At 43.2% G+C, this 140670-nt stretch overlaps 9 protein-coding genes, 2 long non-coding RNA genes and 2 other non-coding genes across 25 annotated transcripts; 5 read left to right on the top strand and 8 right to left on the bottom strand.

Moving 5' to 3' along the window:
* Window positions 1-24064: 24064 nt before the first annotated feature.
* LOC121708892 (C2 calcium-dependent domain-containing protein 4C) lies at window positions 24065-30783 on the bottom strand. Its single transcript, XM_042091837.1, has 3 exons — window positions 30491-30783; window positions 28058-29375; window positions 24065-27645 (listed from the first exon to the last, which is right to left on the bottom strand). The coding sequence occupies exon 2, from the start codon at window positions 29352-29354 to the stop codon at window positions 28068-28070; it is 1287 nt and encodes a 428-aa protein (XP_041947771.1). The 5' UTR covers window positions 29355-29375; window positions 30491-30783; the 3' UTR covers window positions 24065-27645; window positions 28058-28067.
* A 4929-nt stretch (window positions 30784-35712) lies between these two features.
* LOC121708975 (ubiquitin-conjugating enzyme E2 R2-like) lies at window positions 35713-45282 on the bottom strand. Its single transcript, XM_042091979.1, has 5 exons — window positions 44487-45282; window positions 42935-43021; window positions 41705-41802; window positions 38454-38588; window positions 35713-38008 (listed from the first exon to the last, which is right to left on the bottom strand). The coding sequence occupies exons 1-5, from the start codon at window positions 44670-44672 to the stop codon at window positions 37795-37797; spliced, it is 720 nt and encodes a 239-aa protein (XP_041947913.1). The 5' UTR covers window positions 44673-45282; the 3' UTR covers window positions 35713-37794.
* Window positions 45283-46008: 726 nt separating this feature from the next.
* si:dkeyp-68b7.5 (zinc finger protein 629) lies at window positions 46009-53121 on the bottom strand. Of its 2 annotated transcripts, none has more exons than XM_042091850.1 (5): window positions 52413-53121; window positions 50320-50411; window positions 48931-49030; window positions 48751-48819; window positions 46009-47487 (listed from the first exon to the last, which is right to left on the bottom strand). In XM_042091850.1, exons 1-5 carry the CDS (start codon window positions 52696-52698, stop codon window positions 46856-46858), a joined length of 1179 nt encoding a protein of 392 aa, XP_041947784.1. In that variant the 5' UTR covers window positions 52699-53121; the 3' UTR covers window positions 46009-46855. The 2 variants fall into 2 exon arrangements, with proteins under 2 accessions (XP_041947784.1, XP_041947793.1); XM_042091859.1 differs by lacking the exon at window positions 52413-53121 and adding an exon at window positions 51162-51697.
* A 2360-nt stretch (window positions 53122-55481) lies between these two features.
* Window positions 55482-68203, bottom strand: si:dkeyp-68b7.12 (myb-like protein X). Of its 3 annotated transcripts, none has more exons than XM_042091675.1 (14): window positions 68167-68203; window positions 66526-66838; window positions 66041-66143; window positions 65645-65789; window positions 65377-65459; window positions 64407-64514; window positions 64122-64240; window positions 63467-63641; window positions 62049-62146; window positions 61770-61835; window positions 60805-61623; window positions 60141-60322; window positions 59014-59903; window positions 55482-58452 (listed from the first exon to the last, which is right to left on the bottom strand). In XM_042091675.1, the coding sequence occupies exons 2-14, from the start codon at window positions 66611-66613 to the stop codon at window positions 56544-56546; spliced, it is 4785 nt and encodes a 1594-aa protein (XP_041947609.1). In that variant the 5' UTR covers window positions 66614-66838; window positions 68167-68203; the 3' UTR covers window positions 55482-56543. The 3 variants fall into 3 exon arrangements, with proteins under 3 accessions (XP_041947609.1, XP_041947601.1, XP_041947618.1); XM_042091667.1 differs by lacking the exon at window positions 68167-68203 and adding an exon at window positions 66997-68108; XM_042091684.1 differs by lacking the exon at window positions 68167-68203 and adding an exon at window positions 67418-68108.
* A 662-nt stretch (window positions 68204-68865) lies between these two features.
* si:ch211-155e24.3 (uncharacterized protein LOC100150696 homolog) lies at window positions 68866-74287 on the top strand. Its single transcript, XM_042091779.1, has 4 exons — window positions 68866-69325; window positions 70667-70830; window positions 72024-72078; window positions 72679-74287. The coding sequence occupies exons 1-4, from the start codon at window positions 69112-69114 to the stop codon at window positions 73761-73763; spliced, it is 1518 nt and encodes a 505-aa protein (XP_041947713.1). The 5' UTR covers window positions 68866-69111; the 3' UTR covers window positions 73764-74287.
* On the bottom strand, window positions 73372-81047 carry LOC121708870 (NACHT, LRR and PYD domains-containing protein 1 homolog). 5 transcript variants are annotated; one of them, XM_042091800.1, is made up of 7 exons: window positions 80903-81047; window positions 80222-80324; window positions 78805-79757; window positions 78126-78420; window positions 75010-75099; window positions 74571-74780; window positions 73372-73478 (listed from the first exon to the last, which is right to left on the bottom strand). In XM_042091800.1, the coding sequence occupies exons 2-6, from the start codon at window positions 80254-80256 to the stop codon at window positions 74654-74656; spliced, it is 1500 nt and encodes a 499-aa protein (XP_041947734.1). In that variant the 5' UTR covers window positions 80257-80324; window positions 80903-81047; the 3' UTR covers window positions 73372-73478; window positions 74571-74653. The 5 variants fall into 5 exon arrangements, with proteins under 5 accessions (XP_041947734.1, XP_041947725.1, XP_041947743.1 ...); XM_042091791.1 differs by having other exon boundaries at window positions 80222-80317; window positions 80903-81014; XM_042091809.1 differs by having other exon boundaries at window positions 74940-75099; window positions 80222-80317; window positions 80903-81003.
* Window positions 81048-82692: 1645 nt separating this feature from the next.
* LOC121709083 lies at window positions 82693-83407 on the top strand. Its single transcript, XR_006031834.1, has 2 exons — window positions 82693-82969; window positions 83296-83407. It is a non-coding gene; the product is annotated as an uncharacterized LOC121709083 (long non-coding RNA).
* A 13971-nt stretch (window positions 83408-97378) lies between these two features.
* On the bottom strand, window positions 97379-110674 carry LOC121708792. Of its 2 annotated transcripts, XM_042091707.1 has the most exons (3): window positions 110582-110674; window positions 98539-99495; window positions 97379-98332 (listed from the first exon to the last, which is right to left on the bottom strand). In XM_042091707.1, exons 2-3 carry the CDS (start codon window positions 99436-99438, stop codon window positions 97958-97960), a joined length of 1275 nt encoding a protein of 424 aa, XP_041947641.1. In that variant the 5' UTR covers window positions 99439-99495; window positions 110582-110674; the 3' UTR covers window positions 97379-97957. The 2 variants fall into 2 exon arrangements, with proteins under 2 accessions (XP_041947641.1, XP_041947633.1); XM_042091699.1 differs by lacking the exon at window positions 110582-110674 and having other exon boundaries at window positions 98539-100687.
* On the top strand, window positions 102055-107962 carry LOC121709079. Its single transcript, XR_006031832.1, has 3 exons — window positions 102055-102153; window positions 106847-107024; window positions 107758-107962. It is a non-coding gene; the product is annotated as an uncharacterized LOC121709079 (long non-coding RNA).
* trnar-ucu lies at window positions 102909-103000 on the bottom strand. The gene is given in 2 exon segments: window positions 102909-102944; window positions 102964-103000. It is a non-coding gene; the product is annotated as a tRNA-Arg (tRNA).
* Window positions 103719-103791, top strand: trnak-uuu. Its single transcript has one exon. It is a non-coding gene; the product is annotated as a tRNA-Lys (tRNA).
* patl1 (PAT1 homolog 1, processing body mRNA decay factor) lies at window positions 105559-118124 on the bottom strand. 5 transcript variants are annotated; one of them, XM_042091719.1, is made up of 18 exons: window positions 117983-118124; window positions 116969-117074; window positions 116433-116830; window positions 112738-112818; window positions 112431-112631; window positions 111995-112096; window positions 110243-110350; window positions 109830-110029; window positions 109407-109551; window positions 109004-109121; window positions 108693-108790; window positions 108422-108481; window positions 108134-108279; window positions 107731-107890; window positions 107340-107468; window positions 107096-107187; window positions 106827-106976; window positions 105559-105878 (listed from the first exon to the last, which is right to left on the bottom strand). In XM_042091719.1, exons 1-18 carry the CDS (start codon window positions 117995-117997, stop codon window positions 105857-105859), a joined length of 2331 nt encoding a protein of 776 aa, XP_041947653.1. In that variant the 5' UTR covers window positions 117998-118124; the 3' UTR covers window positions 105559-105856. The 5 variants fall into 5 exon arrangements, with proteins under 5 accessions (XP_041947653.1, XP_041947658.1, XP_041947661.1 ...); XM_042091724.1 differs by having other exon boundaries at window positions 107340-107465; window positions 117983-118123; XM_042091727.1 differs by having other exon boundaries at window positions 110243-110329; window positions 117983-118123.
* An 18920-nt stretch (window positions 118125-137044) lies between these two features.
* On the top strand, window positions 137045-139763 carry LOC121709043 (C-type lectin domain family 4 member E-like). The gene is made up of 4 exons (XM_042092080.1): window positions 137045-137223; window positions 137341-137486; window positions 137561-137673; window positions 139550-139763. Exons 1-4 carry the CDS (start codon window positions 137106-137108, stop codon window positions 139740-139742), a joined length of 570 nt encoding a protein of 189 aa, XP_041948014.1. The 5' UTR covers window positions 137045-137105; the 3' UTR covers window positions 139743-139763.
* Window positions 139764-140670: the final 907 nt, after the last annotated feature.

Here is a 140670-nt window from a genome sequence, read left to right as displayed (position 1 = left end):
CACTGACCTCTTTGCGACGGCCCTGTTTGCTGAAATGAATGAAAACGGCAAAAATACGAGGATGTCAGTGAAAACAAGCATTTCTATGGGCTCGACGTTCTGGAGATAACATGAATGCAAAACATAGTTTTCAACCGTTTTCTCACTTTAATGGCGATAGATTTGTTACTTTGTCAGGTGACAGAAGCAAACCAGCCGCCTTCAGACAATTTAAAGTGTTAGCTATAAGTAGACCTAGTGACTAGCCTACTACTGGTCTTCTTCGAGGGGGGGAGGTGTTGCTTGTTAAGCGACACATTTCCTGCAGTGCTGTAGTCTAAACTCAGCGCAGCATGTGGATTTGAAAACATTTGAGAAATAGGGTAGGCTATAATGAAAGAGGTTAATAGCCTACTCTTGGTACAGCGCGTTGATCTCGTGATGGAACCAAACTGTCAAGAAGGCCTCGGCTTAGATTGGCTGATTCTCAAATCTCAGTTGATTGAGAATGGGTCTGGTGTGTCACATTATGAGGATACTTTTTGGTTAGGTTATTACGTGCACGCTTAGGCTAGCCTACTATGTGCACGCTTTATTGACAGAAGAAAGACAAACCACTAAAATGTCAGGCGCTGTCTTAGGCAAATCTTTAGGCATATGTTTGAATTATTTCCTAAAGATTTTCTTATTGATTATATCTCCCAGCTGCTTGCATCATATATAATTCATCCAGCTACACTGGCTACGGCCGCCTGCATCAAATTCAAGGCTCTAAATCAGGGGTCTCAAACACCCGGCCCGCGGGCCAAATCCGGCCCGCGACGTATGTCAAAATAATAATGTAATCCGGCCCTTGAGGCTATTTTTAATTGCGACAAACAACGATACTGATTAAAGTAGACGATAGATCCAAGTACGGTGACAAATCTCATTTGTAGCCTACTCTGCTCCACTATGTGCTAGACATCCAGAGCTTGATTCAAACCCAAAATCGCTGCGCAAAGTTTTCAGGAAAAACTTGTATTACACGCGAGAAACACAAAGACGTGCATTTGTAATGCAGGCCATAGTTTTGCACAAATTGAAGCAGAAATAGGCCTACACCTAATGGTGAAAAACGTTCACGTTTGATGAAGTCTTAGGTAGGCTATTCTGATTCTGAAGGAGAATATCCTTTTGGAGATTATGATCGATCGTCTATTGACAGTGATAGTCACAGTGCGTCTGTGAATGGAGGTGCGTCTTTGCTTGTATACGACGGTGTCTACTAAGCATACCATGCTTATTTCGACCCTCTGCCCAACATAGCTTGGAGGTTGCAGTGGTAATCGTGATGAAAGTGTCCGTAATGGACGTGGTACAGACAGCAGGGCTAGTAGAAACAGGGCTCTAAAGAACTACAAAGTCACCCGCAATATGATGCGAACTTCTGGGTACTCAGATTACCCGCGATAGAAACTGATTTGACCAGAATACTTTATTGTAGGCCTTGTGGTTTAGTAATACATCACTAAACCATATACATCTTAGGTGTTGGTATACATCTTAGGTGTTTTCCTGTTAATTTGTTATGTGGGTAATATGAAAAAAGGAAAGTAAACCTGCTCAAATATGTTCATCCAGTAGGCCTATTTACTGAAATGTGCATAATTTGAGGTGCTTGCCATTCAGTGATGGGTACATTTACCCCCTTCATAAACTTTTGTTTATACTCAAAGATTTCTACATTTACAGTAGGACTTTATCTCTGACCACTTTCAAGCCATGGCCTTTTGAAATTTTGATATCAAATTCCAATGGTGTTGCTTTCTTAACCCTGATGCCTAGTTTGCCAGGTTTAAAAAAGTTATGAGAGGAAAATATTTTTATTTGGTGTGAAGCACACCCATACCCGTTTTTATGCTTTTGTTTTTTATGCGTTTATGCATTTGTTTTATAATTTGTATTAATATTTATTTTATCATTATTTTATTTATAAGCTAAGGTTGCTAGCACAGGTGTCTAAAACTAGATAAAAATACTTGCACTTTCTGTTTGCAGTTTTGTGTGGTATTTGAAAAAAAGAACATTGCATTTTCAGAAATAGCCAGCCCTCCAATCAGATGACGTTGGCAGAAGTGGTCCCCAGCTCATTTGAGTTTGAGACCCCTGCTCTAAATCTTGCCTATTGCACTCAGCACTCACTGATGCACTTATTCTTACTGTACTCAACCGTTTTTAAATTGTACTAAAATTGTTGCGAGAATTGCTTTAAAACTTAACTGTTACCATGTTGTTAGTCGCTTTGGTTAAAAATGTGTCAGCCAAATGTAATGTAATGTAATAATTGCGTAATCCCCATAACAAGTCAGGCACTTATATTGTTCGACATTTGTGGAGAAGAAGAACCACTTAACACGCACCATAATCACATCCCAATGGAGCAGAATTCTTCTGACTAGAATTGAGTATGACGACGACAGGGTAGGTAAATTCCAGACCAAAAAACAAAAAAGTTCTTTGTGTTGAACACTAGAGGACTTGCTGAGTACTTAAGACAGATTTACAGACATGATTGACAGCCAAATGGACACTAGTCATCATGCAATTGACCGTGAGATTGACAAATCTCACATGATCTCACAAACACATGTTTTGTGGCCTTTTGTTACACTAACTTCTTTGCTTCCTCTGATATAATGTTATAATTTCATCAGTAGAACTGACCATAGAATCTGTTGAAACTGACCATGAAATCCATGTTGTACTTAGTTGCTGTTTTCTGCTAGTTTGTTAAATTTATTGGATTATCAATTGTACAACAGACAGAATGTAAACATCTCGCTTCTCTATAGAGACATCCTATTTGTTGTAAATCCTCCGAACTATTTGTTTGGCCTGAGCCGCCCAAACACACACCTCCAGTTGGGCCATTGACCCATTGAGACTTCTCAATGGAGCGACTCCAGACCGAATTTCCTGAACTCAAATGTCAGTAATGGAGTAAATTCGGGCCGGCTTCCAGGCTAATATTGATCATTATATGAATAAATACAATAATGGATGGATAACCTTTTTCGTGAACATGCCCTAATAGACCTATGAAACAACATAGGGTGACTATGAGATGACAGAAAGAAAGGCCTTCCCAAAAGGTGAAGAAAAGAAGAGAATTTGGGGCCTTTAAAAGTAAGCGACAGTGAAGGTGTGAGCCAGATAATAGGTAAGGGATAATGTATAGAACGCCGGTCATTATTGGGAAAATAACCGAACCGGGCGAACCGGACCCCGACGCGGCAGCTTTTGAATGGCTAAATAATGACAGGGGTCATTATTTAGAGGTCCTTAGGTGAAAAGGTCCTTAGGTGAAAATTATTTTCTTAGGTGAAAATAATGACCGGTAGAACTTTGGGAAATTCCATTCAAGTCAATGGAGTGTTCTACCTGCACTCTGAAGAGCCGTATAATAAGCCCTTATAAATGCTCTGCAGGTGACCCTGCACATGTATAGATAATTTATCTACTATGAGTAACATTGTGTTGACTGTGTGGCTCAGCACTGCACTCGCCCAGACTCGAACCCGCAAATAGCAGCACCCTGGATTAGAGGTTGAGTGTGCTAGCAATCGAGCTAAAAGCCCAGGCTGCTAGCTCTCTCACTAGCACCTCTTAAGGCGTCAGGAGGGAGATTTAAACAACGCACATACTGCACAGCTATGAAACAGCTGGTTGCCGTCACGCCCCTAAACCTCAGTCCCGATTCGGGTCATGGCACCAAAGTAAACTTGCGTTGTGTAGACCATAGATATTAGAAAGCTAGATACCGCATTGGGTACGTAAATAGCTCCGCCATCATAACTGGAGGCCAATAGAGAAGCATGTGAGTCTGACTGGAAATCAAACAGGTATCTCTGATTGCTGCAAGTGTTGCCCATAGACAGTAAACGTGTTGCCCCCAGCAATATGGCAGCTTTACGTATGCCACCTAATAGAACTCGAGCCCAATGCAGTATCTAGCTTTCTAATATCTATGGTGTTGACCATGTGGCTCAGCCCTGCACACGCCCAGACTTGAATCTGCAAACAACAGCACCTCAAATTGGGAGTTGAATGTGCTAGCAATCAAGCTAAAACCCTAGGCTGCTCTCTCACTAGCACCAATCTTAAGATGTCGGAAGGGAGGTTCTCACACACACACACACACACACACACACACACACACACACACACACACACACACACACACACACACACACACACACACACACACACACACACACACACACACACACACACACACACACGCGCGGGGGGCGGGGTTCAGCCATGGCATAGCGCTTCGGACTTGTAACAGGAGGGTTGCCGGTTCTAACCCCGACCAGTAGGCATGGCTGAAGTGCCCTTGAGCAAGGCACCTAACCCCTCACTGCTCCCCGAGCGCCGCTGTTGTAGCAGGCAGCTCACTGCGCCTGGATTAGTGTGTGCTTCACCTGAGTGTGTTTCACTAATTCACGGATTGGGATAAATGCAGAGACCAAATTTCCCTCACAGGATCAAAAGAGTATATATATACTTATACTTACTTACATACTGCACAAACGTACCAGCTGGATACCATTACACATAGCCCCTTAATTAATGTCTTTGTTGGTCTACATCTCTTCTCACTTTCGTTCTCTCTGTCTTTCTTATGCCATTTCTCCCTTTTTTCCTCTATCCTTCTTATGCCATTTCTCTTTTCCTTTTCTCTGCAAGTACAAGTAAACTTCAATCTTGAAATATTTAACCTGGGTTTTGTTTATACTTTGATTTCCATTACCCAGGTAATACTTGTGTGTGCTTTTTTTTATTATTTATTTAACTTGATCTTTCATAACTTTTTTTACATTAAAAGGAAGCATTATTCCTCCCAATATATCTATAATGTGTGGCAGGAAAGACTTCCTCGTCATGATTTAGCGCGCTAATGAAAGGTTGGAGTAGTGGCGTTGTGTCCTGCACGCTCTCTTTGGTGGTGCGGCTAATTAGTGCGCTTCCTGTCGCAAGCTCTTCTTAATGCGCATTCACAGGTGTTTGGCTCAGCGGGTTGCCATGGTCACGCAAAGGAATCCCATCTCACTTCTGCACTCTCTGGGAGGAATTCAATAAAGACAAACCTGTGATGGAGAGAGGCGTTGGTGCCTGATTTGATTTTTTCTGTGCCCTTTTTGCCTCCCTTTCTGTCCCTTTTTTCTTGCATCATGTTTTCAACAAGGTTGAATGAAACAGATGCCTTGTCAGGTGCTTGACCTTTACAGATCAGCTGTTTAGCCAGTCTGTTGAACCATATGTCAAAGATAACTTATATTAGAACAATAGGTTGCCTGATGCCACAGTGAAGTTGTAAAATATTTTCTCGACTGTGAAGACATAACATAACATCATACACATGTACACACAGACACACACACACACGCTCAAATCTCATCGGTTCAAATTTTAGCCTGCAGGTGGTTAGCTACAGTAAGTGCATTTTTAGCTTTTGTGCCAGGCACCTGTGGAGTCCCTCGACTCTGCCAAAATCCATTTCTTGAGAGCGCTCCATCTGGGGAGGGTTGTGAACGGCTCTCCAAACAGATTTCCCAGATGGGGTGATGTTCAGCACCTCTCACTTAATCCCCACAATACCATATTATTTCAGACAGGGTGGCTGTCATCACTGAGTCGACCATCGTCCTCTGCCAAGGAACTGGATTACTCACCACTCTGGGTTAAATCAGAAAATGGGTCTCCATTTTAAACACTTTTCTGTGAGGATTTGAGGAGAAGGGGAGGGGGAAAAATGGTGGCCAGAAATGGTCGGGGCTCTTTTTAATCCGTCAGGTAATTACAGTAGCCCTGATTTCATTAAACCTTGGCGGCAGCAATACCATGGTCATTAATTTCACTTCCTCTTACCTTTTAAATGTGCACAGTTGCTCAGACACTAGTGAAAAGGACATTTGGAAATTGGTTTTTACGGTTGGGGATTAACCCAAATCATGAAATCATGAAGGGAAAATGTCATTGTATATTGATTTAAGTCTAAAATCAGTCTAAATCCATGGCGACTGACTCACGTTATGTATTACATTTATTGTACACATAGGCTGCATACCGGAATTTCTTAAAGTCTACAAGAGCATCGGAATGAGGCTGTAGCTGTGTGAATAGTGGCATTATTTGTCAATTTGTGGTGGCACTATCCTCTCCGATAGGATTAATGATTTGATGACTGGATACTCATTATCTAAAGGAAATAGAATCACTGGAAGGAAAAAAGGCTTGAAACTTTGTGGGTGTGAAACATGATAGCAGCATTTGCCACTGGTCATCTAAGGCATGGTCCTGGGTATTTGATGCTGGTCATCTAAGGCATGGTCCTGGGTATTTGCCGCTGGTCATCTACAGGCCCGTCGCTAGAAGGCAAGCAAACCAAGCAATTGGTTGGGGCCCCGAGCTGGCCAGGGGCCCCAAGACAACGAGTGGTTAAGAATAAAATGCAACGACAACCTGTGAGCGCCCCTTTGATAGTCAATGCAGTAAAGTGCAACGACACTGTTACCGGCAATACCGGAATCAGTAGTCGCTGACGGCAGCCAGCCAGTTTGTGATCTCTGCTGCCGGGAAAATATAAAACCTTGCAGTCATAATGAAGCGGAGTTATGCGTCCGGAAGCCAGAAAAGAAAGAAGAGAAAGGAAGAGCAGAAAAAACAAGATAGCGGTAAGTGATAAATTACACTGGATAAAATAGCTCTACTTGTCTTGTACAAATGATGTAATGTCGCAGCAGGAAGGCTAGCCTAGCAAAAACATTTTTATGTTAACTACCTGCCTGACGGCCCATGCTGCTTGTAACAAACTAGAACAGTTAGCGCAACTTTTTTTTTTTCGAACGGACGGAATATGGTTACATACTGTAATATGTTTAATGGGACAAGGAAGACGCAGATCTGTTCCAGAATCACTGTTTATCATATTTAATGACATAACATTGCTATAGCTTTGTAATAGGTTTTGATGAAGGTGGCATAGCTTCTCTGCTATAGGCTACTAATCGACCGTGATAATCTATTTACCAAATGGGGGTTAGGAAAACCACACGATAAATTCCGTGCATCAAAGCAGACTGGAACATTCATGTCTAGCAGTATTCATGCACGCCAGCTGTTTACTGTCTTTAAAGCACGGGGTGCGTCTGTCTAAGGGCCCGTCCACACGGAGACGCTTTTTAGGTTAAACGCAGAGGTTTTGCTTCGTCTTGGCCGAGCGTCCAAACGAATCCTGTAAACGCACTGCCCAAAACCGCACTTTTCTGAAACCTGGTCCCAGAGTGGAGAAATCTGAAACCGTAGCCCGTTTGAATTCGTTTAGACAGCGAAACCGCACATCCTGCTTGCGTATCGATGATGTCATCGCCACACCTCAGCTGCCCTGGACTTGCACTTATAGTATTGCCTAACAATACTAGTTTTCATACATGACATTACCTACGATTACACTCCGTAAGATAAATATCACAACTGGTGCTGCGCATCGCCGATAGCTTATGACTTGGTGGACTGAACACTGTTTTTTCCCGGTGTTTTTTTAATGCATTCTAGCTACTGTCAGTGACGCGAGAGAACTTAAGTTATTAGGAAAGTGCGGTGTAAGTTTAGGCTACATTAATTTGTGCGTAGTGCCAGTGTCATTCATTTATTTTGCATGTCTTACAACATATATACATGCATTCACAGTCGAGTGAAATCAGATATAAGCATACAAAGACGCTTAGAACTCACGTTAAGCCGATGGTAGCACACTGAATGCAAATGCGCGATTTGATACTAACAAAGGTTTTATAGCAATATTATAAATGTGGCGACAGAATAGCCTAGAACTTGGGTAAGCCTTGCGTTTAGTAGCCTAATTGCGGTGATAGCCAAAACTAATGTGAATCACGGACTATCCTACAACCAAAGAAAGTAAAGGTGATTAGTAGGCCTACCTGCGTTAGCCAAATAAAGGACGGGACTGCACCCTTCACAAACCGTAAAATAAAGTTTATTAGTTTTACAGTTGACTACAGTTGACAGTTCACCATCAGTCCACACAAACAATTCTGGTTTCCTTGCACTAGCCATTTTGTCATAGCCTATTCTGTCTGTTTGTAAAGCACACAAACTTTGGTCAATTTCTGTAAAGAAACAGTGCCACCTATAGGCCTGGGGTATGAAGTAACGTGTTGAGTCGTGTTGAGATGGATCCGTTTGGACGCAAATATTCTTGATGCGGTTTCAGGGAAGACGGAGGAAAAAAACATCGGTTTCGTACGTGTGGACTAGCCTTAATTCTCAAACAGCAGAATGCTTAAATGCTATGTTAAGATACAAGTACGCCTGGGTCAATGTATAACATTAGCTTGGGATGTTTTTACAGTAAGCATTGGTAGTTGTGAAAGCAGCTGCATCCCTTCTAAATATCAAAATATGGAAATGCTAACATATCTTTTCTTTCTCCCTCAAGGTGCTTTGCTTAAATGTCTCAGCCCTTAGGCTCTTCCTAAGGATACCTCCACTGATGAAGGTAGAGTGAATTTCTCTCGCTGAGCTGTTAATGACCATTTCCAATATGCTAACAGTGAAATGGTCAAATGTACTTCACAGGTAATCTCAGATTTTTTTTTTCAATTATTTTCCCAGGTACACCATCAACTTCATCCTCCATTCATGAGGAAGAAGCTGACATTGGATTTTATGGTACGGTGGTGTTTTTGCAAATGTTCAAAATGTTCAAAAATAATGCACAGCATATATATGCAACAGCAGTATTTGCACTGTCAACATTTTTTATTTATATAAAGTGTGGGTGAATTTAAACTGTATGGCTATGCTGTGGTTCCTGTAGGCTTTGCGTGCGGTGGGTGGGTGGGGGCCTCCATGTCCATTTTGCTTGGGGCCCCCAAATTCCTTGAAACGGCCCTGGTCATCTAAGGCATGGTCCTGGGTATTTGCCGCTGGTCATCTAAGGCATGGTCCTGGGTATTTGACAGTGTACAAAGCATAATGCGTTCATGCAGCACAGGTTTAAATGAAGGGTGTTTTTTTGTATTTATTTTAATAGGCTTAATGAGATTAGTTTTAATCTTGTATACAAAGTGTGCAACAAGCACACATTCTGAAGAAAATTATTAAAATTTTGTTTTTATCATAGAATATTATGGGGCTAAAATTGGAACCAACTTCAGGTGAAGGAAAATGTTATGTTAAGGACACTAGGCGTAAAGCCTCCTTAAATACTATAAAGTAGTCATCACTCAATACAAACAAGTTAGTGTGCTTGTGTAATGAATTTTCCTAACTACAATTGCTAAACAACTAAACAGACCTTTCATATAGCAGGTGATTAGTGAGTCATTTCTTATCAAATAATAGCCTCAATATCATGTTCCTGAACAGTCTGATATAAAATGTTATTAGGTAAGGTAATTATTTGTTTTAATTTTACTTGATGAACTAAGATCACAAGCCTGATTGCAGACTTACACTGCTTTCCATTCAGCTGACCCAGCCAGAATGACCATTGCTTCATGCTGTTGATTAGAGGAATGAGGAGATAGACTTTTGCAAAAATAGCTGCATCCGTAACTGCATCTATAATGCATGGCCAGCTAGCCCAACTATTCCCCAAAAGAATTCACAGGGTGTCAAAGAGCATACAAACACTGAATTAATTTACTAGAATGTGAAATGCAGTATGTTGGGGAATTGAATGTGAGAAGTCAGGTGTAGGTGTAGGTCCTCGATATTTATTATTTAAACACACGGCACCGTTGTCAAGGTTTCTGATAATGCCAACCGATCTCTTTCTCAATTCAGATATACAGTTACAGTCTGAGACTGCAGGGTTAAAACAGCTGTATATATTTAGAAAGCCCAGCACTTTTCTCTGTGTGTGTGTGTGTGTGTGTGTGTGTGCGTGCGCGCGTGCGTGCGTGCGTGTGTGTGTGTGTGTGTGTGTAGGCATCGGATACAATTTCCTATAGGCTGATCACAGCTTGAAAGCTATTCCATGGGGAGATTGATAGTAGCATGCATCTTGAACACTCTTTGTATCCACACTGCTCCTCCCTGTCTCAACATTAGCCCTGTTGGGGGAGATGGGGGCCAAAGGCGAGGAGTCCAGCTGTCAGTTGTGACATTTTAAAGGGTCAAGCTCTCCACAGCGGAAACATCACGAGTCCAGCAAATCAGACATCTCATTGAGCAGAGAGGCAATCTGCCCCCATCAATATACACACACGACAGGGAAGGAATTGTCAATTGTTTGGAAAGAGCAATTAGATTGTTTCTGCATCAGTATGAAATGCTGGTCAGAAACACCACGTCAGGAATGTCTTGGACTGAAGATCATTTGTATAAAATAAGATATTTTGTGATATGGTGCTCTCCACAGTGAGTTCTTTGACTTGATCTTAATGTAGAACAATGAACATGTCATATTATGAAAGCTTTAAGGGTTTCATAAGCCCATAAAAAACCTAGAACCACAGCACTGACTCAGATAACTTCTCTAAGAAGCTACACAGATCCTTCAATGAAGCCTTTCTATTTAGTTTTGCTATTTACCTTGATAGATATCTTTGCATTTCTAAAAGGTCTTAATGGCTGCCTCTAAGGGCCTTTGGCAGAATAAGGATAATAAATGAGTGCACTATACAGATATGTTTCCAAAGCATTCCAGTTTTGTGGTACAACACACCCAAACTGAAATGTAATAGTCTGAGCGTGTGGCTGGTTTTGCATGTTACCATGGTAGCAGTAACACATGAGAAACAACTGCCGATATTAGATATTGTTGACTGAATTGTGTGAGGAGACCAGGGTACAACAACATATATACATATATTTCTTTCTGTGGCTCCTAATAACACCTTTGACATGTATGACTTGTTCCCTGTCGACGGTACGTCATGCACATGACTGGAGACCGGGCTGATTAGATATCCTGATGCAAGGTGGCCCTCAATGGAGTGGACAAAAACAGAATCAATGAAATCAGAGCTCCCTTCCTACCCACTACCCTTCACTCTCACCCCCTCCCCCCATCATAAAAAAGAAAACCATATGCAAATGTTATGGGGCTCTACAAAACCCCCGACCCTTTCATGTCTCCGTCCTACAGCCGGCTTATTATCATTCTCTGCAAAACAGCAGTTCCCTTCCCTCCTCATTGAGCTGGTAAAAATACTGTTGATGTTGATTACTCGATTTGTGTACCCAAGCGCTCTGGCCTTTTATTGGACGCGACGCACGCAATCACACAAACTCCCAGTCCAGCTCTTTCATCTGCGTTCTCAAAGGTCGGGCTGGGAGAAGAGAGAGAGACGAGCAGAGCCGTGCATCACAGAAGGGAAGCGAAGTAGTAGCACCCCAATCATGGCAAGCCTCCATAATACAGTAGTCTCTTCCTGCACAGCTGATGTAATTTGGAATAAATAAAGAAAAAGAGAGATGGGGTTGGGGGGGGGGCATGGCCTTGTTGGTTTGGAGAGACAGGAGAATGATCATTTGTCTGCCTCTGTTCTGGGCACAGGTGGTGGAGTTTATATTTAGCAAACACACAAGGGAAGCATCTCTGTGTGACGGGGTCAGGGCACATGTGCTTGTGTCTCACGCTGAGGAACAACCAGGAAATGCTTTGTTCTCTGGCTCCTAGAAACATTTGACAACACGCTTTGCCTGGGCAACCATAAGCCCAAAAGCTGCTGGCTGCCTTTCACCTTTAAATAGCAGCTCTGAGTCAGAGCCAGAACAGGGCGGGATTGGGCTGTTGAACCCTTTGAGGAGTATTATTACAAATAGAATATTACCAACTGAAAGTTCCATTTGATGATGTAACTCGGTCTGACCAACAGCAGTCAGTCTGACCCAGAGCAGTATAGACAAGTTTGGCAAACATAACAATAGGTGCCATTTTGTAACCTAAAGTCAGATGGCCGTACAATGTAATTCTATGGGACAAAGATGCAATGTCAGACTAAAGCTTCTTATTTCCACTGCTCACAGCCTCATACACGTCTTTGGGCTCTATTGTGCACCCGGCGCAAGGTGGCGCAAAACGTGGCGCAAAGCTTATTCTTATCTTATGCCCAGTCATTGGCGGATTTTGCGCCATGCACTCCACTTTTATTAAACCTTGTGCCCAGGGGTGTGGCAGAAGGTGTGGTCTGGCGCATGATCCAAAAATCACTATCTAACACCTTCTAAAAAATCATTACGCCACTGACCAAGAGAAAGCTGGTCAAAAATCCATGGTGAGTTGTTTATGATGTTCTTTTAAGAGCGCATTATCAACAGTGATATGGGCAAGTGCACAACGCGTATACACCCTGCTTCTCTCATATACAGGAACGTGCACCAGTGCACATCCATGCAAAACATTACAAATGATTACAATGGGAAACATAATTATAAAAAAGATATTAAAAAATACATCTCACAATGAGTAGTTATTCACCATCATTTGCAAATTGGTAATGACATAAAATTGAGTAGGCACTTCACCAATATTAGCAAGACGTGTAGGTATTTAAATCGACATGGCTGATTACACCTTACCTCATGCCAACAACAGTGCGTGAATTGTTGTTTAATCGAAAACACGCAAAAGCATGTGCCATCATTGAAAGAACATTTTGGTTGCTGAAAATGCGCTTCAGATGTTTGGATGAGTCAGGTGGCACATTACAGTACAAACCTCAGAAAATGCGCTTCAGATGTTTGGATAAGTCAGGTGGCACATTACAGTACAGTCCTCAGAAAGTTGCAGCATTCTTTTTGGCATGTTGTGTATTGCATAACATTGCCATGTGCCATGGATGTCTCGTAGACATAGATGAGGAAACATTACAGGACTTTAGAAGACATGATGCTGAATTGCATGTGCCGATGCCAATAAACTCAAATGCACCAGCAGCAGCACAAGAGAGGAGGGATCAGTTGGCAGAAGAGCTGACACGTCTGTAGCCTGGTGAGCAAACATTTCATTGATTATTAAGACATTTTTAAAAAAATAGTACCATGCATATATGATCCTAGATTCACAATATGATTGTTAATAATTTGAAAATATAGTGCAACGACCATAGAAAAACTATGGCGGGAAAAAAAACAAATGAGTTCATGTCCTCCCTCTTAGACCTCCACGGGTTCGCAGGCGGGGAGCATTTTGTTGGAGCGGGGGGGTATGGAAGGGTCCAGGAGGAGCAAGGAGTAGCGTGCTCCTGGTGAATGGAGGAGATCAGGTGGAGGGAGCAGGAGCAACGCGCTCAACTGCCTCCTCAAGCCTCCCCAGAGAGGCTGCAGCAGCATCTCCATCTGGCGGGTGTTGAGGTTCCGAACACTGTAGGATTCCGACCAGCTTCCTCTCCAGCATATCTGCTGATGACCTGCCAGCTGGAGATCCAAAAAAGATTGATCTTCCTGGTCGATACTGCCACGGCATGATCTGGGTTGGCGCATTGCTCCCCTGGACCTCGATGTTGTCAGTTGCACTTCTCCCTCCACAACTGCACCCTGCTCCACTCCACTGGTTCCGGGCTCAGGAGAATCTTCAGCCAGCATAGCTGCAGGAGATTTTGGTTTATTTATTGTATGGCTTTGTTTCAGGTATTAACGTATAGAGATACAATAAGATGATTAAACAAAACCATTTTCACAAGAAGTCTGTATGTATAGTAAGCCTGTATGTATTATAAGCATTGACTGACATTGATGTTGGACACAGACTTCTAACCCTCCAAATCCCTCAGTGCTTTCAGATCCTCACTATTGCCCAGTCCCCCTCCCGTCTCCAAAAGCTGTTTTCGGTTCAGGGCAAGCTTTTGCTTTCCCTGTCTCCATTGTACCATTTACGGCATTATGCAGCTGTTCTGGTGATGCCATAAAATGAAGACATGCTCCCGCGACCTCCTCCCACGCCACGCTTCACGTCATGGGTTTTGGTTTGTTCTCGCTTCCCTGTACGTGCTCGCGGGCCTTCACCTCACGCACAAGCATGTCGGTTTCTTCTACTGCTCTTGTCGTCCAGGTAACTGCGCCATTTTAATAGCAATTCGCCATTGTTTAAGCGCACCTGGCTTTTAAAGGGTATGGGAGATGAGAACCTCTTTTCCTCAGTGGGTTTGATTGGTTTATTGCATGTCACGCCCAAAACACACCTCTGGTTAATTAAGAGAATTAGTACAACCCCATTTTTAACAATGTGCCCAACAAAATCTAAATGAATGTGGGCTGGCCCAAAAATGGCCAAAAACATCTTTAAGCTTCCCGCCAGTGACCAAGTGTTTCTGATCGCCAAAATAGGGCCCTTTATGTTGTCTGAGAACCTCTTTTCCTCAGTGGTTCCTCATTAATGGAATGAGTTGCCCAATGCTCTCCGTTCCTGTGATAGTTTTGGGTATTTCAAGAGGGGTCTTAAAGACATATCTGTTCAGCATACACTTAATTAATAAAGTGGTTCTTAGGAGTTATTGTCAGGATCTGTCCCGGACTGTTAAGTTTGTGCCACCCTGGTGGCCATTTTGTGTATTGTCCTGTGTTTGTTTTTGCCTGTTCCCCATATGCTTTGTGTTTCCTGCCTGTCATCTGTCTTTGTCTCCGCCCCATCTCCTTATTTGGTCTGTGCTTCCTGTCTTGTTTGTTTTCCCTCCATTTCTGCCTCCTCACCTGTTCCCTGTTATTGTCTCGTTGGTTTTGTCCAGTCCTCTGTCTCTCTGTTAATTGCTCTGTGTATTTCTACCCTCCTGTTTCTCTGTTCCTTGTCGGATCGTCTCTCTGTTTCTCCTTGTCTAGCCCAAGTCCTGTTTGTTGTAAGTCTAATTGTTAAGTTTGTGTTAAAATAAATCGTGTTTTGTCTGTAATTCTGCCTCTTGGAGTCTTGCACTTGGGTCCTCCTGCACAACCCTGACAGTACCGTCTCCTCCTGGAGGGAAGTCAGAGTTTGCTGGGTCCATTTCTGGTCGGATCGTACTGTCCGGGTTCAGTCAGAGAACAGCTCCATTCCTGACACAAAGCAGCTTTGGATGTAAGCCCAGCTGGCAGTAAGCTTTTCTGTCAGATGTTTGGTCAGATCTTTGGATTTGCTCTCAAAGTGGAGTTAACATTTCTTCACTTTTTATACTGTAAATCTGTGCACAAAATGTTTTTTTTTTTTTTTTTTTTTTTAAATAACTCTAACCAACTGCCATGCTGCCCAAGTTTCTTGGAACGTTTGCTAATTTCTTCGGACATAATCCTCTGAAAAGTTCTCCAAAGACTATTGAAAAACTTGACTGTCCACAGCAAGCCATGATGGGTCTCCCGGGCAACAGAATAGAATGCCCCCTCCATGCCTGAGTGACCACTTGCTCAGCCCTCCGTCACCAAGTCTCCAGGGTTGCCATAGTGATGTTAGTCACTTGGTGGTTGAGTCAGATAAATTTTTTTTTCCTTCTGTTATTTTCTCTTTGTGGTTCCTACAGTAGTCCCCCTCCAGGTCTCCACAGCCCCAGAAGAAGAGATGGTATAATTATGTTCTGTGATGACCAACGGCCACCTTAGAGGTTAACAAGAGAATGGACGAGACCTACCGGGACCAGGTGCATTGGCAGTGACAAACTGCTTTCAGACATAAGGTGTCAGGCACATCCCATACTGAGTGCCTGGAGTCCGAGGAACCATCTCTGTCCACATCCGAGACAGTGTCTACCTCCGCGAGTTCTCCTATGCTGGACAGCGATGCTGAAGGCAGTATGCGGCAATGAGTCAGTCGGTCTTGGGTACTGGTAATCTATTGTTTGTGTTGGCATTCTGAACTTCGCACAAAATATAACTATCAGCTGGCTTTTAATTCTGTTGAATCTAATGACATTCGTGTTCTTTCTCAAGTGTCAACCTGTCACTCACCGCGAGAAAGGCACGCACCGGGGCAGTGGTGGAGATGAAGGACCTGCTGACGGACCTTGATCGCGAGATGGATGACCGGGATCGGCGGAGGGCCTTGGAGAACCAGGAGCGTGAAGACCATGCTCGGCTCAACGCCCAAGAGGACTGGGCAAGGGAGAGCGCTCGGCTCAACGCCCAAGAGGACTGGGCAAGGGAGAGCGCTCGGCTCAACGAACGGCTCCTCGACCTCAACTTGCTCATGCAGGTGATCCAGAGGTTGCCAGTTCCGCAGGCCCATGGCCAGTACCCTTCTCATGATACAGCGTGGAGACAAGAGACCCGTTACCACCACGACAACGGACAGGGTCGATCGTGTGCAAAACTGAGCCTTCATGGGTTTATTCATGGCCTGTGCCATGTTGGGACCCTTTTGGACACATAGGACACTTTCTCCAGTAACGAATTCGATCACGACTACATTCATTTATGTAATCTCTTCAAATTGCTTCTATGTCACACTCCAATCTTTTATCTATGCTGCGGATGTTGTGGATGCAACGGAATACATGCTGTATTGTTACAACAACATTCAAGATGAGCACGCTGAGTTCACCGTGGGTATCCAATCTCTGCTGCCTGCCTGATCCGTCCTGCGCATTCAAGGAAGTGCTCTGAAAGAAAGCATCGATCTCTATGCCTATCATCTGTACCACACGTGTTAAATCACTTAACGGAACCATAGGTATGAATCGTGGAGCAACAACAATGTTGTTAGGAAGAAGTTGAACGGGAATGTCTTTGCGTCGAGTTATGCTGTTCACATCGACTTCGTCAATGTGCTGACTAACGATCCAATCCACAACATTTGTTTGTTGTTATTTGTAGGCTACAAGAGTAAACTGAACAAGAGCCAATAAGTAGCTTATTCTCACAGCTGTTTTTCTCGCCAAAACTGCACTGCAATAAAAGGCTGAAAGGCCTATGATCTATGATCACTCATACCATTCAATCACTTCCTTTTTCTGTTAAAATAACCATACACGACAACATCATTGTCTTAAATATCTTGTTTATTTGGAAGGAAGACAACCAGAGATGACTCGGTGAATGAATGAAATTCCCGCCTAACAGATCGGGCAGTGTCATAAATCGTTGTAAAGGATTATCATCTGTGCATGCGTGGAACGGATCGGGCAGGCGGCACAGATTGGGTACATATCCCGCCTCTTGCAAACTTGGGCCCTATGTCATATCCCACTCTCTGCAAGCCCCCATCCCTCACTCAACCACACAGAGATTCTGTTTATGTTCAAACGACACCTACGCACATGATGTCCGCATGTAAGCATCATGTCTAAGGATCGAACATCCGTTTGACAAAGCTCTGCACTATATGCAAATGACAACTGTCCCCAGTTTGGTGGACAGAACCCTTTAGGCCCAGTGTTCCCTCAAAGAAAATTACACGTTTTTCCAGGAAACAACATCCTCCTCCCATCAGCATCAACAAAGTGCCTGGGCATGGCAGAGGTCAGCCTTATCTTTGATACAAGCAGAGATCGTTTGGGCTTCTTACCGTCAGGGTCTGAGCAAACGTCTATGTTCAGGTAGTTTATGGGGACAGAGTTTGGAGACACATTCCCGATAATCCACAACGAAGAGCCATATTTAGAAATTTGTCTGAAAATGACTCTAGAGGTCTAGACAATCTTGCAATGGGACTGAATTTAAAAATGAATCACAGAGAATCCAAAAAATGAAAGAAAAATTGCCTTCCTGGAATGATAGTGGAGGGGTTGATATTTTGCTCGGATAGCAAGGTGAGCAGAACGCAGAGGCAGCAGTGCTGAGCAGCGAGCTGAAGAGTAATTGCCACACTGTGGGTTCACTTTCTCATCTTCTCCCCTCATTTTAAAAAGGGATGATCACAGAGGGGCGGTGGAGGAGGAAGGGAGGTCTGTGTGTTTGTGAGTGTGTAAAAGAGTGTGTGAGTGTGTGAGAGAGTGAGAGTGTGTGTGTGTATGTGTATGTTTGTGAGTCTGTAAAAGACTGTGTGTGTGTGTATGTGTTGTGTGTGTGTGTGTGTGTGTGTTTGTGTGGTTTGGAAGTGAGGAGACCTCTCCTGGCATAGTACATATCGCATCAACCAAAAATATCATCCATGTCTACAATAATCTTTGCCTCTACAATCTGGGCAATGAAATGACTTGAGCGAGATTGCCTCCATTGTTATGCAACATTGAAACTTTGCCGAGACAATCATCTGAGCCCATGGGGGTCTGAGTTCTAAAATCTGTCTTTTACGCCACACAATGTGAGCCAGCGGATGTGGGGAGCACAATTGATTTCACAGAACCCTTCAGGCACACTGCAGAAAATACCTGCAGATTTTATAGGGGACATGATTACCAATGGTGTGTCTTCCTAGTGATTGCCATGGCAATGGCTCCCCAACCAATCCCATGCTTTTCAGCCTGTGTCAGAGCGGGGGAGATGTGTAGGCACGTGCACATGGAAACACACACACACACACAGGTACAGTATCCATACTCTTTGAAGTGTGGTCTGGAAATGGATTTTTAACTGTTGTCATACAGTACCTAACCTGAAGCACTATGAGTGGGTGTATTGGTTTTTGGGACCGTAACCATAATCAAATCTAATTAAGATAATACAAAAAAGTATAATGAATAGCCTAATTTTAGAAAATAAGGACATTTTATACAGCAAAACAGGCTCTATGTAACGTTAGCTCAGTACATAGCTTCATTTGAATTACATTAGATAATATTAAAGCCAATTTACAAACTTTTTTCTGAAAAAGAAAGGAAAATTAAATTAGAGCTCTGTACAACATATAATGCAAAATCAAGTTCTATATTATATAGTGTACTAGAATGTGACCCCAACATGTCAACCAACAAACCAGATGTTGCTTTTGTAGCTGTTCATACGAGTATATCCAAAGTATGAATTTCATGGAAGTACCATGGAGACCACTTAAACATGTGCAGCGCATAGATACCTGGTGTGAAAAAAGAATGGAAACAAAGACATGAAGCAGTAGTATAGCAAGGTACATAAGATGATGGGAGTCAATTAAAGCAACACAATGTAGTTTGTTTACTTTTAAATAACAGCTTCAAACTCATTCTTGTGCCACACTCACTTATGATGAGAATGAAGTCTCTGACTGCCAAAGCATGAACGCTTGATATTGCACTTTGTAACGTTGATGATTGGGTAGGATCATGACCCCTTTTGTCGGTTTTTGACAAACTGGGTACCGTCTTAGTCAGTGCTTAATTTGTTAATTTGTAAAGTGGGAGGTGCCGGAGCGCAAAGGGGGGGTGGATCCGGCAAAACTCAACAACAAACATACCTGCGTACATAGCTCTGACTAAAAAAAACTAAACAACGCGGTGTGTACACCAGGGCAATGTTTATTAACTTCAGAACTTGCAACACACTGCACTGCATGGGTGTAACATGTAAAAAAAAAAAAACATATAGGCTATAGTATGCTATATATTGCAATGATGACCACCCAGTAATCAATAATCAACTAGACACATAATATGACACAGAGAGGTAGCGTGAGACACAAACACTCACGCGCGCACACAGACCGGGAAAACAGGAGATACAGGGGAACCAACAAAACAGTCCAACGGGGCTAATAGCCTCGGCACTAAAGTATGCTATATATTGCAATGATGACCACCCACACCCAGTGATCAATGATCAACTAGATACAGCGTGGAAGCGCGATTTCTTCCTACCGTAGCCTAGGCCTACTTGTCCAAAATGGCCCATAGCAGCATCCAGACCCCCGGCCTCCATTACCCTGCTTCTTTTTCTACACCTATGTCCTTTAGAAATCCATGACCTCACGTAAGGAAAGGGGTTGAACCGGGCAAGCGGCGGGCCGACAAGGCAAATGGGGAGGAGATGGTGAGCCCTGATGACATTCCGCGGGCTATCGATGCAAAACTGCTGGCAGAGCGTCTCAACTTCTCTCTCCCCAAACAGCGCGTCACCCTCCTGTGACCAATATTGTGGATAAAGCACTTTCAAATCCTCGATTAGCTTGTTGTATCCTGTTTGGTCTTTCCCCTATTTCTAAAGACTAATAAGAAAGATATCAACATTGAACACTACAAAAAGTAAATTATTTATTTTTCGTTTAGGCGATTTATTTTTTATATTGACTTAATTGACGGATCCAATAAAAAAGGTTCCGGATCCAATGTCGGAGGTGCCGGAACATGTTCCGGCGTGTTCCGGCTCAAATTAAGCCCTGGTCTTAGTGCTAAATGGTGTTGAATATTGGCACCAAAGGGCATAGATATCAATTCTCTCATTGTGTTTCTCTAGGCTAATTGTTCCAGCTCAGTTCATGATGAATCTTGTGAACAGCTGACTGCTGAACGTTATGCTGTATTGAGTCTCGTGCATCAGAGTTATAAATGCTAATATTACAGCTGTGGAACTCAAAGCACATACGTTTCTAGACCAAGACCATAATGTATTCTGTATTTGTCACTTCAAGACACATCTGTACAAGTTCTATGAAGCTACTTTAGTTCTAGGATTTAGCCTAGCATACATCATTTTTCACGTTGCCTAGAGATTTACAAGTTTAGATCAGTTAGTAGTGAGCTATTATAGGGTCGAACCAATGTATGAACCAATTTACAACGAGTACTCCATACATACATCTATACATCGATCACATAAACACACACACACCCACACACAGGGATGGATTAATGCACGGGCCTACCGGGCCCAGGCCCAGGGGCCCATGGGGTCAGGGGGCCCTGAAGCCCAAGCTTTTGCATGGAATCATTGCCTCAATATTAACAAATCAGGATGTAGGCTATGAATCTGATTGAATTTAGTATTGGCCATCCCCAAAATGCACCAGAATACAGGAAATCACATCAAACAAATTAAAACATTTCTGGGGGAGGGCCCCCAAACCCCCCCTCCCACATATGTGACAATTACATTACATTTAGCAGACACTTCTTGACCAAAGTGACTTACATATGTCAGCTATATTACAAGGGATCACATTGTCCCCGGAGCAACTTGGGGTTAAGTGCCTTGCTCAAGGACACAACGGTGGAAGCCGGGAATTGAACCGACAACTTGCACACACACACACACAACGGAAGTTGAGCGCTGGTGCCTAAATTGAGTGTTAGTCTGTCATCTGTCCAGGCAGAGAATGGCTCTTCATTAGACATTAAGTCTAATGCCCCAAAAGTACTCCTTTGGAAATTGGCAGTTTTGTGTATGTGTGTGTGAGTGTGACAGAGAGATGGGGGGGAGAGAGCGAGAGAGAGAGAGTATGTATCGGCAGCATTCCTCTGGGCTGGTGGAGTTTTTTCTGTGTGTGTGTGTGTGTGTGTGTGTGTAGGCTAATTCTTCAATTATTCCTCTAGTCTAGACTGATGGAGTTAGATGTTTGTTTATGTCCTTTAGGCAGGTGAGCGTGCTTGTGCATGTGTGTGTGTGTGAGAGAGAGAGAGAGAGCGAGAGAGAGAGAGTTCAATCAGGTTATGGCACATCGCTGTAAATCATATCAGAGCTGAAGCGCAGGCTGCCTTCTGTTGCTCAGCAGCACAGCACCGAGCAGTAGATGGGAGGAGAGTCTCTGTCTGGATGAGAGAGGGGGAAACAGAGGGTTTGGGTTGGTTTCGCTGTATAGTATGTGCGTAATAGGTACTATACAGGTGTGTGTGAGTGTGAGTCTGTTTGTCAGTGTCTATGTGTGTGTCTGTGCTTTAGTGTGTGTCCTTGGTAAGTGTGTGAGAGAGAATGTGTGGGTGAAAGTTAAGTGTGTGAATATAAGTGTGTACAGTACCGAAGCCAGTCAAATCTTCTGTGTGTGTATACAATGAGTGTGTGTGTGTATGTGTGTGTGTGTGTGAGAGAAAGAGAGAGAGTGTGTGTGTGAGTGTGTGTGTGAGCTCGTGTTGGGTGTGTGTGCGTGTGTATGAAAGTCATTTAGCTCTCTGATAAGCATCCGGAATCTTTGAGACCGGCTCCCTGGACAGTCTGAATAAAACACCAATCTCGTGACAGCCCATTGACTGACCGGGGGATTTCACCGCAGGAATGTGTTGATGGCTTCCCATTGGCCAGTGGAGGTATTGATATGTTGGGGATGGCCTAAAGGGTCGGGGGGGGGGGGGGGGCTTTCAGTCAGTGATGGGTAGAGGTATGAGCTCTAAGCCCCTGACACTTCATCCTGTGTGTGTGTTGGGAGGCATGTAGGGCCAAGGGGGCACAATACCTCTTTATTATTTTTTATTACATTTTACTGAAACGGAAGGGCAGGTTTTTCTGGGGAAACATTTTTTTCCATCAGTGTTCGTGTGTGTGTGTGTGTGTGAGAGAGAGAGAGAGACAGAGAGAGAGAGCACAACAGTGTACCTGAGTAAACAGAGGGATGAGGAGGGCTCTGTCCTCGTCACCAGAGGCTAGCGTTTCAGCAGAGCTGGGCTAAATGCAAACCTTGGTAAATGCCAGTGGTCCCTCCCAGCTAAACAGTGACAAAGCAACACACCACACTGCACTGGCATGAAAACATACACATATGCACAGCACTAAAACACACACACACACACACACACACAGAGTAACAGGATCAGGAATGTTATTTTCTCACATGTTTCCATATTAAGAACCTTGATTTTTTTAAATTGCAGTGTATCTTGACACTAGAGATGTTATACAAAGCATGTTGGCAAAGTGTCTAGATAGATAGATAGATAGATAGATAGATACTTTATTGATCCCCAGGGGAAATTCAAGGTCTCAGCAGCATACAGACAACACACATGTCTATTGTAATAATGCACTTATAAGGATTTGTTTTTGCAAAACAATGCACCTTTAAACCTTTCAGACCAATGTGATGATGTCTCTTGTCATGTGTGAAGGGGTGTTGTCATTGTCAGAGCAAACTGAAGAATGCAGCGGTTCACAGTCAATAAATGAGAGAGACGAGAAGAGCAGGAGATGAGACGAGAGGAGAGGAGGAGAGGAGAAGAGAAGAGAGGAGAGGGCACATCAGCCAAGGAGAGAGGAGGTGCAGAGAATGAGAGAAGGTAGAGTGGGGTTGTCCTATGTTCCCAAGATCTCATATTCTCAAAATGTATATCCACACACACACACACACACAAACACACAGGGAACGTAACACCACTCCTATAAAAACGACATAATGGGAACAGGGTGCTCTCCCAGGGTTCTATGTTACTCAGAGTTCTATGTTGCTCAGAGTCCTGTTCCCAATGTTCTTTAGTGCAGAATGGGAACCTGAAAAGAAGAGGTAGAGATATACATGCTGTGAACAATATAAAGCATTTTGGCTAGCCATTAGTTGCTTTTAAATTGGGCAATTAGTACAAATACTTGACTTGAAAATTACTTGTCTAAATAACAGGACATCTGACATAATAAGCTTCAATAACTGAGAGCAAAGGCAGAAAATGTCATAATAGAAGAAGTCAAGTGTGTGAGAAATATGCTTAAGGATCATTTTGGTTTCTAATGTCATAATGAGAGTCATTTACCAACTTAAATTGGCAGACTATCTTATGAAGTAGAGAAAAGCAAAGGAGAAAACCTATGCACAGTGATTAAAGAAAAGGAGAAAAGAACAGACTGGGGGATGAGAGAATGAAAGAAAGAGAGCAGCAAAATAGCAAAAGGTGAAAGAAAGAAGAAAGCAAGCTTTTGGGATAATGTCTGTCTCTAATTTCCAGATAACTACTGTACAAGCTTAAGTGGGTAGCTTGACAAGGGGAAAGAGAGAATGTGTGTTTGAAGAGTAGTGAAGGAAAAGAGGGAAGAGAGACGAGAGGATCGAGGGATAGCAATAGAACAAGCAGAAGAAAGAGAGATGCGGTAGGGAGAGGATAAGAAGGAGATGGGGATGGCAAGACACCAGAGGAGAGAGAGATGAAGGGTTAGCAAGCACACAGCACACCGTGTTATCTGTAATAAGTGCACTTAGCACTGGTTGAAAAGGTGAGGCCCACAAAGGGCAGAGCGAGCGAGGCAGTGGGAAGGTAAAATAACATAATCACCGTCGATGGCAAGGACGTGACCCTCAGTCAATCGAGGCGCCTCAACCACCACAAGAATGAGAAAGACCATCTGTCATTAACACCATACTTTATTGATTGAGGATGCAAAAAACAGACAAGTCAATAGCGTGTTTCAGTGGGATATGGGTTATAAAGTTAATGAATACCCTCCCAAAAAAGAAAAGCAGAAAACAACACTTCTTCGACGGCTGATTAAAAAAAACAATACCATCACCAGCTAAAATCAATTTCTTCTGTTTGGAGTGAAAATGACTATCAGAAGGAGTACTCAGCCTTCACAAGACTTCAGGCACATTGACACAACACATCGTTGCTAATCCAAAAACAGGCACTGTTGAGACCAAAAAAGAAAATCCACTGATAAATGGAAAGGAGGGGAAAAATGAATAAAACAAAATAACCCTATTTACATTTGAAGAGAGATCTGGACCACGTGGTATCTCTATTGGTGGGTGATCTGGGGAAGAGAACTGCATCAAGTACATTGGATAGGCACTTCATTTCTGATGACCTGCCTAGATTTGGCACTCTCTCTCTCTCTCTCTCACACACACACACACACACACACACACCATTCTCATTGGCGGTATGGATATTGAAATTAATCTGATTAATCTATAGCCTCGTCTCCCTCTCCTCAACTAAACGTCACCCCCCCACCAGACCCCAACCACTTTGCACTCCCACGCACTCCAATCAGCCAACCATGGAGACATTCGCCCACTCTCCACCTACACAGACCCCTTTCTCCCTTCCCAAACACAGGCTATTTAACCTTTTTATCTCCCCCAGTCAACCCCCTCTCTCCCTATCCAAATCACAGACAGGGAGTTGCCCCTTCCACATACTCAACCACACCACACCACACCACACCCCCACCTCCAAACAATAGACATGGTCTTTTCCCTCACATTCAGTGAAGAAGCCGTTTCCATTTGTCTTTCAAACACAGAGCTCCTCTTGGCCCTCAGTCTGTACCAGACAACATACTCAACCCTAACCCACCCACAACCTACACCGCAGCCGAGACCATAGACAGGACTTTTTCCGTAACATCCAACGAGGAAGCCAATTCAATCTTTCATTTTTGAATGCAACTCTCTCTCTCTCTTGCCAGGCAACCCCCCTCTCCCCAGGCTGGTGCTAATTGCGGGCTTTTAGGGTGGAGGGGATGGGGCAGAGGGGCTCTCGGCTCTCTCTCCTCGCTGGCCACCTCAGGGGCATTTAATACCTGCACTTTGTCTCTTTTAAATAAGCGCTATAAATAGGAGCGGGATGAGCCTTAATCAATGCACCAGGAAACCATGAACAACAGCCCTGGTTGACCACACACTACTCCTGTGTGTGTGTGTGTGAGTGAGTGTGTGTGAGAGAGAGAGAGAGAGAGAGAGAGAGAGCATTTCTAATTGTGTTTCTAATCTTGTCTGCAGTGAAAGCTGCTGACCAGTCTGAAGTGTGTGTGCACACAGGGTCAGTGGGGGAGCAAGGATTGATTGCACACTGAAACACCCACAAGCCCTGACTGAGCAGCGAATGGCACAGGGCCAAAATAATTCACCATTATCACCATCTCCTAACACTACCACCTCCACAAACCCCACTGCCCTCCACCCAAACACATACACACACACACACACGTATCTCATCATACTTGTCTCTAGGAGAAAAGATCTCTTCTGCTTGCTGGCACTGTTGAATGTTTATCACTGAAAGTCAGAGGGTTGCCTGCACTAATACAAAAGCTACCTTCCCAATCCCTTTAGGCATTTAACAGTGATGTGGGAGGGGAGCAACTATGTGACTCCATTTTAAGAAGCCTCTTTTATATCCATTGAGTGACTTCTTCAGGTATTAAATGTGCACTTAAAGCAATTTCCTTTTTCCAGAATGAAAATGCTTAAGTCATCAGGGCACAGTGAATCATTAAGCTTAACTGTAATTCTTCACTGTAACAATATCTTGAATTCCATAATTAAAGCAATCATTCATCTGAATAACAGCAGGAACACTGTACAAAGGTCACATTTGGCGGCATTTTATCGCAATGGTATGAGCTTAGAATCATAGCCTACAGGAAGACCTGTCATTTTTAGTGGTAACAAATGCCAGGAATTTGTGCTTCGTCAAAGAACCAATCACAACATAGTTGGCTACTTGACAAAAAAAGGGGGGAAACCTGGTTCTACATGGAAACATCTTTGTTTTCCCTTTGACTTTTGCTAGCAACTCACAATGTCAAAATTAACTACCACGTTTGTGCCCATAACTTACACCAGCTAAGATAATGTAGATGTACATAATCACCTGCCCTACTGCCAGAGGTAGGCCTAATTAATGAGGAAAATATAACAAAATCATTGGGCTTTTAATTAATGTGCTTCAGAACTCTCATTTGTTTGACATTGACATTCCTTCCAAACTTTGTGAGAGGTGAGGCCAGGAAATGTGCAGCTGAACCAATATCGCTGGAGATCTAATAGAGAAGGTATTAGAACCCAGTGATGTAGCACAAAGATGTTTAGAAAACGAGAAGACCACGTGACGGCAACGTACAGCAGAATCACCATGAGCCTTGTGAACCAACACATACTATTAAACACACACAAACAACACACACACACGCACACACACACACACACACATACGTGTAAAAACACACATGCATTCTAATGCCCACACACACGTGCATATAATTAAGTACAACAATTTAGTCCATCAGTCAATGTGCCTAGACTTACGTCGATACATTACGTGTTTCATACAGCTTACAGAAACACAGGAATACAAAATTTAACAAACTTTTGCTACAGACTAATATAATATAATATAATACAATATAATATAATATGATATAGTATAATAGAATCAATTATAACATTTCTTTGTCTATAAATACACAAAAAGATTGACAAAATACTCATTTTTAACTGAATGTGACAATGTGAAGGCTACAAAGAGAGGAGGAGAGTTGGGGAGAGGGGCTGGAGCCGGCAGAATCTGGCTACACAGTGATACTAAAGTGCCGCTTATTTTTTTCGTTTCTCGAGTTAGCTGCTGAAACCAGTGAAGCACGCATCTGCATGAGGGACTGTGGGGCTTCAAAGTCCTCTTTTTCTATCCCCACAAAAAACTGCATCAAAAACACGGTTTTCAGTCCGTTCAGGGAAACAGCTGCCTTTTTCTGCATTCAGCGATTCCCTGAATGAGATGTAGGGAACACAGAAGCAATAATCATGCGCAGAGGGGAGGGGAAGAGCTACAGAGTGGAAAGAAGAAAGAGATGTGGGAGAGAGGGGATCAGAGATAAGGAGAGAGAGAGAGAGAGAGAGAGAAAGGAAGAGAGAGGGGGAGAGAGAGACTGTGTGAAAGAGAAAGGAGAGTGGAGGAGTTAAAAGTATGGTCATTCTTTCTCCAAGTTCTTGTCCTCTGATGATGCAGGCCCTCCCTCTTTCTCCGTTTCCAAAGTTATCAGAAAAGCCAGATAGGCTCCATGTCCATCAACAGTTCTATAGTTGCCCACAAACATGGCTCACGTTTTGTGCAGCCTGCAGCTCTCCCCCTGGACATCAGACAAAAGCTGCTGCTGTGATCTCTGATCTGGCCGTTCAGCTGCGGCGCTCAGATGAAAAGGCTGCAGGCGATTATCAGAAAAGTGCCGTAGCATCATTAAAAGATCAAATAAAATCAAAGCAGCCCTCAATATGCTGTGTCTCTCTCTTTCTTACACACACACACACACACACACACACACACACACAAACACACACACACACACACACACAACACACACACACACATACACACACACACAACACACACACACACACACAGACAGACACACACACACACACACACTCACACACACACTCACACAAAGAGGAACAAACACACACAGGTTCATGACACCACACCTTACACACATCATGGCACAAGTTAGTCGTCCTCTTTTCTCTATCTCCTCTCTCTCTCTCTCTCTCTCTCTCTCTCTCTCTCTCTGACCCTCTCTCTTTGTTGGGCTTTCCTGGTGGTGGTGGCATTCTCACATTAAAACCCTTAGAGCCCGGCCAGCAGCTCCCTGAGTGGAACGGTGCGCTCGCCCAGCAGGACGTCCCTCTTGAGGCTGGTGCCCTTGTTGACCACCTTCATCTTGATGGCCAGGCTCTTGACCTGGCTGACAGGCAGTGCATCGAAGAAGAAGTCTTCGTTGAAGACTGGGTTGCGGCTGTTCTTGATGATGGTGCTGCGCTGCTTCTGCAGCTTGCCCGGTTGCAGGTAGAGTGTCACACAGCAGTTGATGCTCTTGGCGTCCACGTGCTGGTCGTACAGGTCCTCGGCCGCCAGTAAACGCACCCGCAGACGAGCCGCCTCCACGTCGTAGTCCGTGCAGAGCCGCAGCGCGCCGCCCTTGTGAAGGTTGACCGTGTGCTGGGTCAGCCGCTCGGAGGTCCCGCCACCGGCCCTGCGGGCGCCGAAGGCAGGCGAGGGCGGGCAGCGGAAGCGTCTCGGAACGTTTGGGCTGGTCTCCACGGAGCTGCACTCGTCGGTGGAGAGCGAGCTGTGGCGGGCGACAGCGCGCTTGGCACGCACCACCTTGGCTGTGGCGTCCTGCGTGAACATCTTTAGGAGCGAGGCAGAGCGCGAGAGCAGCGGCGAGTTGAACGGCGAGGAGTCGGCCGACGAGCAAGTGTCGCTCTCGCCGCCGCTGAAGTAGCGGTACGGGTTGTGGCCGTGGCCGCCCGGCCCGCCGCAGTCGCTGGGGTTGAGGTGCGTGGCGCCCTGGCCCGTGGAGCGCCGCTGCGTGTTGGGCGACGTGAGCGGGCTGGTGGGGTCGCTGTGGAAGAGTGACTCCTTGCGCCGCGTGTGCGGGCTCTCCATCAGCGTGGTGAAGCCATAGGAGGTCTGGGCCTTGGGCACGTAGGGCAGAGACATGGCCGTCTGGGAATGGGGGTCCGCGTTAGTGGTCAGGTCACCATTGTCGGTCGACGCCAGCTCGTCAGCGCTCTCCACCTGAATGATGTGGCGGTTGGCTGCCTTCAGGAGGTTCTTGGTGTCTCCAGCGAGCCGGTTGAGGAGGCGCGGGCTCCGCGGGCTCCCCTTGGGCGTCTTGCTGCAGATGACCTGCTCCGAGATGGAGGGCCGCAGCCCGGGATTGCGCGGCTGCGGCTCAGGGGTCTCGGCCTCGGGTGGGCAGCACACCAGCTTGGGTGGGATGAAGAAGTCCGGGATCTTGTCCGGCGTCAGCACATTGCTGTACGGTGTTGCCGGCTTCTCCTGCCGCTCAGCAGCTGACTGCAACTGCCGGCTCTCCACCGAGCCACGTATCTTCTCCAGCAGCCACATGGGATTCAGTGCCTTGGAGACCTGAGGGGGCCCAGACACATCGATCAGCTCATTGATTAATTACATCAATTAATTAGGGCCTCTGTGTTCTCTTAGGGTCAGCCTGACAGTTGCCCAGGAAACATAATCAGCTGCTATAGCAACACAAAGAAGGGTGGAGTTTCTTAAAATCTTTTAAAAGCTAATTGATTTATCCTTAGATTGGATTCAACCTGCACCATGTTGGACGGTTTTAATCATATTTTCAATATTGGTTTGATACTCTCTTCTGTGCTAAGGAGGAGCAACTGAAATTAATCAATATAGGATCGAATAGGTAGTTTTAAAATGGATTTTACTATGCACCTTGCAGACTACAGACTATTTTTATCTGCAGGAAGACTAGAGCAGTTAACATTTTCAATTTCACCATGATAAATTTAATAGGACAAGGAAGTTCAGCTTCACCAACATATTTGCATATACCTCGGGCGTTTTCATTTTACTACTAGTGGGAATGATGACACGTTTATTATACATCAAACCAATGTCTCCTCATAAGATTTCAGAGGCAAAATCAACCAAACACACGAGAAAAATATTAAGAATTAGGCGGTTGTTGATCTTCAAATCTGTAAAGTTTTCATTTACTTATTTCGCGAAAAAAGGGTTGATTTCGGTAGCACACTCGCCAACCTCCTGTTTTCCACTGTTTTCAGAACACATTCGGCGCAGTATTTGCCATGGGAGTGGACGGAGACCGGAGGTTACATAAACAGTTTAACCACTAGTTCATTACATTCACAGTCATTCACAGGAAATAATCCCTGTACCTCTCAGAGAAGCTAAAACCTCTTTATAAAAGCCCGAACTTCTAGCCACAATAGGAATGTAAAAATACATTCTTAGGGTCGTTATAAAATAGCCTATGCAGAAAGCAGAAAACAAAACAAAAGAAAACCAAAGTTCACAATTAACCTTTCATCAATTACAAATTGTACGAAACAGTATAAAAAATGATGCAGTACTAAAATTGAAGACTATAGATCATTCTGCATTGGTTTCATGTAAACTAGTTAACCATACATTGCAAAAGTTCTCGTAAAGCACTGTTTTTCCAATGAGTGCACCTGTTGAGTTGTCAACGCTAAACTTACTGTAGAGCAGAAATCGCTTTAGGTCCACACAGAAAACCACCAGATTTCGCATGAATTTCTGTGCGTAGTCTCTTCACCGTGTCACCACCTCTCCTCTATTGCTTTAGTCCTAGACAGGAACGCGACGGTGGTCGGAGGAGAAAACCTACTTGGCGTTTATATCCCTAGCCCCCCGCGCGCCGTGTTTACTTAAGGCAGCCAATGAGAGACTGCTGAGGCTCGTGCGCATCCCCACAATTAATTAGGTTGTTTTTTTTGCGTCCACTATGAAAAAGGAAACATTAAAGTTTGTATGTTGAACTATTTAACTACTATTTTTAAATCTAACTGCAAAGAAAAAACAGTGACATTACCAACTGTAAAGACAATAGCCATTCGCTGGCACACTCCAGTGTGCTGACAGGACCCTTCTATCAAGTCCCATGTCTTTAAATGCATGATTAATATTTTGACTACTATCAACTTGCCTTGTCTTTTTTCCTGCTTAACAGATATCACGAATGCGCTCTGCTCTGTGCATGACTGTAGACTAACTCAGATTTAACAGTTGGTATCCGTGGAAACGTGAAATAGGCTGCAACGCAGTGACTTTGCTCAGAAGCCGAAAAGTCTGGTCAAGTCTGAATAATAATAATAATAATATAAAACACGCGACTCTGTATGCAGACAATAAGCTTAAGTTTATGAGGGGAGCGGCAATGACATAATTGTATATGTAAATATATATCTCATTTTCAGTAGCCTATTGCTCACACACGAAGAAAGCAATCACCTCCCTCTTGGCAAATTTGCCCCATCATCACAAATATTTGCCTTAGCATAGCCTGATCAAATACACTAGCCTACCTATTGTCTCTGTGAAATTGAGCCTACTGGATCTGTTATGAACTGAGCATCATGTTCACCTCATTTGGGAAACCATTTTTCCTGGATCTAGTTTATGGTTACGACTGCTCGCTAGCTCCCCCCCCCCCCTCTCTCTCTCTCTCTCACTGTGCATAACATTAAAATGCAATTAAGTAATTGCCTAGAGAGAAGCGCACATTACTGCAGTTAGAATGGCCTGATGAACACATATTTTCTAATTTCCCAGGTTGCCAACGTGAACACCTTCAGGGAACGCATCAAATTTCACTGTGGTAAGTTTCTTCTGACATAGGTATTGTTTGTATGTATTAGCTATACATGTGTCTGAATGCACCTTTTAAGTTGATGTTTATGTTTCTATCTTAGAGTTTTTGTTTAAACAAAAAAAATAAACATTACAGTAGCAAAAAAAAAGAAAGAAAGAAGAAAGAATAGGAAATTCAAATACATTGTTGATGTGTCTCAACACGCCACAACAACAATAAAAACAAGTCTTCATAATAACAATAACCATAGTATAACTGTAAAGAGAATTAAGTAATGCTAATTATGCTAGAATAGAGAACATAGGTAAAACATTCCACCAATGAGGAATCACAGAAGAAAAGAGTCTTGACTGTGACCTTTTAGTATTAATGGAAGGCCAACACAGCAGACACTCATGAGAGGACCGCAGTAATCGAGATGGGGATAAAAGCTCACTACACATGCAGGTAGGCCTGCTAACATTGTGTTGCAATAGTCCAGTTGGGGGAATTGTGGCACATACTGCATGAGATAGGGTCTGATCTTGTGACAAGATGGATGATGATATGTTAGGAAATATCTGGATTGGCTGGGAATAAAAGATACTCAGTTTGACACTGAGCTGAGGGTGTCAATCTTTCATGCAAACCGAATTATCCCTGAGAATATATTTTAATAAATAAATTCACTAAAAAATATAAATTGGTATTTGAGTCAAACGTCATTCATTTCCGTAAGGTTCTGGGCCCACGGTTTCTTTTGACTGACAGCTTCTGACATAAACACAATAAAGTTTCAGAGTAAAAGTGCTCTGATAACTTTTAATAAATCGACAGCACCAGTGGTACTTTATTTAACTGACTTTAATTAAAGACGAGGTCAGCAATCGTATGCGATTTCAAGCCCATGACATTTGTCCATGACAAGCCCATGCTACAGTAGCTGCTCAAACCTGTCTCATAGGCAGCCCAGCCTCTCAAAACCAGAAACAATCAAATTGGGGGCAGCCTGTCCCCCAAACAAAAGCTGAACACTGTGTGGAGTTTCTCTGGGAATACTGTAGAGAGTGTTGAGCTACCATCTGGTGTGTTTTGGTTGGCCCTTGTTTAAAATATAATGTATGTTGTTTTGGACAAGAGCATCTGCTAAGACATTTCAATATAAATATAAACAAATGCCACATTATACACAATCGCTGACTGCACCTTTAAGCAAGTAACTCAAGTAGTTTATATCCTTATTCGGAGGGTCCAGTGGTTGCAGGGGAGTCATCAGTTACTGACTGAAGTATTCAGGGCAAGTTTGGCTGGTGAGACTTTGGCAAGCATGAGGCCTCCCACTAATGGGTAAACCAAAGTCAACTTACACTCGTTGCAAAATGAAAGCTCCTGAGGTGGTCCATTTGTTATTGTATGTTATGCAGGGAGGTGTAACTATAAATAACCTAGATTGCACACTGACAGCTCCCATTGGCTCTGTCAATACCTGTTGCGTCATGTTAGGACAACTAGGCCCTCTTGATCGGAAAGATTGCCATGAAGGCTGTGACACAGCAACAATGAATCCAAAATAACTTATAAAACAAAGTCAGCCCAAATCCAACGGTACGCTTACAAACTGCACCTTTCATGGAATCGCACAACGCGGTGAGGAAGAGGAGATGTAAAGAGAGCCGAGAGCTGAGAACCGAGAGCCTACCGCCGTCTCCACGGCAACGTAGCATCAGTTTTTTTTTCCTCTGACATTTGGCAACAAGTTATTTTCTCCCTCATGTCTGCTGTTCATCCTCCTTACAGATAAGCTACAAAGAGAGGCCTGCACGTGTGTCACTGACATACCAAATCTAGGATAATTCCTCTTGGCCGACAGACATCACGGCTCACCAGTTCTAGAATGGCCTACACTGGGCCTACCGGTAGGCCGACACCTAGACAGCGAGGCCATCTCTGAGGGATGAGAGGCCAAGAGGTTGATGTGTAAAGGCGTACACAACTGGGAGAGTTAAACACAAACTGAACTCTACAAAAGACTCCATTATCCTTGAAAACACAGGTCAGGTAGAGAGAGGAAGAGCAGGTAAGGTCAGGTCTCCAGAGCATTCTGAGAGGGTGGAACTAACACTGTTCACCAGAAAAACTGATAGAAACCCAGTTTTCCACCACAATCACAGGTCTATCCTCCTAAACAAAGACATCTCTTAAGCTGCTGGCCATGTCTCGTTTGTCAGAGCACTTATGCACTTAAATTGTTGTTCTTTTACATGACATTTGCTCGTGGCTAATAGGGTAGTCCTAGGGGTTTATATATGTTTTACTATCTAAATTGAGACATGCACCAACACAAACTCCTTGAAGGCTACTGTCAGGTTTAGTCTACTTCGTATCTGAAGTATCTTCGTATCTATCTACTTAAGTATACTCTTTTGATCCTGTGAGGGAAATTTGGTCTCTGCATTTATCCCAATCCGTGAATTAGTGAAACACACTCAGCACACAGTGAACACACAGTAAGGTGAAGCACACACTAATCCCGGCGCAGTGAGCTGCCTGCAACAACAGGGGCGCTCGGGGAGCAGTGAGGGGTTAGGTCAAGGGCACTTCAGCCGTGCCTACTGGTCGAGGTTCGAACCGGCAACCCTCCGTTTACAAGTCCGAAGCGCTAACCAGTAGGCCAATTATGCCCCCTAATTATTTGTCTGTTGTAGCCTATAAGAACAGTGTCATGTAGCCTAACGCTTCAGTCGTACAGGCTTTTTTTGCCTATTCTTCATCGGACTGTCGCTTAGACTTCAGGAAATCGATTGTAAAACTCAGATTTAGTCTACCCTATTTTATGGTCATGGAATGTGTTCTGGATAGGAAAAATACCTGGCAGTGATGTTACAATGGCTAGACTACTAGGCCATGCCATTCTTAATGGTCTCCGGCCATAATTGCCTGCACTAAATTAAATGACCTGTCCGCGGTGTCCATAGGTTTGTTTGCACGTCTGCGAGTGTAGAAGGCCACAAAGGTAGACTGCTGTGCTGTTGATCTAACTCTAACATTTGGAAACAATGTTACTATGAACTGCAAACTAAAGGTGCTTTTATGAGCAAAGTTTTCACTCAGATATGATAGGATGAAAGGCTTTGGCTTAAAATAAGTGATTGCATTGCCCATTGTAGCCTATGTGTGAGACAAGAGAATGAAGACGTGTACACGGAGACAGTTAGTCTCCCTACCGAAACGTCCTTTTCAAGTGTCCTTTATGTGTTGTAGGCCTATAGGCCTACGGACTTTTCAACAGGTGGCGTTGAGCCATCTGTCAACATCATGTCTGTAGAACTGTGCTCTTGAAGAGACCGTAAACAACTTTGGCTCTAGTCTGCAGGAGACCTCATCACTGAGACACTACTGCTCTCTGCTGGTGGTGATAATATAGAAGTAGGTCGATTTGTATTGAGGTGAACCTACCTACAGTACCACTGACCAATCCAAGTCTACATGGCATCTACGGTCAGCTGCTGTTGCCAGGGTTGAAAAAAAGACACACCAGTAATAAAGACATGGATAAAATAATATTTAACTTCAGTTACACATCAATAGATGAATTGTGATATTTCAGTTACACATGAAAAACTTAAAATGCTGTGAATGCCTAAAAACCTACAAAAATACCCTACTTTTAAAACAAGAATCAACAATTCATTACCAAATCCAAGGAAAATTTCAAAGCTTTGTATCAAACTTGAATCCATCCACAAGGCCAATCAACCAAGTAGTCAGAATCAGAAATGAACGTGAATGGGAGTAGAGCCCAAGGTGAGTTACACACAGGAATCTGCGAGTACATGCGCGCACACACACAGGCAGTGAGCACACTAGGAGCACAGCATGCAGGGGTGCAGATGAGAGTCCACACACACACCCTTTGAGCAGTGGGCAGACACCAGGGACCCATTGCCCAGGGAGCAGGGCGGGGTTAGCTGGCTTGGGTGTGTCCCCCCCACCCATGTTTTCTCTATTCTAGAAATATGAAAATGGCAAACCTCTTAGTCACAAGGGCCCATCAAGGCTTCATGATACACTACACTGCCTGAGGGTAAGAAGTCAAAACGGCAAGAAAAGTATTTTCTAATAAAGTTCTTTATTTCCATTTGCATTTAAATAGACCAACAAACCATTAAAAAACAAGAAAAAATAAAATAAAACTTATAGATTGGTAAGTAAAAGGAGCGCCCATAACTTCCACGTGCACTTGAACAAGAGTGTGAGAAGCTGTAAACCTTAAAAGTGATGACTAAAGAGCCCAGGGGCCATGACAGTATTTTTTAAAGCATACACGTTTTGTTGTTGCTGCTGTCTTTGTGTTTTGTTGGGAGTGTCCTGAGTTGAAAAACACAAGTTCGATCCAAACAGGGAACAGGTCACACCAGTCTCTCTGTTGCTAAGAAGAGGGAGAGGAGGTAGGGTAGAGACACAGCTTGCTCTCACAGAGTAAGGTCAACCCACTCTCCAGTATCGTTGAATTCAACGCGAAAAGGAAAAGGACATTAGGAGTGTCAGCATTTCAGCTCTTAACACTCTCAAACATCTTTAAAAAACTAAAAAAAAAAAAAAAAACCAAGTACATTGTCCATGGTTCTTGGGTGGGCTACAAGCACCCCTCACCCAGCATCTGATCTGAAAGAGTAGCAGGGAGAGGAAAAGTTGATGCCATCAGTGACTCAATACCATACACAATCGCTTGAGAATAAAGATTCAGGAAACGCACCCAATCCATCGCTAGCACCAGCTCCTAGCATGAAACCTACACACACGCACACATTAAATAAATTCTCATTATGATAAAAACACAATATGGGTACATAATTTGTGTATAAATCCATTTTAAACTGGAATTCAATCAAATCGATAAAATCATTTCCTCCAAGTTTGTTTCCCCCTATTTGTCCATCTATCATTTAGAGATGCCCGTCCGACACCCACGAATCAGGCAAACAAAACAAGCACACTAATATACGAAGAGTAACAATGGCGACAGCAAAACATGAACCATGATCTCCACCACACAAAAAAAATTGGAAAAATGAAATGGAAACCATCAAACCCAACCTTGCCAGTGGCTTAAGCTATGGTTCCTTTTTGAAGTCTGAAGCTGAATGATGTGGTAGTGTCATGTCAAGACCCCTTCCGACTCAGGACAACACTCCTGCATGAAACGGATCTATTCTTTCATGTGTGGTGGGTGGTAGGAAACACACACACACACACACACACACACACACACATTGATAGCACTCTGCTCTGAAAAAATGTCCTTTTGTATTGTTTCACCCCACTACAGTTGAGGCCATTTCAGCAAATTGATGGGGTTTGTCCTTTCTGACTGGAGGGGCATTAGGGGAGCATGGGGATGTAGTGTTCCCAGCAGACTCCAGATGATTCACACTTTTCCACTCTCACACTCGCTCTTTCTGAGAGAGGCTCTCCAAAGGCCAGAGGTACACTTTCCTTTCCTTCACCTTACGCTGGCCTTCTGCTTGCTTATGCAGTTTGTTGTCATCCTGTGGTTTACCTAGATAGGATGCTCCCAGATAATTCTGGTAATATGGGTTTGTTCTGGTGAACGCAAAAGAAGCACTCTGACCTGCAGCGCCTCAGCAGTGAAAGGTAAACACACACACACACACAAACGTGGGAAGAGTGGGGGGTGCAAAAGGGCATATCAACACAGGCCAGAGAACACGCAGCATGGAAAACCCTGGAAGGAGGGAAAAAAACCAAGAGGAAGGGATGAATAATGGGATGCCACTTCATCGTCTAAAAAAGATGAGAAAAAAAATAACAGGAAGAGGAAAAGATCATAAACAAAAAAGGAATAATATTAGAAATAAACTCTAGAAATTTCTGTAGTCCATTTCAACATCTGTCTGTCCACAGCAGGAGGGGGACAGAGGGGGGGTTGCATGCTTGTCTGTGTGCAACAGGTTGTGTATGTGTGTGTGTGTGTGTGTGTATGCATGTTGGCATTAGTATCTGTGGTAGAAGTCCATGAGTGTGTATACGGGTGGGACGGGAGGCAGGGGGCGTTTGTGTGTGTGTGTGTGTGCGCGCTTATGAGATGTTGCAGTTAAGTGTGTGTGTGTTTTTTTTTTTTTAGGAGGGGTTAGGGGGGTGGGGGTGGATGAAAGACGAGCCGGTGAGTTGTCATGACTCCTCGTTGCCGGAGTCATCCTCGGCATAGCAGCAGTCATCCTCGTCCTCTTCCTCGAGGTCGTCATCGTCATAATAATCATCGTAAAGGAGGTCGGAACCCTCGTCGGGGGCGGGGGCTCGCGTGCGTATGCAGTACTCTGCCAACGTGGTGGGTACCTTCACACCGTCGCGGTCAGCGTCAGCCTTGGTGGCCAACACCTGTTTCCTGTGGACACAGACAGAGGGAAGAGCATGGTTAGCTTCATCTAACCCCTGTCTATACGTATGGTAATTAAACGCAAAGCAAAAGTTCATATAGAACATAATGGCCACCAATACAGGTTACTGAGTCTGTGGTGGCTTTTCAACATGAGGTCTAGAATTTTCACCAAATTTTTGAAACTTGGATCTTCACTTCAGAAACTTGTTAGAAGAAGTCTCTTATGTGTACCTCAAGTCTTTACACAGCATGTTGACTAGTTCACTATTTTGGAAAAAGAGCAGCCACCCTCATTGTATGCCAATGATTACAGTATTTATTAGCGTAATCACAATGTGGTATAGGAAGAGAACAATAAAGCTCCACATTCAGCAGTTTTACAAGTATTTTAACATTTTGTGTTTTAGTCCATAGTACTTTGTTGCCTGTGTGTGTGTGTGTTCGTTCTCACCTGATGATTTCGCCGTACTCGCGCTCTTTGCCCTTGCTGTCCCTCCATTTGCGGTACATTACGGAGGCGTCCACGTTGGCCGGGGAGAACGTGTTGGGTTCGTTCAGCAGAGATATCACACTCAGCAGGATGGTCCTGGGGGGTTAGAACTTCATCAGCACTTAGTTTGGATGCACAACTCCATACACTATTAGACAGGAGAATGTTTAATAGCATTTCCCAAATACAAAGGGGGGGGAAAAGTCCAGTGAGCACCTCACAAGGTGTGCGTTTACCATCATCAAACAAATATGTATCTCACCACAGCAAGCTCATAGCTCTATATGCATTTCATGTGTGTGTAGGGCAGACTGTCCTGAATCTGGTAATATCATTGCCATGGTGGAGGGATTCTCTGGGGCTGAGCAATTTAGACATATGTGGTGTGCGCCTTACATAAATAAATGGCATTTTTTATTTAGTGATTAAAAATGACCTTTCTGCGCTCCATATCTGACACAAACTGATCTGAGCTGACTTGACCCGAGTTTACGTGTTAGCCTGGCCTGTGTGTGCCTATGGTGTCTGCACTCATGATTCTCTACAACTTTTTACTGCATTGCCATGAACAAAAAAAAAAAGGCAAAAAAGGTGTTTCTTTGTCGAACAAACTGGGATGCAATGTGAGCCTTGAATTGGATGCCATGCAGGAATTTGCTAGGATCTCAAAACCGGATTATGAACATGCTTTGCCACAAAAACAGACAAAAACGTGAGGCAAGTCAAGCTATATGAAGTTATTATTTTGCTGTCACTTCGTCTGTTTTATAACCCAGAAGGACTCGGTATCAAATGATAGCTCTGTGTCTCCTCTTTCATCTGACATGTGTGGCATATCTATCCGATCACAGGTCTGCGAGTAATTCAAACGAGAGTAATGGGTGTGTAGCGTTGGTTTTTGTACATGACGTTATTATTTTGCAGTCACTTCGTCTGTTTTTATAAGCCAGAAGGATCGACATACTTGGTACCAATGGATAGCCCTGTATCTCCTCTTTCATCTGATATGCTTGCCATATCTATGCGTTCACGGGTTCGTGAGTAATTCAAACGAGAGTAATGGGTGCGCAGGTGAACGCAGAGAAGTATAGACTGTAAATATGATGCAATTTGATTTAGTTTCATGATTTTTCTTAATTTTCATACTTTAACGTACAGACAAGTGCGTGGTCTCGTTGGAAAGGCCCACTTCTGCTCTGTTTCATCTCGCTGCGATGAACAGTTGCGGAGCAATGTAACAGAGAAGAAAGGGTGTGTTTTTTGACTCACTTTGCGTCAATCGGGTTCTAAGAAATTCTACCATCTAGTGGTTGGGAGTTATATAGCAACCAACCGCTCAAGCGCTGCCTCGTTTACAACTACGGGAGCCGTCACACATCAAAAGTGGCAATAGTTCTGGACTCCTGGAAGCATAAGCTTCTCTCTGAAAGGTTAGGGTGTTTTTGTGAATGTACACAAGTCAAACTTTCATTTAAAAGCATAATTATGTCTGAAGCGCCACTTTTAAGCTTGTTGGTGTTGTCGTTTTTGGGTCAAATGGAGTTTTGAATGGGAATCCTAGCAGCACTATTTTTTGATACATGGTCGCGTCAAAATGTGACAACCAATGAGAAAAATCAGCGAAGAAATGACTTCAGTTGAAAATAAAGAGCGGCCCTTTAATGTCTCTGTGCTTAATTACTGTTTTGGCGAGATCAACTATAAGATTCGATGACAATTACTGGCTTGATATGTGAATGTGAAGGACTAAAAGCTTTCATACAGGGGAGCCTTCAACAGGTCTTATTCGCACACAACCAAACATCTACTTTGGATCAAACACAATACTTAAAAATTACATTCAAACAGTGAATAAGAACAGGCTTGATGCTGAAAGCAAAGTTCTCACAGAAACATTTTAGTGGTCTTTCAAAAGTTGTCATTAGAACTAAAGCTGAAGCTGTTGAGGGGAGTTCAGGCTACCCTGGACAATCGGGTCAGAGATGCCATGCAGGGAGCGGGGGATGGGAAGGCCACATGTAAAAAGAGCAGAGGGTGAGGGGACTGATGCCAACTTCCTTTTACACTCAGCAGTATGTCGTCAACAGGAAACCATAGTGGTTTGTGTGCGTGTGTGTGTGTGTATGTGTACGTGTACACAGCCAAACACACATAAAATACAGACAGGCACATATGTATTAAAGAGTTCCTATCTCCGCTTTCATCACAGTGTCTTTGTGGCAACGGCTTGTTGTTGCTTTGGTATACTGTAGAATACATTGGGATAAGCCTGTCTCTATGGTCAGGGTATCAGAAGAAATTAATAGATGACAGTTACCAGTGTAATATAGGGAGGGACGATTGAAATAGTCATAAACACGATTTATTTATGCTGTGATTAAATCTGACTAAAACCACAATCCGAGATGGGATGGATGGTTTTAGGATAGATTTGCAGGTGGTGTGATGGCAGCAACTTTCAATGCTACTCATACTGATGCACATTGCACAGAAAGCGGTCCTCATTATTTATTTTAAACATAGGTCTCAGAATAACATCACTTCTGTATTTCTGTCTCCTGCCTATCGTCATAAATTAGGCCGCAATGGCGTGAGTGTGACCAGATGCTCTGCGAACTGGCGTGCGGTATTAAACACAGCCATATGCAAATGTACTGTATCTTTATGGGGACAACAGCAGCACTATGTGGGCAAAATATAAATTGAAAGCAATAGTTTCAATTAGCCTATAGCTAAAGGGAGTGATGGGATAATTGGTGTAACCCACTTCAAGTGAATTATGCCTAGACAGACAAACTGTGTCAGGCTGGGTTATTTCACGCACAGAGAAGGGTATGTATCCTCTTATCTAACTCTGGGGTAGACGGCAAATAGTTGGGTTTCCTTTAATCCAGTGCCCTAATGCAAAAGCAACGACATACGTAAAATTAATCTAAAATAGCAGAATATCTAATTATCTAAATAGCAGAATATCTAATTCCATTTTTCTTGTGCAACGCTATTTCATATTTCAGCTTGATGTGAGAATACAGTCACATGAGTTTTCCTTTCTGTTTGGATGCCTTCAGTTTGCAGTTTTCCTGAATCACAAGACTTTAAACCTGACCCGTGGTGCTGACAATTGGCATCAAGATGACTGGCCCTATTGTGATGTTTATTTTATAAAAATGTGTGCTGTTTGTTAACTGTAGTTATTTGTGCGCTGTGTTTACCTGACGTTTTGTGTGGGGTTCCATCTCTCAGAGGGCAGCTCTCCGCTCTGGGGGTCGTCCACAGGAGGGTGCAGGATGGAAATGCACACATCACCGTTCTGAAGTGGACACACGCATGTCATTATCACAACAACATTAGAACCCAAACATGGAACAATCACAGGCAACAGCAAAATGTCAAATCACAGTGACTTATCATTTGGCAGAACTGTACACAAAAGAACACCATTCTATGGAGATATAGGTACTAGTCTTTAGTCACAATTTGAAGTACTCAAACATGGACTAATTACAGTCAGAGACAACAAATCAATCAACTATCATGAACTAATCACAGATAATGATCACAGTGGTTCAAAACAGACCCCGTTATCAGATTGGAAAAAAGGCTGCGTGTTCCATCTGCGTGAAAAATAAAGTCCTCACCTAAATCTCAAAACTCAGCTGTTTAACATGTATATCTATTTGAACTTCACACATACTGCTCTTACAACCATGAATGGACACTAACAAACTTGATTTGGTACTGAAGACTGTGCTCGGTTTCTGTGTATCTATGATTAAAGTAACCATGTTGTAGTCAATGAATGCCATGACAACTTCAAAATTCATCTCTCATTTCCGTTGCCCATTTACTAACTTCAGCTACTGCGAAACAGGACTCTGCAAGTCCATCTTTGTTCAAAAGAACACTCGAGACGTGATAATAATGAGCGATAATGACAGCCCCAAACCACCACACGGCAGACCTGACTAACATGTGGCCCCGGTGACAAAAAATCCCCTGAGGCCCTGTTTGAGTTCTCTGCTTCCTGGCCTGAGCCTTGAGAGGAAGGACTCTCACGTGCGGTGTCTGAAACATGCCAGAACATCACCATCCACCTCCAGTTATCCATGTAGGCCCTTAGGCTCAGTTACGACACCCCCTACCCCTCCCTTATGCCTATAGTCAGCCCTACTCCCCGCCCTAAAGTAGAGCAGAGTGGTTGCAACACAACTAGAATGGTATCCATTCCTAGAACAAAAACAAACTCCACTGGCTCTAATCCCCAGGCTGTGGCTTAAGGACAAAGACATTTTTTGGTTTGTGGTACTTTTGAGGTCGTCTTCCCTAAATGGAGATTTACTTAACAGGTGGTCTGATTTGGCGAGGACACCGTACAGGGCCATGTCCTTCAAGACACAACAGAAATCATGCGGTCACTAGTGTATGTGCAATGTTGATCTTACCTCATAAATGTTGGGGTGCCACATTTTGGTGAGGAAGCGGAAGGCTGGGGGAGAGTAAGGGTAGTCGATGGGAAACTTGATTCGGGCCTAAAAAGGCAGTGGGGAAAACACAAATATAGCAGTTTGTAACATAAGGCAAACACAGACAGACGAACTTCAGTTTCATTGTCAGGCAAACAAGACAGCTCTACCCTTTCCAGTTAAACCAGCTCCGAGACAAAAACAATTTCATCACAAAACCTTTCAACAACTCCCTGTAGGTAAGTAGTTCCTAAATCTTGACACCCCACCTCAAATATTTCATAAAGGCCATAAAACCACTGATTGCATCAGTGATCAATGAAATTATTATTATGAATTATTATGATTATTATTATTATGATTATGATGATGATGATGATTATTATTATTATTATTATTATTATTATGATTATTATTATGATTATTATTATTAAGTACATACATAGACACAACTGCTCTTTTAAAATACAGTCTCTGCTCTTCAGGGGTCGGGTTCTGGTGCAAAAATGTCTCGCACATGACCTGTCAGGCGGCCCCTGGGGATGGATCGCAGCCCCTGGGAGCTATTCAGGTCTGGGCAAGGAGTCCCAATCTGCCAGGGCCGAGTGTTGACATTACAGAACCTGCCAAGTCCAATGTACGACTAAAAGTAAACAAAGGCGAGATCTGAACTTTCCTCGTTATGACCTACTTTATTCCCTAATCCGGAGGTTACGGCATTCCTGCCTCTGTTCTATTATTGTCCTAGAATTAGTTCATATGTTAGTGACAAAAAAGTTAAGTATTTAACTTGACAAGAGTTTTACCTTATGCATCTAAATTTATTTAGTTTTTTTTAGAAAACACAAGTAGATGCCAAGAGAACGGGTCACTGTGTCCATTGTGTGGATATTCGCTGAGAGCTATCCGTTTCAGAGGTGTTCCTTTCTTTGAAGTTGCATTTCAAGTACAACAGTATAGGCTACCATGTAGTGATTTTACACGTAGTGTACAAAAAAATGTACATAATTCAGATAGCTGCTAATGTAATTGAATTGATGGCACAGCATAAGTAACACATTGTGTCTGTTGGTAAACACTAATAAACAAAGGATCTGACGATATGCTTCCTGGAAGTAGTGTGCTTATTAGCCAATTATTCTTTTGTTGAACACTGCTCTGAGAACTAGGAACAAAGACTGCAGCTAGATAGCTGAAAGCCTATCCAGCTAGCGAAGCATTACCTACATAGTGTTACCTAAGGCTTAGGCGGAAGAAACGTATTTTTTCCAGTTCGAACAAAAGTGGTTAGGTTAAGGCAGGCTATATCAACACAGGGCTGATATTGTGTCAACCAAGCAACTGGCCACAAAGCCAGCTAACGTTAATTAGAAGCCAGATAGCAAGCTACCTTAGCCTACTATTTATAGCAGGTGAGAACAGCTAGCCACTGGTATCTAAATATAGCGTCTTGGCCCGCTAGCAAGCGGAGGAAAACGAAATGGCCGTTAACATTATATAGATATAAAACAATAAGTTAAATTAATGTTACCTTAAAATATCCCCCTTCATAATGTGTGTTGGGGGGTCCAAAAATGGCTACTTCCCAGTTGTACAAGTCTGCTTCGTCCACCAGTGTTATTTTGAAACCTTCGACTGGTTCCTCTTGAAGACTTTTCATTTCAAGCATTAGTGCCTTTTGCGAGCTCGCAACCTGAGTATGACTGTGTTGAGCCATGTTAAAGATATTTGGCTGGTTATCTAACTTGGAACCAATTAGATTTAATTGTCAGTACTGTTTAGCTAACGTAGCTAGCAAGCCAGCCAGCCAGCCAGCTATATTTGCTAGCTAACCTAGCTTCTATACAAAACCTTCTTTGTTTGTTTGGAGTTCTCGTTTCGGTATAATACGAGCTAAGAAGGTATAGCTCGGAAAAAAATACACTATGCCGTGTCTCACAAATTGTCGCTGGTAGTCAAAAAGTCAGTCAAGAGTTGTTGAACAAAGGGCAATTACTTGGCCTGATGTCCATGAAAATAACAAGCTAAAACAACCAATGATCACCCGTAGGATAATTAGCTAGGCTAACAAATATCGACACGATTACTTTTCTGAGTCGAACAGAGCTAGCCAAGCTAGCTACAAAGCAAATAAATGTCTACGTTTTAACACTAAACCACTAGTAATGGACGTGCCGAGATTAACCGATATCTTTATAACACAACTAGCCAATCCTCTACGTTACGCGTAAAATAACAGAGAATAAAAACCACCAACTACTCGCGTTGAGTGATTAGAGACATCTGAACCGACGCAACTGTGTTGGCTTGGTGTATTATGAGTGTTTTCTCTCTTCGCTACTGGTCAATAAAGAGCGCCTTGAACACTGGGAAATGAAGTTCATTCAAACATACGTTTCCTCCTTTTGTTTAGGAACTGTTGTGTTGGAAATATAACACGCTTAAATATCACCAAAGCAAACATTTTATTTATTGTTATCATGATTTTTTATTTGTTTGCTTTGGTACTGTATATTTTCCCATTTGTTTCTTATATTGAGTTAAGTTTGTCCTTTTATTTATTTATTTATTTATTATTATTACTATTGTTTGGTTTCTTGTTTGTCTGTAAATCACTTTGTGTTCTGTGCTTGAAAAGTGCTATGTAAATAAATTGCTATTATTATTATTATTATTATTATTATTATATTACTTAGGAGACACTGGTGTTTACAATATTTAAAGAATAGTACACTTTCAATAGTTAGTCTAACATTTTGTGTGTCTTTTTGTCAGTTAGTCTGTTCACACACTGATTTTTTTGTTTTTATATGCGAATGACACTAACCAAGCTCTAAATTAATTTAATGTAGGCTATTGATTGCCCAACATCTATGCTAAAAACTGGCCTGGGGAATTTTCTCCTGAAAACGTATGTTGTACAACAGTAGCTTAGAAGGACCTTGGTTTGCTTCATTCCAAAGCTCTGATGATCCACTATTGAGATCTACACAAAGCCATTTCTGTTCCTGTCCCCCACTTGGAAGAAAGTAAGTTGTAGGCCTACACAGACAAACACAAAACCCTTTTATTTGATTCAACATTTTGTGCAATTAAATGAATGTGACAGCAAGCACAGCTTTTTCTTTATATTTATGCACAAAGCATCTGGTAACACCTCAGGCATTCAGGGGATGTCAACACTTGTGACACTTTAGCTTGCAACACCCACAGAAATTCAATTTTGTGTTCAAGGCTTGTTGGTCCAGGGTCGTCCCACAGTGACAGTCATCTCTATCTTATCTGAGCCGTTAGGGTCTGTACATCAGATATGTTGGAGGCTTCAAAGTGTCTTTCTTGTCTTGTTTTAGCAGTGGACTGCTGTGGTTGTGCTCTCTTGGTCTGACAGACATTAACAGCATGCACACACATATACAAACATGCAGTTTACACATAGTCTCTCTCTCTCTCTCTCTCTCTCTCTCTCACACACACACACACAAAATGAAAGTGTTCTGAGCCCCAGCTGTTTACCCCCATTTTGACTCGACGCATTCAGTCTTGTGCATCAGTTTGAGGTCATCTTACTGTGGCGTGGGGGTTGGGGATTTTGGGGGCAGCTGGTGTCGGACGACCAGTAACCAGTATAGGGGCTGCTGGTTACACATAAAAACAGCCCACAACCCTACCCTAAGCCCATGTCCTTCGTGACTCTCCCCCACTACCCACACCATTCACCCAAGAAAAAGGGCACAGCATAGGGCATGGCCTCAGAATGAACCAGTGGTATATCACATACCAAGATACCCCCCACATGCCTCTTACCAAACAGGCCCCCACCCTCTCTCTCTACAGGCCACCCTCACCAGGGGAGTTGGAGCCGTGCCATGCCATGCCAGATGCCAGGCCAGGTATTTGCCCTCAGGCGTAGCCCAGGCCACCCTCCTCGGCGTGGCTGCGCTGGTGCAACTTGAGGGAGTTCAGGTGGGAGTAGGCCTTGCCGCATTCCAGGCAGCAGTAGGGCTTCTCACCAGTGTGGCAGCGCTGGTGGGAGATGAGGTGCGACGTGCAGTAGAAGCGCTTGCCGCAGGCCGTACAGGTGAAGGGCCGCTCCCCTGTGTGGATCCGTTGGTGAATCTTCAGGTAGAAGTGCGTGGTGAACGTCTTGCCACACTGGCCGCAGCGTGACCTCTTGCCCCCGTCACGACCCTCCACGGGTTCCCCACCGGCACCGACGCCAATGGACGCAGATGGGTGCTCGGCTGGGCCGTAACCGCTGGTGACATCACAGTGGCGATGCGGGAGGGGTGGGATGGGAGGGGGAGGGTCCTGATGGTGGGAGGAGAGGAGGCAGCGCTGGTCTCGCTGGAGCACGTGTGCCAGCGGGGGGTGGGACAGGGGGTGTGGCTGCTGAAGGAGGTGGGGCATGGGCAGCGAGGAAGGAGGGGCCTCCTGCGGGTGGTCTGCGGTCAGGCCCGTGTCCCTGTCAGCACTGCAGTCCTCCCAAGTGCCGTAGAGCTTCGGGTCAGCAGGGGCACGCTGACCCAAGACCTCTGCGGCACGAGAACACACACATGCAGAAATCGATACATACAGTCACAGGCAGATACAGATACGCATGCATGCACCCACACACACATGACCATACGTGAAATGGATACATATACACATTCACACATACAGGGGGACAGAAAGAGAGAGAAAGAATGGATGCATGGATATTGGCACATTTATATGCAAAGGTATGTAAAATGCAAATCTCATGTTATTCCACACATCAGTGCAAATATCTTGCCAAATTTAGAAATGAAATGCCTACATCTGGAATTTAATTTTACTCATAAGCACAATTTCTGACAAAACAGAAATTACATTTCATTTACATTAAATTTAATTTTCAGTCAGTTTAAAGGAACCGTATGTAAGAAATGTAATTCAATTAATCATAAAATGGCCCTGATTTGTCATTAGACATTAGGAAATCATGCTAATTTCAAATACTTATATCACTGACAACAGTAGTCCGGCCAGGATATCGTCATTTAAAAAAGTGAAGTTGCAGCCCTCAACTGATGTTGATGTTTACATATTTGTGTTTTAGCCTGATCTGCCACCCTCCACCTATCTAGTAATCACTAAGTCAGTAGTGTTTCGGCATCTGGGTTGCCAGCTCTGCTCTAGTTACCACATCTGCGGTGTACACCTCTCTACAGTATTTTGAAAGTGATTGTAGTACCAGTTTTGGCCAAAATCCTACATACGGTTCCTTTAAAGCCATTTATATTTTATGAGAATATTATAATATTTACAGAAATGGCTTTAAAGAGGTCTACATTTTTTTAAATAATTTATTTTCCACCCAGAAATATCTCCTATGTATGCGTGTGCATACACGCAAACAAACAGACTAATCTGTGAGGAAATGTGTGTCCTGATTATGCTGTGGCTAAAAAACAGTACATATCACTCAGTAGTACACTGCATGCTGTACACAGCAGTGATGTTAAATATAAATTGTAGACTAGAAAAAACTAGAAAGATTAGAACTGTTTTGTGCACCAAGACAAAGCATTCTGATTGGTTTGGCAACAAAATTCAGCAGGTGCAGCTGGAGTAACCTTTCACATGACATCAGAACAGCTTCTGCGACCTTGCATTACATTGTCCAAAGATGACACTTCTAGGTTTGTGTCACGTCTGTTTAATCTACTGTTGCCTAGCAGCTGTAAGTGTCAGTGAGTTCAACAAAGAGGCAAACACCTCTGCTACCTGTCTTCTCACACACCACCTAACACGGCACCTGTGAGACCCCATACCTTCTCCAGGTGTGTTTGTCGTGTCTACCTCCTCCTCCCAGCAGTCTTCTCCATCTACTGCAGCACCACCTGTGAGAACAGAAGCTCTGGTTAACATACGAGTACCTTACCAAACGTAAGTGTGTGATCGTGGGTGTGCATGTGTGTGTGTGTGTGTGTGAGAGTGTATTTGTGCATTACCATCAGCCTTGTTCCATGGCTCCTCTTCAGACTTCTCCTCTTTGATCTGAAAAGGCCCTTGCTCTTCATCTTCCTCATCATCCTCCTCCTCCACATCCACCTGGCATGTCACAACAGAGGCAAAACAAAGACAATCAGACCACACTGTCTTAAAAACACCCAGAACAGTTAGCATTTTTATGAGCTGACAGCTGACTGATAACACAAAGGGGAACACTGGGGGCAGGACTGTGTTCAGGGGGTAAATACTAAAGATAAATAGCAAAAACTAAATTTAACAGATCTGCTATCTCCACCCAAGTTGCCACATCACTCCAGGTTTTGTAAAGTCTTTTCTCTTGCCTTTGTATTTCACCTTTTTCCCCCCTGACATCAATGTGAATGGGTGACATCCTTGACATTTCAGCTCTAAAAATGCAGGTCATGAATTCACCACGTCAACATTATTGTTGCATGGCCTGTAAGAGGCGCTGAGGGACAGAAAACACCTTTAAATCCATTTTTCTGTCTTAAATTTGGCCCAGCGAATCATACCTCACTCAAAGACTGTAAATAGGCGGAGCTCCGCCTAGCTACAATCTTTGCCTCAGCGCTTCACTTGTCACTTGTCATAGAAACAATAACATTTGTTCATCTGATCATTTCCTTTTTTCAAGTCCTCCTTAAACCAACATGGACTTAAAAGGCAAAGAGGAAAGCTCATCGTTGTGTGATGTGTGATGTGTGGCTACTGACCAATGAAACAAATACTGTAATTAATTTGAGATTAATTTATTTCTTCTACTTTTCAGTGATACAATGTAAAAACGCTATTGGCACAATCAACAATCAAGCAAATTTATACTATACAAAGTGTCACAGGATACAACAGCAATGCACAACTGGCTCAAAACAACACACCCAGGATTTAACCATAAACAACTGGCAGGTGGGAGGCACAACACCCGTCGGATCCGTAAAGGCCTTCCTTCAACGGCGCAAAATGCACTGCCAGTAGCCAACAACTGTGAAACACAGCAACCTGATTGCCAAACCAAAGAACTTAAGCATCTAGAAACATCACCAACAAAGCAGGGGGGGGGGGGGGGGGGGGGGTGGCAAGCAAACACACTGAAAGAATAATGTGGGCCTACAGGAACATAGGGTTATGCAGAAGGAAAGGTACCTTCTCTCAAACAACACTAGATAGTATAGGCCCTACTGTCTCATAACACTGGTCATACAGCAACATTGCAAAACTCTTACAGGAGGTGGTGATGTACACAAATCTGTTGGTGAAATAAAAAACAAATGCAAAGCAGTAGGCTGTGTCAGATTTACTCTTATATCACATCATGACATGTGGTAACTCTGGTAAAACAGAATGAACTTTAGGAAATAATCGCATACCTCAAGAGAGAATGAATGCACAATCGCATCTTTCCACTCTGCTGCAGGGCCTCTCTCGGTCATAGCTGGACCAGCCCAGCTGGAGACGCCAACTGTATAGTGTTAAAAAAGAAGGATTGAAATAGGCCAAGATCAGGTAAAATTGTTTCCTGTCAAAATAGTATAAAGAGAGAATGAACAAATGCAATTTCCTCATTCAACATATAAAAACGTTTAATTCCTATTTTGATGTTGTCATAATGGTTATGCACTATCCTAAATCAGTAGGCTAGCAGACATGTAGTCCAACCATATAGCCTTGTTTTCACATTCACCATAAAATATTAGGCTACCAGAGATAAGGAGTGCCTACATTGTGCAGACTTTTGCGTTACTGAATATCCATTTATTCTGTTTCTCTTACTATTGGATACATCTATGCTGATGCTCTCTAACTCAGTCACTGGCTGTAGTGCATGACTGTAGCTTTCAGCCAAGAGAACGCTACAGCTACAGCCATGTCGTCAGGTGGCGTCCAACTTTCACGGGGTGTTTTGACCCTGAACCACAACACCCTCCAGTTGGCGGGTCGGCAGTGGTGGCACTGCCCATGTCCTCCTGGCCCCCAGCTCAACTCCTCCCTTCTACTCCAGAGCCAGCAAGACGCTCTTTCTGCTGCCTCACCCAACCTACGGACAGCTGCCTTCCTCTCCCTTCCTGCTATACCCAGAGCTGTGAGTGTCTTCCACACAGACTGCGCCGGGAAACCCCTACACCCGACCTCAACCGGGAATAGCCAGGTCTGCCACCCTTTGGCCCTGCACTGCTCAACGAGGTCCTGATACTTGGTGGCCTCCTCGCACCTGTCTTCCCATGGGACCGTCAGTTCAATCAAGATGATCTTCCTCCTCCTCCTCTTCCTTGCCTCCTCAGACCATAAGAGCACGTCCGGCCTCAGCGGTGTTTGCACAACCTGGGGGAAGACTAGTTTCCTTCCCAGGTCTCCCCTCATCTCCCAGTATTGTGCTGCTTGCAAGAGGCTCTTTATGGTCTTCTTGGGGGCTGGGGGTTACTCCCCTTCTCTGATGAAATGAATGGATGTTGCCAGCCTTGTACTGGTCTGGCGCTTTTTCTGCCTCTCCTGCTCCAAGATGTCAGCCAGCACACTGAGAACCTTGTCATGGCGCCACCTGTATCTTCCTTGGCTAAGAGCTGTTTTGCATCCTGCCAGTATGTGCACCATTGCTCCCCTCCCTCCACATAGCCTACACAATGGGCCCTCCCTCATTCCCCATCTGTGGAGGTTTGTTGGTGATGGAAGGGTGCCGTACACTGAACGACACCCTTACACCCCCACCCGTACACTTATAATAGAACTTGAATTTCCCCTTGGGGATCAATAAAGTATCTATCTATCTATCTATCTAATATATTCTGTAAATACACTGGATATATCTAAATTATTCTTACTACTGCTACTACATATCCATATTTATTCTGCTCTTATAAGGTTACTGCTTATACACGGCACATATTTATATTTAATGTACTGTAAACCACCTTCGTTAGCCAACTGTATACTAGTCTACTGCACTTTATATCTTGTGTTGTCTATGCACCACCTGTTTATAGTTTGAAGGCTATATCACATTGGACTTCTCTGCTTTTTTGCACTTCTGATTAGACAAAACTGCATTTCGTTTTCGTTGTACTTGTACTCTGCATAATAACAATATTGAATCTAATCTAGGCCTAATCTAATCTTTTATCACGGTGGCTTGAGTATGTTGGTATTGTCTGTTTTCATTCGTGTACATACAGCAAAGTTGCATTGTTAACATTTAGTTTATGATTATGACTGCCTGTAATTGAAATATCGGTCTGCCAAAGCAGAAGTAGAAGAATGTTGTCCGCACATCGTGTAGGCCTATGTGCCCGTCAGTGTGATTGGTCGATTCCCTCCTGCGCTTCTTCAACTACTTTCCCTTACCTTTCCCTCCGACGTGTCTGTTGTTTATGGTCAGCTTAGGCTACTACTTCGTTCGGGTTGAATATGGCGAATTGTCAGCATTTAGTCTCTTCATAACTTATACTCTTCATATATGAATTATTACCTTGCTCACGCGACGCCCCATTATTCACTTGGATTCCAACTGAACGCAAGTTGACTGAAGACTTTTTATCTTGTGCTTGAGCTTGTCGAGCCGATTTCAACTCATTTTCTGTCAGTTGCAGTCGCCTCCAGAGTGCCTCAATCTCTCTTTCTCGTCTGGATATCTCTTGCCGTAAAAGAGAAGAGTCGTTGTCGATTACTTTGCTCATCTCAGCTAGTGCTGATTTGGCGAAGACTTCCATAATAGAGGCTAACTGAGTCTGTATATCGATTGAATTTGACATCATGCATGTGATGTGTAGATTTGGAATGAATTATGTAGGCTTAATACAAAGGTTTGCACGCTGTTGTCGACTAGCTTAAGCACTGTTAAATGGTTGCCGAATTCGCAACAAAATGAACCGGATCGACCGAAGACACATATAAAACCGTTCACATCGTAGCCTGTTTAACAATAGTTGTAGTAGGCTACTACTACGAGCTGTGGTTAGCTAGAATCACATTACACTGTTCTAACACTGTTAGCCTACTCAGAACGACATCGATGTATCTCAAATGTCCACTGTCATAGGCTACGTTGCAATATCAAAGTAATTGTTGGCTGTGGACAAACTTAAAAGGATGAAATCATGAAGCATCTACTGTTACAATGTTTGTCTGTTATTTCCTATTTGTGACGATGGGAACAGTGCCACATGCGTTTGCATAGGACCAATAGAATTTGCATCTCAAACTAGATACCCGTAAAGATCGAAAAAGATGCGCAATTTTATTCTAAAAAGTCAGGGGCCTCTGCCTCATAATGGGATTACAACCCCTGGCAAAATATGGAATCACCACTCTTGGAGGATGTTAATTCAGCTGTTTATTATTATTTTTTTTATTATTTTTTTTAAATACAAATCACAGATGTTCCTCAAAAATATATTTCTGTAACAGATAAACATTCTGGCTTTGAACATTCTGGTTTGCTCCAAAACATTTGCAAAAAAGTAGTGATTTAAGGCAATGTATTTATTAATCATGTAGGGATTATTCAAGAGGAAATAATCACAAACCTAAAACATCATAATTAGTTCTCTGAGGCATAGACTTAACTAATGTAGAACAGTATCCACCATTCAGGTTTCAACTTTGTCAAACTGCAGTTTGCAATACGTCATTGACATAGATAGATAGATAGATAGATAGATAAATAGATAAATAGATAGATACTTTATTGATCCCCAAGGGGAAATTCAAGGTCTCAGTAGCATACAGACATCACACACAACATGCACTTACAGCTGAAAAAGTAATATACTCATAAAAAAAACTCCACTGTACAATAGAGACAGTAGAAGATAAACATGATACAAAAATACTAAATACTAAATATGCTATATAAACTAAATCAAATATCAACATAGTGTGCTTAAGGATTATCAAGCTTGACAGGGCCGGGACTGAGGCTGTAATTCAGTGTACAGCTGAGGATGATTGCTTCCTTGTTGTCCCTGTCAAGGGTGCCATGGTCGTGGACCCCTCAACAGACACAGGCAAGATGCAATATACAGTTGAAAGGGTGGGGATCGTAATATGGACATATAAGAGAATAATGTATAATGTAGACAAGATAATATAACAAAACTATGTGAGTGCAAGAATAGGTTGAGGTAAAAGGGTTACAGCCCGTCAAGTATTGAGTAAGGTATTAAGCATCAAGTATGGCCACAGTCCAGGAGGGAGGGAGGGGTTGTGCAAATGTGCTATATAAATGTGCAAATGTGCTAATATAGCATGTAAACAGACTATGCAGAGAAGTCTATCTCTCCTCTACCCTTAAGTGAAGCGTTGAACAGTTCAATGGCCCTGGGGACAAATTACTTCCTCAGTTGTGCATGACAGTGAGCGAAGTCTCCAGCTGATCAGGCTCTTCTGCTTTACAATAGTGCTGTGGAGTGGATGACATTCATTGTCCAAGATGCTGATCAGTTTGTTCAGGGTCCTTTTGTCTGATATTGAAGTGATGCACTCAAGTTCGGCTCCTACGATAGAGCCAGCTTTCCTTACCAGCCTATCTAGTCGCCCAGCATCCTTCTTCTTTGTGCTTCCTCCCCAGCATACCACAGCATAGCAAAACAAAACATGACTTGATTATGTTTTTCCTGAAGAAAGAAACATTCTTTGCTCTATGGCAAGACACATTATCATCCTGGAAAATGAATTCCTCATCACCAAAATAGATAAATAGATAGATACTTTATTGATATCCCAAGGGGAAATTGCTTTCGATTGATGGAATGACAAAAGAGTCCAAAATATATAATAACAAAAAATAAAATAAAATATATTTTTCATTTACATTCGGTTACAGTGGGCTAAAGAGAAAATGGATTGTGGATGATTGGATGATATTCAGAGATGAATCACAAATCTACATAGGGCAAGGAGATGATGTTGGTGTCTGTCTGAAGAAAACAAGAAAGTTTCCACAGTCACTGATGATAAGGGGGGTTGCATGTCAGGTAAAGGACCAGAGGAGATGGCAGTCATTACCTTTACTCTACATGCACAAGTTGAAATTTGAACACTTTTGTCATTCCATTAATCAAAAGAAGTTTTGGTGATAAGGAAGTAATTTTCCAGCAAAAAATGGTAAAACCATTCTTCAAGAAAGACATATCAAGTCAATGGCAAGGCCAGAAAACAGTCTGGATCTCAATCCCATTAAAAATTGATGGTGGAAACTGAAGAAAATGGTGAAAGGCTAGGCAATCAAGGACATGGGTAGATAGATGGAGGAGAAATCAAAAATAATAAATAAAAAGTTCCATGGAGATGTGCAAAAGTTGGAGAAAGTGAGATATATGTGTGTGTGTGTGTGTGTGTGTGTGTGTTTTGACGTGTGACAGAAATGAATAAAACCAATCAGAGTCATATATATATTTATAATTTCTATATTCAGAAATCACTTGTTAAAGTTTGTATGTGAAACAATACAGCCATTGAAAAGGTTGTACTATGTCTGACACAAATGGAGCTAAGAGACATGATGTGATAATTGCAATAGAACCATGAAAAACAGATGTCAAATGAAAGCTGCATAGGTTTATTAAAGAAATACAATCTCAGTGATTCTTACTAAATTACGATTCCAAAGAACAAAACAAAACTCCTGCCAAGTACCAAATTGGAAAAACAACAACACCCTTATACAAATGAGGTCTATTTATTTAATTCGGTGGATAAGTAAAAAAAAAAAAAAAAAAAACACTGGCAAAACATCCTTTATTGTTGTGGAATACTGTGTGTAGACCGATGACAAAAATGAATAGAACCAATCAGAGTCATATATATATATTTATATATTTATACCAAATTTGAAAAACAACAACACCCTTATACAAATGAGGTCTATTTATTTAATTTGGTAGATCATTTGATTGAATAAAACAACTGAATTTCAGTCAGTTGAATGACCCTCTACTGTGCAACATGCAAGCATATCTATACAAATCAGGATGTTGAATGCCATGAATATCACCAAAATTAAACGAAGGCTGCATGGTTTTATTGGGGAAAAAACCTCAGCTAGAAATAACCAGACCCCCATGTCCAAGAACAAATCAGTTGAATGACCCTCTACTGTGCAACCTGCAAGTATATCTATACAAATATTGATCTACACCTTCTTGTTGAATACCATGAATATCACCATTTATTATTTAGTAGTAAAATGCTAATAAAATAGAACTAAAAAAAAAGAAAATGTAAGAAAAAGAAACTGTACAGGAAACTAGCCTATGCTTACTAGTTAAAAATGCTGATATGCGTGGAAACTCATAAAGGCACCTATTTGCGGTGGCCTTTACTTTGAACAGAGACTTACATTTACATATTTAGCAACATCTGTGCTTGCCCTATTATTTAATGTCAAAATGAAAAAGATCTATAGATAGTTGCATTTATGAGTTAGTATTTATGGGAAACCCCCCCATAAAATTTCAACTAATTTTATAGCATCATATATCTACATTCACTGGACCAATATCAGCCCATTTATATGTGAGGGACATTTTAAAACCATCATCTTTATCACTGTCAGTCATTCTGCTCAGCTCACTCTCAACCCCTGGGTTCTCCCCAAGCGTTATTTCAGAGCCTTTTCGTCCTGTACACTCACCCCTCTCTCCCTCTCTTTCTCTCTCTCGCTGTGCTCCCTTTCCCTCTCTCGTTCTCTGGTTGCCCGTGCAACCGCCTCATCGAAGCACATGCTGATTCCGCTGTTCCTCTTCACCTCCCTATCTCTGGTCCTCCGTTCTCGCTCTCCTTCCTGAAGACTCAGCCTGTTCTTTTTAACATCAGGACTTGCGTCTCTACCTGCCTCCGCGTCTTTCTGCTCCCCCTGTCTGTCTTTGCCCTCTGCCCCCTGCTCTCTCGTTCCACCTTCATCCCCGCCAGTCCCTACCTCTGTCTCACTCTGTCTCTGTGCAGCGTGTTGCTCTGCTCTGGTGTCCAGTGACTGCTCTGGTGTCTCCATCTGTGGGTGTTGCTGGTTTATGTGTGGCAGGTATGGGTCTGCATCTCTGTGCTCTGCGGGTGGGTCATTTTCTGGCCCACAGGGTTGTGTGGTGTCTCCTGTGTGGAGCGCAGCGTCTGTGTGCTCTTGTGCTACAGGTGACTCTATGTGCCTCACCTGAGCCTGATGTTGCCTGTCATCGTGCAGTGTGTTCAGTGTTTTTGTGTCTGGGGTCTGTGTGTCTGGTGTGTGTTGTTGTATGTCTTGTTGTGGTCTTTTGGTGTCTTGCTTGTGAGTGTGTTGTGTGTGTGGCGCGTCCCTGTCTTTCTGCTGTGGGCTGTGTGTGTCTCTGCTCTGCATCTGCTGTCTGAGGCCTAGCGCTGTGAGACGGGACTGCTGCGGTTTGGGCGGCACCACAGGCACAGCTTTGGCCTGGTGCGTCCTCACGGGCACCTGTTTGGACACCACCAAAGTTCTGCCCAGGCCCTGCCCCAGAGATGCCAGCTTGTCATCCGTCTTACTCTCTCTATCCTTCCTCTCTTCTCCAACATTCCTCTCCCCTCCTTGTTCTGCCTCGCTGATGGGATTTTGTACCTGCTCTTCCTCCTCCTCCCTCTCCCTCTCCTCTCTGAGCAGCTCAGACTTCTCTGCATCCTCACTGGCTCTGTGGTCTGTCTGAGACTCCAGCAGCTGCTCGGCCATCTGGTGTCCGGCTGGCGCCAGATGTCCCTCCTCTGTGTGTCCTTCCTCTACCTCCTCCCTCTCTTTCCCCACCTGTCCGCTCACAGCGCCGGCCTCTCCCGTGCTCATGAAAAACTCGTTTTCTCCTCTTTCTGTCTCATTCTCTTCTTTTTCTTCGCCTATGCTTCTCTGGTCTGCTATTTCCTCTGCAGGGCCCTTTTGATCTGTGACTGCCCTCTCACTTCCATCTGGCTGCTCCTCCTCCTCCTTCGCCACAGGTAGTCTCTTTTCTTCATCTTCCTCTTCCCTCTCTGTCCACTCTCCCTCGTTTCTGCCAACCCTCTGTTCACCCTCTTTCTCTCTCTCTCCATCCTCTTCTTCATCTGTTACTCTCTCATCTTGTCCACCCTCCTCTTTGTCACTCTCTTCCTCATCAGCATCACCTGTCTCTATCTTTCCTTCATTCTCCCCATCCTTTTCCTCCTCCATCTCTTCACCCTCTTTCTCTTCCTTCTGGTATGTTCCGTCCTGCCATCTTCCCCCTGTGGGCTCATGGGAAACCACATTAAAGGAGGTGTCTGACTCTGATGCTGACCCCTCCCCAGCGCTAGTCCGAGTCTCACCCTGTGAGGGGACAGCAGTGGCTGAGGCTGGGTGAAGGTCTGACCAGTCCACCTCTTCTACCTCACTATCTGAGGGTGTTTCACCATGGCAGTGGTTAGAGTCTGTCTGTGTGTTGTTGCGATGGTCTCTGGGTGGCAGCGGAGGGCCGAGGTGAGTGCCAGTGGAGTCTTGGTCAAGCTGAGTGCGAGTGTCTGGTCCAGCGGTGGCAGTGTGGGTCACCCAGGTCTCATCCGCTCTGAGGAGGAGGAAATCAGTTAAGAACACTTAGACACACACACACACACACACACACACACACACACACACACACACACACACACACACACACACACAGACACACACAGACACACACACACACACACACACACACACACACACACACATAGCACAGCATAAATACAAATATAAACACACACACAGACATACACAGACACACACACACACACACCAACACACATACACTCACATACACACACATACACACACACACACACACACACACACACACACACACATGCACACACATGCACAGCATAAATACAGATATAAACACACACACACACATACATACATACAAGCACAGTTTAACAGATGGGAGTTGGCCTGATTTGTGGATTTCTGATGTAGGAAGTGAAAGTGGAAGTCATAGTCAATTTGATGTCTCTTCATTTCAGTGCTCTGCTTTACTGTGATGTATAAGAGTGTCAATCACACATCATGGTATAGCCTACACCTGTGTGTGTGTGTGTGTGTGTGTGTGTGTGTGTGAGAAAGAAGTTATAATTTCTCTACTCACCTCTGTCCCTCCTCTCCTCTCTCTTCTCTCTCTTCTTCTTCTTTGCTCTCTTCTCTGTGTGTTTCCTTGTCCATCTCTTTGTTTGTTGCTCCGTTGCTCTCTACATCTGTTACCCTCATCTCTTCATAATCATGACTTGAGTCTGTCTGTACCTCTGAGCACTCTGATTGGCTAAGAGGGAGAATGTCCATGAGCTGATTGGCTAGTGAGCTTGTGTCTGTTGCAGGTGAGCTTTGTGATTGGTCAACGTCATTGATGTTCTGAGAGCTGATTGGCAGCTGGACTTCGTCATGTATGACTTTTCCTTCTGATTGGCTACCAGAAACACTACTGCTTGTGTCTGTCTGATTTGAATTATGTGATTGGCCTACCCTGGACATGTTCACATAGCCACTACTTGGTGGAATAAAAGCTGTCTGCACTCTGTCCTCTGATTGGCCACTGAGGCAAGTATCTTCGTTGTTACTGGCAGGCAGAGGCTCACCCCTGGATGCAGGCCAGGCCAAGCCATGAAACTCCAGTTCATTAGGGAGGCTGCGCATAAACATATCCTCATACTCTCCCCTCTCGTCATCATCCTCATCCTCATCCTCTTCATCGCTCGGGTCTGAGAGCACAACCTCGTCTTCATCCTCGTCTGAGGAAGAGGAGGCATTGGGGTAGCAGGGGCTGCATTTGTAGGGAAGACTGTGGGATTTGATTGACAGACGTGTGTGCAGTGGGAGGGACGTCGGGCGGGAGGTCAGCGTGTGTAAGGGCACCGGAGACGGTGGGCTCGTCTGGGCTTTCTGCGGAGTGGAAATGCTGGTCTGGACGTCATGATCATACCATGAGCTGTCCTCATACTCGTCATCTTCATAGCACGGAGGCTCCACAGAAAACTCATTATTCTAAAGGAGAGAGACGGAAGGGTCCGCCAAGGAAGGTGTGACAGTTAAGTACAAAAAGCCTGTTGTATGAATTATGAAAGACAGTAGTATGACCATGAACCATTCATCTGTCTGTCTGTCTGTCTGTCTGTCTGTCTATCTATCTATCTATGTATCTATCTATCTATCTATCTATCTATCTATCTGACATTTTGTCTCATACACAAAGCAAAATAGACATTCAAAGGACACACACACCGGTTGGTATGTGCTGCTGTCCATCATATCGAGGAATCCAAACGTGTCCTGGAAGTCCAACGGGAGGTCTGCATCAGGGGACTCCTCCTCGACAGACATGGGAACATCAGCGTCTACAGAGGAACCCACCTCTGGGGTTTCCTCTGCTGATGCTGATGGAACAAGCACTGTGGACCGCATTTCTGTGGAGAGACAAAAGAATAAGGGCAGATTCATTACCACCTTATTGTCTTATACTGAATGTAATGACCAAACTTTCTAAATACTGACGGCAACAGTACAAAGATACTGTATTTTCTCAGCAAGACATTGTCTATAGAATAAATGTAATGTATTTGTTGTTTATTGATTACGTTCTCACTTTGTTGGTTTTTGATGTCTGTTTTGTCAAGTGTAAGTATATCACTAGCTTTAGGCTTGAAGTCATCCCCTCAGAAATCAGTTACAAAATTATGACACTAACTGATACAGATACATAATTTTGTGATTACTGCTTATGTTTAGAACCAAAGATGGTCATAGATAGGCATGAGGTTCACATTTTATAACCAAAATTGTTTAGGGATAGTTTAGGGATAATGTTGAGATTTCGGCCAGGTAATTTTGCTCCTGAAGTCAAGTTTAAGGTGAAGAGTATTAAGTTACTGTTCCAACTGGTACTCACCCATATAATCTCCGTCTCCAGTCTCATACTCTTCCTCTGCTTCTCCCTCTTCCTCTTCAATTATATCCTCCTCCTCCTCCTCCTCCTCCTCCTCCTCTTCCTCACTGCTCAGTCGCCCATTCAAACTTCTCTCTTCACACTCTCCATCCATTACTGGCGGTGTGACCTCTACCTTTTCCTCATGTATCTCCCTCTCTCCCTCTGCCTCCTCTTCTTTCTCTCCACCCGTACCACTCTCACTCTCGCTTGTTCTTTCCTCTATCTGTTTTTCCTCTTTCTCTTCCTCCTCTCTCTTCCTGTCTTCCTTCCGGCCCCGCTCCTTCTCCTCTTCTTCCTCCCTTTCCTCCTCCTCGCCTTTGCCTCTCCTCCGTCTCTCCCCCTCCTCTTGTGCAGGTGCGGGGGTCTCCTCATCGCCCTGTGCCCCCTGGATGACCCCCACCAGGCCAGAGGTGATGTGGAGGGGCACGGTGACGGAGAACGGCCCCGAGATGTGGATCCCAGCCCGCTTCTCCGCCCTGCTGGCCTGCCCTGGTGACCGGGTGACCGGAGCTAGTGCCCCGCCCGCAACCAACCCCGTCACTGCCGCCGCCGCCGGCCCAGTCCCCTCGCTTCCTCCAGAGGCCCCACCAACGGAGTCCAGGCGGCTGTAGGTGCCCTGGGTCCCGCCGCTGACCACACTCACGCTGGCCCCGCCCCCTCGGCGGTATGTCACCGCATAGCTGCTGGTGGTGAGCCCGCCTCCGCCTCCGGAGGATCCGCCTTCCTGTCCCAAGGGGACCACGGGGGACAGCTGAGTGGGCGAGGCTCCCTGACGGTTACCTAGGAAACAGAATGTTGAGTCAGTCAAGATGTTGTGGCACCTATTTGAAAGGAAAAGGACAGAGTCACAGGGCAGAAGGAAAACAGAGATGGAGTATAAAGTAATACAAGGAGAGCTGAAAAGATGAAAGGAAAAGAAACCATACCTTCAAAAGGGCCAGGACTGAGGGAGTCCATGCTTTTAGCTGGCCTTAAAGACTGTTTTTCTTTCTCTGCACAGAAATGAGTGGTATATAAGGCATTATGAGAGTAGTTACACTGTGGGTATACTGAAATGGTTTAACTATTTACATAGTGTACATCTACTGTTAATGGAACGTTGTAATCTGTGTTTGTATGTGTCCTGCATCAATAATTGTGGAGTGTTTTCTGTCTCTCGGTGTGTGTGTGTGTGTGTGTGTGTGTGTGTGTGTGTGTGTGTGTACCTTTGGTGGAACCCTTGTTGCGCTTGCGTGGATCAGGCAGCCGGCCCCCCAGGTTGAATATGGATCTCCACTTCCGTCCCTTCAGTGAGCCCTTTCTCCTGTACAGGGCAGCAGAGAGCATTGAAGCAGAGTTGCCCATTGTCTTCTCCAAACAAATAAAAACTAATCAAAATCCTGCAATTGATGGTCCATCAGTGATGGATTTTCTTTAGTTTGCTAACTATTCAAATGCAGCGCGCAGATTTCTGTAAGTGTGATATACGGAGATCATGCAGATCTTGTTCAAAGCACTGACTGACATAAGAAATGCAGCATGTATGCTCTCAGCATTGAGGCTTATTTCATTCATGGTCTCAAAGCAAAATGAGTCAACAGGGAAGTGAGCCCAGGAAGCAACTTACATAGCCTGTCACATTACGTTTATTTCTCTTTTTTTAGGAGTTGACTTGGTTGCTGATTTCTCTCCTGAAACCTGGCAACACAGTCCAAAGCCACCACAGATAGCCACCAACCCAAGAAGAGGTGAGGCACTGACTTGGGCTGCTATTTGATGAACTGATAACATTAACATGGAACATTTACTCAGTTGATTAAGCTTACATTCCAACACTAGAGACCCTTAGCCCTCAAAGAGGTTTTCTTCATGCTAATGACTCTGGACCTCATGCTACATCCATGCACTTTGGTTTAACAGGAGAGGGCATAGGATTAAGTTTGAATATGTTTGAATATGTATATGTGTGTCTGTATGCAGCTATGCTCAAGATTACAATTCAATGATTCAAAATGACACACTGTTAATCAGTATATCAGTGGTATGTGGAAAACATTCTGTTAAAGCGCCAAACTAACTTTTAAAACTACAGCTATACTAGATCAACATTGCTACTGATCGAGCAACTGATCACAGTGCTAATACAGTTCTTTACTAGCCTGGAAAATCCAGACCCTGGTAATTTAGAAAGATTAATGGTCTGGCCACGAACAATGTAATGGCCCAACTCGAGGGGCAGCAACAAGCATGCATTTAAAAATCTCACTGCACGCAATTGGATAACACTAGACCATGTTTACTCTGAATGATTTCGGACTTCGACGCAATCGGATAACACTACGACCAATGTTTACTGTCCTCCAACGTTGCAGCGCTGTCTTCATCAGTTTAGCTGGTTCCCCGGGATGCAAGGGGTAAAAGTAACGTGCATCATTGCTCATTGCCAGAGTGTCTCGCAGAGACAATTCCATGATTGTGCTCTCGCGAGAACTCTGGGTGGAGTTAACTCAGGGTAACTCCAGGGTAGTTCTTTACTGCTTCAGACATTGTTTTCACAGCACTTTGTGACTTGATGACAGAGATGCAGCATTGTCCCTATCACTCAGGTGTCAAACCAATGCCACGCTGGAGGTCGTGCCCTTACTTGTCAGACGGCTCGATGATGGCGTGGTAAGGCCTCATGACAGGAGGGCCGTTGCCTGGGCTCATGTTTCCAGGATACTGGGATGGCATGGACCTGAAGAAGATGTCTTCATTGCCCTGTAAGGTGGGTGAGGGGAGGGACTTCCTGCGCTCGGTTGGCATCCCTGAAGCTGATCCTTAAAAGACACGGGTTAATTCACTGGTGGGCAATATCATAGCAGCAGCAGCGGTAAACATCATAGCAGCTTTGTTGGTAGTAATAATAGTTGTATAGTGTAGTGCGGTAATATAGTAATAGTAGAAATAGTGTTGTTGTTTATGTATCATTAGACATCGATATAGCCATCATGCTACAGCCATTATGATAACTCATGTATAGTTTTTGCAGTTATGCAATGCAACAGATGGATAACATTAGTTATAACTGTGGTGATATAGTGGCATCAGCAGTAACACTGCATGTGACATTAGACCACTGACTGCAATAGGCAGACTTATAGTTATAGACTTATAGTAGCAGGTGTCAATGGCAAAGTCATAGAGGTGTGGTCATTCTGACATTCAACACTAGTGGAGTGTGAAACTAGTGTTTTAGAATGACTACAACCTCTGGAGGTGTAGGAAAGAGTAGCCGGTAGGTGTTGCAGTCCAGGTACCTGTGTCTGGGAAGAGCTTAGACACGTGAGTGAGGATGAACTCAACTACGATGGACTGGACGCGCACCTCCATGAAGGCCGCCGTGCCGTTGAAGCCAGATGCCTCGATGTCTTTAGACCTGTGAAGAGACCACAGCATGATGAAGATACAGAGATGGTTACGAGATGGTTAGAGAGTCATTGAAGAACTACTGAAGAGACAAACAAGGTCTGCCAGAGAGATAATGGACCCATGTGGACTTAGTATGTCCCAAGTGTGGGCTACATAGTGTAGAAGACACGCACCTAAGCAGGTTTGGAGCCCATACAATGGCCAGGTTCCTGGCATGCATGTTGGTCTCAGCAGAGAAAGAGGACATCTTAATCAGGTGACGCATCAGAAACTCCAGAGTCCTGTGACAGACAAAGAGAAAGAGTCAGAGGGAGGGAGAGAGCGGAAGAGAGAAAGACAGCATTGCTAACGGATGACACTATCTGGTTCTTATATTGTACCATCTTTACATCTGTGTCTTCTTTTAGCTTGTTTTGGCTTTTATGGTAAGCACCACGTCAGTATGGCACTTTTTGAAATTGACAACATAATGAGAATGGACATAAATAAAACACACCAACATTCTGCTATTTTGTGACTGATTAACTAAACCTTTTTCACTCACATAATATACAGTATTTAAGCACCAGTGTCTCATCTCTCTTTTTACCCTCACCAGTAGGGGGCAGAGGGTATTGTAATCGGGTCCACTACTCTTTCTCTTTAAGTCTACTCACGTGACTTAAAACTACTGGTCCAATTTACTTCCCATTTTCAAATGAAGATCCAAATTCAGTAATCAGCTTAACTGTGCATTGTCTAATAAATCCTCAGTGGACATTCAGACGCACATTATGCTTAGTACTGAGCACCTGCATTTCCTGTGAGGCCATAACAATCTGTACCCATCCCATGCATTCACTTCCCTAAAGACCTGTTGAGCTCCTAAATGTACTGCAGTGAATACTGTATCACTTCCTACACACGATGGTGTTGCAAGTTGCCATAGTGAACATATGAAGCATAGGGTTAGCCAAATTCACACAGAGTAATGAATAGAATGTCACAATGAGAGAGAATTGAAATGAATGAGATCAGGGATGAGATAGGTTGTTTTAATGAATGCTGTAACTTTTTAGATCATTATGGAGTCTGACAGACAGAGAGAGAGAATCAGAGAAATAGTAACTTGAGAGTGAAAGAGAAAGAGAGCGTGTGTTTTACCTGAAGTGTGGAGCGGGTAGTGAACTCAGCACGTCTTGAATCTTCACTAGGCGCTCATCCTCCAGCTGTACTGCCACTGCCTCCTACAGGTAACCGAGAGGAGAAAGAAAAATGGGCATTACCGTTTCTGAAATATACAGGAGTGGGTGTGTGCGTGTGTGTGTGTGCGTGTGCGTGTGTGTGTGTGTGCGTGTGTGTGTGTGTGTGTGTGTTTGTGTGTGTGTGTTCATTTACAGTATGTGCAGTGAACATGAATTTTGAGACTCACAGCGAAGCGGTCGTAGAGCTGGTAGGTGAGCAGCGGGTTGGGCAGCTCTCTGAAGTAGGCCTTACAGAGGGAGCTGACACAGTGGATGTCCTGCTGGTACACATCCTTCGTCAGGTCCGGATTCCCCTCACTGTCAAACTCAGACCTACACACGCACGCACGCACGCACACACACACACACACACAGACAGCATTGCACACAGAAGAAGACACACATGCACACTTTTAAAAAACATCTTTTTAACATGCCAATAAATCTTTGTCAATCTGTATAGGACACAACACTGACATACACAAACACATACACAAAACACACTAGCACACACACAAACGGACACACACACACACACACACACACACACACACACACACACACACACACACACACACACACACCGTAGTTTTTGTATGTTGGACGACACGCCTGACAGTCTGTAGATTCCATCAACAATTCCATGTTCCTCAATAAACTCACTGCAGGAGCGCAGCACCTGAGGAACTGACAGGCAGAGATATACCAAATAAATTCTCCAACTCTGAAACTTTGCTGTAGTGAAGTGAGAAGTGAAGACTCTTTCAAAATGGCATGAACAGTCGTGACAAACAAATGGAGATGCAAAGTGCATCAACAGATACCTCAGATACCTCAATCAATTTTGATATTTCCAAAAAGAAAGTTTAAAAATATAAATGTGATATTTTCTATTGACACACATTAACACAGATAAAATAATTAAAACTGTTATACAGTACTTTGCATTCATATACTTTGCTTATGGTACCATTGAAACTGTGAGGTGGACTGAGAGGTGTGTGTTTGAGTGTAGTCAGTGTCTCAGCCAGTCAATGTCCAGCTCAGGTGTGTGTTGCTGCATTCTTACTTTCCTGGCCAGTGGTGGTCAGGTGTTCCATAAGGTCACAGCCAAACACCTTCTCCTTGTTCCCCCCTTTCCTTCTCGCTCTCCTCATTGCTCTCGCTCCTTGTCTTCCTCACATGAACATATCAGGCATGTATAGTGTGTGTGTGTGTGTGTGTGTGTGTGTGTGTGTGTGTGTGTGTGTGTGTGTGTGTGTGTGTCTAAACAGTATTACGTGAGTGGAGAGTATGCTGTAATGTGTGGTAGATTATTGTGGTGTGGTGGGTTAAATTGTGGAACATGGCCTGTGACTTAGCAGATGGGAATGACAGACTTCCTGTAAAAATAACATGATTGAGAACACGTAGAATCTTTGAAAATGTGCTTCCCGTACCTTATATAACACAATATATGACCATACTGTATATGAACACACGGTGATATGACATGCTTATTGCTCCAATTAAATGTAGCTTATAAAGGGCTCATGAATACTTAGCAATGGCTACTGGAAAATCAGAAGTTTCTTTCAATTTCTGTTTTGGGGTGCACAGGTCTTCTTGGAGCTTTAAAACACATTTGATCTGTTTGTATACAAATGGTCAGAAACTCACTGACACCTGAATCTCCGTGCACAAACGTCACTTAACAGACAACTCACACAGCACACGCAGAAGAAACAACAGGAAAATATCTCAAGCTATGAAATCTCAACGGCCGTGGCCTTACACAAGACCACAGATTTTAGGGTTGACACTACACCAAAAATATCCCACATTTACAATCACACCTACAAGCATGCATTGCCATTTTACTCTAAGCCATATATGCCAGGGAGTTTATCAGATGTGAGTCGAGTAAAATACAGATACACACACACACACACACACAGAGAGAGAGAGACACACACACACACAAACACACTGAATTGGCGTCTCTTTCTTCACTTCCTCCTGATGGCTCTGTGAAAGTTTTTGAGCAAAAACATGGCCACACCCTCAAGCCTTTTCTCTCTCCTTCTCATTCTCCTTCATCTCTGTCGCCCCCCATTCACTCATCCCCTGTTTTTCCCCCTCTCTCCATAGCATGACTGCTGTCTCACTGTCCACTGAAGGCCTTAAAGGCTGACCCACACGGTTGATTCTGGGAGCGTCAGCACCACATCTCTCACTCGCTACTCCTCGCTACTACATGCTGTGACTCAGTCACTACTCATTCTTGCTGTCTCTCCCTCTATTTCTCTGGATCTCCTACCTCACACTGCAGTGCCATTTCAACCTGTTCACTCTTTCCATCATTTTTCTTTGTTTCCCCATCTACATTGCATCTTTCTGTTTCTCCCTGTGTCTGCTTGACGCTCCTCTCGCTACCCTGCCTCTCTGTGCGGAAGTGAGCGAGATCTGCGCTCGGCTGAAGACAAGGCCTGCTAGTCACTACCTATCTAGGCCCCGTTTGCCTGAGAAGCATACGTACACTCTCGCCAAACACTCTCTGAACCTCCAAACACACACACACACACACACTCCTGGGCCCTTGTTGTGGCCCCTTTGGATACCTAGACAACTACCATCGCCTCTGAATGGCAGACGAGGAGTACCGTTCCCCCAGAAATGGGCATTAGAGATTAAAAAAGAGCAAAGAGAAGAGGCAGAAAGCGCACCCTACCTTCAGCACCGCACCGGCTCAGCCTGCAAGCAGCACAGATGGTGACGCAAGAAACCACCAAACTTCCCTTCGTGACTTCCTGACTTGATGACTGTGTCTGTGTGTGAGCGTGTGTGTGAGCGTGTGTGTGTGTGTGTGTGTGAGAGACAGCTTTGTCACAATCCTTATTTCTCCTTACTCTGTGTTTCATTTGATGTGCATCAGTCATTTGCTCATCTATCTATCTCTGTCCACATACCTTTTGTATTGGAAGCAATTATGTTATTAATGTCACAAGATTTAGATTTAGTCATTTGTAGACATAAATGTCAATTAGCCTACGTCATACACTGCAAATAAAGGCTATGACTATTTCGGTGGCCCCTGTGATCATTTCAAGACAGTTTCAATATTTAACATAGGCCTAAGGGACAGTCCTGCTGCTCGTTTGACGGATCTTCCTCTGTAACAGAGGAACAGGTGATGAGCCTCTGACACGTTGATGTGGGCTTTGGCGACCTCTCGTGGTTGATGTAGGACCAACTGATTTCCTCCTCTTTTTTTGCAAATGTATAGGCTATTAATCAAGGGATCAGCTGCTTCTTACGTCTGAAAATAGAACGGTTGAAATGCGGACAGACAGAAATCGGGTCATTCTACAGATTCGGTGCCGTTCATAACATGGATTTTCTGACCTGCAAAGATAATGTAATAGGCTATTTACGGTAATTATTTTTATTTTACGTCACAACTAGACAGGAAGTTGCTTTGCAACGATGCTTTGGTTGTTGTGTGTGTGGAAGCTCTGTGTGTGTATGTTGACAGCAGCAGACTAGTCGTTAATGTTCATTTTAGGTAGGTAAACATACTGTTGCTAAAAGGCAAAAAGAAAACTGGCCAGTAGGAAACGTTTCCAGCAGTTTATAGCAGGTAAATTAAAGCTGTTGATACACCACTGGCAGGAAGATGTCGAATTGTACTTTCCAGGCACAGCTGGTGTCCATCATGGAAATACTGGCCAAGGCGGCCGTAGCAGAGATCAACCGACGAGTGAACGACAGCTGCGCGGTGATCCGCCTGGAAATGAGACGGAGTCAGAGGGACATCGATGCTCTGAAGAGAAAATACCATGTCATGGAGAACGAACTGCGGAGGACAAAGGGACGACCAAGGAAAAAAGGTAAAGCTAGGTTATAACGTTACAACAAAAGTGAGTAGGCTATACACTGATGCTAAATTGTACCACTTTTCACTGGCCTACTGCGAAGTTGGACAGTGGGGCATTTAAGTTACTCCTGTGCATAAAAACCAAGCAGTTTTTATTTACTGTAAATATGGACCCCATAATAGCAACGAAAATTAGGCTACTACACCTGTCGTTTATGATATTTTTTTTATTTATTTAAATTGTTTTAATATCCAAAGAATGGATTTTGAAATGTAGGCTAGGCCTACTTGTTTTATTCTTTGAAATTCTTCGTGTGCGTTCATTACCATGCGGAGATCCTCTTCTGCCAAGTGTGACCTGGAGTCAGTGAACTCTGCACTTTTGCGCTGAAGAGCTGTTGATCTTAGATGAGGTTCACTATTTTCTTCACTATTGTTTACCACAGTGAATATGTAGCACCAATACTGAAATAGGCCTATGGTGGAGTGTGACCTTGTAGCCTATGGTTTTAATTGCTGTGATTGAATAGCCAAGTTCTGTTTGTTTTAAAACGTGCCCATTATTGAGTGCCTCAAACTATTATGGGACAAATGTTGTTGGGGCGATGGCATTTTTAGATGGGACCATTCATCTCTATGGACATAAAATACAAGATCATTTCCCCTAGTCTCTAGAGGTTTGTTACAGCATGATCATTTTCTTTATTAATTTATTCTTTATTTACATTAATTAGACATAAGTGAGAGTAACACAGGCTACTGTTCAACGTGGAAGTGGATTTCGAATCCTTTGACAGCAATAAGTGCTACTGAACAGGAGTGTACTCATCTCTGCTATACAAAGTCAAGCCAAGTCAGTTTATTTCTATAGGGCAGTTTAAAACAACCTGCGGATGACCAGAGTTCTGTCTGTCTGTGGGGCCTGTGTCTTAGGGCAGTGGTTGTCAAACTGGGGTCTGGGGACCCCTGGGGGTTTGTGACTCATAGCCAAGGGGTCCGCAAAATAATTTGCTTTAAAATGTTTGAGTCAGTCCATGTTGTCAAGTGATGCAAAATCCAAAGTTGACAAAAGACCAAGTTATACACCTGCCAAAAAACACAGGATGGTGATCCTGGCCATAACAGAGAATACAATAGTATGCTGTACTTAATTTTTACGATTATGAGGAGGTCCTCGGGATATTTCCTACCCCACAGGGGGTCCTTGCAACCAAAACAAATTGAGAACTCCTGGACCCTGGGGACTGTTTAATCTTTCTCCCTCACTAATTTCATTTTTCTTCAGTTCTACCATTCCTGTGCTAACTGCTCAGCAACATAACAGTGTCTGTGTGTCTGTGGTTGTCTGTCTCAGTGCCGTTGTGTGTGGTATCGGATCGATACACTCCGACTCCTAGAAGTGTGTCTATCCAAAACCGGGCGTGTGTGTGGAGTGAAGAACACACCACCGTTATTCCAGAGCAGAGGCAACCACCACTCGTGCAAGACACACTTGTCCCTCATCCTTCTTCTGATGTGGTTAGTCTTAATTCTTTTCATGGTGCCTCACGTGTAATGTGGCGGCTGTGGAGTTTGGATTGGTCTAGTTTATTTAATTTTTCGGTAGCACTTTACCTACAATACCTACACACAATTCATCATTTATTAAGCATTTGTAAACAATTAGTAAATGGTTTGTTCATCAGTTGTAAATTATTGTTCCTACATTAATTCTCATCAGTAAAGCATTTGTACACAGTTATAAATGGTTTGTTCATAGTGAATAAGCCTATATCTAAGCTATGTTTATAAATTGTTTTTAATACTAATAATTATGCAATATTTCCATTATTTAACAGTTGTTAAGGAATTGTCTATGGTTTATAAGATCAGTTGGGTGTGTGTGTGATTAAGAAACTATTTACACCTACATGTAGGCATGCCTTTATGAAAATAAGGATTAAACACATGCATTAATGATAGGGTGTTAGGGTGTGGATAAATGTTGTATAAAACACTTCCTAATACTATAATTCATGACTAACTCAGGAGTTGCAAGTGGTTAGTTAAGGATATTTTGTGAACTCATCTAAATTGAGGACTTTCTATGCCGTTACAACGCATTTTGAAATGAGTTGTGAAGTTTACATTTACATTCATTAGTTATGATCGTCGCTAGCGTAGCGGTCATATAGGTTTAGTCAAAGTTTTTTTTCTTCCAGAATTTTTTTCCCTTTTATTTCTTCAGTAATTTTGTGTCAACGATTCCTGGGACACTGAAAGACTGAGCTGCACAAAATTTGGTGGGCATGTAACCGCACAAGGATGACACATGGTTATGGGCAGCCGTGGCCTACTGGTTAGCGCTTGGAGTTTGCCGGTTCGAACCCCAGTAGGCAAGGCTGAAGTGCCCTTGAGCAAGGCACCTAACCCCTCACTGCTCCCCGAGTGCCGCAGTTGTTGCAGGCAGCTCACTGCGCCTGGATTAGTGTGTGCTGAGTGTGTTTCACTAATTCACAGATTGGGATAAATGCAGAGACCAAATTTCCCTCACAGGATCAAATTATATACTTATACTATACAGAACCATTGATTTTAGTTTTGACGCCCCCCCCCCCCCTGCCATGTTTGCACGCAGACAGATGTGCGCGCATACACACATACACGCACAAACACACACAGAGTTACTTACACACAGTTACTGATGGCAATGACATTCTGTGTTTAATCAGGCTCCTTTGATCAAAGAGGAGACGGAAGAGGACAATATGTGGGGTAGGGAGGGAGGTAAGCGAACATACTCACACATACACATATACATATATACATACATACATACATACATACATACATACACACACATACATACATGTAAATATACACACACCTACACACGTCATAACTCACTACTAGTATGCAACCACAGATATAAGCATGTCATACACATGATTTTAAGTGTCATACTCAGTGTTATCTCTGTCAACCACACATTTATTTAAAGATCAATTATCATTCACACACAGACAGTTTGTTTATAGCCGCCTGACCAAGGCCAGTGGAATTTTATATCAGTACAGTGTTGAACTCTGAAGCACAATACATACATGGACAAGTAGACATTACACATATTATCTATTACAAAAATAGAACCATGATCCATATAAATAAACTTCAACAAATGGGAGAGAGATACAGAGGAAAGGGAGGCATCTCCTTTTATCTCCACTGTTGGAGAAGTGGACAATGAGGTCACCTTTACCAATAACGTTACCATACGGCCTTTGCAAGATCAGCTGGGGATGCAGCAGATTGTAGCTAAACACATGAGCCTGTATGTGAGTGAGTGTTCATTGTCATCTGTGTGTGCGTGTGTGTGTCTGTCCAAAGACCAGGTGACCTTTTCCCACCAAGGACCAGACGGAGCAGCCACCGCGGAGGAAGTGTCTCACACACCACTGGATGGGCAACATGGCCCACACACACACACCACACACACAGGAGAGCAGGAGGCCCAGGTCACTGTGGAGGTCCAGGTGAAGTTCGAAGAGGAGGAAGAGGGTGGTGGGAGGAAGGAAGAAGAGGAGGAGGACAAAAAAGAGGAGCGGAACGATGGGGAAGCCACAGAAGAACAACAGCAGCAGCAGGGCTTGGGGCAAGGAGAGTTCAGCATGGAGCAGCATGGGGGGGCCTCCCTGTGGACAACATCCACCAGTGACTTCAGCACAGAAACGTACACACACACCCAGCCTCTGTCTGTGCCCCCACTGCCAACTCCACCCCCTCCCCCCCCCCTCATAGGACCCACCACCATGGAACAAAACTCTGCCATGTTGATGGCCAGGAACACGGGCCGTGCCAGGTGGGGCGTTCAGGGTGACGGACAGGAGCCATGTGGCAGCCGGCCCCAGGCGGGCTTCAGAACTGGAGGTGGGCCTGCGCTGGGACTGAGTGGTTTTCGCGGCAACAATGGTGTTGGCATCGGTGGTTTCAGCAACAACGCCACTGCCACTGTTGGGTATCAGACTGGCGCCTTGCGCCGTCTCCGGCCCCACCAGTGGCGCTCCGTCGGACCCACGGCAGGGTCTTCATCAACCTCATCCTCTTCCTCGCTGTGTGCGGAGCGGCGCGTGTACGTCTGCTCGTTCTGCCCCAAGAGCTTTGCCCGTCTCAGCCAGCTGAAGGAGCACCTGCGGAGTCACACGGGTGAGAAGCCCTTCAGCTGTGCCACCTGCGGCCGACGCTTCACCAAGCACTGCAACCTGGTGCGCCACGCCGTGGTGCACAGTGGTGAGAAGCCCTACCGCTGCCCCACCTGTGCCAAATGCTTCACCCAGAGCTCCAGCCTCAAGTCGCACCAGCGCACCCACCTGATGCCCCACCACAGAGAGGGGGCGCTAGTGAGCCGCGCCCAGTTCAGAGGGGCGCTGCTCTCGGGGGCTGGAACATCCCAAAGCTACAGGGGCTTCACATAGGACGCAGAACAGGGGGCGGATTAGAGGATCAGTCCATGATTCTACTCTAGTATACTCTTTGTCTAATTCAGCTGATTGCTCCTCACTGTCCTCTAGCTGTTGGTTCTGTGTGTGTGTGTATTTATGTTTGCAAAGCAGAAATGGTGTTTGTACACAGTCCTGGGTCTGTAAATGGGGAAACAAATGTAGTAGCTCCGAGTGAGCCATGAACTATTCCAACCAAGTAACATGATGTAGATTTATTTGATTGGCTGTTGAGCTAAATATCATCAATCTTTGGTCAGAATCGCAGACTACTTTAAATATGGAGAAAGGATAGACAGGGTTGTTCTATATCATTTAATTTGTGAATCTTAATAATGGTGTGTCCTAATGCGACTGCAGATGGTCCTTTGCTCTTCAGGTGAAAGCATATTTCTGTACATTACTCATTCTGTGTTCATCTGTATTTCTGTGGCTGATGATGTATGCCACAGATGTCTCAATTTTGTTTAATTAAAAAGGGCATGACCTTTTAAAGGAAATGCCATCGCCTCAATTTCTCCACCATCTGAAGATTTCAGTGAGGTGGTACGATTTTCAATTCCAGCCTGGGTGACAATTTTGCGCAACATGAAACATGTACCTGGGATTTATCATAGTGATGTGATAAACCTGATTTTGTAAGAGCACACAACACACATTATCATAGCAAATATTTCAGGCATGCAAACTCCTCAACTCTCAAAGCCTACTCTGCCCTATTTTATATAATAATGTTTGAAATAGTCTGAAATAGTGTGTGTCTCAAGAAAGTTTATTTATTACCTGGTTTGGTCCAACAAATATTCAGACTTATCATCCTAATTCTAATAGTCTCCATTGAAGTGTCCTTTAGGCCTAAGAAATCTTCAGAAATGTCTGATAACTTCAGGCACAGATAAAGAAAGGAAGCTCATGTAGATTGCGTTGGAGGAGAGGGCCAGGCTGAAGCATGCTGCCAAACCGCACAAGCGGACCTTCACACTTTGGCCCAAGCTGAAAAGAAGAAATAAAGGCATTTTTATTGAGATGATTTTTTAGTTATTACTCTTGAAAATGCCTTATCTTGGAAGCCTTAGTTTGGGGATTAATATTTCAAATATGATAGCATTTCTAGGCTAGCCTCACCACACTTTGTTATAAGAAGTTTCTCACACATTTGGGATTAACTAGAAGAGTGACTGCAAGCCAAGCTGCCTTGTTCAACACCAGTGTCTGACCTCACCAACAGTCTTCTGAATGAATGGGCATAAATTGCACACTCATGTGGAAATCCCTCCCAAAATAGTGGAAGCTGTTACAGCTGCATCCATTCCTATGGATTTAGAATTGGATGTCATTGAAGTTCTTGTGGGCGTGATGAAAGGCATCTTCTGCCTATTTAGTATACACTTTTTGGCCCACTCATTAGTAAGAATACTGTGAAAATAGGTATGTGAATTGTTAATGTGATAGATACACCAACACCACCATTATAACAAGGGACAACACAATTACTAATGAATTACACTCATGGCCATTTCATGTTCTGGTTAACCCCAGAGCAAATTCAAAGCACACTCAGATATGTCTCAGATATATGATAGTAAAGTCAATGAGCAGAGAGACAGTAACAATAATTATCAAAGTAGTATCCGATACAAACACAATATGAAGTGCAAATAATAAAAAAACAACGTAAAAACGTGATGTCAACAAAGCTTACTATAAAACTTATAATTCATCTTTAAAGAGATATTACTTTTCTTTTTGGTGTAGTTTCTTTGATGATAATTTAACAGCAATTATCCTAACAGCAATTTCCAACAAAGAGCACAGGAGATAATACAAACCAGTTGTTAGTATTATGATTCCCTTAAGCATTCATTGTGCAAGTAATGATATATTAATGGATGCTTGTTATGTTATCACCAGTTATCATTGTGTGTATACCACATGTGACATTGTGTTTTTGGAATGTTTTGGAATGCAAAATCACTTGACATTCAAATCTTGATTGTTTTCATGTGATTGATGAGGATTGATATAGGAACGCCAGAGTAACTCAAGCCAGAGTAATTCAAGTATTGGTAAGTAAAGCGAGTATTAGGTCAGCATTAGATAAACATGTGGCAATATATCACACCACAGTTTGTTATGGCATATTTAACCATTGTGCTTAACAGAAGACAATGATTGCCCAGGTTGTATATGTCTTGCCTTTGTCCAGTCTCACAAGTGAATTGCTGCATCCCGCTACGCTATTCTTCAACAGTCACTAAATTGTTGTCAGTGGCATGAATGACGCTGAACATGCAAGTAAGTAAGTAATATTCAGTTAGTATAAAATATTCTAGTATGGTCATAAATTACTGTGAGTGAGAGGGAAACAGTTAAAAGCAAATCTGGAAATAAGCAATAAACTTCCAGGATGCCATTTTACATCGACTTATTGACCATATTATGACTGCCTTTAGTTGTTGGCCGCAACATTTTTAAGGACATAATTATTTTAAGATACAAAATCGGGATTTTACAGACGGTGATTGAATTAATTATTTTGAGAAACATTAAGGACAAATGAACAAATGTCACAAAGTGACTGAGAAAAGAAAATGTTGTAAAAACCTTTAATGTAGTTTGTATATTGACAAGGACAGCATAATCAAAGATCCTTGATAACTAACCACCACTGCAATCGTCTCTGGTATAATTCAGTAAGGACCAAACTCCAGCTGTTGGACTCTGGAACAGTAACCATCTACACACACGTGGTAGCACGACTACCGGGAATAACGCAAGTGCAACATGTATCTTTATTTTTGTTATTCATTAACTAATTACCATATGTCATGATATACTGCGTAATTACTCTTCTAATGTCTTGTGTCCACTGGTGTTTGGTGCTCCAGAGATTTTGGGATGATTAGCACCGATCTTCACAATGTGTCCTTAACAAACTACTGTGGAAACATGACGTTAGCTGTGAAAAAGATGAATAAGAGTGGATCAGTGGACCAGAGACAAAACTTCCAAGAGACAGAACACACAAAGGCCGAGATCATTACCAAGGAGCTGCTAAACAGAGTAAAGGAACTGACATTTAATTTTCTAATGTCTTTCTTTTATAGTTGCAACAATGAATTGACTAATTGATTAATGTTCTATTAACTATTAAGTTAATGACCAACTATTTATGAAAATATTGATTAGTTTGATTACATTCTCTGATTACAGTTTCTTAAGTTCAAAGATCTAAATACCTCTGGGGTGTGATCAGAGGACATTTGTGGACATCATCTTGAACTTTGGGATTCATAAATAATGTCTAGTTGCCACCATAAATTTTCTCTTCCACACACTTTCATACTTCGTAATGTAACTGTGGTTGTGCAGCTGTGCAGTGATTAATCTTTGCTCGCCAACTCAATTTCAAGCTCAAATTCCATCTGGAGCCTGTACAGCAACCTGATATATTCGTATATATTATGATTATTTCATAATTTATATAAATAAAATAAACTCTTTAAGAGACATGCTAGCAACAGATGCTAACACCCATGAGTTTGTCGACCTCGCTAGTATGCCTGTCTCCTGGACCTATGGATGCAGGTTTTAGTCAAGAGCAAGACAGTGCTTCTACCAATGCAGCTTAAGTAATTACATTTATTACAGAAACTATGCAGTTTTGGCAATTTCTTCGCTTTTTGCTCACAGGTTTCTCTGCAGAGCTCCCCCTACAGCCTCAGAGTATATGATTTACGACACTCCTCAATCGGTCAGTCTGCTGTTTCCCTCTTCCCTGTTCTTCCGACAACGGTTTACTCGCTTTCTGCTTCTTTTCGCTGGCTCGGTCATGACGAATGATTGAGAAACTCCATCGCTACATTGTTCTAGCCGGTGCCTGGCGTGTATGTATGTAAATGCAGTAGAGTAATTCATTACACTCGTTACTTCCTGACACTGACTCCGTCGGCCCACTGGCCCAAAGTTGTAAGGGTGTTTTTTCCGCTCACAGGCACTAGGGGGAAGCGAGACGGCCACCATTCAACCCGAAAAAAGTCATATAACCATTCCAATGACTCCTGTTAAGTTAAGGTAAAATAAGCTTAAAAAACCTGCATAGTTCCCCTATGCTTTACCTTTTATGTTATCAATGATGTCTTGAGGTGTAGATTTCTACAGTGTAGGTGTGTCTTTCGGCACATTAAATTAGTTTGGTAGCAGCATCTAGTGTACCGACCATACATTTTCATTCGACTCCTTTTTTCAGTCCAATATTTATGTCTTTTTCAATTTGCCTTTTTTAAAACACATATAAGTATCTCTGATAATAGCAATTTTTGAGGGAGAGGTACTCACTTTGCATTCTCTGGGAGATTGGCTTGAAGATTCAGTAGAATGTCTTCATAGAGGTAAAAGTCCTTCTCTTTAAGGACGACAAACATTATGCCAGACGCTATATTTCCCTTTCTGTCCACCATGTCCAGGAGGCAGGTCACCTGTTCCTCCAGTCCACTGACATTCTCCAGAAGGTGCTTGGTCTCATAGCTGTTCAGCACGGGGGGCTGGTGTTTCGCCAACGCCTCCATCTCATCTAGGAATGCGCCTCTCGACGTTCTTGTGATGAGATCCGGCCGGAAAAAGGAGAGTCGCTCTAGAAAAGAGATCATCAAAGAACCCTGAACAAATGGTCAGCAGCATCAGGTTTCAATTAAAAATTCATAATAAAATAATAATTAATAATCGCCACACTTCGGAAAAAGACTGTTTCTGAAAAAAAAAAAACATAGTACTGAATTTTCAGAGAACAATAAGTTGTGGCTATATTCTGAAATCTGTTCTTCTGTACAGAAGTACACAAATACAGTTGGGTCCAGTTGTGTATATAGAGTTCTTATGTTGATGGTTTTGGTAAATGGACTGCATTAATAAAGTGCTTTTCTACTCTTCAGATCACTCAAACTGCTTTACAAGTTCATGCCTCACACACACACACACACTCATACACACAGATAGGAGAGCTGTGTTGGTTGTGTACCTCTGTTTGACAGGTTGGCCATCCTCCCCTCGTCCAGACTTGGAGTTTTGCTTGGGGTGTACGTCACAACTCTTTTAACCTCGCCATAGTCTGCACGTCGCACTTCAGCTTTCCATATGGATTGCCCTCCACTGATCAACTCCAAGTCAAAACAGTCCTCTGGCTCTTTCATGTAAACCTCAAAGAAGTTCGGCCTGACGAGATTCAGTGTGTACTCGTGCGGGTTAATCTCAGAGTGGCAAGACGTCTTCAGGCTGAATTTGGAGTCGACCCAAAGCGAAATTTCAGGCTGGGGCTTTTCAATCTTCCTGACATTCAGCTGCCGCAGGTCGTCCTTCACAGTCTGCATCATGGAGCCACTCCAGGGCACCAGGTACGTAAAGAGGACCAGGGGTCTCACTCTTGTCCGGTAAATTAACACCTCCAGGTGGGTTTTGATTTGGATGTCAGTTTTCACCACGACTTCTGTCAGTGAGAGAGATGGCTTGAGGAGCTTCACATGGAAACGAGTCAGCTCGCCGGTCTCTAGAATTAAATTGTCGTCCACACCACTTACAACTCTCACAGCATCACTGAGAGAAGAGTCTGAGCCTTCCAGACAGGCAAAATGGGGCAGATGAGCCTCCAGCAGTTCACCTGACAGCACTTTGATGTCCATCAAAGGACCCATTGTTGTGTACTGTAACATGGCAAGATCTGCTGTAAAAACATACGTGTCACAGAAGTGATACTGTAGAGTGACTTCACCAGCGCACACCCAGCGCAAACCAGACACAGCACACTCAAAACTTCCAGAGGGAGAACTGTGTTTATACACTTCGACTTTGGACTCCATGGAGACCGAGGGTTCCATCAGCACCCAGTGGGAGGAGTCTGTGATGTGAGAGCAGGACTTGCAACATCTTGTTGGTCTGTAGTTCTGACAATGACTTTCACCGTCTGACATTGCCGGTCTTTAAGAGAAGCAGAAAAGATATTCAAATAAATCCATCAGAGCATTAGCACCTTTTGCAAGGAAGAAAAGCCCACTACTACGGTAGTATTTTTCTTGGAGACATCTTTTGCACAGACATGTTTCAGTGTAGTGCCTTCTTCATAGCATTAGACATGGTCAGTCTACAAGTCTAAGGAAGTGTTAAATTAGAAAAAAATGTGTGTATTTTTCTAATTTTCTGTTACTTAGTCTGTAAAACTCATATTGTGCCTTTTGTCCAATCTCTTTAAGATCATGTGTCAAGACAACTATCTCATGTGTGTATCTGTCTAATTCCTGTGCTTTATGTCAGCTGTATATTTTCAAATGAAAATATAGACAATAAGTAGACACACAAACATATTTCTACATTACACACTGTTTTCAGATCACATCAAGGTCTGTTCTCCATTAGTGTTTAAAAAAGGATTAGCTCTCTCATACAGATCAGTGTTTTCAGAAGCACTCCTGTTCTCCATGTTCGTTGTTTGTCCTTCGTCAATGTCTTACAACTTCTCTGTGCCTTCTTCTATGTCCTTCCTGCACACTAGAAAGAAAACTTAAAGTGAGTAAACCCTTTACTTACTGTGTCTGACAATTGCTTAAGCTCCTATACCTATTAAGAGCACATTCTAAAAAGGTGAGACCTTTGAAACTGAAGAGAACCTTGAGGAAGGAGATTACAACTTCATAAAACTAAAGCAACACTTATGAGCATAGTGAAACATTTGGTAAGAGGATCCACAAAAATGATTTGCCAAGTAGAGGCTATACATTCCATCACATTATGTAAACAACCCTGGTGATGGGGTTTATTTGAGCTAACTCCAGTCTGTTCAAAGGAAGTCCAGGAAAATAAAGATCATTAGGTCATGCAATTTACCTGAATCTGGACATTATATGTTATTTTGAAAATGATACGTCTATAGAACACTACACTATGCTAACAATTACCGTCTGTCTGACAGACTTGTTTCAAACAGGCTACGACTTCCGCATATCAACCCATGAGGCAGGCAAATGTGTAGCCGAACAGTCTAAACGTCTAAATATTAACCTATCGCTTATGTATCAGTTCAGTTTAATCAATGATTATTAATCAGGTGAATGATACCGTCCACTTACGAGAACTGTGTGTCTTCCTTGGTTGCTCAGTTTTCAGCGGGCTATCTTGTTTCTTTCAGTATCTCAAAGTTTCACTTTGCAACCTGAAGTGACGTGTGTGGTGTGGGCGTGTCATGGTGTGTTACCGGGGTGGTTCGAGATCTTGGACATAGGACCTCATTTCCAAGTAAGCAAGTGTGATATTTATCAGTGGAGACAGTTTTCAACACATTTCCTCCCGTCCTTCTAGTTGCAGAGTTCGCAGGTGCTAAGCTAGCGCAAGTCATCAGTAATAGCCTGCCACTAAAAAAAAGTCTTACCCACTGGTTACACCCGAGGCAAATAAATTATAACGCCAGACTATCGATGTAAATGTCTGTGTTTATAGTTTTATTATGACCGCCGCTAGCGAAGCTACTCCCCCCCGTGCTGGGGCCCCGAACCGCAAAAAACCTGAACCGTGGCACTGAGGATGAAGAATCTTTTATGGTTATTATATGTTGGTCTCAAGGGCCCACATCAACCTGGCCCATAATCACTCATTTCTGAAAAAAACATGGTAAAAAATGAAAATGCAATATTATTCTGCTTTAATCGCTCCTATCTTCAGTTAAGATGTTCAGAACTGCACCAAATTTTATGTGTATGATTGACCTGGCATTCTCTGGGGGTATGCCAAGTTTCGTAGAATTTCATCCATGGGGGGGTCTAAAAAAAATTAGGTTATGTGTACATTTAGTGACTGTACACTCATTGGCCTGTAGATGGCGGTGCACATATATACACATGCACACACACACAGGCACCCACATACTATCGGTATTAGAACGGCTGATACATAATTACAAATTCAGTATGATTAAAAGAAAGCCAAATATTCATCATCATCATCATGGCTGCATTTCCAGTATTGGCGATAAGTAATCGTTTGTCCACTAGATGGCGCATCGTTGCAGTGAGACGTAATTTTGTTGGAAGTTAAAAGTGGGTTGGAAAAACAATGGACGCTTCCTACAAGGACTATAGTTTAGGCCAGCGGTCCCCAACCACCGGGCCGCTAACCGGGCAGTAGCCTACGACATGAGTTTTAAAAAAATGCATGCGAACTAAACTAAATTTAATTCGCAATAATGTCACGTTTTTACATGGCATAGGTCTATATGCAGTTGTTTGATTGCACGCATGTTTGCATTTTGCAAGGTCTATTTTCTTACGTCTGTCTGTCCCGCCTTCAACACTTTTACATATTGCCTTCAGCGCTGCGCAGCCTCAGGTCAGCTCACTTCACTTGATCAGTTCTTGGCGAACGGTAGTGTCACACGAAGTTAGCTAAACTGCTAGAATGAGCAACAAAAAACAAGCATCTTTAGCAGGTCACTGGCCAGAGTGTTTGAGTTGCGAGAGCCGCTGCAGAGATTTCTTACAGAAAAAAAGTCACCGTTAGCTGCACATTTTAGTGATGAGGACTGGGTGTCAAAACTCGCTTACCTGTGTGACATATTCGGGTTGCTTAATGACCTCAACCTGTCACTCCAGGGGAGAATGACGACTGTCTTTAAACTGGCAGATAAAGTCGCTGCATTTAAAGCAAGCTTGATTTGTGGGGACGACGAGTGGACTGGGGTGTATTTGATATGTTCCAAACAGTAGTGGGGGTTTTGGGAGAGACTGACGTAGGGCACTTTCTCTCGCAGCTGATCACCTTGTTGCGCTTTCAAATGAGTTTGAGCGTTACTTCCCATCCTCCAAAGATCCACGGCAAACCAATGAGCCATTTGTCAATATCCCTACACTCTAAAAAATATTGGGTTATTTTCTCAACCCAAACGTTGGGTTGAGGCTGTCAGGGCATTTTGTGGGGTTGTTTTGACTCATGTTGGGTTATTTTCTGTAACCCAGCTTGTTGGGTTGATAGTTTAGAACAGCGCCCCTCCTCTCTCCCACCCGACGTGGAGTACACTACCCAGCACCTGGGTGACTTTAACACAGCTGCATAGTTATTTGAGAATTCGAAAAAACATCGTTATTCTTCCAACCGTCCAGTCCACCAGCTGTCAGCATGCAATGGAAATCAGGCGATTTCGTAAGGTATGTATCTTTAACTTTTTTAAAATGTTTTATCCAGACGGATTTTAAAAGTCCACCCAGAGATGTAGAAGCTACCCTTCACCACTGATCAGAATGCACAATGATTGCACACAATCAAACACACACACACACACACACACACACACGCACACACACAAGTCCATAGGTGGTCATGGTTTCCGAGTGTGTTGCGCTAATATTTTGTCTCCTGGTGGATTTTTAATGTTTGTCAACATCATTCAATGATAATGGTTCATGGAAATCTTGATATAAAGTTCTGTAAATAACAGTGATTAATGCACTCTTTTTTTTTCTTTGATTCACAGGTGTGATCCCCAAAACGGACGGTGGAATCTGCCTGCCTTCATGGAAGTATCACAAGCTTTTTCTAGCTATCTGTTCAAAAAATAAACTGCAAAATAAATAAATGTCGAACTGTTTTATTTCATTGCATGGCTATTGTTGCCCATTGGATGGATTTTAAAACATTATATTGTAACATTAATGATTTGCAAACATTTATTTGAATTATTATCAATTAATATGATTGGATTAAGGAGAAAAATAAGATACTTAGAATAACCCATACATTAGGTCAGCATAACCCAGAAATGACAGTGAAAATAATATAAATCCTGGGTTATATAAGATAGCCTACCCAACAATTATGTAGGTTTAACCTAACAGTGTTGTTACGATAACCCAATGTTTGGGTTAGACTATCAACCCAACTCATTGGGTTGACCGAACAACCCAATTTTCGGGGCTAATATAACTCAGTGCTGGGCTCGACCACTATTTACCCAGTGATTGGGTTGAAATTGGGTTGTTTTTAACCCAATGTTTTTTAGAGTGTAATAGTCCTAACTTGTCAGCGCAGGAGGAAGAGCAGTTGTTCGAAATTGCAAATGGTCTTAAGAGTGTGTATAAGGAAACCTCTCTGGCGGGTTTTTGGATCAAAACCAAAGCAGAATATCCCGAGATAGCCGTAAAAGCGCTGAAAACGTTTCCCACCACGTATCTATGCGAGGCCGGGTTTTCGGCAATGACTGCAACTAAGACCAAATTGCGCAATCGACTGGACATTTCAAACACACTGAGGGTGTCACTGTCTTCCATCACCCCCAGATGGAAGCTTCTTGTTGCAGGGAAACAAGCAGGGCTCACACTGGTTATATTCGTAATGCACGTTTAGTTCCCATGTTTTGTTCCCATATTTTGTTAAGCATGTTCACACTTTAGCTTCAAGTTGTTCAATATTCATAGTTCATATTGTTCAATTTTCACTTCTTCAAGTTCACGTTTTTCACAAGAGATCGTTACCTTCACTGTTCATAACTGGAGCTAGTTCTTTTCAAGTAATGCATGCACAACACATATGGAACATGGAACCCCCGACCCCCCCGCCGGTCCGTGAAAAAAAAAATAGGAATCAAACCGGTCCATGGTACATAAAAGGTTGGGGACCCCTGGTTTAGGCTACCGCAGAGAACGTCTAAAGGTGCCATGTGTATGTCCGCCAAAAAATCAATTCATACTCCACATTCCATAAAGGATGGGGGCAGTATTCAGAAAGTGAGTTGGTCTACCCTAGAGTAACAACCGAGAAATGTGTATTACAGTTTGGCTGGCGGTTATGTTGCTCGCATACCGCCTCCCATGGCCGAAAGTGGTATTATGACACCTGTCGGGCTGTGGCTAGTAATTTAGCATGCTAATTCAGGTTGATATCTATGCAGCATTTTTTTAATGACATCATCACCCTTATTTCTTCTCATTCTTTTGATGCGTGTAGCTAATTTTTTGGATATTTTTACCTCAATTCTTACACATGGCACCTTAATAAGGATAGGACGATGTTCACATGAAATGTAATTCCCATTTCTTCTTGAAGCCGAAATAAATCTGAGGATGTTTATCAGACATGCTTGGTTTTTACGGCAGGTACGTTCTTATAATATCAATAAGGACCTAGGTAATGTTACCGTTAGCGTTGGTTGAGTGATGGAGGCCAATTTGATTGATTGCATTTATAGAAAACTATAAATGCGGTTATACCAAGCAAATTGATAGCAGCACTGTAATTGTATCTTTCGACTGTCATTTGTTACACGTGCTACAAAAATCATTCCGTGCAATGGAAGATTTACCAACGTTACACCGGTCTGATACAGTTTTGCCTATACATGCGTGAGACTGAGGCCCCTGTTTATTTTGTTTTAAGTGCGTGGAGGGTGTGAGAGGGGAATCGATGTGCTTTGATTCCAGCTCGGTAGTTGTAGTCTGTGAAATTAAAAAGCACGTGTGTGAAGTATCCAAACAATGACACTTTCATTTCATTATGGCTGCTTTAGCAACACACCTTAAGCTACTGTGTAGTGGGTCGCATTTAGAAGTGGCTACTTCATTCGCGCTTTCCTTGACTCATGGAGCTACGTGAATTTTATTACAACTTTTCGCCACGATATGGCAGTTTAAGTCCGCTTGATACTGTAAGGGATTGGTTTCCAAAGGAGATTTTATTTGTGTCGCCAGCATAGCCTATTGACAATTTATGTTGTAAATAGGCCCACCTTATAAGCCTACCTGTAGCTTAGGGAAGCTAACAGCTTTCTATTAGGATCTAGTTTGTTAGTTACAGTTTTGTCAAAATGTGTATGAACAGTCTAGCGACGCATTTCATCAAGGCCCATTTGGACATGTCAGTTATTTGCACCACTGGTTAGATGTAAAACAACATTTCGTTACTTAATTTGTGCATTGACAATAAAGTATTACATGAACTAAAGATGACTAAAATCACAAAAAATCCATCCATCCAAAAATGACCTTTGTTTTTGATAGCTGTTGAAAACGGCATGGAACTGACAGAGATGTTTTTGTTTATAAATAAATAAATAAATGACATTATGCTGATACCTTTTGCTTTCCCCAAAAACAATGTAGCCTACAGGTGACCTTTCATCAATTCAGTGGCAATGGATGAACTGTGATGAACTGCCCTACTTGTGATTGTTTAGAGATTTTAAAGGTTTTATAACAATGCTACATCTTCTTTGGCTATTCTACAATCTATTCACCTTTTCAGCACCAGTAGGCTACTTTCTGTGCAGCCGCACACACACACTCAGGCATGCCAAACAAGCATAGGCTACACAAAAGTTTCAAGAGTGGGGGATGGAGTAAAATATGGAGACAAATTGAAGTGTGATTTATTTTCGCGGAATGGATGTACTGAGCGGCGGTCATATTTTGCTATGCGGTACATCTAGTTTCTAACATTATTCTATCCTTGCATTTCAATGATCGCATTACATTTTGAGGGACTAGTTTCTAAGCAGCGGCGGAATTATACTTGCTCCGGTTAGTTAGCCTGACGAGCCAGACCCACACCAGAGCCCGTCTACGGAGAGCCTGGCCACTCCGTATTAAGTTCCATTGTACCGAATTTTGGTTGCAGTTCCACCAGATTTCCACTGGGGGCGATCGCCATGAGTGCAGAATGAATGGGAGTCAATGGAGCTAGACGGCTAAATTTGTATCTTTCACCTGATTGTCGTTGACAAATCTCAGATTTGATTGTAGTTTGTATAACTTCAGCATAGGTTATAGGTCAAAAGTTGAATGAACGAGTACTTTTGATTTCTGGTCGTTGTTGCCCATAACTCGCTAGCATTGTGCTAATGAATGACGTCATTGACACGTTTGAAAGGCTTTTTAGAACAATTAATTGACTTTAAAAAATATAATACTCAACCGAGTGTATTTTCTTTGCCTCCCCTTTCGAATACAATATTCAAATTACTTGAAAAAAAATTATATCCCGAGAAAAGTGGCTTTTGAGGGGTACAGCTCCATAGACCTCCATGCATTCTGCACTCGTGGACGGGCGCCCTCATGTGAAACCACAGAAGGAACTACAACCAGTTCAGAAACCGGAAGTTTTCCGAGAGTGGCAGTTCTCCCCTTATTAGACATTCTCTGCCCACATTAAAATGTAATTTGCGGTCGCTAGGGTGCGTCTAGATTTCTAGGCTACCGGTTAGTAGTACTGCGCCGAAAAGTAAACATAGAAGTGCACTCCAATGGGGATACGTAGGGGTATACTACAAAGCACGTAACGGTGGGTTTCCACACAGTGAAACACCTCACAAATTTCGGCCAGCGAAATTTCGCCTCGGGGGCGTGATAGCCAAACCGCTAACCTTTTGACTGCAGTGTCTAGCCAGTGGTGGCAAGCGAGCTAATTAGGCTAATCAGTTAGTTCAAATGTTTAAGTACCTAATGACGATATCCAGGGGTCTTTATGCCTCGACTAAGTTGATGTTGCCTATAAACAAGAATTCATGTTCACAGAAACAACAAGGTCAATAAGACATAATATATTTCATGTTGCAGCATGTAGCTATAGCTGTCTAGCTAGGTTTGCAATGCAATCCAATGTACAAACATACTAGCAGTTCGCCTGTCAGCTAGCCAAAAAGTTTGAGTGCTTAAACTAACATCTTGTGGTCTATTTAGTGGTGTATATGCTCTGACTAAGTTTGTGTGTCATATAAACCGAAATTCGTGTTGATACAAGTGCCAATGTTCGTGTAGAAACATTTGAATCACATACAAATCTTGGTCAGACTTTTTTGTAACTCCCGCCTCCAAACACAAACACGCAGACCTGATTGGTTCTCGAATGGTCCTCATTTAAATAAAGTTAAACTTTCGCCAACTTTGTTTCGCCTGCCTCGGCGATTCGCTCTCATTTCGTCCAACCGGGGCGAATTTCGTCTCCATTCAACCTTAATGAGAGCGACGCGAAATTTCGGTGTGTGGAAACACACCGTTAGACATATCTAGGTTATGTAGACATATCGAGGCTTCACAAAGCCTTGACTCAGGGGTATACGTTAAGTGATACTATGATAGCAGTTATGTGATATATTTGTCAAACTAGGCTTTCAGCTCAGATCTGTGCGCGTTCTCGGTGTTGGGATGTTGTTGGCCAATCGTGAAACGTGGAGACGCACAAGACCACCTCTATTTAAAAAAACAATTACTTCCACATTCATGAGCGATAGCAGAGCCCGTTTACGGAGAGCCGGATCACTCCCTATTAACTCCATTGTACCTGCAATCTGTTGCAGTTCCGCTAGGGGCGATCACAAATAAGTGCAAAAACAATGGGGGCCTATGGAGCTAGACGGCTAAATGTGTCTCTTTCACCTGGTTGTCGTTGAAAAATCGAAGATTTGATTTTGGTTTCTGCAAGCTCAATATGGATTATAGGTCAAAAGTTGAATGAACGAGTCTTTCCGATTCTTTCCGATTTCTTACAGGTTGGGTCGTTGTTGCCCACAACACACTAGCTTTCTGCTAATGAATGACGTCATTGACGCATTTGAAAGGCTTTTTAGAACAAATAAGTGACTCAAAAAATATAATATTCAACGGTGTGTATTTTGCATGCAACATTCAAATTTCTGGGCAAAAAATTATATTCCGAGAAAAGTGGATTTGAGGGGTACAGCTCCATAGACCTCCATTCTGCACTTATTCGTGAGCACCCTCATGTGGAACCAGAAATGGAACTGCAACCAGTTCAGAAACTGGAAGTTTCCCGAGAGTGGCAATTCTCCCCTTCTCCGACATTGTCTGGCGATAGCTTAATCAAAGATGGTTGATTACGAAGATACTTGAAATGCAAATAGGGTAGCAGTAGTACACGCCCCGCACGAGGGGGGGCCACTATCCCCCATTTATGCAGTGATCGGGCTCCCTTTTTAACATTGAGGTCTATGGCAGAATCCAAGAATTTCCCAGAATTTGTCAAAGCCTTATTTTTCTGAGCAATGGATGCACATTTCGGACACGGTATCATGATCTCCAAACCCTCCTCCCCATTTCAGGAGAATGTTGTGACAGTATGAACCTCCAGTCGGTAGAAAATCAACATTAAAGATGCCCTGCTACACGTATTTCATTACTTTGTGGTAATGTCTGAAGTTCTACCATACTCTGTAACATTTTTTGTGGAAAACATGCCTTGGTTACCTTGTTTCAAGCCATTCTAGTGTGGTATTGAAAGCCTGCACGACGACTTGGCTCGATTTGCGCCAGTTCTCATTAATATTCAACGAGCTAAGCTGCTTGACTCTGATTGGCTAACAGCTAGTAGGTTTCGTCCATAACATGACAGCCGTTATCAACTAATTTTAGCTTCATGGCATGAATTTAGCTTGGCTATAGCGAGTGCTACCATTGTCCAAATGTGCATAAATAAAACCTGCTAGGCTAGCAAGTTCATTAAACCTGTATAACAGCACTTCCTTGAGTTGACAATTACGTTTTGCTTACAGGCACTGGTCGTAGACTGCGATGGTAGCCTGCTCCAGGCTTCAACAGCAACCTTTTAGCAAAGCCTGTGGCATTGTTCCAAAAAATAAACTGAGTCTGGGTTCTGCCATTCTTGCATAGACCTACGAAAACTGTCAGAGCTAAACGAATTTTGTGGGCATGGTCTCAACTGGGCGAGCTCATGAATAGTAATGAGCTCATCAATTCCACGTCAATCTGAAGAGCTTCTGCAATTGGCCTAATTTCTCCGCTTATTTCTTTTCAGTGGCTAGAGCTGACAGAGGAGTTAGCTGATAATTTTCACATTCACGACATAGCTCAAACACATATGGACCTAACATGTTTAAAAAAATACAAGTAAAAACGGTTTTGTGTGGCAGGGCACCTTTAATGAAGGTGTATACCAAGTTTGTTTTGTACTCCGGCTTCTGTCTGGCGTGGAACCGAGGAGTTCAAATGTCAGTCATACGTCAGTGGCACGCCCCTATACAGGCGGGGACTGAACCAGAGCCCGTCTCTGACTGAACTCCACTCTGCCCTCATAGACATGAACTAGGACGACCCATCTTGCTACGCATGAATTATCTTTGGCTTAATCTACACTGCGGTCATTTTTTGTGTCTAACCTATAACATCAAATAAATCAATTGTCATCAGTTGTTGTATGGTATGCACGTCCATAGTGGGATATTTGCACGCACAGCACTATTAAAGCGCATTCGAGATCCAAAATGTTAGTAGAGGCGGAGCTCCACCTGTAAGCTATATGACAGAATTCTACACGTGAGAACTTTGTTTTTAAGACAATTGATTGGTCAGTGGGCGGTAGATTACACAATTTGAGCTATAACTTAGCACATAACCTCTTCCCGACCAGGTTTGGTTGACAGCATAAGATACCATGGTGATATAGCAACACTAAAACAGATCCACTTTCGTGTCACAGCATACCCTGGCTTTGAGCGCAACATACCTCGCTAACCCACTAATCGAGATTCGTAGTATACCCTACTAGTAGTAGCCTTGGTACTATGGTCAGTCCGCCGCTGCGTTGCTTAAATGCCTACCACCAACTAACTATTGCAACGCGATGCGAGGTTGTATTTCTTACACTATTCTATCAACACAGACATTTACATCGATTGTCTGGAATTTGCCTCGGGTGTACTTTGGAGTGGGTAAGACTGTAAGACTTTAGAGACGAATGACCGTCGCAGGAAGTGCATCATAACAAAGGGACGCCAGACCCTCTTGTAACAGGGGCCTGTACTACGAAGGAAGCTTAACCTACCCGTAACCCAGGGTTACTTTGTTAAACCGGGGTTGACAAAACCTGGTTATCATAAGTGGTGTTAATCGGTACTACGACGCTGATTAAGAAGTTGATTTGTTGAACCGGGGTTAACCTAATTGGAGTTTGTGCGCGTTCACATAAAAGGGGTGGGTTGCAGCGCAAGTCATCACTTTCAATGATGATGCGATCACCTTATTTTATGGACGAGGAATGCACAATTATTGTGACAAGTTACGAGGAATTAAAACTCCCTCTACGACAAAAATCAAATACGTCAGCAGCAAACAAAGCAAGGCAAGGCTGTTGGCAACGTATTGCAGATCGGGTAGCCTAAATTACTAAAAGTAAGGTTTTATTTCATGTTCTTCAAATATGTGTTACGGAGGATTAATAGCTTGCGGAATGTCTGAAATGAGTTGAAATAATTAAATTGCTATTTTGAGTTCATAAAAAGGCCTACAGATGCAACACAATTCAGAAGTGGGCATATAGATTACAGTAATAAGGATAATTGAATGTTTGAAGTATATGATAATGATAGTAATGATAATTGAAGTATAGCACCCATCAGAGATGGCAAAAGTACTCACTTTCCATACTCAAGTAGAAGTACAAATACTTGTGTTAAGAAATACTCTGGTTTAACTTCTTTACTCAAGTAAAAGTAACAAAGTACAGGCTTGGAAATTTACTTAAGGTATAAAAGTAAAAGTAGTCTTGTGAATGACAACCATTTTTTATTCAACAGCACCTGGACCACACAAATGTTACCAGAGTGCAAGAGTGCCCGTCTCTCTTTTTAAATCTTCTTATTTTGTACTTCTACTTAAGTGAGTAGCCTACTTTTGCCATCTCTGGAGCAGACTATACTTCTTGAGGCAGCTTAGGTATTTTAATGTGTGCACCAGTGTCAGGGCAAATTACATCAAAAAGTTGATTAAAAGAGCTGGCTCTGTAATTGGAAGTACACATGAACCCCTAGAGTTAGTTGTTGAGAGAAGGATGTTGCAAAAGCTCCTTATAGCTGCAGTTGGCAAGTCTGACAGATTGAGGGGACTTAGGCAACATTTTTAATGTTTACAACAATGCCCCTCCCCTACTACCACCCTCTCATTTTTCTAAAACCAGCTGATTTATATTGTTCTGTCGGAGCATAGTGTCAGTTTCAGTGAATATGATCAAAAAAAATCTTGCCAACTGCAGCTTTAACATAACTGAACAAACTAGTCAGACAACAGAGTGTTTTCAGCTGGAGGTTGCTCCAACTTCGCTGTAACAAGGACCGTTATAGAACATAGTTCCTGCCCACTGCCATAACTATTTACAACAACTCCCCTTTGACTATATCCAATTGTTTTTTTTTTACTTGTATGTATGTATGTATGTATATGTGTGATATGTGTTTATATTATTAATTGCTGCTGTAACAATAATTCTCCTTTGTGCAATGCACCATAATTCTCCTTTGGTGATGAATAAAGTAATCTATCTATCTATCTATCTATATCTCACCTAAGAATTCACAAGATGGTAATCACCCAGAAGCAAATTTATTACAAAATACTGTACATTGTTACAATGAGAGTGCCAAACAACACCAAGTGCATTCATATATATAAAAAAATATTAGTAAATAATTAATTCTGCACTATTTGTAATTGCATAGTAAAATAAGTAAGACTCACAGTTACAGGTATACATTGTAAACTGTTTCATTACTATGTTGCTATTTAAAGTGTGTCAAAGAATAGATGGAAACTTCACAGGTTGTTGAGCTAAAATATTTTTTTTTACTGGTTTAAAACAAAACAAAAAACTCTTTTCCCTATATCCATCTGGTCCACAAAGGTTGGCAGCTGTGTTCCCGTGTGTAAATGGTCCTACTGGATGGCACACCGAAACCCAGCACATCAGCCTGTGGTCAGACACAAAGAGAGCTTATTCAGTCCAAAAGGCTACTGATACATAAACTACATCCAGGACGTGGTTGGTGAAGAGGGAATTTACCTGCAGCAGCTCCCAGCATTGTACTGCCTGAGTTGGCAACGCCTCTGAGGGCAGGAAGGCATGGATCACTGTCACCAGACGATCCAGGAACCCACCCTGAACCTGCTACAGAAGGGAGGACAGAGAGTGGTGTGAATTAGGCAGAACTGCTAAATGAATATATGGGCAACAGACACTGAGGTTCCACAAAACTCACAGGGGCCAGCCTGGCACGAGCCCCCTCAAGCTGCCCGATTGGGTTTAGCCTATCAGCAACTTCAGCAGCACCACCAGTGGCGTCAGGACCTGCAGCATTAGGACAAGCGGCATCAGTAACATGGTCAGTGCCAGCACCAGCGAGGTCAGGAGCACCGACAGCACCAAGATCAGCAGCAGCGCCATGACCATGGACAACGCCACAACCATGACAGCGGACAGAACCAGAACTAGGAGTGCCATGACCACGGGCAGCATCAGAGATAATAGCAGCGTCAGGACCAGAAGAAGCATCAGGACCAGAGGAAGCATTTTGGACCAGAGGCAGCGCCACGACCGACAGCAGTGTCAGAGCCAGGAGCATCACAACCAGAGGCAGCAGTGTCAGAGCCAGGAGAATCACAACCAGAGGCAGCAGTGTCAGAGCCAGGAGCATCACAACCAGAGGCAGCAGTGTCGGGAGCCAGGAGAATCACAACCAGAGGCAGCAGTGTCAGAGCCAGGAGTGTCAGAACCAGAGCCAGGCTGAGAAACAGGGATGGTAGGAGCAGGGACCACGAAGTCCGTTCCATGGTCGAAACCCTTCCATCTGCAGAGATGGTCATTTCCTGGAAGGTTTTCGCAATCTCGACCATCTGTAGAAGACCATTCACCATGTGATAATGATAATATATAAGACTTAGTAAACAATTGATGGGTGACAGTAAGAAAAATACCTGGACTCCATCCATCTCTACATGAAAGCTAGACTCCGTCTCCTTGCGGGACGATACATGGATGATCCCACCACAGTACCGCTAGAATAACAAAACAACATGGTCTGTATACCAACTGAATAATGATCTGCATGTTCACTCAAAAATTATGTGTTAAAGGGGGGTAGAGATCCATGACTATAGAAACATCTCTCCAGCTAAAGTATGTATCTATACCTGGATGTAGGTGACGAGCTTCACGGAAGCGTACTGCACACGGCTTCCCTAGAAATTAGTGTGACGTGAAAATGTGTTAACCATTGAATTAAAGATATTTGACAATCAAACAAACCAACAAGTCTTTGCTAATTAGAATACCTCTGGGGTCTCCAAGTAGAAGGTGTTGGTCAGGTGCCACCATTGCTTCTTCATGGAGTCGTCCAGCCTCTCCATGCAGGAGAGTTTCACCTGCACCCACTATATAAAATAAGCACACTGATGGACAGAAGTGGAGAGGTACACTGAAAAAGGCACACAGATGGTAAAACCTAGTCTATACAATGGCAAAATGTTTTCATTGTTTGCTTGTTTACCCTCGGACCACTGGAGAACCACTCAGAGTGCTCAAACCCCACTGTCTGGCGCATGTTCTGGACTTCCTGAGTCTGCAATACCGTAAACGTACAAATATACATAATATGGCAGTGAAAATTATCTTTAAAATGTATTTTAACTGGAAAAGCCGAAAGCAGTGGAGAGCTAAAGTCACCAATTTGCATCGACTCATGCTGATGACATAAAAATGCAATAAATAGGCCTACCCTGAATGGCAGCACTTGTCTATGCTCAACATCCAGAAGACCCTGCAGCAAGAAGGGACATAGCGTATAGCCTACTTTGGTATAATGTTCTATCAAACAAAGTAGCCTAACTACACCCTAAATAATTATGAGTGCTCACCATTTGGGATCCTGCCCTCAGGAAGATAACGAGGCCTACAAGACAATAATAAAACCTTTGTTGAGACTAAGGTTATGAGATGATTACACACATAATCTTACGGATCAATGGCTATTGGTCTGAGTAGGTATTTTGATATTTTGATCCCGTGAGGGAAATTTGATATTTTGATCCCGTGAGGGAAATTTGGTCTCTGCATTTATCCCAATCCGTGAATTAGTGAAACACACTCAGCACACAGTGAACACACAGTGAGGTGAAGCACACACTAATCCCGGCACAGTGAGCTGCCTGCAACAACAGCGGCGCTCGGGGAGCAGTGAGGGGTTAGGTGCCTTGCTCAAGGGCACTTCAGCCGTGCCTACTGGTCGGGGTTCGAACCGGCAACCCTCCGGTTACAAGTCCGAAGTGCTAGGCCACGGCTGCTGCCCCTATTTAAACAGCAGCCCCCATTTAAAGCAGCTAGGAGAGAAATAAGCTACAATCTTACCGTCAGTCCAATCAGCCTGGGTGTCGGCTTCAACGGTCTCCCAGTAGGCCTGGGATCCCGCCTCTGCTGTAGGCCTAATGGATATCCCTCCAGCCTGGGTTCCCGCCTCTGCTGTAATGGTATTCCATCCAGCCTGGCTACCAACATCGACGGTTTCTGTCTCCGTCTGGGTCCCGATCGTCTTCTTTCGACGGCCGAAACGTAATACACGTTTAAAACAGCCTGTACTCCATTTGATTAAAAGCAACTACGAATCGTCTCGATAACAGGAAATCCGTCTGTACCCCACGGTTGTTCACAAACGACTGACCACTGAAGAGTGTTTTAGGCTACTTTATAAAAAACAAAATTTCATGGAATGATAAACATTCCGGTTCCAACATAGTGACTGTCACCACGGCTTGACGTCACATTTTTCATGACGGGTAGTTCTAACAATTCCTGATGGTTATGCATTAAGCAGGCTAAACACTTTTGTAGGAACAATAGAGCACATGATTATTTGTACATGGCGAGTGAGTTTTAAAGACATTGTGAGAGTTATAATCTGTCGCGGGTCGAGTTGATTGTCTGCAGGGAGATCGCCACTTGCAACTTCAGGCGGCTAGCTATGCTGTCGTTGCTTTGTGTTGCATGGTGTCGCCGTCGGAGGTCCGACCGCTGGGCCGCTGGTCTGCGGCCTGGCTTTCCGGTGTCTGCATGAGAGGCCGCGGAGCGGAGGACAGCTGACCTGTGCTTCTTGCGCTCTACTGACGACCTGGCAGATTCAACAGCACCGTGTGTTTCACGCCAGGAGAATCATTCACTCCCCATTGCCCATGAACTTAATATTAAGTATTATTAGTCTATGCCTATGGTAGGCTATTAAGTTAGGACTGTTTGGGATGTTCAAGAGCCTCAATCTACAGCCCAGTGAAACCTGCGGTTGGATTGTTCAAGATAGCCTACTGCTGTGTTTTTTAGCCTACAGATTCATAGCCATGGGTATACCGGAATCCAATCAAAAAATCCAGTGGAAACTAGATGGCAGAAGTGTGTAGGCCAATCGGCCCACCATTTTTTTCTACTTCGTCACCTACAGATGTATGACAGGTATGATATTTCGAAACGCCATGTTATTTCCCATAGACATTCGACATCCGGAAGTTGGGTGGATCCGGATGTTTCGGATGCGGGACTTATTCCGGAGAGGTCTATGCAGATTTGACATTGGGTTTGACTTATGAGTTGGACCAATCAACGTAGACCTAAGTCACTAAGGGTTCCTGAAAAGACCCTGGCCTGAGGTAGGCCTGCTGACAGAGTTCTAGGAACTGCGGTCAGAGGAACTTAATCCTCAACTCCGTCCTGTCCGAACACGCGTTCTCGGAACTGCAAAAAGTCCCTCCGGTGCGAAAGGGATTTATGATTTGGCTGGGATGGGATTATTGCCACCACTCATCCTTTGACTGCAGCCCCAACAAACATTCAGTCTGGATTCAACTGGAATTGTTCCCTTTGTGTGTTCAAAGACCTTGTCCTATCAACTGTAACATGTAACATACCTGCCCTGCCCCACGCCTCACCACCAGCCAAGCCCCGCAACCTCGTGTAACGGAGGCAGACTGAGCTAGCATGCTTGTTGCTCGTCTCACAGCCCTAACCTTAAGAACGCTTCTAACCGCTGAGTTGGAAGCCTAGGCCTTTTAGCTCAGTGGTTGGAGCGTTCATCTCCCATGCCGGTGTGTGTGTCAAGGTGGCGGGTTCGAGGCCCTTGAGCGGCGAACAAACCAACTTTGTGACACTCGCCTCACCACCAGCCAAGCCCCGCCACCTCACCACCAGCTGGCCCTGCAGCCCACCCCCCACAAACACACACTGCATCATCTCACGACAAGCTTGACCCTTACCTCCCTCACTATAGCGCGGGAATGATGCCAAAAACCTCCCTTCCTACCATCCGGTGGATCCATCAAACGTCATGTCAAACGCCTACCAGCACGTTCATTGCTTTATCATGCAACAACAAATGTGTAGCTACCTCTCCGGAGGTTTTGTTTTTGGTGCATTTTGTCTGTTTGTCTAAAATCTAAGACAGTAGAAAATTATGTTTAAAGACTTAATTAAATTAAAAACATAATTTTCTACTGTCTTAGATTTTAGTTTCACATTGCAAGTAACGCTTAACATGACCAATAGGGCTACAAATTGTGGTTAACTAGTGTCGAGTTGTCGACAGCATATTGCGAGTAGGCCTAGTTGTGAACTTTAATCGTAGCCTATAGCCAAATTGAAATAAATGTGAATTTATGATAAGCCTGTCAGTTCAACTGGCGACCCACAGTTGGATAAGCAGGTCCCCCGAACAGTGTGCATTGCTACACTGAGGGCTTCTCTGTCTGCTGATGTTTTGCTCAAAGGTCCAGGCGGTCCACATATAGGGTGATATCAGCTAAATTGGGCCACTTTTTGGTAAATCAGTTGGGAAAATAATATAATACTATATATGCCTTTTCCAAGTGTTTTTATGATTACTAATGACTGTTTTTGATCATTTTGTGTTGAAATTATGTCATAAAATATAATTATTTAGGCCCTACAGTTCTTGAAACATCAACTGTGCCAACTTTTTTTGCATAAGCAGTTTCAGGTAAAATAGGCCAGCATCTAAGGTAAAATGGGCCAGCTGTTTCAGGTAAGCATTCGGCCAGTCAAAATGCAAAGGGAATGGTAATTTATCATCAATTTTAATTTCAAAACAAATATTCATATGTGCCATTAAAAACACATTGTGGGTACAAACTCACATATTCAAATGTGCAATTAAAAATTTTTGGAACAGCACAGATCAGTGAATAGATCAGTGACAGATCAGTGTGTGTGTGTGTGTGTGTGTGTGTGTGAAGAACACATTTTGAACGAAATGCGCAAACTACAAAAATTCATACAAAACTGGTAACTGATATATTAAACATTAAAACATTGATATCATTAGTGTGTGTATGTGATGAAAAGGTGTTTCAAAGACAGTCTTTGCAAATGAACCCATCGTCAGCACAGATCCCATTCTCTTCGCCACAGGTTTCGTGAAACCAGGCAGAACAAGGGTCACATTTTACCCATTCCTCAGTAGCCTTAGGATCCTCTGGGTCACCATAGTGGGTGTTGCAAACTTTGCAAGGTGACTTGCTTTTCTTTTCCTGCTTTCTTTTCCCTTTTGGTTGCTTGCTGAGCGGGCACTTGCTGGCTTGCTTAGCTGGTTTCTTGCTGGATGTTTTTTTTGTGATATAGTCAATGTGTTCCTCACTTGAAAGATTATATGAGGGTGGCTTCATACGTTTTCTGATGGCTCTCTCCCTTTGTGGCACTGTGATCAAGTCAGTGAATGTCACAGACTGAACAAAAAGAAAATGACAAAAAGAGCCTATGTTATTGCAAGACATAGGATAATTATTTTGTGTACATTTTATATGATTAGGGACTAAATTGTGTGTATGTGTGTGTGTGCGTGCATGCATGAATGTGTATGTTTGCGTGAGCATGCATGTGTAACATGTCATGTAACATGTCAAGTTTGAAAGTAGTATAAAATATCACTTACTGTGGAGGTGGAAGGTCCCTCATCCGGGGAGTGTGTTTCTTCCTGTGGTGTGAACTGGTTGAAGATATCATTATCTTCCTCCGGTACTTCCTCCAACACAACCTCTTCAAACACCACCTTCTCATCTGGAAAAAAGTACAGTGGTTCCACAGGTAGCAGGGGTGTCAGGGAAGCAGAGGACTGAAGTCTGGCTGGCGGATCGGCAGGCGACTGAGGTCTGGCTGGTGGATGGGAGGACTGATGTCCAGAGAGCAGAGCTGATGGCTGGCGGGCAGAGTGGGTCAAGGTCAGCAGGGGCGACCATGGTCCAGTGGGCGGGGTTGGGAGAGACTGCGGCCTTGTGGGTGAGGATGGTAGAGTGGATGGTAGCACTCTTTCGGTGGTCTTGCTGGGGGCAAAAGCAGTCTCAGGGAGGATGTCTTTATTGAGTGGGAACATCCCTGTCCCCCGGAACCCTGCCTGGGCATTTTCAACAGTGGCAGCCTTTGCCCAAGCCCTGCTGAACACCGTAAAAAATTCCATCCTTGACAGCTTCTGCCCCGCCATCATCCTCGTCCACTTCCTGCCTTCCTGGTCCCAGTGGTGCTTCAAACTCTTAAAGAGGGCCTTGTCTGCCGGTTGCAGCGCATGGGTTGTGTGGGCAGGGTAGCACATTATGTGCACATTCTTGCTCTTCAGTAGCTTAATAAACTCCATGTTATAGACATGGCTACTGTGGCCGTCAAGGAGGAGAAGGTGGGGCCTGGGGTCATCCTTAGGGAGGGACTGAATGAACATTTGACCCCACTCCAGAAAGAGGTCAGAGGTAATCCAGCCATTGTCTGAACACCTTACGCTGGTGTTCTCCGGGCACCCCTGTAGCCACTCAGAACGAACACGCTTCCCCTTAAAAATAATCATGGTTCGGCTGTATATGCCTTCTGCATTGAATGCTGCCAGACAAGTTGTTGTCTCCCCCTTCTCTCCGGCACACACCTCCACACATGGCTGGCCAACCTGCCCAACGACCTTTGTGGAACTGAACTGGTCCTGAAGGCCAGACTCGTCACAGTTCCAGATATGTGATGGTGTGCCCGCAATACCCAGCTCGACCAGAAGACTCTCATATTGGGTAAACCACTGGTTGACCACCACTTTGTTAAGTCCAGCAGCCCGTGCTGCAGATAGGACCTCTGGTTTTCGCATCCCAAGCTCTGGGTTGCGCTTCAAAAAATTGTGGAACCAGTAGTATCCAGCCCTCCCTGCTGTCTTGGAAAAACCAGATATCTGGTTCTTAGCTGCGAAATCAAAGGCTACCTGCTGGACATCGCGTTTGGTGAATGGAAAACCCCTCTGCGCCAAGGTCTTTAGGGTGGCAGCAAGCTCCCTTTCCGCCTCCTGTGGAAGGTAGGGCTTCCGCCCTGACACGTGTTTGCTGCCCGTCACCTTTCCACTAATGCGTCTTTGCAGCGTGGAACGCGGCACACCCCATGCACGTGACAAGAGGTGCACACTCACTGGAATTCCTGTCTTCACTCCCTCCCTGTATTCATCTAAGGCCCCCTTCATCCTCTCCACTTTCCACAGATTGTAGTTGTTTGGCCTTCCTTTCTCTCCCTGTTTTATCTTTGTATCCTCTCCTCTCTGGCCCTTGCTCCTCCTCTCTTTTCTCTCTTTCTGTCTCTTCTCATTTCCTCTGCATTTCTTTCTCCTCACCTGTTCTCTCACTTCCTGCTTGTCTCCTCTCTGCTTGTCTCCTCTCTCATCCTTCCTCCTCTCATTTCCTCTCTCTTTCCTTCTCCCTCTCTCCTCTCCTCTCACTTCATTCGCATTTGCCATACTCACTGTAAATAAAATATCGACCACCATTATTACTGGGTGCGTGTGTGTGTGTGTGTGTGTACGTGTGTTTGTGTCCGTGCATGTGTGCGTGTTGGTTGGTGTGCGAGTGTGTGGGCGAATGTGTATGTGCACACACACACACACCCTCACACACATGTGTATGTGTGTTTGTGAGTGACACAGAGGATGGCCCATTTTAGCTGAAACCATGTGGCCCATTTTACCTCAGTGGGTTAAGGTAAATTGGGCCGCTAAGAAAAACATCACTTTTACAAAAAATAAGTTCATATACCAAACTAACAGCATTATTTCTGGTGGATGCCATCAAGACAGATTATGCACAGTTTTTTTTATGTGCATGTTTGTTTTTTATAGATTTATCATCCTTATAATAGTTTAGTTAGATTTGATATGCCAGGCTACTTACCATGCAGCTTTCTGGTGCAGTCTTGATTTGAACTATTGCCCCGCCCACCATAGCAACCATAAACCAATCAAATCACCTGTTACTTGTCAAGCACAGTTATGACAACAGTCTGAAATCCTTTGCAGTCATTGGCTCTAAATTCCAGAGGGGCTGGGACCCCCAAACCTTAAATGGCCCATTTTAGCTGATGGCCCATTTTACCTGATATCACCCTAGCCTTCATGCCATTTCAGCTGAAAACACTTTTCATTTGTTAGCCTATTATAAACGTATCTTTATTAGTGTCAACATTACAGTATTTAGGCTATGTTAATCTCAAGCCACTCTAAGAAATGGCCGTAGGTCTACTTTTAGAGTAAAGCACAGCAAAATCTATTCAAATTGCAGTCTGAGGGATATTGTCCATAAAACGTTGTTAAACTTAGCCTATAGTATAGGATACATAATCACATATTTGGAGATTTGAAGTGGGCTCATATGCTTCCATAACGTATTGATGTAAGAAAGAGAAAATGTGGTAAGGCCAGCCTATGGCATTTCTCATATCTCGCAGATAATTGGTTGTCCTGTTTTGCCGATGGTTATAACGCATAATAGTTTGAGCAACAATAGCAATAGCTTGTCACTAATAACGACACAAATTGACTAATGAATGTTCATTTAATGAAGTTTCAACATTGTGCAGTGTTCCTACATGTATTCATGTTCCAACACAAGCCTACATGTATCCATCATGTTCCAACAGAATAAGTACATGTTGCAACAATTCTGGGCACATGTTGGATACGTGTAAGTTCATGTAGGCTGCTTATAAAAAGGAAATTATTCTGATACATGTAAGTAAGGCGGGTGGTATGACGTTGGTTGGTCTATTGGTTGGTTGATCAGATGGACGGTCGGAAGGTTTTAGGCACGATTCCCGCGCCATATCTCACCACCAGCCTGGCTTCATCAATCTCTCATCATTACCAGCTTGGCTCTGACATTCTCAGTTCTGTTTTTAGTCACTTTGTAAATTAGTTCAATTGCTGTCCATGTGGACTTTGATGTTGCAATTTTGATATAAACTTGACCATTTTGTGTCACTTGAAAACAGCATAGGCTATCTTAAGCGCCAAACACAGGAGCAAATACAGCTCATTTAAAAAATTGAGTAAATATAGTCGTTTATTTAGGATTTATGTGCGTATGTTTTAACCTTTGATATGCAGTCAAGTAGCTTAATAATTATACGGCTGCAAGGCACTGGACGTTCGCTGACGTTGCCATGCCATTCAGACCCACGAACGCACCATGCGGTAGCCATGTCCTCGCGTTAAGACAACGTCTGTCATAAGTTAACTAAATGCTGCTCGGCATCCATGGAGGTAAGGTTTATTGCAGATGGCATGTCGACCACAAATGTTATACAGTAGGCAAAGAATTTGAGTAATGGCATGCAATTTAAAACATAGGCTGTAGTATATTCAACAGCACAAAAACATTTCTATAAAGTAGACTAGAGTTGGCAGTAGCACCAATACAACTTGAAGGGTTAGCTGCTAACCAACAAATATTTTAGATAGAATATTTTTATTTACAGATTGATAGGCCTACATTTGATCGCTTTGTAATCGATTTCGCCCATCAGTGTTATCAGGCAGCCAGGCTATAGGCCTAACATTATCTTAGGTATTTTCTTAGCGCAGTTACCTGGATGTTAGCTCATTTAGGCTAGCACAGAGTGATAGAGAAACTCTAGGCTCTAGCCGAACCCCCGACATTTTATGAAATATTTAGTTAGAGAAACAGAACTGGGTATTTTATACTGTATGTGAAAATTACTGTCTGATAATGACTGTCTGAAAAACATTTCATTCCTTTGTTATAGGCATTCAGTGTGTGTTTGCGCAGTTTAACAAGTTTAATAGCAAAGTTAGAGTTTCGGGGAGTTTCGGGAAGGGTGGTGTTTTTCACCTTATTTATGACAGATCGTGTAAAAGAAAACAGAAGGTCAGTTAATAACCATGGCATAACCATATGGAAGGGTAGCCTATTCTCTATTTAGGAAGTCGTCTTAGAATGTGGCAGGCTAGTGGCTGATTCGGTTCTGCACTGCATGCACAGGGCATTTGAAAAAGTGCGACTCCGGTGGGACTCGAACCCACAACCTTTGAATCACTTCATGAGTGTATATCTAGAAGTCCAATGCGCTATCCATTGCGCCACGGAGCCACCTGTTGCTGGGGGAAGAACACGGTTTTAAAAACTTGCTAGCAGTAAATGTACGTCGATATTCAATAGTTGTCGTCATAATTCTCTCATCGCTGTACGATTGTGATGCAATGTTAAAGCCACACAACATAACAATGTGTCACGCGACAACCTTTTTCCATTTCATTCGAACGACAGATTGCATGGCCCAGAGTCTTATCTATCTAGCTCTGGCATGGCCTAAACAAACAAATACGTGTCATAATGTTGCCACTAACGTTAGCCGTTTCATTGAATACTCAAGGAAATGTAAGAAAACTTTAACATTAGCAGTTATCAAGTCCCTTTATTCCAACAGTTGATGGTGTGCGCAAGATTTTTACACGGTTTAGGCAGTTTCCGTAAAATGGCATGTTTCCTTAAAAGGTTGTAACCATTCTTTCCAAACATTTACTAACGTTACTATTTCAAGGACATATTTGCAATGCTGCGTGTTACCTTTTCTTGGTGACAAGAACTACAACGCTAAATGTAACCTACATTGTTAGGCTAGGCTATAGCACACTTTCGCTAAAATTGCATCCGGTAAGCGAATTTTAATGCCAATCCCACAGAGGTAGCGAGACGGAACCGAAGAAATGTGCAGTGGTTGGAGCACATAACTATGAAGTTTAATACATATGATAGATATATTGGTAATATGTCAATCAAAATTTCAACAGCGAACTATGCGTGCAGAGCCCGGATAGCTCAGTCGGTAGAGCATCAGACTTTTAATCTGAGGGTCCAGGGTTCAAGTCCCTGTTCGGGCGGAAATTCCTTTTGGGACCAGTTTCGAAGCATTTGTTGTTCATTAAAGTACCTAAAGGTGGAAGACGGTAACATCGAACAATTCTGATATACAAATACAATTTTAGATGTATACAAAGGCTACATTTTTTCCTCAATTACTAAAAAAACTACTAAAAACATTCTCTGAACCAAATGCTCTGTTGCCTGAGCACGTAGGCTACATTTAATGAATCGATCACTCTTTTGGCTAAGCCATAAGCAGTTTTCTACCTAGTAAAAGCAATTTGCACATCTCATTTACTCTGTTTGGAAAACTAAACACATTTGCACTGCGATGCATGTGCATAATTGTAACCACAAGTGACAAAGCACAGACGTAAAAACAGATGTTTGATTTTGCAAGAAGTGTTGGAGGTTTTGTGAATGGAGTTTGAGAATGGAGTTTTGTGTTTACAGTTTTGAGAAAAGGTCGGAAAGTAAAAAAAAATGTGTTTTAGCATTTGTGAAAAACTGTAATATATAAAAAGCAGGACTAGTGGAGTTGTATTGCACTCTTGTGGACAAAGGCTGCATAGACTTCTCTTAAAGTGACAATATGCTTTGAGGCCATTTAATGCATACTGTGCATGTTATCTGGATATTACGTTTTTTTAATAATCAAATGCTTACATGCATACAAATCTATAAATATAGATACATATATACTTCCCCCCTCATCAAGAGAGCCAGATTTTGAAAATGGATGGATGTGAAACACCTCAGATTATATAGGCTAGTCCACAATATTCTACTGTAACATTACAGGGTTTATAAAGGTTAGTCAAATGAGCCAAAGATGCTTGGTCCTTCCAGGATTTTCAATCTGGCATTTTGACTGCAAATTCAGAAATTGGCATTTTTCCATATTACTAGTACTGCTGAGTTATGGAATATTGGATTGTTTTCCTATTTAACACTCACAATTTTCAAGGAATCCCACAGCAAATTCACCTAGTTTTGGCCACAATTCCAACAAAAACCTCATAAGTAACTCATAAGTAATAGAATCTATCCCTGTTTTTAACAGTTCATGGTCAGATGTCCCCGATTACTACAAATCTGCTTGTGTGAACCCACTGCTAAAGAAATCTGGACGTGATCCTTCTCTTCTTCAAAAACTGTAGGCTGATATCCTACTTACCATTCATGCTGTTTTACAATCTGGTTTCCAAAAGTATCACAGCACTGTTGAAGGTTACAAACAACCTTTTAAGAACAACTGATTGCATGTGTCCTTGTACTTCTGGATATTAGTGCAGCCTTTGACACAACTGATTACTATACTCTTAGATAGACTGAGGCATTGGGTGGGAGTGCCTGTACCTGCCTGTTAGATCTTCAGATCCTAGTGTGCTGAATTCACTTAATAAATGTCTGTGTGATATTAAACAAATATATCAACAAAACAAATTATGCCATCTGTAGGTTCCTTTTGGATCACATCAAACCTGTTGCGAATAATCTTGGGGTCTGGTTTGACAGTAATCTTAAGTTTTTAGCATCTCCACAAAATATTTCCAAAATAAGATCTATATTTACTTTACTATACTACTGATACTATATATCAACTTATATTATTGCAAAACATCTAGTTGCTTTGCTTTATTTTGAAAATGTACTACTTCTGATTTTGCTGCCTTTGTACATCCATAACTTGGATTTTGAAGTGCTACAAAAGATTACATTATTATAAGATCTGTACATTAAAAATCCAATCCAACATGTGCAGAAAAATACATAAAACTTGATTTTAAACAATAGAAATACTTTTTTAATTTTATGTTTTTGTCACAGGCATCAATGTTAACAAGATTTAAAAATGCTGATTTCACTTCATCACTCAACCTTCATGTATCTCTCACTCACACATACATCCTGACACACACCTATTTTAACACAAAAAAAAGAAAGTGACAATAGTTTTCTGCTGGATTAAAATCAACCCTAATCCCTCCCTTTGCCACGCAACTCACTCATTCACACATGAACACTTGGACACTAACAGTCAGCCTCTGAATAAAGGACTCTTGACGCCCGAAGTCAATTCTACCTGGATAATGCAGTGATCCTGGAACAGAAAGAAATAAAAGTTAAACGTGAGACCAGATTTATTGTTGTCAATATACTGAAAAAAAAAATGCTATGGTAGCTGCAGGCAGTGGAATAAGACTATAACTTTTCACAACCCCAACATTAATAACTAATTTTCAATTAAAACTGTATCACTTGCACCTCCACATGTCATACATGTTAAGTTATCCATGCTGGCTAGTGTATGTAGGTAAAACTATAAAGCCGTTAAACCAACAGATGAGTGAACACAAAAGTTCTATGCACAGAAATGGCTGTGAATATCTCATAGCTGTACAATTTAATGACTTAAAGTGAAACATTTCATCGTTACGCTTTTGTGGCACTGAACAGGTCAGTTGGCCATGGGGGTGGGGGCAACCATTTAATGCTTAATAAACCCGACAAAGGTCTAAGGACTGAAATGTAGATCACAATAAATTTCATATTGCAAGCATAACACAGTGTGTGGTAGTCTTTCTAGTTCCAAGGCATCTTATATAAAAAAAAAAAGTTTGGGAAATAAAGTTTAAACTGAAAGTACTTTATAATAACCATTTCTGGCCATTCAATTATTATTCAAATTCGCACAGCAAACTACATAGATAAATACATCAATCTACATCAATAACATGTCATTTTAAATCATTCATATTTGGAAAATATACTTTAAGGCATATAAATAGAATCCTTATGTCTGTCTGGTGTGGCTCTGCTGGGCTATTTCTATGTAGTGTAAAGGTAAAAGTCTGAGCTCTTCAATATGACCGATTCTTGTGAGCATTGCATGCATGGTTGTATGGTTCTATGCGACCACTGGCAATGGGCGTGTCCAAGCTAGTTAAATGTGTTACTGAACAGACATGTCTATACACTTTGGCCATGCTGTCTACAGGAGTGAGAATTTAAAAAGAAAGTTTGCCAGAGAGGAGAAGAGATCGCTCACTGTAATTTCTCCTGTAACAGCTCCAGCCTCTGGCGGTCTACATAGCGAGAGAATAGAGAGAGAAGGTTGGGAGGTGTGAAGAGAGGAGGGGAGAGCGATGACGAGGGGACTTTCAACAGCTCTCTAGTCACCGAGAACACCAACTCTGTCCTACAAAAGAAAACAACAGCACACGTTGTAAAGACTGTCAACGTTAAGGTAATAAAATGATCCAACACTTTACTCCCTTCAAATCACTTTACACGATACACACAAACACACACACTTACCATCGATTATCATCCATTAGCTGACAGTTGGGATCAGAGCTCTGCATTCGCTCCCCCTCACTCAGAATTAGGTAGAGCAGTGTCACGCCAAACTAGTGACACAAGGATGTGTTTTGAAAAGAAAAACAGAAACCTTTGGTGAGAGCGCAGATCAAAATATAATAGTATAAAAGGAAAAAAAAAACAGGAAAAGAAATGTATGTTGCTCCAATCTAGGCCTTTTCCCAGTGCAGTGCAGAGGTACCTTATTTTGCAGTACTCTGGGAAGCTGACCCTCGCTGCCTTGCAGCTCCTGCAGGAGGTCTGTGAGGGCGGAACTGGACATGGACTGGATTACGACGGCGACTGGCTCAACTAACCAGCACAGGACCTGCTGGTCAAATACAAATTATTTAATAACAAAGCAAATTTGACCTGTTGAGTACTTCACTGCATTATCCTACAGAGAGGGTGACACTTGACACCGATTTTGAAATCAGAAGTTGTACTTGTTTGTGCTTTCATGGTTCTCAAGACTATATCCTGATGGGGGATTTTTATATTGTTTCTAGTCTACATTGCCCATTCATTCTAACTTTGCCTTTAGGTATTGTGTACCCAAACATTTCTGGTTTTCTCCCTGAAGTAATTCACACCTGGTCATGTTTGTCTTTCTTTGCCAGGGCTGGCAGATTTCGGGCGATGCCCATGACAACAGCAGCAGCTTGAGGAGGGGGCAGGAAAGGAAGGAGCCTAGACATGAGGCGTTTGCCCTTCCTCACAGACATGATCATGAGGCACTGTTCATCACTGACTCTGTAGGGCAGACAAGAGAGAAACAAACAAACAAACAAATAAATAAATAAATAGATAAATAAAGAACACTTACTTTTAACATGCACTTCACGGAGAGGCAAAACATTTAAACTGATATGAAAATGTGATGAATGTTTTACTTTCAGCAAGAACAAGTGTATAATCAAAGATCCTGGGAACTGGAGTCTTTACTGGAGCCACTCTTTGCTCTTTCTGCCTTCTAGCCCTTCCTCTCCACCTCACCTGTCTTCCCACTCCTTCTCTTTGAGGGAGTTGTAGAGCTGCAGTGTGTGGGTCTTGTGCTGCTCCAGCAGGGCCTCTCTCTGTTCCTCCGGAGTCTGCAGGAATTTCTTTTCAAAGTCCTGGACTTCCAGGAGCAGACTGTACATCTAAGGTCACAACAGTTAGGCAGTCAGTTGGGAGAAGCCAGGTATCAGAGAGAGAATGTGCAGTAGGGTAAACAACATACGCGTCATGAGTGATTCCTATGTAGGAGAACCCAGGAAAGATCCATTAATCCTGGGAACTCACCTTTTCCACAGTGTAGAGGATCTGCCTCCTCTTGTTCCACACCTGCTTTTCCCTCTTCTCCTGTTGCGTTGTAAAAAAAAAAATAGAGATGTAGAACATCAACGCCACAGGACCACGGGCACGGATTAGATTGTGGTCTGCTGTTACACTGTACATTTACAGGAAGTCACTCACATACGTCTAAAAGCCCCTTCAATCTGTTTTCACAACAGTACAACCTACAGTATGTCAGAGTACTTGAGTTCGGAAAGGATTAAGGAGATATCCCAACCTCATCATCAGTGCGAGTGGTCACCACTGCATCAATCATCTTCCTGGGATTGTTCACACTTGAGACGGTGAGCTTTCCTAGGGAGCCAGCAAACTGAACTATGGAAGAAAAAAAATCCAATGTCAGTCATTGACATTCATGATAATATTCATAACAAAAACAGGTACTTTAATAAGTTTGATGCAGACATTTCTGCTAGCCTGGATGCCCCAAGAGGTCATGTATGAAATAAATGCTCTTGTACTCCAGGTAATTGCCATCCGCATTTCTGATGCCTACAAAGTGCTGATGGGATGTGTCCTGATGGTTACCTGGCCGGTATGTCTGCTCCAGTTTGGCCACCTGAGGGGTGATCAGTTTGGTGGTGGGCTCCTTCCTGATACTGTCTTTGTCCCTCTCCAGACGCTTCTCCATCTTCTCATAATAGTTCTATAACCAGTAAGACAAGGTTGTCGTCGTCATCATCATCATCATCATCATCATCATCTCCAAAGCCACACAGAAAATAAACTACTGCTGTTCAGATGACAAAATAACCCATCAATGACACACTAAGACAGAACTCATCTCAGTCAGAGAGAACACCACAGATCTATAAGCAATCACATCACAGCAACATAAGTGTCTCAACCACAACAGGATTTAGCTCATCCGTGGGGAACCACGTGAGCTGACCTAGCGCAGCTAGAGCTAGATGATGCTGGCAGTTGCTACCTGATAGTAGTAGTCATCCAGGTAAGGATCAGTGCTCTGGAGCTGCATCATCTGGATGCGCGCCACCCACTCCTTCTCTTTCTGGGTCATCAGGTTACTGTAGGGATCCCTGCTACGCCGATCCCCTACTCGACCGCCACGGTCACTGAGACGCAACAAACACACACATACATAAGTATCCTAGATGATGCTATGCAGGAAAGATAGGAAAGCAACATCTGTTAATTAATTTACACAATTGAATAATGCAGGGAGTCACATCTGCCTATCTTTAAAGGGAACTGCATTTTCCTGCATAAACCTTGCAATAATGATCAGTGTATTTTGAAAATAGGTTGCTGGTTATCAGTGCAGACTTGTGCCCCAAATTCTTTCAGCACATATGATTCTTCCCAGCCAATGTTCAATATGATGGCTACTGACCCCCTGCTCTGCATCCTCTGTGTAAGCATCCGGCGGTGCTGGGGGTGGAGGTGTGTAGTGTTGTGCCGGATGGGGTTGTGGTTAGGAGGGGGGACATGATGTCCCACTCGGGGAGGAGGCTGGCTGAAAAACGGTCTAAAACCCCCACCTCCGCCTGGCAACATGGGAGGAGCAGGTCCACCTCGAGAAAACGGCCCCACCTGGAGAAAAGGTGGAAAAGAGAAAAGAATAAACAGATAGACCTGATTAAAGAGTTTGAGAACTTGTTCTTTCTACAGTCACAGAATAGTGTTCACACATTTGCACCAATGATGAGGCACTGAGAACGCCAGGGCTGAGAAGCCCCTCTCTTCAGTGTGCCATTTTTCTCTTCTACCTGCATGGGCAACATCAAGCAACATCACACAACACACCTGGGAGTTGAGCAGTTGGGCCCGCTGGATCTGAGAGAGAACCGGTCCCACCCCAGCAGGAAACGGAGGCCGACACAGAGGAGAGTTCTGAAAAGACGTGGAGGCAATCAGGAGAAAAGAAAAAAAACAAACAAGTAAAACAATACAAAAATGACAGGGGGCTAATACCTAATGGGGGCTAATACCCATGTAGGTAGAGGTTGACCGATATGGGTTACACTAGGGCCGTTGCTAATGCTGATCTTGCTGATGAAATCAGGCCAGCCAATGGCGGATATATTTATTCTATAATTTATAAAACTGCATAGACATTACAATCTAATATTAAAACATACACACACACACCCTTGATTGAGGGAATTTGTGGAAATGTTTATAGCAGGGTGCATGAGTAAATGTACCTTTAAACGCACCTTCCCAAAACGGTCCTGAAGCATGTTACAAGCCAAATGGCCATTATCTAAGCGATTGCAAAATATATAAAAATGACTTTCTTTCCTTGTATTGTACAGGCTGCTGCGCATTAGGGCAGCCGTGGCCTACTGGTTAGCGCTTCGGACTTGTAACCGGAGGGTTGCCGGTTTGAACCCCGCCACAGCTGAGATGCCCTTGAGCAAGGCCCCTTAACCCCTCACTGCTCCCCAAGCGCCGCTGTTGTTGCAGGCAGCTCACTGCGCCAGGATTAGTGTGTGCTTCACCTCACTGTGTGCAGTGTGTTTCACTAATTCACAGATTGGGATAAATGCAGAGACCAAAAGGGATCAAAAGAGTATATATACTTATACTATACATATCTGCTGCGCTAATGTCATGTCATTGTAGACACGTTTAATGACAATGTTGTTTTGTTTCGAAAAATTGCTTATGTTTCTGCACTCACAGGCACATCAATTAGACTAATTATGGGGCATTGTCATCAACTGACAACTGTAAAGGGCAATCATACTTTTGAACATTAAGTTCTCTCTGCCATTGTTACTAAGAGCAGAATCTCTGTGTCTGAATAAGGCTCTGCTGCAGTGTGTGTGTGAAAGCTGCTCTGTCACACACAGCCTCCAAGGGAGAGAAATTCTCCAGTACCAAAACCAGAATTGATAACGTCGGAGATTATCAATACAATGCTCATCGTAAATTTCCGGGCCCGTTACCGGGATTCTGTACTGAAGGTTGAAGGCTCGCTATCAATACAGTTCCGAAGTGGCCTATGATTATTCACATTTTCTCTCTAAATGTCTGACAAATTAAATATATAAGGCTTGAAAAGATAAGGATTATAAGCCTTGACATTTTCTCCCAGTAGTTATGATGGTATTATTCTCATTCTTCCAAAATTTTGCCTGCACTGGGCAACATCCGCTGTGACACAAGGGGCTCTGTCACACGTGTTCCACAACACTGGGTTGCCTGCGGATGTGTATGCCGGTTAATTCGCTTGATATGCTCAAACACTGGCCAATACCAATCAATTAGTCACCCTCTAAATTGTGGTGTATAAATGTTTCACCGCTCATCATTATCCAATGCAAAAGATCAAACAATTATACATCTAAGGGCCATGCATTGCCACCTACTAGCAAGCCCAAACTACCCATTAATCTACTAGCAAGCCCAAACTACCCATTAATCTACTAGCAAGCCCAAACTACCCATTAATCTACTAGCAAGCCCAAACTACCCATTAATCTAACAGAGGAGGCAGGAGGTGCGCAAGGACAGGTGAGAGAGAGGGTGGACCCCACTGGGGCAACTCACAGCGATGTTGAGGAGGGTGTTAGGAGAGAGGCGCTCAGGGAAGGGAGGGGGGAAACGGTGCTGGATTGGGGCTCGTACATGAACCGCAGTAGGGCAATGGATCTGAGGAGAGAGAACAGGACGGTAGCTAAACTCTACTACCAACCAACACCGACACAAGGGAGCAGGCAATCTGTAACACAACATGACAATCTACTATGATGCACAAGACCAACATGAGTTACTGACACACAAAAAAGACTAAAATTAGCGTTTGATTTAAGGTCTTCTATGGCACAGAAAAACACTACGGTATGCTAATACGTTATCAGTGGTAAAAAGACGAGAGTATTTTGGGAACACTTAAAAGGGGTTTATAATAGAACAAAATCAACAATACATTTAGATGCTAGATGCTAACCACAATGCGGGGGATAGCCCATCACACCAGACTGACCTGCTGGTTGAGGGTGTGACTCAGTGGCTGTTTGGGAGGGGTTCCAATGGGCACGGCCCTCACAGGAGGGCTCCCGATGACTGGTGAGGATGAGCGGGGGGGCGGCACCCTTTCTGATAAGTCTAGGCCATCCTCACCCCTGATTGGCGGGGGTCTCTTGGGTAGCCCCACCTCCTTAATAATGGACATCAGTGGACTGTCCTACAAGGGAATAATGAACAAGGAAATGCTTGCACTCTGAGAACTGTGACTAAAACTGCAACAATAAGAGGACCAACACAACAGATTGAGAATTCCTAGACTGTACCTCCATGTGCGTGACCAGTCCAGGAGAAACACTCACAGGTCCAAATCCCATGTTGTTCTCCCATATACTGTGAGAGTTCACCTAAAGGAGACAGCCTGGGTTAAATATATCTTTATCACTCAATCTGACAAATGGTGTATGATCTGTAGTACACACGTTTGTTTCTTCAAAGGCGGATGAGTGTACTCTCTAGTACACACGTTGTTTCTTCAAAGGTGGATGAGTTACTGACAGGCTTTTTCATAGGTTTCAAAGGGAGTTCAATGCCTTGTATACTAACTGTATTCTCTTCTCATAAAGTGTTGAAATCACAGTGATAGCCAAAATATTATCAGTTTCTTAGGTGCGTTTTATTTAGGTCTTGTGCAGGAAATAAAGAGCATGCACACTATGACAAACAAATGTCTCAACAGATGGGCTTTATATCTCTCTTTTTAAATATAGCCAGTGAGCAGTTATATCCAGGACTGGAATTTCACGGCAGCCACGGCCATCGTTACCCCTTGCATTGGCCGGATGTCCCTTTAAAATAGGAGGTTCACAGGCCACTGTGGCCTTGGTGCCCTGCATGACTGCTTCCCCCTTCTTTCCATATTCTGCTTAGTATGCGACTGATGCAGTGATTTTAATTCGTAGCCTACGCCTTGTCAAAATAATCTTAGCATCAGAACTAGACAATGATGCTAGATCGCTTTACAGCGCAAATTAATTTAGTCTTTGATGAAGTGGAGAAAGTGACGTCAGTGTGCACGTAAAGAAACCAACAGCCAGAAGAATATTATTAATATTATTATTATTAATAGGCAAGATATTGAGATACATTAGGCAGCTTTGGAATGCAATAGCCTAGTGCTGGGCGGTATACCGGTTCACACCGTATACCGGTGTATATTTTCGTTGATATGAATTATCATATGAATGATATGAATTTTTAAAAATAAAAAAAGATAAAAATGTTTAATATACCGCCATACCGGTGTATTTGATTACACAACATTTGGAACGCTGCGCGCGCGACAGTGTTTCAGAGGGACTTTTTTTCACACGCACGCATGGTGCCACTGCGAGGCATAGTGAGGGTAAACACAAAGCACCTTAAGTTTTTCCCCTGAAGTATGACCCTTAAGGCTTAATTTCTCCTTAGGTAAGGGGTTTATTTAAGGGTGTTGCACAGAATAATACCTTAAATTGTTTCTTTAGTTAAGGAAAAACGTTAAGGGATACATACTGCATTGAAAAGGATTTAGCCTACCGTCACGAAAATTCTATTGAGATTGTTCAACAGCTGTAACTAGCTGGCTAGTAGGTGATGTCGTTAGTTAGCAATCCACCGAACACAGTGAAGCTTAATGATATTATCATTCATCTCACCTTAAGAATATTCACTGAAATTCAGGTAGCAAGTAAAGCATGTTATAGACATGCACTGAGCAATACTAGCTGTCTAGTTAGAAATGATCCTGACGGTCATCAGTGCACCAAAACGATCTTTTTTGTTAATGTTTTGCCTCGCGAACCGAACCGAAGCTCATGGCAGGCTAACAACACATCCACATCCACATGAAGTTAACGTTAGCCTACCACTAACGTCATGTAAACCACACAATAACAATACATTTCTGATAGGCCTATTTGACAGAGTAAGCATATTAACAGAGAGGTTTTATTTTAAATTGTATCATTTTCAAAAAGTATAATTATTGCAAGTTGCACTACTTTTTGTATTGGTTTTATACAAGATGTAGCCTACTTGTGAAATTTGCACAGTAAAAGTTCTGTATTTTCACTGCAATTGTCTTTGCATTCTGATTAGATTCTTCATTAGAATCATGAGTGGCTCTTTGTAAACAGCATCATTTTCTGGGGCCATGCAAAACTGCATTACCACTAGTGTGGAGTTATTCTACATCATGACAGTAAAATAGACCATCCTTAGTTAATGTACTACAGCAATTCCTCTCTCAACCTGTAGAAAATGCTATGAACATCTGATTATGCATGGTAAAAAAAATACCGTCATATACCGTGAAACCGTAAGAATTTTGAAAAATACCGTGATACATTTTTGGTCATACCGCCCAGCACTACAATAGCCTAATGTCAGCTATCATTGATCCATTACCTTACGTTGCCGTAGTGAACTAATGTTTTCCGTTACTTGATAACGTGTTGATAACGTTAACTTATCCAATTCTCTCACACTAATCCGAGGAGGAATTCATTGAACACTACCCTGGCGTAGCCGAAATGTTATGAGACAGCCTTGCCAAATGCTGGAATTAAAACCAAATTAGTTTGCTATACACAGGCCTATGGGATGATTCATTTAACAACAATGACTGAACTATCAATAGTAAAGCATGATGTTAGCTCATTCATTGTTCTTTGTTTCGCCCAAACTAGTCAGGAATTGCCTAGATCAGGCTACTTTTTATCACCTTTTTTGACAAAAATGCTGTCATCCACAGAAAACTTTTAAAGATTAGTCCTCTGACGAAACCATTGCAATTTTTTCAATTATTTAACAAAGTGCCTTGCTGGCGTCTTATTATTAATAATAATTATCATTAATAATAATAATAATAATAATAATAATAATAAATGTGTCATTGATTTGAAGTAATGTTGTAGTCTGTCTCTATAATAAATGTGTTTACCTCTGAGGTTTTCAAAAGGCATTAATGTTTTCAGCCAATCACTAAAGTAGTCTCTCACGCCCCCATATAGACATACTGTTTATGTACTGTATAGCTAACTTCAGCCTTGATGTCCTGACGTGTGACCTTTGTGCCCCCCAAATACGCCCAACCGAAGGCCAAGTGGCCTTGCTCCTAAAATAATGAAATTCCAGGCCTGGGTTTTTCCATATTGTGCCCAGTCATAAAAGCATATCTTTTGCAAGTCTTTGCAATTCCAGAACATGAATGGGTCATTCCGTGGCAAATCAGACCGAATACAGGAAAATGGTGCCGCTACACAGTATCAGATTTTGCTCAAAGTTTGTCTACATAATGTTTAGGTCCCAGTTTTTTACCCTTGATTTTTTATCAATTTTACACTCTCAAAAATGTCTCATCATGGAGGTTTTGACATTAAAATCTTAAAAAGCTTTACTCCTAGCCTGCCCAAACTTTGTAGGATGGAAGACAAATATGTTCTCAGTATGACTGGACCATTAAAAGTTTGTACTGCATGCCCATCAGTTTTATAAAATATTTGGAACAAAATGCAAAGCTGGAGACATTGGGGGTCTTGTAAACTTATTTTCTGTACCCACATGGCATCAATCAGTATTTAGTCTGCAAATACAATACTTAATGAGCACATTTTTCCAATTCTAGGGCCTTGTAGAGAATCAATCAACATGCCATACAAACTTTTAATGGTTCAGTCATATTGAGAACATGTTTGAGAACAAGTTTAGGTTGGTTATGGTTACTTTTCATGATATTAATGCCCAAGGATTGCTTCCCAGATAATGTGGTTTTCAGGCTGTAAAACTGAAGTAATTTCAAGGGCTGAAAATAATATGAAGACATAGGATTTGAACAGAAAACTTTTACTGGCCTTGGTTTTGGGACCCATTCATGATACAGACAAGGTTTGAACTAAGTCCGAGACGGTGCAGCAACAACCTCATCTGATTTGACACGGAACGACCCGAATGTCCAGTTCTACACTATGGCTACACTCACCTGTGGCAAGGGGGTTCCCCCCCTATGCAGGAGGTGTTGGTGCTGTTGGTAGCTTAGCAATGAAGGGTGTGGAGCTGGGAGCCCAGAGAGGGGTACCTGGGCTTGAGACATGGGCGGGAAGCGGGAGTGGTCCGGTTCTGCAGCGCCCACTCCAGCAATGGCAGGATCTGACCCAAGGAGTAGACGGGTTAGGGATTCGGCCAGATCCCCACCGCGCCGCTCTTCCAGGCCTGGAGGAGGCAGTGTGGAGGCGGAGGGCCGGGGCAAAGACGAGGGGTGCGGGACGCTGCCCGGCGGAGGTGGTAGTGAGGCGTTGGATGCATCGCCCCCGGCAAACACATCTCGCACCCTCTCATCTAGCTCCGCCAGGCGAGCATGTTCCTCCTGCCAGTCATCATCTGAAAATAAACCTCAATTACCATTGTGCATTCAGACGCAAACACAGCATTCATGACAAATTTCCCTCCATCTAAAATAATTAAACGCACAACACAAATGAAAGTTCAACAAATTGTCTCTGATAAATCTGGACTCACCAACAGCACCGGCTCCAAATGTGTCATCATTGAACTGGTCGATGTCATCCTCCTCCTCTACCTGCCCTTCCTCTTCCTCCTCCAGGGTGCAATCTTCATCCAGAGACTGAGAATGGTTCATGACGAGAAAGGGAGAACACACAGATTTAGAGCTCACCACCAACCTAAAATAAACAAGGGCCTGAGCAAAATATTAAAATGACGTGGATTTTAATACAGCCTTCCACGCCTCTGTTTTCACAATATCCAACACTCAGCCCAGATTTCAGCTTTATCAGAAAGCAAAATTATGTAATGTAAGAACACCGAATCAGGATGGAGTATGAGGGTTATGTTGCACAAGTTGATCATTCGCGCTTTCAACCTACCGTCAACACTAGTACTAAGGCCATCACATTTAATTCAACATCAACGGGTTATGGGAAACAGATAACGTGGCTAGGCTGGCTGTACTATTTTGGGGCATCTTCATGGTGCCATTTCCCATCTATAAACAACGTGTACACAATGACGGAACGCTGCCACACGACACCCACAATCATTGATAGATTCCCAAAGCAGAGTTTATCAACGTAGGAACAGTGAGGTAGTTTGCTTCTAAATTCAGAATTGGTTAGATAGCTTGCTAGCATGCAGCAGAGATAGCTAACTAGCAAGCTAACTATGCAGTTGGCGTAACATCAAAAGCATTTCTACCTATTAGCATTCAGGACGACGACAATGGTTTATAGATGGTCAAAAAGCGTAAAACTGTATGGGATTGAGAAGATCCCAATAAGCACCACTATTAGCTATATGATTGCCCCAGGCGTGCAACGGATAGGGTGACATGGAATGGCTGGTGCTCCTAGGCCGCACGCAACGTTAGGAATTTTTACAGCTAGCTAGTTATGAGCAGCGACAAACAAAGACATAAGCCTACAAGAATAACCTAGTATTTTCTCTCCTGTTTTTGTTAGGAATCAGGCACTTGCACTTAAACAAAACACAGAGAGTAGAATAAATTGAGGTTACCTGAAATCGGAACATGTATCCTCGCTGGGCCTGAGAAAGGTAGCTAGACCCTGTGTCTCAACTGCGAGCGGCGCGCAAATTACGCAGCAAAGTGGTTGTCGTGAACGCGCTGTTGGTGACGAGCATGCAGGGGGAAATGCATATTATTTGAAAATGCAGGCGACTTCACAGTGTTTGAAACATTTCAAACAAAGGCCTATCATTTAGGTAGCCTACTGTCAAGGCCCGTCACACTAAATGAAAAATAGACGAGATTAGATCAATATTATGGACACATGTAGCCTTCAGTGGAAATCTTTAACCCAGGAAAACAAACCACCTTTCAACTTCAGACATAGCATCAGCCCATTCCTTAATCTTGAACTTGGTTGACAGACAATATGCCGCCTAATCAGTAGCCTATAACTCAAGGACACCATGTTAACAGAGAGTTGCATGTTTATTGAATTTTATTTTAAATATGGACAAATAGCCTACTGTCGAACAAAATCCAAAGTCCTAAATTTGCTCATTTTGGCACCACATGGCGCCATCGACATAGAGTGCAGCTATCATCCACGGTCCCCCCTAAAGAGTTTTTTTTACCTTAAAATCAGTGGTGGACAAATAAGCCATGCTACATAACAGTGTTGTAGTCAAGTCACTATGCCTCCAAGTCAAGTCAGTCTCTAAATTTAGCTCATGACTTATGGACTCGAGTACTACAACACTGCTACACAATCCTACTTGAGTGAAAGTAGAGATACACATGGTTAAATTTAGATAAATGCAGTAAAAGTAGAAGTCCTCCTTTTACATTTCCACTTGAGTAGAAGTACAAAAGTACTTGCCTTCAAATGTAAGGCGAAAGTAAAAGTCCTGAAATGTATTAGGCCTATGACTAATACAGTTGCGTTTACTATGTTTATATTGTTGAAATGACTTGGCATATAGGCCTACATAGGCATTCTTTGAGCCTTTCTCTTTCATTCCAGGACAAAATCAACTAAGAACTGTATGTAGAAAGAACTAAAAACTAATGTGATATCTTAGATAGGCTACCTCAAAGTAACCACTTTTTGCTTTGTTGAATGCTTTACACTTTCGGACCAAATCAAGACGTTCCCTTTTGTGTTTGATAGTGTCAGATTGTCTATCTTTGTCTATCATCGTCTATCATCATTTGCTCGATGGCGTCATGTTATGGTAACATCAATATTGTGAAAAGGGGTCAACAAGGTACAGTAAATAGTGGATAGGCTATAACAACAACATAGCTTAGGCAACACCATTATTTAAAGCCTAGCTCGCTTAATAGAAAATACAGATGTAAGTACACATTTGGACAAAAGGAACTTCAGCTGTAGGCAACTTCAGCTGGCACAAAATGTAGTGAAAGTAAGATATTTGGCCTAGTAATATGCTGGAGTAAAAGTTAAAAAAAATTAACAAACTTGAAATACTCAAGTAAAGTACAGATACATGAAAAAGCGACTTAAGTACAGTAATTGAGTAAATGTAGAAGTGTAATGCCCACCACTGCTTAAAATAATGTTTCCAAAATCCTTTTGATGGGACACAAACTCTTCGTAGGGCGAAAGGCACTTCTGCCGCACCCTGAGCAGGACTTGTAAAGGCTTGTAAAATAGCTTATTCCCTAGAGGGCCGGGGTGGGGGGGTTTGAGGGGCTTGGGAGATGGGAGTGCGTGTCGCACCTTGTAACTTTATTATGATAATCCTTGTATTTGTTTTTGGGTTGGACCAGAAACTTAGAAAAAGACAATAAGAAAAAAGAGAAAAAAATGAAAAAAAGGAATAAAAGAGTTGAAATGTTGTACTTTTCTTTTTTTAAGAGTTTCATCAATCTAAATTCTGACATCCGCTCTCTTTGTAGTTGGTGGTTCCAGATATTGGTTAGTAATTGAGAAGATATATTTAGTCTAATTTATTAATTTCACTTTAAAAAAAAAAAAAAATATTCAAAGTCATTGCATGTGGATATGTTTTTCATCTTTCATTTAAAATACAAAATAGTATTTCGGAATTTGTATTTTATTGGGTTGAAGGAAATTGCTTTGTATGTGTGTCAAAATACTTTATAGGTGTGTATTTGACTAGTTTAAAAATACTGCCAAATATATTTGGTAAAACATGATGATATCATAAAAGTGCACAACAATGAATGTAACCTCTGACTGGTGCTGACTAAGTAATTTCCCAGACTTGTTGTTACATTACATTACCTTTAGCAGACACTTCTATCCAAAGCAGCCATATGTAAATTTTATTACATAATTATATAAGGGCCTTTGTCTTTGAGCAACTTTGGGTTAAGTGCCTTGCTCAAGATCCCAGATGAGTAATGTGTAGGTTGCTCTCACACACAATACCTCTCACACCAACCTCAAGTTTCTTGAAAACTTTATTCATCCAATCGGAAAACATGGTTGGTGTTGCCCAGCAACATTGCTCAAAAAGTTGCCTTGTGTATCACCTAAAGCAACACAATGACAATGCCCCTTGATGTCAAGACTCAATATATCACCATTTAGTGCATGGTACCCAGTTGTTAAAAACCAACTAAAAGGGTCACAATCCTTCCTGATCAACAGCGTTACACACTGCAATATCAAGCAATCAGGGCATGCACAATGACAGAGACTTGGCTCCACTTTGTACCACTTGACAAGTTCAGTTGCGACTTTTTGAGTACATCTCTGATACAGTATTTAGGCTATGAGATGTAACAGGCAGGTCAGCATAGTTGATCTGTTGACTGTTTGCAGGTTCATGGCATGTCTCGAGAAATGCTGTTGCTCTCAAACACTGTCCACTTATTCAACAGTCGACTGATGAAGGAATCTAACGTCTGTCTGTGTGTGTGTGTGAATCTAATCTAATCTGTGTGTGTGTGTTATTCGCATATCTCTCGAATCGTTTGTCCAACTGATTTCAAACAGGTGTCTTGCTACAGACACAAGCGAGTGCAGTGCCAAGATAAGAAGATTGTTTGGATAAGAAATGCAAAAGATATTGGCAAGAGAAGCACACATTGGCTATTTCCACTCTAACCTCTGTAGCACTCCCCCTCTCACGCAGCACAGCGCAGCAACACCAGAGAAGCGGAGCTTTAGCAGCACTGAGTCAATGCACATGGGTCAAGGGAATGCAAGATGTTTGGATGATTATCATGTCTGACTACACACGCCAACCAACATGCCAACCCACACGCCAACCCACACGGGTAGGCTATGCAGTGGCAATTCATAAAAAACTATATGTACCGCAGAGCGGTACAAAATATGACTGCCGCCCAATCCTGCACATTCTCTCCGCAAAAATAAATCACGCTTGTCAATTTGTCTCCATCTCCTACTCCATTTCCTACTTTTGTGTATGTAAATGAGTGTGTGCATATGTATATATGTGCTTCTGTGTGTGCGTGGGTCCGCTTGTGAGTGTGTGTGTGGGGGTAATGGTGTTTGTGTGTGTGTGTGTGTGTGTGTGTGTGTGCGTGCTTGCCTGCATATGTGTGTGTGTGTGAGGGTGTGCGGGTGTGTTTATGGTTATGGTTATGGGATTTGGATACTTAAATGCAGAGACCAAATTTCCCTCATATACTTATACTTATATATATAAATAAAAACAATACAAATGTTGGTAAGACTACATTAAGGACAATAGCAATAACTAGTAACATTAGAACATTACATAATTACGTACCAACAGTGTAACCTAACCTGCAGTGACAATAAGATGATATAATTCATACGGATGCTAATAATTGTTTACAATGTTTTGAAATGTGCCTTAAAAGGGAAATTCAAACACATAGGGCCCTAATTTCAGAAACGGATGGTCAGAGGAGCAATGTTTATAGACTAGACATTAATGGCGTGGCCTGTCTTTAAACTTCAACTTCAACTTCAACCTCAAACAGCGCATGGGTATTTTGATAGTCAGCGGCGCATTTGGCGCGGACAGGGATTCCACTAACCCTTGCTTTACTAAAACCTGATTGTGACTAGCAGAGTATAGCCTACATGCATCTGCACTCGTCTATTATTTGAACTCATAGCCAAAGTGAAACTAACTTTAACAGTTTTACGCAGTTAATTACTTTCACTATGACTGACAAGGGGATACCATCTGAAACAAGCAACACTTACCGCAGTAATGTTCGAATGACTGAATAAAAAACCTAAAGATATTTATCTCCTGACAGTGCATCTTCAGCTGTACTTTATATGCGCCTTTCACTATAGACCACTTTTCTTGGTCAGTGGCGTAATGATTTTAGAGGGTGTAAGATACTGTATGTCATGAGCTCTCTCTCTGCCTGGTAACACGTGCTGATTGAAGTCTGATGACCTCCACCTGTTCCTGCTCTGCTCTGCCTCACCCTCGTTAACCTACCAGCTGCACTGCATTCACCACTCATCATGTCCTGTATATAAAGCCTTGCTTTTCAGTCCACACTTGTCAGATCGTCTGCAACCAGCACCAGTTACCTGCCTGTTTTGGAAAACGCCTCTGACTCTTTGCCTGTGATCCCAGACCCGCTCGACTACTTCTGTGTTCTCCAGCCCCGGTAATCTTGACCTGCCTTCCGTCCCTCTTCTACGAATACTGCCTAGTCCTTGACTGTACTGCTGCTTCGTTTCAATTGCTGTTGTGTGTGTGCTTCCCCCAGGACTTCCCGGATCATCCAGCTCCTGCCATCGCTGTTCGGCTACTGGGGGAACACACACACGCAGACTCTTGGAACTCCTGTACCCCCCCCGGAACCCCCTTAACCCCCAACCCTTAAATAAACTTTTGAACGTGACGCTTTTGTGGTCCTCGTCCTGTTTGGTGTCTGACAGTACGATCTGACCAAACATGGACCCAGCGCACGGTCGAACCAGCATGGAAACCGACGAACCAGAACCACCCACCGCCATGCAACGCCTGGAAGAGACAGAGAGAGAGGCCAACCGCAACACTGCTGACATTGCCTCCCTACTTCAAGCCGGCTACCAACAGCGTCAGCAGTTCCAGCAGCAACAGCAACAACTTGCAATGATCATTCAACTTCTCACCAACCTTTCTCCTCTGCCTGCTCCCACCGGCCCAGCCCCAGCCAGCCTGCTCACCGGCCCAGCACCCGAGTCTCCTGCCCAGTCCACTGCTGCCGTGGCTGCCGGAGCCCCAGAACCCAGGATCGGCAATCCAGAGCGGTTCAGCGGCGACCCAACCCAGGTACGGGCGTTCCTGACGAGCTGCCGTGTCCAGTTTACCCTGCAACCCAGGACTTTTGCCACTGAAGGGGCGAGGGTCGGTTACGTGATCACTCACCTGACGGGCCGAGCTCGACTCTGGGGAACGGCGGAGTTCGAGCGCCAGACCCCAGCATGTGCAACCTTCAACCTATTCGCAGAGGAGATGCTCAAGGTATTCGATTTGGAATCCACAACAGCCGAGGCATCTCGGATCCTGATGAGTATTCGCCAAGGCAGAAGGACTGTTGCGGATTACTCCATTGACTTTCGAACTGTGGCAAGTCGGAGCTCCTGGAACATGGAAGCATTGGTGGATGCCTTCCTCCACAGCCTGGTGGACTACATAAAGGACGAGCTGGTTTCCCATGATCAACCCCCCACTCTTGATGAAGCCATTGCTCTGGCTGTCCGCATCGACCGCAGGATCCAGGCCCGCCGTCGTGAGAGAGGGCGCCAGAGTCCATCCACTAGCACACGGAGTGTTCCAACTGCCCTTCTGTCCGCACCTGCCACACCATCTAGCCAGCCGGACCAGTCTGAACCGATGGAGATCGGCCGCGCCTCCCTAACCCCTGCAGAGCGCCAGCGACGCATCACCTCCAACTTGTGCCTGTACTGTGGTGGTGATGGTCATCGAGTCGCCACCTGTCCAGCAAAAAGCCAGAGCTCACCAGATGTAGGAGGAATCCGGATGAGCTCAATGAACATTCAGCCCTCCATCAGCCGTAAACCCCTCATCCAAGTCTGTCTTCACCTGTCTGATTCCACCCACACCCTGGCAGCCCTGGTGGACTCTGGCGCAGAAGCAAACATTATTGACACAGGACTTGCTCGTCAGCTGGGCTTGGAAAGCCATCGCTTGTCCACTCCTGTTCCAGCCCGGGCCCTGGACGGTCACGTAATTGGCACAGTTACCAGCGTCACAGCCCCCATCTCAATGATGGTGTCAGGAAACCACCGAGAGACCATCCGCTTCCACCTGCTCAGCTCTCCAGGCCAACCCCTAATCCTGGGCTACCCTTGGCTCCGTCTCCACAATCCTTACCTCGATTGGGCCTCCGGAACTGTGAAAGAGTGGGGAAATGCCTGCCACCTGACCTGTTTGCGTGCTGCCGCGCTGCCCCCCGGCTCAGTACCTCCCAGCACTGCCCCCGACATTTCTAATGTCCCTGAATGTTACCATGGCCTCCGAGAGGTGTTCAACAAGACCAAAGCCACATCTCTGCCCCCACACCGTCCGTACGACTGTGCCATTGATCTCCTCCCTGGGACTGCTCCACCCAAAGGTCACCTCTACTCACTATCCCCTCCTGAAAGAAAAACTATGGAGGATTACATCAGGGACTCCCTGGCAGCTGGACTCATCCGCCCGTCTTCCTCTCCTGCTGGTGCCGGGTTCTTCTTCGTGGGAAAGAAAGATGGTTCTCTTCGCCCCTGCATTGATTATCGAGGTCTGAATGATGTCACAGTGAAGAACCGGTACCCTCTGCCTTTAATCACCTCTGCTTTTGAGTTGCTCCAGGGATCCACTATTTTCACCAAACTGGACCTTAGAAATGCTTACCACCTAGTGCGAGTAAGGGAGGGTGACGAGTGGAAGACTGCATTCAACACCCACACCGGCCATTATGAGTACCTGGTAATGCCATTTGGTCTCACCAACGCCCCAGCGGTATTCCAGGCGCTGGTGAATGATGTGCTGCGGGACATGCTGAATAAATTCGTCTTCGTGTACCTGGACGACATCTTAATTTTCTCCAGAACTCTGTCCGAACACACCCGTCATGTCCAGCTGGTTCTTCGGCGGCTCCTGGAGAACTCGCTCTATGTCAAAGCGGAGAAATGCGAGTTCCATGCTCAGACTGTGTCATTCCTGGGATACATCGTCGCTGAAGGCAATATCCAGATGGACCCCGCAAAGGTCTCGGCAGTTACCTCCTGGCCAGTTCCGGGGAATAGGAAGATGTTGCAGCAATTCCTCGGTTTTGCCAATTTCTACCGGAAATTCATCCGGAACTACAGCTCCGTCGCCGCTCCCCTCACAGCTCTGACCAGCATCAAACACCCCTTTTTCTGGACCCCAGAGGCCAACACAGCCTTTCATACCCTCAAGGCCCGGTTCACCACTGCCCCCATCCTCCAGATGCCGGATTCAGACCGGCAGTTCGTTGTCGAGGTGGATGCCTCAGACGTGGGAGTCGGGGCCATACTCTCTCAACGGGCAGAGGAGGACAACAAGTTGCACCCCTGTGCATTTTTCTCTCGCCGGCTTTCACCTGCAGAGCGCAATTATGATGTTGGAAACCGTGAGCTGTTGGCTGTCAAGCTTGCCCTGGAGGAGTGGCGTCACTGGCTGGAGGGGTCCACAGTTCCGTTCCTGGTCTGGACCGATCACAAAAACCTCGAATACATCCGCAATGCCAAACGTCTTAACCCCAGACAGTCCCGCTGGGCCTTGTTTTTCACCAGATTCAACTTCACCCTGTCATACCGCCCAGGTTCTCGGAACACCAAGCCGGACGCTCTCTCCCGTCAGTTTCATAAGGATGACGCCCCTTCCCAGGAACCTGCATCAATTCTGCCCGATCCCTGCGTCGTAGCTGCCCTGACCTGGGATATCGAGGAGGAAATTCAAGAGGCCCTCCGTGACCATCCCAGTCCCAGTGCATGCCCAGACGGTCGTCTCTTCGTCCCAGAGAATTTGAGGTCCCGGGTCATACAGTGGGGACACAACTCCCGCCTTGCCTGCCACCCGGGCTCCGCCCGCACCTGCCATCTCCTTGCCCAGCGCTTCTGGTGGTCTTCTTTGAGAAGGGATGTCCGAGAATTTGTCCGTGCCTGCCCCACCTGCAATCAGAACAAGTCCTCCACTCGGCCCCCCGCTGGTTTACTCCAGCCCTTGCCTGTGCCCACACGACCCTGGTCCCACGTCTCCTTGGACTTTGTAACTGGCCTCCCACCATCAGGTGGGATGACGGTCATTCTCACTGTGGTTGACCGGTTCAGCAAGATGGCACACTTCATTCCCCTCCCTAAACTGCCATCTGCCAGAGAGACTGCCCAGGCTGTTCTTGATCATGTCTTCCGTCTACACGGGCTGCCCAGGGATGTTGTCTCTGACCGAGGCCCGCAATTCACCTCTACATTCTGGAAGGAGTTCTGCCGTCTTCTAGGGGCCACAGTGAGTCTCACCTCTGGGTTCCACCCCCAGTCCAATGGTCAATCCGAGCGGGCAAACCAGGAGCTGGAGAAGGCGCTGCGGTGCATGGTTTCTCGCAAACCCCAGGCTTGGGCACAACAACTGATGTGGATAGAGTATGCTCACAACTCCCTCACCTGCTCTGCCACTGGTATGTCACCTTTCCAGTGTGTGTATGGCTACCAGCCCCCCCTGTTCCCCAGCCAGGAAGGAGATGTGTCCTGCCCGTCTGCCCTCGCCTATGCCCGCCGTTGCCGTCGTACCTGGTCACAAGCGCGTGCCACGCTACTCAAGTCAGCTGTCAGCTATGCCACTGGGGCTAACCGCCGAAGATCGCCGGCACCCGCCTACCGTGTTGGCCAGAAGGTGTGGCTGTCAGCCAAGGATCTCCCACTGCGGGTGGAATCGCGTAAACTGGCACCTCGATTCCTCGGCCCGTTCCCTATCCAGAGGGTCATCAGCCCAACCGCAGTCCGGCTCCAGTTGCCAACCTCCATGAGGGTGCACCCTACTTTCCATGTTTCGAAAGTCAAGCCGACGCATGAAAGCCCGCTGGTCCCCGTGCCGCTTCCTCCTCCTCCTCGCCTCGTTGACGGTGGGCTGGTGTACACCGTTCGACGCCTGCTTCGGTCCAGACGGCGAGGTAGGGGCCTCCAGTATCTCGTCGACTGGGAGGGCTATGGACCTGAGGAGAGAACCTGGGTGCCAGCCAGTCGGATTGTGGACCGGACACTCATCGCCGACTTCCACCGTCTGCATCCTGATCAACCTGCAATCCGTAGGGGCCGCCCCAGAGGGGTCCCTAACCGTCCTGCCCGCCCGGCTTCCTGTCCTGTGCCTGACCCTGACCCTGTCTCGGTACCTGTCCCGTCTTCTGTCCACGACCCTCCAGCTCCCTCCGAGGATGAGGAGGTTCACTCGGACCGCTCGGAGGAATTCTAGCCCTCCACCGGCTCCCCTCCGCCCTCCCGACGTGGTGTCACTCTTGGGGACTTCTGGGGCCGTCCCTTAGGGGGGGGGTTCTGTCATGAGCTCTCTCTCTGCCTGGTAACACGTGCTGATTGAAGTCTGATGACCTCCACCTGTTCCTGCTCTGCTCTGCCTCACCCTCGTTAACCTACCAGCTGCACTGCATTCACCACTCATCATGTCCTGTATATAAAGCCTTGCTTTTCAGTCCACACTTGTCAGATCGTCTGCAACCAGCACCAGTTACCTGCCTGTTTTGGAAAACGCCTCTGACTCTTTGCCTGTGATCCCAGACCCGCTCGACTACTTCTGTGTTCTCCAGCCCCGGTAATCTTGACCTGCCTTCCGTCCCTCTTCTACGAATACTGCCTAGTCCTTGACTGTACTGCTGCTTCGTTTCAATTGCTGTTGTGTGTGTGCTTCCCCCAGGACTTCCCGGATCATCCAGCTCCTGCCATCGCTGTTCGGCTACTGGGGGAACACACACACGCAGACTCTTGGAACTCCTGAACCCCCTTAACCCCCAACCCTTAAATAAACTTTTGAACGTGACGCTTTTGTGGTCCTCGTCCTGTTTGGTGTCTGACACTGTAGCGATTTTTGGATCATGCACCAGACCACAACTTATTGCCACACCCCAGGGCGCAAGGTTTAATGAAAGTGGAGCGCATCGCGAAAAATTCCTCACTTTATTGAGTGTAAGATAAGAATAAGCCTTGCGTCCGCGCTATGGGTCACCTTGCGGCAGGTGCACTAAAGGAACATGAGAAGTAGGCCTATACATCATATGCAAATCTTATAATATTAGATTTTGGACCCTTGTCTTTTAGTTAGTAGCATCTTTAAGGAAAACATTCAAACTATCAAAGTAGCAACAAAAGAAATATTACATCTGTAAGCCCAATGGTTGAACCAACAAAATGGATCTTTCAGACTCATCTGATTACATTGATTGAAGTTAAAATTCAATGTGGGTGGGTGCAAACAGAAATTAATTGGTGAGAAGGACCATCATTTGTACACTAAGCTAAGGGAAAGGGAACTACTCTTATTCCCAGGAAGATACGGGTTCTGTCTTATCCGGCACTGTAATGAGGTTGAGGGATAAGTAAGGGATAATGTATAGAACGCCGGGTCATTATTGGGAAAATAAGTCCCGACAGGGCGAACCGGACCCTGACGCGCAGCGTATATATTGCTCTTGGGTGCTCCTTGTTGGTGCCCCCCACCCAATCCCAATCCTCCCCCACCTTTTTTTATGCAGCCCTTGCCACTTAATCTACTAAACCCCTCTTCTACTGCACTTTTTACCCCCCCCATTAATGCACAAATAGGCTGACACCAGACATAATTTCACTGCATTTCTTACTTCCAGTAACTATATGCATGTGACAATAAACTTCCTTGTATCCTTGTATCCTTGTATATATATATATATATATATATATTAGGGCTGTCAAAATGACTAATTAATTTTGATTAATTAATTTGAGAAAAAATAACTGATTAAAAAAATAGTGCAGATTAATCGATTCTGTATGACCTTTGACCCCAAGCCGTTCTAGTCAGTAAAAATTAGACTGTAAAATGAAGGAGAGAGAAGAAAACGTGCTGCTTGGATCATTAATTGGAACATTTACTTTTAAAAAACGGCCTGATGGTGTTGATAAAAAATAAAGTGTTGAAAATAAAGTCCTCTGCAATGTCTGCAGCAAGGAATTTGCATATCACTGGAGTTCATTTATTTTCATTGTGTCCCCTAGATTATAATTTAGATTAATTAATCACAGAGTATGTAATTAATTAGATTATTTTTAATCGATATTATTATTATATTTTTTTTAATCGATTGACAGCCCTAGCTGGCCAGGGGCCCCAAGACAACGACTGGTTAAAAACTAGATGTACCGCAGAGCGGTACAAAATATGACCGCCGCCCAGTCCAGCACATGTTTTCCACAAAAATAATTCACGCTGAAAGGCATATATGATTCTAACTGTCTCACTGAATTGCATTATGCACACTCAATTCTCACTGGTATCTGCTAGACCAAAACATGATTAGTTCATAGATTTCACATGTAATATACATTTTATACAACCCCACCCCCATCTTGCCTGTTCATAATTCTGAGAAATTCTTGAATTGTGTGCATGTGTGCGTGTACATGTTTATGTTTATGTGTGTGTGGGTGGGTGTGTGTGCGTGCATGTGTGTGTTTGCATGTGCATGCATGCGTATATATGTCTACTGTGTGAGTATGTGTCATACGTACTGCAGGATTACTGTGAATGTATGTGTGTGCGTGTGTATCTGTTTATGCACATGTGTGCATATGGAATGGGTTTACATGACCCCTGGAGGCAAACATACGCAAAAAATTGGTCATCCTAGGCCCTACGGTTCTTAAGATATTCACAGAAAACTGTGTCTGCCCTACCCTCCTTTCGGGGGGTCCAGTCCAGCGGGGGGGCTACAGATCAAAACGAAAAGCGATGGTTCCATGCTATCCATGTGGGGTTACATGCCCACCAAGTTTCATGTACCCCGGTCTTTCAGTGTCCCGGGAATCCTTGTTGGTGTACGGTCACTAAATGTACACATACATTATTTTATTGTAAGGCCCCCCATGAACGAAAGTCCACGAAACTTGGCATGCATTCGGAGGGTGTCATAATGATCCTACACTTTACCATATCAGCCAGAGATATTGTGATGAAAACACCTAATGTTTTGCTTTTTAATTTTTAACTAGGTGGCGCTATACATGAAATAAGTGGTAATGGGATAGGTTGACATGCCCCCTTAAGACCAACATACTTAAAAAAGGTGGACCTCCTAGGCCCTACGGTTCTCGAGATATTTACAGAAAACTGTCTCCGGCCACCTACAGGCCAGTTGGTGTATAGTAACATAAATTCATTTATTGTGTGGCCCCCCATGAACGGAATTCCACGAAACTTGGCGTGCATTCAGAGGGTGTCATAATGATCCTACACTTCCAATTTCGTGCAGTTTTGACTATGTTAGGTCACAGATACCTGCGATTACAACACCTCATTTTTACTTTTTTGTGTTTAACTAGGTGGCGCTATACATGAAATGAGTGGTTATGGAATGGGTTGACATGGCCCTTTGAGATCAACATACAAAAAAAAAGGTCCTCCTAAACCCTACGGTTCTCGAGATATTCACAGAAAACTGTCTGCCCTACCCTCCTTTCGGGGGGTCCAGTCCAGCGGGGGGGCTACAGATCAAAACGAAAACAGGAGGTTCCATGTTATCCATGTGGGGTTACATGCCCACCAAGTTTCGTGTACCCCGGTCTTACAGTGTCCCGGGAATCCTTGACGGAAATTTGGACATGCGAAAAAAGAAAAAAAAAAAAAAATCTGACTAAACCTATCGCTGCGCGGCGGTCATAATAAAATGCAACGACAAACTGTGAGCGCCCCTTTGATAGTCAATGCAGTAAAGTGCAACGACACTGTTACCGGCAATACCGGGATCCCCCTCAAGGGGGCCCCTCTCAGTAGTCGCTGACAGCAGCCAGCCAGCCAGGTTTGTGGTCTCTGCTGCTGCCGCGAAAATATAAAACCTCGGCAGTCATAATGAAGCGGAGTTATGCGTCCGGAAGCCAGAAGAGAAAGGAAGAGGATGACAAGAAAAAACAAGATAGTGGTAAGTGATAAATTACACTGGATAAAATCAAGGGCGCGGGAAGGTGGGTGCTGAGGGTGCTGCAGCACCCCTTGCTTTTTGTTAATATAGGCCTACAAATTCGCAGTTTGTCATTATATTTGTTGTCAAATAGGCAAATAGCAAAAAAGGTTATGGATAGCTTTGAATATAGCTATCCATAGATTAAACATTATAGTCTAGCTATAGAAGTGAAAGTGACGTGACTCGCTGAGGAGAGACGTTGCAAGCAGGCTAGTTGACTTTGAGAAAAGAATATTAGGCTACAGAAAAGAATACAGGATTTTTGTTCTCTCCCGGCAGTAAAGACAGTAGATTCAGTGTTTAAAATGTAAATGCAAACTAAAGGTAGGCTAACTATGCATATGACCATCCAGAGGCTGCTGATCTGTCAAAAATGATGAAGATCAAGATGGTTTTATTGTTGCTGCCATTATTACCACAAACACGAATTGATAACGAGACCATGGCGATCGTGGGTTATATCTTGCCTGCTTATTAGGCCATGCACCTGTTAGAACTCCGTGTAGCATGCATACTGCCAGTTTCCATATGCCATCACCAACTAGTTCGCACTTTGGATATATCGTTGGATGGGACATTCCAGAATTAGAGGACATTTTGGCATTTACACTTCTTAAATAATTATTTTCTATTTTAACATTTTATGTTGAATATTTAAGAAATATAGGTCATAAACTACTAAATTATATGATTTGTCAAGCTAAGGCATCAACTGTACTTTGTCCACCTCATATGTTTTATTTGCTGTGTACATGTAGTTACGCAACCCTGTTACAAATACAAAATAGCATGAAAAAAGTAAATTTTTAAAATATTTTTCAGTAAATCCTTTTTCATTCAATAAAGGAAATCATTTTACACTGAATAGTCATATGATTTCAGGTAAGATTGTTAATATATATTATATATGTTAATTAGACTAACTATCAAAAGCTTAATTATCTTCCATTTGAACAGTGACATACAGTTTTTTTTTTATAATTCCAGTATCTATTCTCAAATATGCTCAGATACATTGTGCATATAATCATATAAGCTTTTCTAAGGACTATTGATGTAATTTTTTGTGTGATAGCAAAATTACTTACCATTATTTATCCTTGTTTTAATAAAAAAAAAATTGTAACAGGGTTGCAAATTGAGTCATAACATCATAAATCTGTAGAAATCCATTACAAATTCTGATATTAGGCCTATCTATTGCAAATAATCACAAATATCTAACCAAAATGTGTTTATTTTCAGCTGTAATTGAATCTCAACATGTATTTTAGCACACTATGCTGCAATGACGCTGTACTAACAGAAGAAAATCTGGCAATTTATTTAAAATATGTAAATAATGTTTAATTATACAAATAAATTCATTTTTATAATTTAACTCAGCATATTTAATCATAAATATATCATAGTTAACAAAATATACCCTGATAACTATGATAATAACCATGTTACTTTAATTAGAGTAACAGGGTTGCGAGTAACAGGGTTGCGAATTAATGCTAATATAGCATCTACCTTATGAACAGAAGCTAGCTGTAAAATTTAGCTATTTTACCAAGGTCAAGGACCAATGTGGTTATACAAATACAGAAAATAAAAATTTAAATTATTCAACATTAATCTTAAAACATGAATAACAGGGTTGCGTGGTTAAGCTTTACGTACTCAATTATCCCAGAAAAGTTTGAAAATATATTAAAATTGGAAGAGGACACTCACCTTTTGTCTACCCATGTTTTTTGAAAATGATTGGATGATGTCATTTCTTGTTTGTAATATGACATAATATTTTAACCCTTTATCAGCCAGGCAAAAATGGTATTGGTAACAGGGTTGCGTGCACATTCGGGGACACAACTTCATGGCACAATAAATAGTATTTAAAATATGTTATAATCAAAGAAATTCTTTTTTACAGATACAATAGATGCGTATCCACAAAATATTGCAAAAGATAATATATTAAAGACTTATTTTAGCTGTTCAATTTGATTTAAAAGTTGGTCATCAGGAGCCGGGGACAGGATAAAAACCCCATTTTAAGGGGTGTTCCAGAACTAATCAGTATTTTTAATCATGTAAAGGAACCACTTTTCCCCAGCAGATGATTATGTTTTGCTTTATGACAGTTTCACTTGCAGGTTATGTGAACATTTTTGTTATTTTGGACTTGAGTATTTGAAATATCAGGGGGGAGACACCAAATGTCCTCTAATTCTGGAATGTCCCGGATTGTGAAAAGCCCAATTTCGAATACCAAACGACAACAGATGAGGTAGGATGCATCTTTTGCAATTAGTTTTTGGTAAGCCCACGACCTCACGTATGGCTCAGTTTCTGTTAGTGTCAGGCAATGTGGCTGATCTAGCCCAAATCCACGAACCTGTTGCCTATCAGTAGACATGTCATCTCGAGTTCCACGACAGCTTAGCTAGTGCCACCGAAATATGACACTGAAATCCTTTTACTAAGGGATCCTTTTCACATCAGGTGCGCCTGTCTAATTCTCAAACAGCAGAATGCTTAAATGCTATGTTAAGCTACAAGTAGGCCTAGGTCAATGTATAACATTAGCTTGGGATGTTTTTACAGTAAGCATTGGTAGTTGTGAAAGCAGCTGCATCCCTTCTAAATATCAAAATATGTAAATGCTATATCTTTTCTTTCTCCCTCAAGGTGCTTTGCTTAAATTTCTCAGCCCTCAGGCTCTTCCTAAGGATACCTCCACTGATGAAGATGGCTGAAAGGTTAATCTTATGTGTGTGTGTGTGTGTGTGTACTTGTATTCATGTTGGATTTTTAAATTGCTATACAACCTGCACTCTTTATAGTTTGAACAATGCATCCTGCATAAGATGGCAGTGTTTTATTTTCTCATTTTATGAGAACTGAAAAATGTTAATGTGATTGTGTGTGTGTGTGTTTAAGTATGTTGGACTTAGTTATTGTGCACTTTTTTACATTTATATTGGATTTTATGGTACGGTGGTGTTTTTGCAAATGTTCAAAACTAATGCACAGTATATATATGCAACTGCAGTATTGCACTGTCAAATTTTGTTGAAGACAACTGGATGTAGATGGATCTTTTTTTAATTATAATTTTCCCTACCTACCCAAAACATCTGGGGGGTTGTATGGAACATGCTGGTGGTCCTTATCTGGCCCCTGGACATTATGTTTGACATCCCTGATTAACATTTTGTCCCTCCAAATCTGAATCTGATTAAGGACCAAGTATAACGTGTTTTTTTAATCGCATTAATCACATGCTGCCAAAGACTTTTATTTTACACCATCATTGTTCTGTTATCAATGATTCTCTTTGGCTGCTACTATTTTGACCCTTTAATACACCATTTCTTGCCCTCAAACTGCCACAGACACTTAGGCTTCTGAATGGTGCATTTTTACTTTAAAACAAATAAGCAAAAAGAAATTCCCAGTCAGCTCAGTTGTCATGGAATAACATTATCACCGAAGCACTTTAAGCTATAATCTACAAGCTAAACATTGTTTACACTGCTACACTGTTACACATAGTTAACTGAACTGAACATAGTTAATGGAGATTTAGGCTATTTCTGTTTGTTAGCCTATGCACTTCATTGAAATGTGCTGTAGGCCTAGGCTTTTTCTAGGATTTTGTACATGCACTTGTGCATATTTCTCAATATGAAAAGTTCCTTATCTGAACTCAAAGATAATGAATATATGGAGTATGTTATGCCCTTTATAATGTGTGTACATGTTTTGCATGCACTTCTGCTGTAGCATTTATTTCAGTTTATTCCACTATATTTCTGAAGAAGACATTGTCTTGCCTCAGGCCTGATGCACATCTTTTGAAATTTCATTTGAAATAATCAAATAAGTCTTCAAATTAAGTTGATAAAGTAACTTTTTTGCATTCTTTTGATTACCAATCAAGATACACTGGTAAGATAGCTTTACAATGTTCATATTACATTACATTACATTACATTACATTACATTACATTTGGCTGACGCTTTTTAACCAAAGCGACTAACAACATGGTAAACAGTAAGTTTTTAGAACAATTCTCACAATTTTAGGACAGTTTAAAAAAAAAAAAAAAACAACATTAGAGTACAGTAAGAATAAGTGCGTCGGTGAGTGCTGTTTTTAACAGTTACTTGTCAGTTTAAAACGGCTGGTGAGTGCTAGGATCAGTAAGACTTGTTGTAAGTGTTGCTATGAGAGTAGATGTTCTCTAAAGAGCTGGGTCTTCAGGAGTTTTTTGAAAGTGGAAAAGGATGTCCCTGCCCTTGTAGGAACTGGCAGTGTGTTCCACCAACGAGGAACAACAGATGAGAAAAGTTTGGATTGGCTTGAGCGTACCGGTGGTAGAGCTAGACGTCGTTCGTCAGAGGAGCGCAGCGGTCTGGAGGTAGTGTAAGTCTGTATGAGGGCATTCAAGTAGGTGGGAGCAGAACCGGAGACTACTTTGTAGGCAAGCGTTAGAGACTTGAATTTGATGCGGGCCGCCATAGGTAGCCAGTGTAGCTGGATGAGCAGCGGGGTAACATGTGCCCTTTTGGGTTGGTTGTAGACCAGGCGCGCCGCCGCGTTCTGGATCATCTGAAGTGGTTTCACTGCGCAGGCTGGGAGACCTGTCAGCCTGCGCAGTGAAACCACTTCATATGGACTTCTGTAGAGTTCTAAAACGCAAAATAATAGAATTTTAATCATGTAATAAAATATGTGATTAATCACGATTTCAGCGGTCAAAAAAATTGACAGCCCTACTGTTAACATACTGTAACATGTGATAGACTTGTGAACCAGTTTAGAATATACATATTATGTTAGTTCTTGTTCTTTTTTTCCACTATTGAAGAGAGTTCAGTAGGCAGCAGTTGGCAGTACCTACAAAGAACCAACATACTTTATTTAATGTCAATTCTTTTTAAATACAGCAGTTTTAGGCAAGGAGATGCAAACTTTCTGTATGAATTCTAAATATGTGTTAAAAAAGGCAAAAGTCAAAGAATGAAAGTCAAAGATGTATGCCTCATCCATTGTTACTGACCCATTGACGCATAACCTAAACCCCTTTCAACATCTTAAATGTGCATTGTAAAACATTTCCACTGTATGAAACAAGGAATGATAGCACTACAGTCTCTGAATCAAACATGAGACGTTTGTCACCTTTAGGCTACATATAAAAAAGCATCTCTGTGATATTTTTACTTACTTGCACGTACGTTCTGACACCATATAACCACAAACCAAACACACACACACACACACACACACCTGACATAACAAGATTAGCAACACCAGAAAAGGAAGCATACAGTATTATCACATGTCTGAACAGTGCATGCCATGATGGACCACCTTGCAGAAGATGCCTATCACAGCCTCCAAGAGGGTGAGAGAGATAAGGGAGCGGTTTATGAGGCCTTACAATTTAAAACAGCAGCAATCAAAAGAGGTAAGAAAAGACACACCAATTTGAAATTAAATTCTTGTTTTACAGTGACGGCAGAAAAAAATAAATGGTCCGCTATAGCTGTTGGATCACCCTGAGAGAGGATGTGATGTAGTACAGTATGGACCCTTTCAAGAGAGTTCCATTATCAGCATCATAGTTGGCCCCACAAGACTTCCTTTTTAACATTCCATATGTTATCTTAATGCAGAGGAAGTAGATTGGGGCCCAAATAGAACGTTCCAGCATTGTTTTTGTTTACCTTGTTGAAAGGGTCCATATTCTTATTAAACTTATTTAGCTCTCTTTTATTACCCAAATTCTAATCTTCTCAGCATCCAATCAGTATTTCAATCTCAATATTTTATGTCTTGCAGATGTACCATCAAAGAGAAATGTCTGTGTTCCCCTGGCAATGTGTCTGGGACTGCTCTGTGTAGTCATAGTTTCTACTGTCTATCTCAGTGTCAGACGCGCAGTCATTAGAAACCAATTAGAAAACAGTTTCTACAATCTCAGCCAAGAAATGGAGCTATTGGAATCCTCTTTTAACAAACTGAAGCATGAGAAGGGCCAGATACTAATCAGTCACAACAACTTGACCAAGGAGAATGACAGGCTTTGGAAAATAGTATCTAAGCTTGGTGAGTAAAACCCTGTCTCCAAGAAAATGCAATTTGATGAATGTAAGTATGCATGTACGTGTATGTAACTACAAAAACAACAACAAAGATATATATATTGTGTTATACATTTCATAGAGAGAGACTGCTGCCCAGAGAATTGGTGGAAGCACAGCTCTAGCTGTTATTTTATCTCAGCTGTGGAGAAAACCTGGAATGAGAGCAGACAATACTGCAGAGAAAAAGATGGAGACCTGGTGATCATCAATAGCAAAGAGGAACAGGTAACTGAGACAAGGAGAAGATAGAGATGCGTTACGTGTGCATCAGTGAATGAAAATGACATGTTTTCCCACAGGAGTTCTTAAATGACAACATGAAGGAGGGCATGAAGGAGATTTGGATTGGCTTGAGTGACACAGACACAGAAGGAGTCTGGAGGTGGGTGGATGGCACCCCATTAACTGGGAGGTAAGAGCAGGGACGTGCACAGACAGGGCAGGGGCTCAAGTAGAAAAAAGTCCACTTCTCATATTTTTTTAAAACGAAGAATGCATTAAAACACATGGATAATATAGTAGAAAATCTCAGACTTAAAGGAGAATTCCGGTGTGACATTGACCTAAAGTGTATTGAAACATGATACCGAGTGTGAACGTATGTCTCATAGCCCATCTCGGCTTGTCCCCTGCACTCCAAAATCTGGCGCTAGTTAGCCGATGCTACCAACAGCTTTTTCAATAGTGGTGCTTCGGCATCGGGCTAGCCATGCAAATAAATCACTTGGAAATGCATGGATTCCAGTTTCTTCCAGTAGCAGCAACTGGAATCCATGCATTTCCACTGAATTATTTTTGGAATCTGATCCCTTATCATACCTGTTCATTCTTACTCGTTGCTCGACTTATCGTGACTAAATTCAAGATGGCTGCAAACGCTAAACTTGTGAAGATACTGTCTGTATAAATCGTCTTGTAAGTAAACTACCAGTGCTTTTTCAAAGTTCTCAATGTCTCGTTTTAAATGTCAGGGCCCTCGGAAGTCTACCAATGAAGTGTGGAGATACATTGAGCCTCATAAATGGGTGTAAAACAGTGATTTATTTGCAAGGCTAGCCCGATGCCGAAGCACCACTATTGAAAAAGCTGTTGGTAGCATCGGCTAACTAGCGCCAGATTTTGGAGTGCAGGGGACAAGCCGAGATGGGCTATGAGACATACGTTCACACTCGGTATCATGTTTCAATACACTTTAGGTCAATATCACACCGGAATTCTCCTTTAACCGATTTATGAAAATACCCTGACACTCATGCAAATGTTCTTAAAATATTTCTACAAAATAATCTATTCACAGAGAGATAAAGGTACAGGCTATTACTACTAGAAGGCTATTATACATTCCCCTATACATTATTAGATAAGGAGACTATACAATCAAAATTATGTAGTTACTGTTTAAGGCTAGCCTAGAAATCTAGACCCGCTCCTAGCGCTAGTCTAGGGCTAGTCTAGCAACTCTCCGTTGGCTTGTGAGCTCCAGAAATCGAAACTTAATCAGGACATTGAAATCGTGTATAGAGTCGTTTGGTGGGCTTAAGATAATGATTGATGGCAGAGTTGCAACGGTTTGGCTTGAATTCCCTGCTACTTGAAAACAAATATCCTATTGCGTCCTATTGCGTGCAGAGGGAATTTGAAAGACAACCGATTATCCCCGCCCCTCGGACTGAGCACTGCGAACGGTGAGTGCCCAGACCCTACATTTTAATGTGGGTCTGACTCGCCAGGCTAGTTTCAGGCAGGACATCACAGGCAAAAGATTCTCCCTATAGGCTACATGTCAATTTTAATAATTCGGTTTACTATGTCTTTTTACTGTAATGGAAAGATTTTTAGTTTTGTTTTGTTGTAGCTGTATATCTGTTTGCAATGCATCTTGTACCCTAAATTCACCAAACAAGTAAATCTGCTTATTTAGACTTAGCTGTAAACTTGAGGCACTAGTAGTTTAGTCATCCGTTCACCAGCACTCATCTCCACACAAGCCAAGAAATACCAATAGAGGAGGGCACCAGAATGCAAAATCAACAAAGTCTAATCTTCTGACCTCATAATTTTTGTTTTCTTTGTTCAATCATTAGTTTTTGTCAGGGAATCTGTGTGCAAACAGCAACATGCATAGCATATTCAGTATTTTTAAAACACTCCAGGAAAAAAGGGCACTGTCTCTCCTGGAAGAAAAAGGGCAGTGTCTCAAGCCCCCTTTGATGTCTATATGTGCACATGCTTAGGTGAGAGACATGTTCATGTAAAAAAAGTTCTTTACACCATCATACCATTCACAGTTGCAGAATGTGGAGAATGGGAGAACCAAACGACAGTGATGGGAATGAGGACTGTGCTGTTTTCTGTAGAATTACTCAATCAAGCCCACAGCACTCCTCCATTAGACGTGGCCATCCAGCTACCCTCCAGGTCTGGAATGACGTCCCCTGCTTCCGGCCAATGCCCTTTATCTGTGAGCGGAAACAGCTGTGACCAACCGTGTCAACTGTGGAAAAGGTGATACCAAACTGTTCCAGTGAAACTGACTAATTGTCCTAATCATTGCAATAGAATTCAAGTGTGTGATTTACTGCAGTTTTGCTTCCTGTTATCCTGTTTCATACTTTCAGTTCAGTATTTTCAATTTTGGACATACTGTAATCTGATCATGCCCAGACAGATCATTTTTCAACCAGAGTCATGTCTTTTGTGTCAATTACGAACATTTTCGATGAACTTGTTTTTGCATGTTTTATTGGCTGGATGAGAGCAGTCCATTGCAATATACATCAAAAACAGGGCCACAATTTATAAGTAGTTAATGATTCATGCATGCTTATGGACATATATTTAGAGTGGACTTCTCTTTTCTCGGCAAAGGACGTGCATTAGTTAAAAAAGGCCAATCACACGTTTAATCTAATCTAATTTGATCATAGGTTTTGGCCAATCACACTGTCGTGATGTCATAGCTGTGCAACTGGGAGAAAATACATGGCAAAACCCCCCCGTAATGCATGGTTCTGCACCTTGCTCACACAAAATTAAACCGAGGGTCTATTTGCACCCGGGTACTAGTTGCACTCAGATTTGAAAACCTGTGTTTATTCATCACATGTCTGACAATTTGATGTTGCTTTTCTGCTTTAGTTTAGCTTACTCCTATTGTTTTGCAATCGGTTATTCAAGCTCTACATAATAGAATGAGAACAATTACAATTACTGTAAATACTGTATAATCAAATGTCCTCTGCATGTGAAATTTGGCGAAAATAAACCATTGTACCTGCAATATTAGCCCAGCATTGCCTGCATGTTTGTCATGGACAATCATATGAATCATTTGCCATCATATCCGTGTTTGGACCTGGACCATCACATGTTTGGTACTTCTTTTGGCCACAAGTTGGTGCTGGGATCC

This window comes from Alosa sapidissima, chromosome 1 (genome assembly GCF_018492685.1).
Source record: "Alosa sapidissima isolate fAloSap1 chromosome 1, fAloSap1.pri, whole genome shotgun sequence".
NCBI lineage: Eukaryota > Metazoa > Chordata > Actinopteri > Clupeiformes > Clupeidae > Alosa > Alosa sapidissima.
Note: the sequence above shows the minus strand (reverse complement) of the source record. Positions and strands in the feature narration are given on the sequence as shown.

Bases quoted from the DNA above. Each gene is read 5' to 3' on its own strand.
- LOC121708892 (XM_042091837.1), bottom strand. From the start codon at position 29,354: ATGTGGCTGCTGGAGAAGATACGTGGCTCGGTGGAGAGCCGGCAGTTG.
- LOC121708975 (XM_042091979.1), bottom strand. From the start codon at position 44,672: ATGGCTCAACACAGTCATACTCAGGTTGCGAGCTCGCAAAAGGCACTA. The intron at 38,589-41,704 runs GTAAACACAGCG...CTAACCCCCCAG, and splicing joins AACCCCACACAAAACGTCAG to GACCATCCTGCTGAGTGTGA. The intron at 38,009-38,453 runs GTGAGAACGAAC...CTGTGTCCACAG, and splicing joins GAGTACGGCGAAATCATCAG to GAAACAGGTGTTGGCCACCA.
- si:dkeyp-68b7.5 (XM_042091850.1), bottom strand. From the start codon at position 52,698: ATGATGTCAAATTCAATCGATATACAGACTCAGTTAGCCTCTATTATG. The intron at 50,412-52,412 runs GTAATAATTCAT...AACACTATACAG, and splicing joins TGGGGCGTCGCGTGAGCAAG to TTGGCGTCTCCAGCTGGGCT. The intron at 48,820-48,930 runs GTAATGCACAAA...CTGTTCTCACAG, and splicing joins GCCATGGAACAAGGCTGATG to GTGGTGCTGCAGTAGATGGA.
- si:dkeyp-68b7.12 (XM_042091675.1), bottom strand. From the start codon at position 66,613: ATGAGGAGAGCGAGAAGGAAAGGGGGGAACAAGGAGAAGGTGTTTGGC. The intron at 64,515-65,376 runs GTAAAACACACG...TGTCTGTCACAG, and splicing joins CTACCCGCTCCACACTTCAG to GACTCTGGAGTTTCTGATGC. The intron at 63,642-64,121 runs GTACCTGGACTG...GTGTCTTTTAAG, and splicing joins TAAGCTCTTCCCAGACACAG to GATCAGCTTCAGGGATGCCA.
- si:ch211-155e24.3 (XM_042091779.1), top strand. From the start codon at position 69,112: ATGTCGAATTGTACTTTCCAGGCACAGCTGGTGTCCATCATGGAAATA. The intron at 70,831-72,023 runs GTTAGTCTTAAT...GTGTTTAATCAG, and splicing joins CTCATCCTTCTTCTGATGTG to GCTCCTTTGATCAAAGAGGA. The intron at 72,079-72,678 runs GTAAGCGAACAT...GTCTGTCCAAAG, and splicing joins TATGTGGGGTAGGGAGGGAG to ACCAGGTGACCTTTTCCCAC.
- LOC121708870 (XM_042091800.1), bottom strand. From the start codon at position 80,256: ATGGAGAACAGGAGTGCTTCTGAAAACACTGATCT. The intron at 78,421-78,804 runs GTACACAACCAA...TCTCTTTTCTAG, and splicing joins GGCCAACCTGTCAAACAGAG to AGCGACTCTCCTTTTTCCGG. The intron at 75,100-78,125 runs GTGAGTACCTCT...CTAAATCCATAG, and splicing joins AATCTCCCAGAGAATGCAAA to GAATGGATGCAGCTGTAACA.
- LOC121708792 (XM_042091699.1), bottom strand. From the start codon at position 100,578: ATGGGCCACATGGTTTCAGCTAAAATGGGCCATCCTCTGTGTCACTCA. The intron at 98,333-98,538 runs GTAAGTGATATT...CTTTTTGTTCAG, and splicing joins AGGGACCTTCCACCTCCACA to TCTGTGACATTCACTGACTT.
- patl1 (XM_042091719.1), bottom strand. The intron at 110,030-110,242 runs GTGTGTTGTGTG...CCTTTTCTCCAG, and splicing joins CCCAACTGCTCAACTCCCAG to GTGGGGCCGTTTTCTCGAGG. The intron at 106,977-107,095 runs GTAAGTGTGTGT...TTTCTTTTGTAG, and splicing joins CTAATGGATGATAATCGATG to GACAGAGTTGGTGTTCTCGG.
- LOC121709043 (XM_042092080.1), top strand. From the start codon at position 137,106: ATGGAGCTATTGGAATCCTCTTTTAACAAACTGAAGCATGAGAAGGGC. The intron at 137,224-137,340 runs GTGAGTAAAACC...TACATTTCATAG, and splicing joins GAAAATAGTATCTAAGCTTG to AGAGAGACTGCTGCCCAGAG. The intron at 137,674-139,549 runs GTAAGAGCAGGG...TACCATTCACAG, and splicing joins GGCACCCCATTAACTGGGAG to TTGCAGAATGTGGAGAATGG.